Source organism: Akebia trifoliata, chromosome 5 (assembly GCF_017979445.1).
Source record: "Akebia trifoliata isolate Shusen 1 chromosome 5, ASM1797944v1, whole genome shotgun sequence".
In the NCBI taxonomy this organism is placed as follows: domain Eukaryota; kingdom Viridiplantae; phylum Streptophyta; class Magnoliopsida; order Ranunculales; family Lardizabalaceae; genus Akebia; species Akebia trifoliata.
Genome location: NC_141379.1, coordinates 4,938,221 through 5,063,362, shown reverse-complemented (window position 1 = coordinate 5,063,362; position 125,142 = coordinate 4,938,221). Strand labels below are relative to the sequence as shown.

The following is a 125,142-nucleotide window of genomic DNA, read 5'->3' as shown; positions in this document are numbered from 1 at the left end:
TATTCTGTACATATTCTCAATAAAGACTAAAGAGTTATTTCCAGTCATTCTCCTAAATAATTTACACTTTGTAGTGTGTATTGAAGTTAATCGTCATCCTCTGCCTTTTTAAAAGCAAAATATTTTTCTTATATTTTTTAGTTAAATTTTTTTTTTTTTTAATTTATAGAAAAAAAAAAATTAGAAGCACGTTTCCATCTTAATGAATGATTTGTGCCCAAGGAGAGATGGAATCGATGATATAGTTTTTGTTTTGAGTGATGCTAAATGCACGTTGTTTTCCAATGCCCCTGATGCCCTTTTCTCTCTCCTACCCATAGTGAAAAAAAGTAAACTTTATGATTTGATCACATTGTAACATTTAAAAATATGCCGATGCAATGGAGTTGTAAAAGACAAAATTATATGAACTTAAAAAAAAAATGGTTATTTTTCACCATTAAGTTTTATTTTTAAATTTGGGTGCTCGATGACCGTTCATTTTCAACACCTTGGATCAAGCTCGAAATATATAGATATATATTCATGAAATTTAAAAGACTGTGTTGTTGGATTGTCAAAGTGATCATCAATGTGAGTCCAACGACCCTTTTTAAGATTTGAAATCTAAAAATATGTATATGTGGGCAATGGGCAAGAGAGAGTTGGATTGTGAGCCAACATGTCATAGGGTGGGGCGTTGGCCAAAAACTAGGGGTGCCTATGGATAGTCGAAAATCTGAATTCGAAAATCGGATATCGAATTCAGATAGTTTTATATATTCGAATCCTTATTGGATACAGATTCAATTATTAACATTTTGAATCCGATAATATCCGATCCGAAATAATATATAATATATATTATTTTATTTGTTTAATTTTTTATATAAATAATATAATATATATTTTATTTTATTTTATTTTATTTTATTTATTATATAAATAGTATAATATATAATAACAAAAAAATTAATAATGAAAAATCAGTTGGATGAGAAAAAATTATACTTTTTTTATATACTAATTATCTGAATTCTAATAGGATATTATCCAATATCTGATAAGATAATCGGATTCGAATTTGGATAGAATTTTATTTATTTTCAAAATTTCTTTTTTGAATATGATATATATATGGGTCGGGTTCCTACGACACATATCGCGACTCACATCGTGACTCACCATTTCAGCCGTTCGATATTCATTAAATCTACGGTCCAGATCGCGACCCATTTTTAAAACGATGAAATCTCTATATTTACAACTACCTTCCCGTTAACAAAAAAAATAAATAAAAAATAAAAACGAAATTTCAGCCTCAGCCGAAACTTCGTCTTCTTCGCAAATTTCAGCCGAAACGCAATGTGAGTTGTAATAGGGTTGGGTTCTTACGACCCCTATTACGACTCACATTGCGACACACCGTTTTGTCTTATATGGGCAAAAATGTTTGGAATGGGCTGATTTTTTATGAGGATGATCTCTATGGTGAAGAGATCATCCTTGCCAAAAATCAGCTCATTATGAAACTTCTAGACCGCCCAATTTTTGTTGAAAAATTATAGACTGTCCAATTTTTGTAAATCAATTTTGATGGGGTTAGAAGTTTTGGAATGGGATGATTTTTTGCCAGGATTATCCCCTCATCACAAAGATCATCCTCACAAAATATTAGCCCATTCCAAACATTTTTGGCCATATAAGACAAAACGGTGTGTCGCAATGTGAGTCGTAATAGGGGTTGTAATAACGCTGTTCATATATATATATATATATATATATATGAAATTTCTCTGTGATGTTGGATTGTTAATGTTGAAATCTATTTGAGTAAAACTACCCTTAGTAAGACTTAAAATCTTACTAAGTTAGTAAGAAAAATGTTTCTCAAAAAAGAGAGAGAAAAAGAGGGAGGGAGAGAAGTGCATTGAGAAATATTGAGATTGGATTTTGACTATGTGAGGCTTTCTTTAGCTTTTGCAACAAATTTGAAATAATAAAATAATTTTTTTTTTCTTTAAAGAAAAATGGAAATTTACAAAAAGTGGGAAAGAGGAATCCCAAGTTTTTTGTGGGATTCCTCTTTGCAAGTTTTTTGGTCACGCTAAGCTCCTATTGATTTAGGTTAAATCCTCTTAATTTTTTTATGCGCCAAACAAACACAAATTTCAAGGATAACGTATCTTATACCACACCTTGGATACTTTTTCTTGGTGGACAAACACAACCTTAATTAATGCTAGGGTGACATTAGTTTTATTGCAATTCTTACATTTGTGACGTGGTGTGTACACATAGCCGTAGTGCTTTTACTCATATCTCGAGAAAACACATCTAAGGTTATGTGTGCACACCATGTAAGAAATGCAAGAATTGTAGTAAATCGAATGTCACCCCAACATGACTCTTAATATTAACCATAAAAATAATTTGGGACAATGATTACAAAGTCCTATTTTTGAAAATATGTATAAAAAGTTCATTCTAAAAAAAAATATGAACTCTTTAGTATTAATTTCATCAAATATTAGTCTTAAAAGTGTTTTTGAAGCGAAAATGTTGTAATTACCCTTTCAACATTTTTTGAAGTTTAAAGAAACGTATTAATTTGAAAATATTTGAGGTACTCCCATGTTTCAAAATTAATGACACTCCCTTTGACTATGATCATCTCTTACCGATCAATCAAAAAAGAATCCTTAAGTAATCTTTGACCCAACATGAATGATGACAATGACCTGGACTGAGGGCATTCATGATCTCTTATAGATCATTTTCATTAACCTACAAGAGATGGCCAAGGTCAAGAGGCATGTCATCTATTTGTGAATATAAGGGCATCTCCAGTATTTCACAAAATATGGAGGAGTCTCCTCACGATCAAACCACTTTGCCAAGTTGTTAAAAGGGCATTTCAAGTATTGTTTTAAAAAAAATCTTTAAAAAATTCTTAATAGATTAATATTTTATTAAGTGGGTCTTTTCTTATTTTTTATTAGGGAACTATTCTGTACATATTCTCAGTAAAGACTAAAGAGTTATTTCCAGTCATTCTCCTAAATAATTTGCACTTTGTAGTGTGTATTGAAGTTAATCGTCATCCTCTGCCTTTTTAAAAGCAAAATATTTTTCTTATATTTTTGAGTTAAATTTTTTTTTTTTAATTTATAGAAAAAAAAAAAAAAAATTAGAAGCACGTTTCCATCTTAATGAATGATTTGTGCCCAAGGAGAGATGGAATAAATGATATAGTTTTTGTTTTGAGTGATGCTAAATGCACGTTGTTTTCCAATGCCCCTAATGCCCTTTTCTCTCTCCTGCCCATAGTGAAAAAAAGTAAACTTTATGATTTGATCACATTGTAACATTCAAAAATATGCCGATGCAATGGAGTTGTAAAAGACAAAATTATATGAACTTAAATAAAAATGGTTATTTTTCACCATTAAGTTTTATTTTTAAATTTGGGTGCTCGATGACCGTTCATTTTCAACACCTTGGATCAAGCTTGAAATATATAGATATATATTTATGAAATTTAAAAGACTGTGTTGTTGGATTGTCAAAGTGATCATCAATGTGGGCCCAACGACCCTTTTTAAAATTTGAAATCTAAAAATATGTATATGTGGGCAATGGGCAAGAGAGAGAAAATCTCTTTATTGCTGATGTCATTATGCCACATGTCAAATGTTTGTTGGATTGTGAGCCAACATGTCATAGGGTGGGGCGTTGGCCAAAAACTAGGGGTGTCTATGGATAGTCGAAAATTTGAATTCGAAAAATCGGATATCGAATTCGGATAGTTTTATATATTCGAATCCTTATTGGATACATATTCAATTATTAACATTTCGAATCCGATAATATCCGATTCGAAATAATATATAATATATATTATTTTATTTGATTAATTTTTTATATAAATAATATAATATATATTTTATTTATTTATTTATTTATTATATAAATAGTATAATATATAATAATAAAAAATTTAATAATGAAAAATCAGTTGGATGAGAAAAAATTATACTTTTTTTATATACTAATTATCTGAATTCTAATAGGATATTATCCAATATTTGATAAGATAATCGGATTCGAATTTGGATAGAATTTTAAAACATCCATAAGATTCAAATTCAAATTCGGATATCAATAAAAATTTTGGATTCGAATTTTAATATTGATGTATTCGAACCGATAAGCATCCGTTGACAGCATTTCTCTTTTGTTTTAATTCTATTCAAAATTCAATTTCTATCTTGTTTTGTTTAGATTATAATTTTTGGTCTAATTTCTAGTTCTGTTAGTTGTTGTTTTTACTTATTATAAGTCTATAAAAGGAGTCATCCATGTCTAGAGGAAACAACAACAATCAGCTTATGTTTCAATAAATTAATGACTTCCCCCTCCACGAGGGAGTTAATTATCTGCATTTTCTTCCTAGTTTTTATCAATGAACCATGTGATAGTTAGGAATCTTTTAGATTCTGAAACTCAGAGTTAAGAACTCCAAATCGATACTAATCATCTTACACAATTCGATTTTTGGTGTATTTTTTTTTTTTTTTTTGGTTTATTTTGACTTTGTGCGAATTTATTTGTTTCATCCATTGATTTCTATTACTTGTAAACAATGTCTTGTTAGTATATATAATGCATTCATTCCAGTTTCTTCCAAATTATTATTTTTAATAAATTTGTAACCCAAATTATGTTGAATATGTAAGGGATTTACTTCTCTAATCATACTAACATTTCATGTTGCTTTAAATCTCCAGAGAAAATTACAGCCACTTGTCACTGTCACTAACAAAATATCTAAAGGATAACAATCATGTACTCTTCCAGAACTTTTCTCATACTTACAGTCCCTTGCCACTGTTACTAACAAAATATCTAAAAACATAAGGATTCTGTACTGGATTCAATCTCATTTGGTAAATAAACTCACATTGAACCACCATTATAACAACTACACGTATCTAAATTTCGATGACGATGTTAACATGATTTCCCTGGATCAAGCAAAGATTATTCAGATTATGATCTTTATTTTATTCTTTCGTATACATGAAAAAGATTGATTTTTTTGTAAATAAAAAATTATACAGAATCCAACAATGATCTATGAAGTTATTTGCCTAATTTATCACATTTCTTACCTGACATATCAAATACATTTCTTTACTTATTGTTTTTATTATTTATTTTATTTTGAATATTTTTTTTTTGCTAATCGAGTGTCCGGGTCAGCTTGTGCGCACCACGACTAATCTCGGGGAGGACTACCATAGCAACCCACCACCATGATCCCCCAGTTAAATCATGAGAAAATCCAAGAAGGGAATCGAACCTATGATGTGTGCCTAACCCACACTTCACGTGCTCGCCCTTACCACTTAAGCAATCCATGGGTGGGTTTTATTTTGAATATTTATTGGAATTGATACATTCTATTTTGTTTCATGTGATATTCATGAAAAATACCCGCTTTAATTTGATTGAAATTGAACCACTTTTTCAATCATAATTCAAGGACATTATATGTTATTATGTTTCACTTAATTTTCTGCTTAGTATTATTAATTTACATCCTTCAATATGTGATATCAAATGATACTTCACCTCAGATCCATGTAGTTGTTTTGAAACCTCAATTTTATTCACCTTCTTCATTTGAAAAGTTTGAATTATATATGCGAGTTTCTGCCTCCTTGATGTGTGTATAAAAAATTAAATAAATGAACCATATATAGAAATGACGAAATAAATATTAAAAATATGAAGTTCTTTTCTTTATCATGAAGTATCATAAAATCGACCAATCGGAGATCGGGGGTTTTAAAACACTAGCTCATGATTATGTGATTTCCATGAAGCAAAACTGTCCTTCTATCATTTTAAGCATTAAACATTTATTATTATTAATTTTTATTTGCTTATTGGTTTTTTCTTTTTTTTTTAAGATTAAGAGAGGGGGGTGTGTCTAAAATAATCACCCTGGACATGTTAAGAAAAGAAGCCTCGAAGTCAATTGCTTAATTACTCTCCCTATAGTAGAAGGAGAACTCTCCTTCGGAAGTGTGTTGCTCTTGTCTTGATCGTTTGCATGGTTCTTTCTTTTCTCCAAGGAGCGTTAGTTCTCTTATTAATGCAGTCTATGACAAATTTGGAATTAGTTCTAACCTTTAGGGATTTAACATTAAGGGAGGTAGCCATGTTCATTCCTTTTGAGATAGTCTAAAGTTTGTGAAAAATGACTGATCTTCCTTGAGTGTTTTCTACAAGAGCACCGATTGTCAGATCTCTACTGTCCCTTATAATGACACCTTCCCCTCCAACATTTTCTTTTAGCGTGCTATCTGAGTTAAACACGTGGAAGTCCTTTGGAGGCTTGACCCATTTGCAACTGATAGGAGTTATCATCTCAAACCTAGGTTGCAAGTTGCATGAGCTCATAAAAGCTTTTGATGATGCGTTGTCTTCTACTGACGGTTCAACACTTTGAATCCTTAGTTGCACATCCTAAACTATGATAGCTTCAAGAAGGTTTGGAGGGATGTAGTTGTTCTTAAATAGTCGTATACACCTCTCGAGTCAAATATGGTGGATAAAAGCATTGAAGGCTAGCTTCTTGATTGTGGAGATGAGATTCTTTCCTTCAACATTTTTGCACAACCATTCAATTTCAACACTCTAGTGCCTATTTGTATGGCTTATGTTAGATCTCATAAGAAGTTTTTGCTAGATCTCATAGGCCTATTTGCACCCTATGCAGAGATGTGCTTCATCTTTGGCCTCCATTCTGCAAAAGCAGCATATTGAATGTTGAATGATGCCTCTCATCAGTAACCTATTTTGAGTCTTGAGGCCTTGGCATAACCCCAATCACGTAGTTGTGCTGTGCATCTTTATGTTATCAGATTGTTGGACCTTAATGTCACGTTTAAGGACAAGGAAGTCTGAATGCCTGTGCCAAAAGGTTTATTACTTATTGTGATTGACTAATGTATACTGTTAATTTATTATCGTCCACCAAATAAACAAGGTATTGATTTTAGCTATTATAATGGTGTTGATGTATTATTTGGGATTTCATTTTCATATTGACAATTCTTATTTAGCTCTAATATAGTTCAATTTTTTATACTTATCAAAGATTTTTTTTTTTTTATAAGTTCAATGGCAATTCTGTAAATAAAATTTTGACCCATGTATTTTCTTTTCGAGTCGAGACTAAAACCTTGCCTGCTGGTGTAGCATCTTAGAATTAAATCAGGCAAGACTCAAGGCTTGAATAAGACCCTGGACTTGTGCTTGAGTTGTATGCCATGCTTGCTTTGAAGAAGGATTTTTAGAACTCTTATTGGTTCGTCTTCATTTGTTTCCAACTCCTTCATTGTTCCTAATATCCTCAAATATTTTAGTAGACGTTGTCTTTTTCGTGGTCTTGTATGCTTTTTTAATCTAAGCTTGAAGAATGTTTTATCAATTAATGGTCTAATTCAAGATTCTTTGATGTTGTAGCCTTTTCTTCTTATTCTTTATAAAATTTGTTTATTTCCGCCACTCCTATTCATAATAACTTTTCACAAAAATCAAGTGACATTTGTGTCATTGACACAACCTGGAGAATACTCAAATGGATTCTCTTTTTCTAATTAAATTTCTTGACCCTAGAAGTGATTTAGTATTATCACAATTGTCTCATTTTTTTATTCATTAAGTCGAATTTTTTTATACACCATTATGATTATTGGGTTGCAGTTTAAATTGGCAACATCAGCTTTGTAAGAATCTGAGGCCCGATCCCGCCACCAAGACCCTCTTTGTGGATTGCAAGTGTGGGCAACCAAATGGTGCTCCAAAGTGTGAGCTACTTTAGATAGAAGGGTTAAAAATAATTTTCTTAGGTTAGATTTTATCTGTTGTGAAATCTTCTCTCTGTGGATCGACCTTTACTTATCTTATCAAGTTAAGAAATTTATAATTTTTTGGTGATTTATAAAGGAATTGTTGTGGCATTAGTAAAATTTAGTGTGACAATAGTAGCTCTCTAAAATCAATGATGTATTTTGGATTTGAATGTTAGACATTCAAAAAACATTTTGTTAGTAGATTGAACATGTAAAGAAAAAAAATGTTAAAATGGATGTCAGGTCGATAAGTAATTAACGCCATGAGTTGTTAGTTTGATACCCATTACGAGCATTAATTTCTTAGAGACCACCCGTGAGGACACACTCTCACTTATCTGGTATGTGTGATGTGCGGGTGCTACATGTGCCTTAGGACTAGTCCTTGGACAAGACCATGGTCTATGGAATGTGCAAAGTCCAGATACATACTTGATCTATTGTCTATAGGGATACTTGATTATCAAAAAGAGAAGAAGATAAAAATTAAAACAAAATGCACTCAAGAAAATGGAGCAATCATTGGTAGGCTATTATCAAGATAATTTGACTTCATACAACAAAAGTCAATTATAATCCTAATTAGAAGGAATATAGAAAATCTAATATTCTAAAAGAAATAAAGAAAAATAAAGAAAAATGTGATTGAGATAGTAAAATATGATATTTAGTCCCTTTTAATAAAAGATGTTTAGAACAAATGAATGAACTAACTTGATTCATGTAACGGACCCGAAATCCTTCAACTAAGACTCAGATAAACTTTTACCGTAACTTTGGGATGGACCGTATTGATCTCATTTCTTAGAGTTTTCAAACTAGAGTTGTTCTAGACTAACTTAGTTGGACACTCTAATGATGTGGCAGTACACAAGAACCATAGATTTTTTTCGTAGAGATTCAAGTAGAAAATCTACGATTCTCTGTTCAGTACCACGTCAGCACAGTGTTAAGTGCAGTGTCCAGGAAAGTCAGTTCAGCATTTTCCTTCAAACTATATGCTCTTTGACAATTGACATACATCTCACCCCTCTATTGACTAGATCTGTTTATTGATTGCTGCCTGTACATCTGAACGCCCATATGCGCTCCTTTTTATCAGGAGATTGACGATTGAGATCTTCTGAGATTATAAAATTCTCTTTTGGACCCACTAAATTAACGGTTCTAATTGACACACACATCTCTAATATATCTCATAGGAGTACCTGAACTGCCTTGTCTTCCTTCTTTGATGAAAAAGCAGAAAAATTTAACCACAAACTCTAAATACTAACCCAGGTTAAATAAATAACCAGACTCCACACCAAACTCTCTCTCTCTCTCTCTCTCTCTCTGTTCTTCTGCTTCTTCTCTCTCAGAGATAAATGTGGTGATGGGTAGAGGCACTGTTTCTACCCTTAAAAATCTCACCTTTATCCCTCTATTTCAGCCTCTCTCCTTCTCGATTTCTCACTTTGGTCTCCAACGCGATCTCCGGATCTCTCGCGTAATTTTTCTCAAACAGTAATTCGAACCCCCTTTGATCTGTCGAAGATGTCCGAAGAAACCTCAGATGCCCCTCCAGAGATTCCCCAAGAGGGATCTTCTCCAGAAGATCGATGGCGGAACAACAACAACAACAACAACAACAGCAACAGCACCAACACCAACACCAACACCATCACCAACTCCACCAATAACAACACCGGAAGAAAAGATCGTCTACGTCGCGCATGTACGGCTCGCTCGTCCGCTCGACTTTATTCCTCCGCACCTGCCATTGAGGGCAAATCTGGTCCCACCAAGAAGGAGAGAATCGAACAAGATCAGAATCAACAGCAGCAGAAATACAGCAAGATCATTACGCCCCTAGTTAACTCACCCCCGATGTCTCAATTGCCGCGGTGGAATCTACGTTCGATGTGGGAGTTAGCTTCCCTTCTTAATTTCTTACATGTGAGCAGCGAATTTTTTTAGTTTCCTTTTCTGGGTTTGATTTGTTTGGGCTTAATTTTAATGGGTTTTTCTCTGTGTAGATTTTTAGGCCACTTTTGAATATTTCGGTAGAATTCACGGCTGAAGAGCTTGAGACTGCTTTGATTACACCAAACAGCACTTTGGATGACATACATATACCTCTCTTAAAGGTTGGTGTTTTGTTTAAAAAAGAAAGGATCTTATTTTTTTACTTCAAAATTGGGGTTTTTGTTGATTGAATAGACTTTGACAGGAAATGTTCTTAATTTATGTAGTGCATTTATGGTAACTTTCATGGGTTTGATCTTTTGCAAGGTAGCTTTTACTTTTGAATTCTTATATTGGTAGTTTAATGCGAATGGAAAATCAAATTCTTATAAAGACTATAGATTGGTTGTGGTAACATTAGGTTGGCTTTCTTTTGTTCCATTTTATTTTCATGCATCTGAAGTAGATTCTTATGAAAAGTTCTATCTTTTCCATTGGCGGGATTGTGGTTCAAATACATTTTTTTTTCTGTGCATATAAAGAAGATTTTGTTTTGGAGTTTAGTTTGCGGCTGTAAGTGTGGTGTTCATTTTAAGCCTTTGTAGTTGATACTTTAATAATAAAAAAATATGTCGAGTAAACTTGTGTGTTTTATTTTTTTTGGATTCATTATAGGTTTTGATAAATCTTCTTCAGAAGTTCAAAGAATTTAATAATCTTGATCTAATATCGAAATATGAACATAGATGTAAACCGAATGTTGATTGAGGTCCTTCAAATGTGGAGAAGGGTTTTAGAGATTTCCATTGAATGGGAAAAACTGAGCTTGAAGATAAATGTAGAGTTCAAGAATATTTCATTTGATGACTTACCATAAAAAATCAAACAAATTTAAGGTTTGGATGTGTGTATGAAATGGGATGGTATGATAGTTTCAAACAAATTTAAAACCTGTTGAAGCCACCTTTGTGCTGACTACTAATCCCACTTACCTAGCAAAAACAAAGTGTATATAAAATGTCATTGATGATTAATACAGACCAATGTTGTACAGAGGTATAGGAGGCTTATGCCTTGATACTCACTCAAAAGGAAGACTATGAAAAAAGGCCTTCCAGCTTTAAGGAAACACCATTTTCCTCAAAGGGTGTCTCCCTATTTAAAGAGACTTTGAAAATTTTTATGTCCATACCTTTTTGGTCTCTTTTGATTCAAGCATATGCCTTATGCATATGTGTTATATTTTATCCTCCTCTATTTTTGTAGTATTGTTATATAATAGTATTTTTTATTCAAAAGTTTTCCATAAGGCGTGCACTTTATGGGATGGCATGATAGTTCTTCAAAATCCCCATACAATAATATAATGCCACGTCTCAACTTGTTTCATTCGTCTAAACTGGAATAGTATTGTGTGAGATTCTTTGTAGTTCTGAATTATCCATCCTATTAGTTTTGTTGTAAATGTTGTCTTTGGCTTTGGTTGTCATGGGCATGAGCATCTGTGCTTCTTATATGCTTTGCTTCAATTAGCTTATTATCCATGCATTCTTCAGATTGTGTTCATCCCCTTCCCTCACTGAGAGAGTTTTCGATTGCGGACCGAAATTAATTCCTCCAAAGGATAGACACCTAGAGTGGTGATTCTGCTTTTAAATCCTCACCCTATAGGAGTTTTGGAAGATTATTATTTGGACCCCTGGAAAGTTCATGATGTAGTTGGCTTGATGTGATAATTTTATATCCATGGTCAATTTACGTTAATTGTAAGGTTTTTTAGAGGCACCGATTGATTATATAATATGTTTGGGCTTGGAATGCTAGATTTGGGATGATTATTGGAACCTGGAAAAAACCCCAGTGTTAGGGTTAGAGATTCTGGTTTTCTTAAATTATGCTAGACAAAATAGTTTTATTTGTGCTGACTTGTATTTGAGTGTGTTGTCAGTGCCCCTATACAGGGGTGGAGCCAGGATTTTCTGCCAGTGGGGGCTAAATGCTAATGATGGTTGATCGATAATCATGGTTTCCTTCTATGCCAATGTTGGACTCGTCACTTTCTAGTTGCGAAACAATGAATTAAAAACAAGTTGAACCTTGAAATATAAGAAACAATAGTCATTCAAAGATCACTCAATATTGAGGTAGACTGGTTAAAAACATAGGTATTTAATTCTAATTTTTATAGCTTATTCTCTAATTTTTATTTTATTTTAAATATTGCTTCTATATCTCCGTCTTTATAGAACTTATGTTTAAAAAAAAAAAAAAAAAAAAAAACTAGAGTTTGCTTGTGCCTACGTTAAGGGGTGGAAGTGGAAAGGTACTAAAGTTGGTGGGATATTATTAAAAAAATGGTAGTAGAATAAAGACAATAAAGTTGGAGAGGTATTATTAGAGAGGAAGGTAAAAGAGGAAAGACAAAGTTGGAAGGGCATCCTTGGAAATGAAGAGAATAGGAAAAACTATAGTTAAAAGTTTCCTTGAATTCGTAGCAAGATTAAATCCTAGCTAGTCTTTATGTGGGAGAATAAAGAGAGTGGGGTCAACCATTGTGTTTTATTATTTAGATATTTAAGGTATATAGTGGTAGAAATATCCTCCTCTATAAACTTATTTTTTTTTAAAAACTAATGTTGGATAAATCTATATATTTTGGTCATGTAGAGGCATAAAAATACGCCTCTACAAACCTTATTTCTTGCATAGAGTTGAACTTCAATTAATTTATCTTTTTTGAGAGATATACGGAATAGACCCCACTATTGGATTTTTACCTTACTTTATCAAGTTTGTTACTGAACAAACCTTGGATTGGGACCCATATTCTTTTAAAAGATTAACTACCTATAATACTCTCATTCTTCAAATCAAATACCCCTATTATATCCTTTCTCCTTTAACATCAATTCTCTCTCCCAAAATCATCATTGGGCACACATGGCCACATTGGTGATCCAAAGTCACAGCTTTCAGAGATAAACAATAAATTTAGACCAGTACTAGTGGAAAATGAGAAAACAGTAAAAATAATATAGAAACTTGGAGAGGTGTTTTTGGAAAGGAGTAGAATAGAAAGGACAATAATGTTTGGGGTATTAATTCTTGGGAAGGGGAAGAAAGAGAGGACAAAGGAGGGACAATTGTCCTCGAGATACATTGTTTATGGCGTGTAAATCTTGACACAAAGGGGTAGGCACGTGCATCCTCTTTAGGATTAAGGGAGTAAAAAATGAAGATACTAAAGATGGAGGGGTATTATTGGAGGGTATTCTCTTTGGGATTAAAGGGATAAAATAGGAAAGATAATAATAAAGTTGGAGGGATATTTTGGAGAAGGAGAGAAGAGGAAAGACAATAAAATTGGTGGGGTATTATTGGAAAAGGGAAGAAGAAGAAAGGTAATATGTAAAGTTAAAGGTGTATTATTGGAAAAGGGGGTAGAAGAGGAGAGACAGTAAGGTGGAGGTTATTCATGGAAAGGGGGGAAGAAAAAAAAGTAATAAAGGTAAAAGTTTTTCTCAAGATACTTTTTTTATGGGGTATAAAGATTGAGACAATGGAGGGGGACAACCTTCCTGTTTTATTATATATACTAGAGTTTACCCGTGCCTATGACACATGCATCCTCTTTGGAGTTGAAGGGGTAAAAGAGGAAAGATAATAAAATTAAAGAGTTATTTTTGAAAAAGAGGGGGAGGAGAGGAAAGACAATTGAGTTGAAGGTGGGGAGAAGAGGAAAGCCAATAAAGTGGGGCTGTGTGTTCTACTCCGTTGTCTCAATCTTTATACCTCACAAAATTGTAGTTCAAATACATATATATATATATATATATATATATATATATATATAGGGTCCCGTTCGGCACCCTTAGTTTTACCACACACTTTAACAAACGCGTTTTGTCTTACATGGGTTAGAAGTTTCGGAATGAGCTGATTTTTGGGGAGGATGATCTTCTAATCATAGAGATCATCCTCACCAAAAATCAGCCCATTCCAAAACTTCTAACCCCATCAAAATTGATTTACAAAAAATGGACGGTCCACGATTTTTCAACGTGTAAACATGGGGCTAAACATTTCGGAATGGGCTGATTTTTGGGGAGGATGATCTTCTAATCATAGAGATCATCCTCACCAAAAATCAGCCCATTCCAAAACTTCTAACCCATGTAGGACAAAAAACGTTTGTTAAAGTGTGTGGTAAAACTTAGGGTGCTGAACATTTCCCATATATATATATATTCCTATTCATTTTGTTTTTTAGTGAAAACAAATAGGGGTATGTTAGTCTTTTACACAATAAATGCTTGTTTGCATTGATTGCCAAATCATTTATTATAACAAGACATTTAATTCTAAAGATTAAATGCCCTTAGCATTTATTATGAAAGAGACAAGTATTAATTACATAAATAAGCATTTATTATGAAAAAAGACTAATATACCCTCGTCTTTTTCACTAAATGACAAAATGGATAGGGGTATTATTGGAAAAAAAGTGTTGGAGAATGATAATGTCCCCATGAGGTCTTGAACATTAACATTCCCCATATGGGTTTGATTCATGGTTTTAGGAGATAATTGATGTTGAAAGGAGAGAGGATATAATTGGTATTTGATTTAAAGAACTGAGGGTATTAAAAGTACTTAATCTTTTGAAATGATGTGTGTCCCACTCCAAGGTTTGTTGGGTAACAAACATGATAAAGTAAGGTTGTCTTGGACTTGTCAGAACTACAAGGGTTTTCTTTAAAACGAAAGTGCAACATGGAGGTAAATCTCTATTCTTTTTCAAACTTTAGTGGGGGCTATATCCCCCACTAGGCTCTATGTGGCTCCGCCCCTACCCCTATGGCAGTTGACAGGACCAGGTTGAATGGACTCAAGGTTGAATGGTTTTGAATCCATCAGCTTGAAACACATAGTATAGGGACTGTGCGACGAAGCGAACTGGCTCACCATGGATAAGTGAAGGCCTGGAGAGCCATCTTAATGAATGTTTATTTATTGTGAGAACCTGTGTGTCTTACAATGTGTTCAATTGTAAGTGAAATGTTAACGTGGAAAATAGTTTTTCTTGCTTGCATTTTTTCGATGTCCTTATCGCCCTAGGATTGCTGCTTTAGTCTTACAAATTTGATGGTTGTTGAATATGGAAGAAGGGGAGAAATATGATCACGTAGAGATATCATTAGTTTATGATTTTGATAAAAACTTATTCTTGCATTTAGTTGTTGCATATTTGTACTTTTCTGTTCACTAAGTCCGTGTTTTAATCCACTCATGTATTTTGTTGATTCCTTTATGAAATGTAAAATATATCTTTGTTTATAATATAGATGAAGTGCTATTATCATTCGTCATGCGTGTTAATCCAAATATGATGATTTATAGGCAATTCCTCCTATTACCCGGATGGCGTTAGGGCGTGCTACTTGGGTTACAGTGTTATGCAGAAAATTGAGGGACTGGTGGCATTGGGTATGTGATCCTATTTCCACTTAATTATTTTGTTCACAATGTTGTGACGTGAATCTATGTAGTAGGCTTGAATTAATATGAGCTTCCTACTCTATTGCAGGTTGCGGATGGAGAAATACCCATTGTTGCATCACATGGGTGGGTTGCTTTTTACACTTGGATTACGCACATAATTGGATTACAACATACACATAACTATTCTCTGGACTTGTTTATAATGTTAACTTGTTTAGAACGGAAGTTGAAGCATACAAGGAACTTGACCCCGGGACCCGCGTTGTGATTTTGAAAGCGCTATGTGACATTCGTGTTGAGGTAGCATCATTTAATAAAAAAAATATAATTCCTTCCATTTTCCAGTTCTTGGACAATGCTCCCCAGCTATCATTTTTTATTTTTATAGTTTTTACTGTGTTTTGACCTTTAAAATTGGAGAAATTGTTGCACTGTTTCTGATTTTGCAGCAAGAAGATATTCGGAACTATATAGATGATAGCTTAAAACATGGTGCAAAACTTCCAGTATTTCGTAAAGAACGTAGTGGGGGCGATTCACATGGCATTTCATACTGGTAAACTAAATTTGCTTGTCAATTTGATAAATCATACAATCGAGCTTCATTAGTTATATTTCTGAAGTAGTTCTTTTGATATTAAATGTAGCAGTTTCCAACTAACGAATTTTGATCTTTGCTTTCAATTTATTGTGCTATCATAGAGTATGAGATCATACTCTTTATAATTGTTTTGGATGTAGGTATGAGGATGATCCTATCATTGGTCATCGATTATACAGGGAAATAAGAAAAGTTGAGGTAAAGAAGGTGAAGGCAAAGGGGATTCCTTCTCTCCCAACTGTATCTTGCCAGTGGGAAACAGTTGCCACCAATTTGGATGAATTCCAAGAAGTTTCTGTAAGTTTTTATTTGATGTTTGCTTTTTATAATGTCTGAAGATGCATATAATTTTCAGAATCATTTTTTGATGATGTGCAGACCTGGTGTTATTCTGGTGGAATTTTACCTCTGCACTAAAATTAAATAAGATATAGAAAGAAAAGTATATTTAGCATACCTATACAACAACAACAAGGCCTTGTCCCTAAGCTTTGGGGTTGGCTAATGCCAATATGGCGTGCCCTGGCTAGTGCAGCATATTCTAAGGATTTTGTTTGTTATTGGATCCTCTTTACCCAGCCTAGTGTGTAATTTTTGTTTTAGTTTTCTTTTTTTCCCTCTCCTTTTCTTAATATGTTTTGTTAGGGATACAAAAAGAATTTGTTTGTTGTGGAACCCAATTTTATTTGGTCTGATGTCTCAATAAACATTTCCTCTACAATCTGAATGATGTTGGCTTCTTTTGTTAATAAACTAAATTATTGATGAAAAATGGATAAGAAATCACATTCAAAAGGTATATTTTTATTTTATTTTTTGTGTATGATGCCAAGGTGAAGCTTTTAATTTATCTAATGACCGGAAGAGAATTTGTTGACACCCATATCTAGTTGTTTACTTGTTTAAAGCATGTGGATCAGCACTCTTGGACCTACTGCCAATGATAAAGTTGCCAAGTTAATTAGCCCATCTGGTCCAATTTTGTATATGTTCGAATTTGACGACCTTATGGACTATGGAAGTTGTGGGGGGTGAGGGAGTACTTTTTTAACCTTTTGTCATACCAAGGGTCTTATTAGGGTTATTTCTACCAGCCGATTATCTCATCAATTTGATGCTTGGATGGACATAGCAGAGGCATATTTGGTACTGGAGTAGGGAAGTTACTGTGGCATCATGGTTATCTGGAGTGGAATGAAGTAAAAAATAGACAAAGATTAAGGCTATGAGGAAGATGTTTCCCATAGAAGCAAAGGTAGATGGTTAAAGTGGAGGTGCACTTTTGGAGTGCTTTGTGACAGACACAAAGCAATCAAATTAAAAGAGAAATGTTATAGGATAGTAGTAAGTTCAACTATGCTTTATTAAAAGAGATTTAGTGGATACTAATAGCTTTTGCTGTATCTTGGGGGACCTAAAAAGAAAGGAACAGAAGTGTTTTTGAGGGAAAGAAGAGTCTCTTCAGGAAGTGATCAATAGTATTTTAGGTTTGCTGTATTTTGTGTATGGCTTTTGATAAGTTCCAAGGGATATTTTTTTGAGGATTTTCTATTTAGATGCGATCTTATGTATTCAGCACAATGTTAGATTAACATTTTAGCTTGTAATTAGGTAGGTCTCCTCGAACTCCTCTTTAATAAATTTATATTTATCAAAAATAACAAAAAAATCAGAAGCAACTTAAATAGGTTTAACTTGGAAACTCTTTTCATAAAGAAACAAAATTTATTATTCCTTCTTCCTTGACAATTTTCAAAATTGTTGCCAAACATTTACAGATGGATGAGATGCCATTTTTCTCTCTTCTTCACTTTTACCTTTCTCTTATTTGAACTTGCCCATTTGGTTACAGGAGAAGCTTTTCTCTAGTAAAAATAGAACAGAGGCTGCACTGGGAAAAAGGGTAAAAATCGACTTGCTCCCTGAAATTGAGAAGATTCATAAGGTACTCAATGTTCTTGCCTCAAAAAATCTTTTCTTTTAACTGGGTTCTATTGATCTCTCATATGGGATACTCCCTAGCATTCCTATTTTATAGAAATTGAAGTGTTTATGACTTCTTATTGTTTTCTCAGAGGAAGGAGAGGTTGTTGAAAAAACAACATAGACAAGCCATCCTTCTTGATAGCTTTTTGGGTGCAGATGGGCTTGTCTCAGGACGCTCCCTGCGTGATAGAAAACCTGTCACCTATACTTTTGGTAAGAACAATGAATTTGGAATTATTCAAATATTCTTAGATTTTCTGTTCTGCATGGGATCCCATCAAGTGCACTTTAAAAAAAAAAAAATTAATTGCAGAATTTTCTTATTTTCCCATCATATATTTCATATGTGAGCCTGCATACCCATGTAACTGATGGTTACTTTGAACAATATTGCAGATGATTACGACCGGTCAATAAACGAGGCTATAAAGATAACAAAGTATGGATTATCTCAGCTTGATCATATATCTCCATCATCTCGGATTTCATATTATATCATCTTGGAAGAATTGTCATTTAATTTTGACACCACCAAAATGTTCCTATTGTTGAAGTTTGTGGCATTTTTGTTTGTATATCAGGCAAAGACAATCTTCCCCAGAACCCATTGTCAGAAGAGAAGTTAATGTGAAAACTGAGGTATCTGCTAATGGTAGATTGAATGGTCCTTCACATACTCCTCAACATTTCGATTATGATGTGCCATCTCCAAAGTCAACTGATAATGAAGAAACTGACGAAGAGCATAAACCTGGACCTCTAGACCGTAGGTATGTTACCTCCCATTCATTTTTGTCTCTTAAATTTCTTGGCTGTTATAACCAGTCACTTATCTATGTGCCCACTGAATATTTATGACATGTAGCGATCGACGGCGACAGAGGCCTCAGAGATATTCCGTAAAAGAATTTGTTGAAGCTGTTTCGGATAATGAGGCAGACTTTGATAGTGATGATGATATAATGGGAGAAGCAATATATGACGAGGAATATCTGAGGAGCCGGAAACATAGGAAGGTGTCTAGTAGCTCTGAGGGAGATGAGGAGTACCATTGGGAAGAAGAAAATGCCGAAGATGAAGAAGAAGAAGATGAAGAAGAAGAAGAAGAAGAAGAAGATTCTTTTAGTAGTGATGGTAATAATGAGCCCCGAAGATCTAAGAAACATCGTGGTCATACACGGATGGAAACCAAATTAAGATCCGTTGATGAGCTGCAATCAGGTCTCAGACGTAGCAAAAGGGCCACCCGTAACCGTATAAATTATCGACAATACGAGCTGTCAGATTCAGAACCCGACTCTATGAAACCCGATAAGTCAAATGCTTCAGATGGGCACTCGGATGGAAGCAATAATGTGGAATTCTCGACGGAAACTCGAGAATCTGAGGGTAATGAGGATGAGCAGGAAATGAAAATCGAGCCACCAATTCAAGAATACAATGGTACACCAGACAAGGAACAAAGTGGGCCATCTGAGAAAATAATTAGCTCGGGTCAAGAAGAAGCTGAAGAAGGGGTGGGGAAACGGCAATTTTTGGACCTAAACGAGCTTGCCCCAGGTACCTGTTTCGATGATGGCCCTACCATGACAATGGGAGATGAAGATACAGACAATTTCTAAGAGGGAAAAGTGTATCAAAAGTGAAGATTTCTGTCTTCTCTTAAGGGAAGGTGGGTGTATAATAGATAATTTCTAAATTTTTGCTTTAAGGCCATGAAGGGGATTATGGTTATTGAGTTTTCTCCTATGGTGTAATGCGAGAAGCCACTCCAATGCAATCTATTCAGTTGTTTCCAGGAGGTAGCACAACATGATGCTGAGATTGTGTAGAGTTAGGGTAGTCATCTTAATATATGATGCATTCTAGTACTTCTTGATTTGAATTTATATGGAGTTCTGTATCAGCCCTTTTTTATCCAATCAATGTACAATATACCCTTTTAAGTTGATATGGTAACCAAAAAAAAAAAAAGAATAGAATAGAAAAGAAAAGAAAAGAAAAATAAATAGTAGCCTTTAAATGTCCAAACCCGTCCATGTCTACAGGAGCTTCTTGCCAACCTGCACTGTAATTGGTTTTTCCTGGAACATTATTGACAGAAGCGTCCCTCTGACAAGGTAAGTATATTCGGTAGTTTCGGATCTCAACATTCTTAAATTCCAAAAAAAAAAAAGAAATCATGAATGATAATTTTTTCTTCTATTTAGATTTTTTATATTCAAGTTCATGGTTAGGTTTGCCTTTCGAAACTATTATATATTGTCTTCATTCAGGAAGAAAATCCTCAGTTGCTGCAGGGAATTGATAGATTGTAGGGACACCTACATTTCTATAAATGGCTAACTGTTATATGAGTTGTTTTAACTATTTAATCCTTCTGTTATTGTTGGCGCATTTTTGCAGTTATGTTCTAACTTCCTGATGTGCTTTGCTTCTATTTTTTTTTTTTTTTTTTATAGTTAAATTTGTTTATGCTTGGCATTTCTTGGTTTGTTTTGTCGTGGTTATGTTTTGCAGTGACCAAGGTTTCATTGGTTCCTGAAATTTATAGATATCCTGGGCCTTATGTTATACTTGAGCAAGAATTTTCAGGAATTTAGAGGAGCATTCTTTGAAGACTTTTTGTTCAAATGGGATCTTTTATGTGATACTTGAGTTAGCTTTCTGTTTGCCGCTCTTAATAGTTTTTTTTGGTGTGTGTGTGTCGTGCGCACGCTTTTATTGGTAGCCTTGGCCACTCTCTCTCTCTCTCTTTTTGTTTGTTTGTTTGTTTTTTTTTGTTTTTTGTTTTTGTTTTTGTTTATTATAAATAAATCTCTTGCCTATCAAAAAAAACATTTAGAGATAACCTTTGGAGGATTGGCTGTATTCATGAATAACAAGCACGGATGATCCCTAATCAAAGAGAATTCTCAAAAAATATTTATTAGTGCAGATTGTTGGCACAAAACCATTGAATTTACATGAATAACAGCACTAGAAACCTTTCTGGAAGTGATATTTCACTAAAATTACATGAGTAATGGTGGATGGTCTCAAACTAAGGGTGTGAGTTGAGGTTCAGGTGATTCCTGGCAAAGCACTTCAAATACCCGAAAGGTGCAGTACAACAGTTCAATTTGCTTTTTTTTTTTTTGCTTCCATATATTCATCATGAGTACAATGAGTCGCTACCCCTCATGAGGCTGACCAGAGTTGATGCAGTTGATGTCTTTCCTTGGTTTCTCTTTGGCAGGATTCTTGGTTCTCGATCACAAGGATGGATTTATTTGATACCTCGAGTTTGCACAGCTGTGTTGTCCGTAATGGTCGTTAGCCAGATTGTAGACACTGTAATCCAGTAGTTCAGCAATCATCTTGGTTGTCTCTGCAATACTTTTCTTCCTCTCTATTCAAATGCCAAGTTTCTAATGTATTTCTTGGCTTGTTGAAACTTAAAATCCAATCTCCCCCAAATATGAATATAAGTAGGAGAGGGGAGAGTGCAAAAAAAGTACCAAGGAAAGCAAGCATAGTTTTTGAAATCTACTAAGCACAAATGTTCATCGAGTCAAGTCAAGTAAAGTTAAAAAAACTCAGGATCGACTTGGATGAGTCAAGTTAAAATATTTAATGACTTGGTGCCCTTATATTTTTCTCCCTAAACCACCTACTGAAAGACATTAGATCTGTAACAAGGATAATTCTACACATATATGGAGACTAATACATGGTTATATGTCTCTTTAATTTAATCCTAGCTAGTTGTTTGGATCCTCCTTAGTGATCTATGACTCCATTTTCTCTCACTTCATCCTTGGCCGATGAATTGCCTTCTTTTGCTTCGTCCTTACTCTCCTTGGCTTTCTCATCATCCTTAAATTTTGTCTCGAGAGCTTGAATTAGGTTCTCCAAGCAAGCTTCAGTGTCTTCAACAACAGTTTTAAGCATCAGATTCTCTGCAACATCGGCTGGAGTCATTTGGGTCTTTTCCAGAAGAACTCGAATGGTCTCGAATAAATGATGGAATCAAGATCCAAATAATTATTGGCCAACACCTTGAACCCTTCGAAGGTACAATAGGACAATTCGATGTGCACGTCCATCCGACCTCTTCGAATGAGAGCAGGGTCGAGTTTCTCCACATAGTTGGTAGTGACAACTATTAATCGCTCTCCATTGCAAGCCGACCATAGCCCGTCGATGAAATTAAGAAGCCCAGAAAGAGTAACTTGGCTTTCTTTGTTATTACTCTCTTCTTTAGCCTTTTCAAGTACTGGATCTTTAATCTCTTTTTCATCTTCCTCTTTGTTTTTCTTGTCATTCCGTTGGCCCGTAAGATCGAGTGAACAATCGATGTCTTCGATCATGAGAATTGACTTACTCGGCGTATCAATTAATAGCTTCCTTAGTTCGGTATTGTTCTTCACAGTCGTTAATTCAAGATCATAAACATCATACTCCAGAAGATTAGCCATGGCTGCGATCATAGTAGATTTACCAGTCCCAGGAGGGCCATAAAGAAGATACCCACGCTTCCACGCCTTACCAATCTTGGCATAATAGTCTTTAGCTTTGCTGAAGGTAATAAGATCGTCGATAATTTCCTTCTTCTTCTTCTGATCCATTGCCAGTGTTCGGAACGATGCTGGGTGATTGAACACTACATGGCTCCACTTAGCGCCTTTGGAATTCGTGTAAAGCTTTCTCTGCCGATTCTTCATTCCAATTGCCTTCCCTTCTTCCAAAACATAATCCAAGTATGACCCAACGACGAGATCCTGGTGTCGTTTATGGAATGTAAGCGTGTAGTACCGCTTATCAGGAGTGGCACGATAAGAAATGGTGTTGGGATTGGGTTTAATTTTTTTTGAAGACCACTTAAACTTCACTCCTTCATACTCAACGGCAACTTCCTGATTGTCGTCCATGCTAAGAAGAAGGTTCTTACTGTTCTTGCCAATATTGGCCTTGAATCGCTTGGCTCGCTTTGAAGAATTGGTGCTAAGGTAAGCGTCGATTGCAGTGTAGACTTCGCTGCGGTTGAGATACTCTCCGGTGAATTCATGGAAGGAAATTTTAATGTATGGATTGAAGTAGTCCACCAATCGGTCTGTATATCTCTCTATGTATGCTTGAAGATGCTTGGGAAAGTATTGTTGAAACATGGTGTAGAGGATCAAGATGGTGCCGATGCTTGATCCTAACCAAGTCCATGTCTCTCCCACTCCCATTGTCATGGCTATTTCCTTTTCTTTCTCTTTTTTGGTTAAAAAAATTACTGGCAACTAGGGGCATTTAAAATAAGAGGAGAAGAGGTCGGTGAGTCTTTTTTTTTCCTTCTTCTGTTCACACTTCATACTAAGGTCGTGGTGTGTTTTTCTTTGTAATTTCCGTGTTTCTGGTGTTGTCAGTGTCCTTGGGGGGTATTTTAGGTTGGCATAATTTCATTTTGACCCCAAATGTTTTGATAATTACTCTTACCGTACCCCTTCAGTCAAATTTCCGTCAACCTAACTGTTAGGTTCCCTCTATAAACACCATTTTGACCTTTATATATATATATATGCCTGTGAAAAATTGGGTATGCTTTGGAGGTATTATTTGAAAATTGTTTTTTTAATAAAAAATAAGAGAGTAAAATAGTAAAATAACATCTGAATTTAACCCCGTTAGTGAAAGGAGAGATAAGTTCAATTATCAAAACATTAGGGGGTCTAAATAAAATCATGTCAAATTATAAAGGGTCAAAGTGTAATTTACCCATTTTATCAAGGTAAGAAGTTCCTTAGAAGAAGCCATATAGAAATGAACCTTCTTGGACCTTGTTGTCTTTAATGGAACTATGGTTTCATGCACCTGATGTCATTCTCAAGTGAGGGTTGGAGTGGTGCCCAAGTTTTCAAATTTTTTTTCTTTGTGGGTAAGTCTTCAAATCCAAGACGTTTCATAGAGGTATTATTGTTCGCACTTGAAAACAATGGCCGAAAATATTGAAAAGATTCTATGAAGAATATCGGTCCATGATTCATTTTTTTTTATTTTTTTAGAGTTACTATTGGCACCCCAATTAAAAATTAAGAAAATAAGTGAATGATTTAGAATAAGTCAAAGTTGAGGTACCAATAGAAGTTCTCTTATTTGTATTTTTTTTTCTTCACTAGATTTGTATTTTTTGAGTTTTTGATTTTATATGAACCTAATCATACTTGTAAACTATTTATGAAATTATTTGAACTAAGTGTTACAATGTTTTGTAATGTTGAGAATTATGATTTGAGTCAAACCCTTTTTAATTTTATTTTAAATATGAGAGGGTTTCCTGACCATTGGCCCAATTAGTAGGGTGAGGCCAATGGTCTTTTAGAGCACTATATCTTGTTCAAATCCCTTAGGTAGATGCAATACCCAACAAATCACACTTAGCTATGCCCAATTAGTAAGGGTGAGGCAACCGGCTTCTTAGAACACCATATCTCGCCTAAATCCTCTAGGTAGATGCAATATTCCACAAACTACAATTACTAGATAAGTAAAATCAACATGGCAAAACATACGTGATCTATATGTGCTTGACGTGGCAAAGGCATAGACCCATAGATCTTTTTCTTTGGGATACTCAGAGAAAAGATCTATGGTTTGCATCCTTGCCACATCATTCACGTATATTTTGGATCCATTTATCATGATTCTAAGCATTATTTGAAAAAAAAAAATAATAATAATAAGTAAAAGGGTAATATTTAAAGTTTGTGGGGCTTTTGCATTTCACAACCCGCAAACATATAAGCATCTTATAAATAGGCTTTTTCATGGAACCGTTAGGTTTTAAAGAGAAAAAATTAATTGATAATGATCACAAAGACCTATATCTTGAAAATATGTACGAAAAAGTCCTTTCTTAAAAATACAAATGCTTTAGTTATCTTTTTTTCAAATATTAATCTAAAAAAGATTTTTGAAGTGAAAATACTGTAATTACCCTTTCAACGATTTATTGAGATTTAAAGAAATATGTTTATTTGAGAATGTTAGAGGTACTCCTATGTTTTAAAATTAATGACAATCCCCTTGACTATGGTCATCTCTTATTAAATAATGAAAAAAAAAAAATCCTTATTTTTTCTTCTCAAATCTTGTTATTTTTAACTCACATTGAGGATGGTGATAACTATAACAAAGATGAAGATAAAGATGAGTATGGTAATCATCAAATTAATTTGCTCTATGTATCCTAAATTTATTAAAATATATAAATAATTTTCAATAATTAAAACATAAGTTTAAAATTCAACTTAAATGTTCATTGAATTGATTCAACTCAAAAATTAACAACACAATGTGAAAAAAACCCATATTCAACGGCCCAAGGCCATCTAATTTCATAAAATTTGACGAATCAAGGTGTCGAAATTTTCATTGTAGAATTTTTTTTTTCAACGGATCGAAACCATCAAATAAATGGAGGTTGAGAGAAATTCGATAGCTCTAAGTCGTTAAATCGGAGAACATAAAAAATTTCAACGGCCTTGAGCCATCAAAATTTGACTTGTGAAAGTTGTGGGACTTGGCCTATCACATTTCTTGTTAAATTTTCCAATTTTCATGAAGTGCAAGTGAACTTAAATGAGTCAAATAAACTTATATTGAACTTATGAATAATTTTTAATAAATAAATAAATAAAAACATTTTCATAGAAATATTAATAACCAAATCAATTGATCAAGTTTTTTATTTGACCCAGTACACATCCAACTTAAATCATTTTGTGAAGTTGTTAAAAGGGTATTTTAAATATTTTTCTTAAAAATATCTTTAAAAGATTCTTAATAGATTAATATTTTATTAAATAAGATTTAAATAACCCCTAATCTTTACTAGGGGACAATTCGATACATATTCTCAATAAAGCACTCTTCACAGTCGTAATCTCAAAAATTAACCTACTAACTCCCAATTTTTAAAGAAAATGCAAGTTGGCATCATTTCAATTGTAAAAATACAAAATAGCTAGACAAATTGATAGCCTTTGATAATGTAAGATTAGGTTACTTTGAATTATTTATTTGATACAATCCCTAACAATATATTATAAAATGGCGGCCTCCAAATAATCATACATGATTTTATTATTAATTAAAAAAGACAAAAGTATCACCATGAACGAGACCTCATGATTTTATTAATTAACATCTCTTACGGATTGACACATAGGACCCACACAGTCAAAGGTCTTGATGTGGTACTTACGTGGAACTAATATATTTTTTCCCATTCAAACCTGACGGTAGTCTCCGATGATGATAAAAAAAAAAAAAAAAAAAGGGTGAATTACACTTTGAACCCCATGTAATTTGGCATAATTTCAACTTTGATCCCTTAACATTTTGATAATTGCATTTATCTCTCTTATAATTTTCAAAAGGTTCACTTACCCCTTCTGTCAAACTGCTGTCATCAACTTAATAGTTAAATTCCTTTTATAAAGATCATTTTATTTTTTTAAAAATATTTTTTTTTTTATAAATAAAAATATGTCTATGAAAAAAATGAGCTCAATGAATGCTTGGGTAAGAGTATTTTAATTGTTATTTAAAAAAATATTTTTTCTAATAAAATATAACAAAAAATAAGAGAATAAAATAGTAAAATAATATCTAAATTTTAACCTGTCAATGAAGGGGGGAGGTAAGTGTAATTATCAAAATATTAAGGGTAAAAATACTGTTAGTAGATTTCTGTTTCCATAGTGATTTTTCTTGTATATCCCAAGGAAAAAATCTATGATTTTGTGCACTGCCATGTTAGCAATGAATTTTGAGTGACTTTTTTTCGATTGAATTTATCATTATTCTTCAAAATATGTCATAGTTTGAAATGTCTCTCAATTAACACTTCGAAAACGAGAATTATTTTTTCTTAATTTAAACTAATCATACCTAGAATGTTTTGAGATTTGGTGATGAGATGTAGATCCTCCTCTCTAGGTGTATAGATCCAAATTGGGAAAAAAAAATTGGTTGGTGGGGAAATTGACAAAAAAAAAAACAAAGCCACAATGGTTCGATGGGCCACTAATTTGTGGGCCATGCCCCATCAAATGAGGCCCTTAGGATTCATATTTCACTCTCTGATTGGTTCTTCAGATGGAATCACCTGATTCCAATTTACTAATGTATATGGCCCTCTTCTCATGATTAGCCGTCCTTCCTTAACAAGGACGTTGTTTTCATTTTCATTAGTGGAATAAGTGCCTCCAGGACCAACCTCAACTTTAATGCAAATTCTTAATTTTATTCGGCCTCAGGATACCTTCTTCAACAGAAAAGCTTAACATCCCCAATCTTCACCTGCCTTTGCGATCTTAATGAAATATGGATCCTTTGAAACTCAATTTGGAGTCGCTTAGATTTCGTCTACATTGATGAACTTCATGCTCTATTTCTTTAGAAGAATTGAAGGTTACTGGGCACAAAAATATGTCAGAAAGAGTTGATGGGATCAAATCAGAATAGTGTGGCACTTGTTGCTACCCACGCATATCCTCGACAATTCTGAAGCTGGATCATGGATGACCAACTTCACCAATTGGAATTGCGGTCATGGCCACGATGGAACAATTAGCCACAATAATCTAATTCAGCCAATTGACCAACATATGGTAAATATGTATTCCCACTGGAGATCTAACCATTGATTGTCATCATAGTATAAACTATCCACTCCACGTTTTTTTATCTGACTATTATAAAAATAGGCCAAAGATTATGAAAATCTAATTAGAAAATTAGCCGAAGAAGATGATCTTGAGGCTTGGAATCGTTTTCTTTAAAATGTTATTTGTACTCCATTTGCTACTAGTTTCTTGCAACGTGTTTGTCAGATAAAATAAGCCCACTCTCTTGATCACCATTCGAAGTCTTACAAAATGGAGAATATCGAAACAATGTATTGAATCTAATCAATGCCAAGAAATAAAATAAGAGAATATTTTTTCTTTGTATGTCAAGAATCATGATTTAGACTTTTTCTTTTATTTTGATGTGTGCCTACAGATTTCTTTTTATAAATTTTAATATGATTGTTCAAATAGTTACCATGTCTGCTTGTCTCAACAATCACATCAGGAAGACCTGGATCACTTTGAATCTAATATAGTAACGCAAGAGTAAAGAAACAACCATTTTCTTAAGTTCCCATCCTTCATGGATATACAATCTTGAATTTTGAGTGTGATCAAATTTGCTTGACCCTTGGTCAAATCCATTTTATAACAAAATCGTATTGATTGTGTGCCCATTTATCACCCACAATGGATCATCCAACAAAGATTAATGACTCATCTATCAAATAGAAAAAAAAACTGTGATAATCTAACTACCCCACGAGGCACACTTAATTGACTCTCCTGATGTGACAAGTTCAGGAATTGTAGATCGGTACGACTCGGGATACACAACTGCACTTCCCCATAAAAAGTGTATCCCAAGGGAATCGTGTTTCCCAAGGCATACTGATCTATGGCTCCCAAACTTGTCACGTCAGGAGAGTGATCGAATGTGCCACGTGGGAAAGTCAGATTATAACGACTCAAAGAAAAATGCTCCCCAGGCTCAAGTACATGCGAAGTGTGCCTTAAAAGTGCATTATGCATATGTACGTATGCTAATAAGATGGTGGAACAAAGTATATCATATTTCACTTGAATAATTAAAGTAGATAAGTAAGAAATTCAATATAATCTTAATGGGATTTTTATGTTGGAATATTATTATTATTTTCTGATTAAAACTAGTTTGTGGCTTTTTCACATATACAATTTTTTTATATAAATACTAGATTGTAATTGTTCAAAACATTAGGATAAAATTGAAAATCATGCTTATGGTCTGGCATTGACTACCAACATCAAATATGATGGGTTAGTGAACATCCCATCAAATTTTAAGTGGCATTCGCCTAGTACTAGAATTCTATGATGGGTAGAAAAATCTATTATTCTCTTTATAAATAGGTGGTCATTCCCCCCTTCTCTACACAGATATTTCAATTATTGAGATAGAGGTTCCCATCACCAAATGTGTAGGCAGAGTTGGGGTAGTACGCCTATTCTTCGCGGATCGAGATCGAAGCATTGCTCGTTGATTTTCGGAAAAGTGATTTCAGGTATTTTATATTTATTTTTTAGATTTGGTTTATTATTTTTTTCAAGATCAAATCCTAGATCAATGTTCATTAAGATATAGTTTTTACAACAATTGATATCAGAGCTTCCGTTGATGGATTTGTTCTTGTTCAAAACATCGATTAAATCTGAATTGAACTAGATCTATATTTTGGTTAATTATTTTTTAAGAACAATAAAGCCATTTTTTTAACTCAAAAAAGAAAAACCAATTTCTCACCTTCTCTACTCACCGAAGACAATGACGACGAAGACATAGAGGATTTAAGGTGACAGGCGAAGAAGATGAACAATCAAAACCTATTCATTTCTATTTGTCTTCGTAAGGAGATGATAATAACAATCAAAACCTCTTGGTCTTTGCTCGCCTTCTTCATCTCAACATATGGTTTTAAATCTAAAAAAGGGTTGTAGAAAATCATAGATCTGAATGCTAAAATGCTAAATTGTAATCCTAAAAGTCAAAGAGAGACTGTAAACACTAGAGAAGGGAAGAAGAAGAAACTCTAACCATTTATAGTCGCAATTTTTTAGATCGAAGGTTACCAGACATTTTTCAGTGGAAGGTGTCGTCTTATGCCATCAATTAGACCTACCGATTGGCAAAGAAGTGGATGCAACATAGGTGACGGCTAGGGTTTATAGTTGTTTTAGTCTTCTTGAGGAAGAAGATGATTGATTGTTTTGTTGGGCCAAGTCCGATTTCAATATTTTGTTGGGCCAAGCCTATTCACTGTTCTGTTTGGACCAAGCCCGATTAAAAAATATGACCCATTTATCTTACCCATTTGGTTCATCCTCTGACCCGGGGTTGATCTAAATCGGTTCAGTTGGTTTAAGCATGAACAAACCCATTAAAAACCATTTTTTATAAACTTTGGAAGGTTATAACTTGTTCGTTTTAACTCTGATCGGATAAACCAAGAGTCTATTTTGAATATTTTTATTGAGATCTATTCAATGAAATTATTAAAATAATTTATTAACAACAAATTATAACATAAAAATCAGATCAAGTATGTACCCTTCTTGGAGAATATATCTAGAATTGCTTTATTTTATGTTAAATAATTTTAGATATTATTATCATAAATATTTGTACACACATTCAAAGTAAGAACAATTAGAAAGAAAATTTAGATATATTAAGGTATAGGTCTTGTCTATAGGGGTTTAGGAAGACAAATAGAGTGATCGTTCAAGGAACATAGTGAAAATAGGATAGTAGCCTGCTTAAAGGTGACTGTTTTATGAAAGTTAAGGGTTTTTGAATTTTAGGACTTAATATGTTACTAAGATCATTTTGTGACACTCTTTTGCATGGAAACACTAACTTCTACCTAAGGGTGATTTATGGATGTTTGTGTATATCGAGTGAGTAAAATAACCACAAGTGTAAAAGATAGATAATGATAACCATTTTACTTAAAGGTGTGGATAGTTTCTAAATCAAACTAGAACATGAGTGGCTAGGTCAATTATAGTGCACAAGAAACTAAATGAGATCTGAATCAACTAATTACCCTTTGTGTCACTGAAGAGGCAAGATTGGGGTTCGAAAGTTGAGTCAATACACTTGGTAGTTCACTTAAGTAGTAAATTTTTTTTCAAGAATAAGCGTTTCAATAAAGGTGACAATAAAAACTTCAAGTAAACAAATATATTCAAAGATTTCAAGAATAAAAAAAATAATCAAAGAAAGGCAAAGGCTGGAAAAATAAATAATGAAGAATGTTGGTTCTGCAAGAAGAAGGGACACATGAAGAGGGATTGTTTTGCTTATAAAAACTAGTTGTAGAAAAATCTAGGAAGTATTAATTTAGTTCTATTTCATCATGAGTCCAATTTATTTTATGTTCTTTTAAATTGATGGTGACTTGATTCAGGTGCATCTGGGCATATTTCTCATTCTTTACAGGGTTCGTTAGTAGGAAAAGCCCTAGACAAGAGGATATATTTTTTTTGGAATTGTAGAGGCATTGTAGATTGAGGTTGTTGGAGCTTATTGTCTTATTCTCAATACAAGACATTCCTTGATATTAGAATACACTTTTTTTCATCCCATCTTTTAAACGAAACATTATTTCTATTTCTAGATTGGGCATTATTAGTTATAATTTTATATTCCGAGACAGTAGGATGCATATTCATGATGATATTGTTAGACATGATTTTTTATTAGATGGTCTTTATCAGTTATTGTTGGATGGTTCATATACTTATTCTCTGTTATGTTTATTTGTTGATTCGTATATTCCAGAATCTAAGAATTCAACTTCATTAGAAAATTCTTCTATGTTATGGCATTTAAGATTAGGTCATATTTCCAAGAAAATACTAGAATCCTTAGTTAAGGTAGGGATTCTAGATCCTCTAGATTTATCAAATTTTGATGTCTACATAAATTGTATTAAGAGTAAGATGACTAAGCAATGGAAGCTTGAAGCTATCAGAATTATTGTTTTGTTAGGATTAGTTCATATAGATATTTATGGTCCCTTATCAATTCCTTTTCAAGGTGATCATCGTTATTTCATTACTTTCATCGACGATTATTCTAGATTTGCCTACATATATTTGATCTTCCATAAGGATGAGGCATTATAAATTTTCAAAATCTATTAAGTATAAGTTGAGAAGTAGTTAGATAAGAAGATTAAATCTATCAGATTTGAAAGAGGTGGAGAGTACTATGGGATGATGGATAATAATGGTATAAATCATAGGGAGTTTGTAGAATATTTGAGAGAGTAAGAAATAGTTCCTCAATATACCACACCTGAAACGTCTGAACAAAATGGAGTTGCTAAAAGAAGAAATCAAACTTATTAAGAACTTTGCGCAATATGATGAGTCATTCAGATCTACTAGAAAATTTTTCATTCTCGAACAATGACTTGTCACTTCCTTGGTTATGTCGAGAGATTGAAGGGTTATGAATTTCTTTGTCCGTCGAGATATATGGAGATTGTTGAAACTAATCGTGTTAGATTTATTGAATATGGTCAAATTAGTGGGAGTGAAAAGTGAATGAAGGTTATATTTGAAGAAAAACATAGTGATCTACCAATGTGTTTTATTTCTCAACATTTACCTTATTTGATGGCTTTACCTGTTCGTACAGTTGTTGTAGAAGAAGATGTAGTAATCCAACCAGAACCTACTCCTCAAATTGTGGTGGTCATAATTTCACAATCATTGATTCCCATTAGAAGATTTATCCGAGAATGTAGACCCGCTATTACAAATGATTATGAAGTGTACTTTCAAGAATGAGCTGTTATTAAAGGTGATGTAGATGAACATTCAACATTCAAAGAAATCATAAACTTAAATGAATCTCAATTCTAGTATAAAACAATAAAAGAAGAATTGAAATCTATGGAAAAAATAATGTATGAGAACTAACGACGCTTCTAGAAGGTCGTAAGATAATAAAATGTAAATAAATTTTGAAAATTAAGAGAGATTCAGAAGGTAAGGTCGAGAGACTTAAAGGCTTGTGGTGAAGGATTTTAGGCAAAAATCAAGTATTCACTTCAATGAGACTTATTTATCAGTTTCTTCTAAAGATTCACTAAGGATCATTTTGGTGATAGTGACACACTATAATTTGGATTTATATCAGATGGGTGTAAAAACTGTGTTTCTAAATGATAAACCAAAGGGAAAAATTTACATATCACAACTTGATGATTTTAAAATTAATAAAAGAGAACATCTTGCCTGCAAGTTGAAAAGATTAATTTATGGCTTGAAACAAGCATTAAGACAATGATACTTAAAATTTGATCAAGTGGTGACTGAATATGATTTTAAGAAAAATTTCGTTAACAAGTGCATATATCTCAAGATGAGTGGGAGTCGATTCATCATTCTTATGCTATATGTTGATAATATATTATTGGCAAGCAATGATGTTTCGTCTTGTGTGTGTTACAAATGATTTTCTATTAAAAAGTTTTGATATGAAAAATATGGGGGATGTTTAATACGTTATAGAGATTAAAATTCATAGAGATAGACAAGCTGAGTTTTTAGATTTGTCATATAGGGCATATATTAAAAAGGTGCTCAAGAGATTTTAGTATGGATAAATGTGCCCCTGGTGAGGCTCTTATGGTAAAAGGAGATATATTTAGTCAAGATCAGCGTCCCAAGAAAAAGACTGAAAGTGTGGAGGTCGATGCATCAGAATATGCACCAACAGTCGATAGTCTTATGTATGTAATAATTTACATCCGACCCAATATCAGTTACATTGTTGGTATGCTTGGGAGATATTAACAGAACCCCAATATTACTCATTGGAGAGCAGTAAAGAAAGTACTCCGATATTTGTAAAGAACAAAAGATTTTATATTAGTATATAGAAATTCAAGTGAACTTTAAGTTGTTGGTTATTCTGATACGGATCATGTTAGATGTCACGATAGTTTGAAGTCTACTTTAGGTTATATTTTCATATTTTTTTTTATGGATAAACTCAAAATAGACCATTCTGACATATTCAATCATGTATTCAGAGTTTGTTGGATGCTACGAAATAACCCGTTAAGCAATTTGATTAAAAAAATTTATCGGTGAATTAAGGATTGTGGATTCCATTGATAGACCCATTGTTGTTTATTGTGATAAGCAGGCCGCTACAAAATTTTCAAAGAATGAAAGAGTGGCCAAATGCAACTAGTACATCGAAATAAAGTACCCTTTAGTATGTGAAAATGTTTGTGAATGATTGATTGAAATTGTTAAAATTGATTTTAGTAATAGGATAACTGACCCTCGCACAAAAAGACTTCCGTAACAAAATTTCAAGCAACATATAACTCGTATGAGAATTATCATGTCATTTATTCACGTTATTTAAGTACTGAGTTTCTTCTATGCTTGTCTTTTGATTTATTTGTACTCATGATAGACTATTTATTGTTGCTTAGAGTAATTAATCATGACTAGTCATTATTTATTTATTATTGTGTACACATGTTTTCATTGCTTGTAAGTAGATATATTAATAAAGTGTTGAAAAATGTTTAGGCTAGACATGACTTGACATCATGTTGACGAAGTTTTCATTCTAGATAGAAAGGTGATAGAATATTACATAACTAGTTGTCAATAAAATATCAGAATTACATACGATGAGTGTGAAACAGGATACCTAGGGAATGTACACCCAGATTACATTGAGGAGTGTACATTACCCTAATACTACAAAGAAAATTCATGTAAAGGTAATTCCTGAATTCATTGATGATACTAATTTTTGAGACCATAAAACTGTCTTAGGGCCAACAAATAAGTACTTTGTTATATTCATGATTCATCATTAGCAATATATCTGAATGAAGGTAACAGTTAAAGATTATCTAAATTATTTTGAATAATTATTTTCAAAAGAGTGCACTCGATTGTTTATGTAACAATTCAGAAAGTCATTTTAAACAAAATGTATATGTAAAGGTCAAGTAGAAGATTGTTTGAATATTATTATTATTTTTTAATTAAAACTAGTTTGTAGTCTTTTCACATATACAATTTTTTATATAAATACTAGATTGTAATTGTTCAAAACATGAGGGTAAAATTGAAAATCATGATTTTGCTCTGGTATTGACTACTAATATCAAATATGATGGGTTGTTGAACATCCCATCAATTTTTAAATAGTATTCACCTAATACTAGAATTCTACAATAGATAGAAAAACCTAGTATCCTCTTTATAAATATGTGGTTGTCCCCCCTTCTCTATACATATTTTTCTATTCTTGAAATAGAGGTTCCTATCAACAAAGGTGTAGGCAGAGTTGTGGTAGTACTCCTATTCTTTGCGGATCGAGATTGAAACATTGTTCGCGGATTATTGAAAAAGCAATTTCAGGTTGTAGACACTCTATTTTTGCACTCACCTGATTAATCAACTCGTCAATCCAATTGCGACGGTTCCCAATGATGGATGGTTATTCCAGTGCTTTATTTTGTTACTAGATATGTTTCAGAAATCCGGATGAGGTATCTCAAACTAACAAAATTATAGAAGCCACGCTACGCTAGGAAATTATAATCTCAAAAACATAGAAATTATCATTTTACAGACAAAAATAAATTTTATGATAAAAATTACTAAAAAATGACCAAATTACCAAAATACCCCTAACCTCAAAACATCCCTAGAGCCCACAGTACGTTTAGGAAAATCCTTTCAAACACATAAAACAATAAATCGAAATCAAATAAATTATTTCGCTAATTTTTACAAAATTGACAAAATTACGAAAATGCCCCTCATAAAGTTCACGACCATTTCACATAAATTTTTTTTATAAATGATACAAACCAATATTCCCATTGAATTCCTTATGAACAATAGATTCCAAAATATCTTACAACATTGAAAAATGACTTAAAACGTAAAAAATCTTCTCCGAGGGTAAAACGGTAATTTTATCACTTTAATAATTAAAAATTCTAAAATTAATAATTAAAATATTAATTAATATAAAGCGAAATCATAATGAAAATTAAATTCAATCAAGTGAGACTTAAGTTAAAATTCTAAAATCAAGTCAATCAAGTAAGACTTAAGTCAAAACCCTAATCAATCTAATAAGACCAAAGTCAAACTCTAAAACCCTAATAGAATTCTAATTAAATTCTAAAACTACTTACTAAATTTTAATTAAACTCTAAAAAAATCTAAAAGAAACATAATTAAACTCTAAAACTATTTAAAAGAAACATAATCTAACTCAAACTCGATCTAAAAAGCTCTTAAAAAAATCTATAAATAAGGGTCTCCACACCCTAATCTCATATCCAAGAGAAAATCCTAAAAAAAGTAGGTCAAGAAGTTTCCCCAACCTTCCCAAAACTCTAATTTTAAAGTTTTAACTCCTTACCTAACATCCATACCCAACTTTAGTTAAAAAAACACCCAAAAATCCTTCTAAAACACTTTGAAATCCATAAAAATAAAAAAACTCATAGATCTAAGAAGAAGATACCTCAACTTGAAGATCAGAAATCAGATCCGGTGACAGGCGAATAGCAAGAAAATACATATGAAGATACTCTCCGTCAGTGCTGAGGGAATTGTTGTAATTCACAAGGTAATTTTCCTTTTATTTTTTTGGTTTATTGTGCAATGTAATCGTTTTGAGAATTAGTAGAAATCGACATTTGTCGGGCGGGGTTGGTGCCTTACACCTTCCAACCCTGTAACGTGATCTCCGAACTCATATTTACTTTCGTAGAATAGTGTTATTTACCTTTTAGAGTCAATGTTCGATTCCTAGATTGTAATAACTAGGTGGTAACTCTCAAATCTCAAAAATCAAAAGTGGATCCGCGCATCCCGTGGATCGAGGGCGTTTTCAGTGGCGACTCCACTAGAGATTATTGAGGATCAAACTTGAAAAGCCCCAAATATGGGAGCAATGCCAAACCGACCAAATTTTTATTGTATTTTATTTTAGTTTATTTGTTTAGTTAGTTTGGCTTGATTGTATATCATTTGTTTGATTTTTGAATATTCTAATTTTATTTGTTTGCTCTATGATCCAATCAAGGGTCACTTATGATGATCCTAAATAATTCAAGATTTCAAAGATTAATAAGAAAATGATGGAATGATAGTGGTTGGGATGAGAAGAATGTTTTTCTTAAAAAAAAATAGTACTTAAGTATGATGTTCTGATAGTGAAAACATTTTTTTTCTCTTTCTATATTCTTCCCCATATGTATGTTGAAAGGGGCAGCAAAGAGAGATGCTTCTCTCTCTCTCTCTCTCTCGACCCTCGTTAATAACGATTTCGAGAATTCTAATTTAGATTTTAATTATCTCAACAATGACGTTGAAGCATCTCATAAGGTTTACCTAGAATACCAATCTGTAAATCTGAAATTGTTATTGAATAAAGGTTAGGATAACAATGTTAAAACGTTTTTACATAGCATTCTAATGAGAATTAAGTCTGCGCACCTCTTAATAAAATGTAGATCTAATTGAGTAGATTAATTTAGAATTTGAATTTACTCAATTTTGTTATCGGGAGCCTTGGATATCATCGATATAAGTTCGGATTAATCTGTAAATCTGGAATTGTTGCTGAATGAAGGTTGGGATAACAATGTTAAAATTTTTTTACAGAGCATTCTAATGAAAATTAAGTCTGGGCACCTATTAATAAAATGTAGATCTCATTGAGTAAATTAATTTAGAATCTGAATTCATTCAATTTCGTTATCAGGAGCCTTGGATATCATCGATGCAAGTTTGGATTAATCTGTAAATCTGGAATTGTTGCTGAATGAAGGTTGTGATAGCAATGTTAAAACGTTTTTACACAACATTCTAGTGAGAATTAAGTCTGGGCACTTATAATAAAATGTAGATCTCATCGAGTAGATTAATTTAGAACCTGAATTTACTAATTTCGTTATCGGGAACCTTAGATATCATCGATGCAAGTTCGGATAAATCTGTAAATCTGGAATTAATGTTGCTGAAAGAAGGTTGGGATGTCAATACTAAAACATTTTTATAGAACATTTTAATCAGAATTAGGTCTGGGCACCTCTTAATGAAACGTAGATCCCATCGAGTAAATTAATTTAGAACCTGAATTCACTTGATTTCATTATCAGGAGCCTTAGATATTATCGATGCAAGTTTGGATTATATTTTCCTAATTCACAGAAAATCCGAATTTATCTAGTGTTAGCACAGTTAATATTCCTGATTTATTTTGTAAGAGTAAGCTCATTTGGCACTAGGATATTTCTCTTTGATTTTCTTTTGAGAAGTGTTTCTTATTTTTTGTTATAATTTAAAAAGGGGGGGGGGAGGGTTCATCGTTCCTTATCCCTACAACCATCATTCTATCATCAATTCAATATTTGTTAGAATCTTGATTTATGTTGAATCACCTAAAGTGATCCTTGATGAACCATAGATAAAAAAAAAATAATAATAATAATAATAATAAATAAATAAATAAATAAAATAAAATTTAAAAAAATAATAAATTTTGTTCCTGTTTTAATATTGGATCTGATTGATTATTCTTTGTGCTATACAGATTAATCGCTTATCTGATATGCTATGATCTTGTTTGATATATTTTGTATGTGCATGCCTTGGTATTAATTTTTGATGTTATGAGATATCCATATTTTGTGGTTTGATTTGGCCTAAGGACCCATTGATTTGAAAAAACGCCCCGGGCACACCCTACCCTAATTGCACACACAATAAGTACGTTTATTATTTTGCACATTTACATGTCCCAATATAGCCAACGTGACACTAGTGCGTGGCCCGATCTCTTCGGAGATGTAACATCATTCATGAAAATCACAACTCCAGTCACGTATCTTAGGATATATCAAACTTGGGCATTAGTACCATCTTGGGTAACGTCATTCATGAAAATCACAACTTCATTTATGAAAACTACAACTCTTGACTTGTATCCATAGATATATCAAAGATAATATAAGTACATCAACTGTACTTCTTGGTCAAAACCAATGTCTAAGTGAAATCTTGCTCCGATGTACTACGGTACTAAGAGGATAGACTACGTCTATTCTAGAAAAGAGGTGATTCAAGAGTGCCTTTGCTCAAGCATCGCGCGTTACCTTTGATCTGGGGTTTAAACTGGCAGTTTTTGGCTTTAGAGAAATGAGTTGAAATTTTAGATTATCACTTATATGATATATCAAACAAAGTCACCACGTGTTGTCTAATTGAGTACGTTTGAGAGGTATATAGGTGCACTTGGGCAATGGTTGCCAGATAAATTGCATTGCACATAGTAAACTTAGAGTCTAGAAACCTTCCTATAGGTCACGACCCGAACCGACTATGCGTGTTCCTGGGTTATTCTAATCAATCCAACCAACAAGTAAGTGGACGAACCTATCCAGACTGTTCAAACTAAACCCGCAATATCGGTTTAACCCAATGTGTGAAATGTAAATCAATTGGCCCAATCAATAAATGGATCAAACTGATCAATATCAAACTGGTTGGATCAATTGGTTTTACTTTTAAAGATTTAGATTATTTTATACCAAATAGATGCGATCCTAGAGTCAAAATATTTTATCTGATCAAATGTTCTATCCCAATCAGGGGCAGACCCGTAACTAATCTTTTTCACCTTCTTAGTCACTATAGACTTATAGTGCAATTGGATTCAATGTTTCTCACCGGCCTTAAGCTAATCTCAAAATTTTAATCAAGTGATTAAGAATCAAACTTTCAGAATCAATGGTTAATCTTGGTGTACTTCCACTCAAGTGATAATTGGTCCCAAACATTTTAAACCCTCATCTGTGTAATTTTGGGTCCGTCAACAGAGTCGTCTAGTCAAAGTACTAATGTCAAGTCCAAGTAGTCCATCCACCCAGAAGAACCTTCTCACTTTGTAGATAATTGTCCTTAGATTTTCTTTGAGTTTCAATCTAGTTTTCGTCAATCTTTAAATCCAGTTAGTTGTTTCAGTTATGTTAGTCTTTCTTGAACTTTCAAGTTTTAGTCAAGTTTGTCAGTCTATGTTTTTCAATTTTAATAAAATATAGAAACTTTTGATTATCATGCGTACAATAATGATGTGAATATAAAATTTGACATGAAAAATACCTCAAAATTTACTAATCAAATTTGATAAATATTGAAATTAAAGAATTCACTTAGAAAGTGTAAATGGGTACTATATTATCCTCAGGGGAACATGAAAGAATAAGAAATTCATTTGAGAAATTCAACAATATTCCTGCATAGTCTCATCAAAATAGATTGCACCAAAATAAATCAAGACATAAAGTCGAGGGTGAACTTCAAAGTCAAAGTTTATCGATCTAGAATGATATAGATGAAACCATCGACAAAGGTGCTAAGATCCGCAAGAAGGGATCCATCATGTTTTTCACTGGAGAGAGAAAAGTTCTCATTCGTAAAAGAATATGAGATATTCTTCAAAGTTTGGAAAGGGTTGAACGAGTCAATGACAAATATAAAAAACTCAATCACACTTAATTTCGTACAAGAAGACTGAAGATTTTTCCTTTTCAAAAGAAGACTTACTTGATAGAGCAATCCAGATACCGAGTTCTTAAAACTTGGACTAAGTCAAGTAGCAATACACCAAAGGAGGCCTCCTTTGGTCGAACCATTTTCCTGTTTTATCAAAAAAAAAACTTTCTTTAGCCCCTCGTAGCCTCTAAAAAAAATCAAATAGCCTGTTTCTTTCTAAACCACACCAACCAACCTCGGGAGGGAAGTTTAAGTATGAACTACGTTTTGACCTGATCCCAAAAGAAAAAGAAATATTTGGGGTACGCACGCAACCTGAGAAGTTACTTCAGGCCCAGTCACGCAAAAATGTGTATTCTCTTAAGAAAAGTGACATTTAAAAGGAAAAACCCCTATTGAAAGGTTCAAAAGAAGAGAATGCCAAACTAAGGGCATTAATAAGAATTGACAGAAAAGAAAAGAATGTCAAACTAGGGACATTAGAGAAGAGTCAAAAGAATTTACAGAAAAGAATGACAAAAAAAGATAATATTAGAGTAGGGGCATTTTGGAAAGTTGAGCTTTTTACCCTTTCTTTCTAAATCATATCCTAACCACACCTATTAAGTCCTCCTGAATTCTAATTGACTCAGTTAAGGTGTAGGAAATCAAGAAGATGTCGAGTTGAATATTCAAGATCATCGAGAAAAAAGAGAAGTCCACTAAGTCGAAACTTCGAAAAGACGACTTAGGCAAAAGTTAGGCCATAACCATAAAAAAGAAAGTCTGCTAGGTTGAAAACTTGAAAAAATAACCTAGGCAAAAATAAAGACATCATTAGAAAAAGAAAAGAAAAATTCGCTAGGTTGAAAACCTAAAAAGGCCCTAAACAAAAATTAGGGCATCATCAAATGGGAGGAAAGGTCCCATCAAGAAGAAAAATTCATATGGAAGCTTGTGTAGAAATTAGGAAATACAGAACCATTTAAGTCACAACATTATTTTTTCAGCTAAGAGCTCACATCCGACGAAGACAATATTGAAATCGAAAAAATCAGAAGTCATCTTGAACATTATAAGATCTTTAAGAGTATGTTTACTTGTTCAAGTGTTCGCTAATGGAAGATGTAGAATCATCAACCACTTTGAAGAGAAAGATCTTTTATTATAATATTTATCAATATTTTTTAAGTCCAGTTAAGCATTTTTCAAAAGAAATTCAAAAGAAAATTATCAATCCCTTATTGCACATATAATAATCTTAAGAGTCTTAAATTTAAGGGAATGTCAGTTCCTCTATCTATCATACATCATAGTCCATATTTTTCAAGTGTAATCTATTCTATCAGTCTCGTAGTCAAGTTCCAGTTAAAGATAACTTTGAAACTATGGGTATTTTTGAAAGTCATTTAATTCCAAAGTTTTATTTTTAATCACATGATAAAAAGGAAAATTTTACTTAAAAGTCCGATGAAGTCCACTGATAATTATGAATCCAGATGCATGATAAACCAATAAAGGCTCGATCTTTCAAACTTTGAGCTCAATTTTGAATCATAAAATGAATTAATAGGATTTTTTAAGTTATTATAAATCTAAGTTCGAGTCTGAAAAATGAGACTCCAACTTTTTTTGAATCATAAAATGAATTAATAAGATTGTTTAAGTTCTTATAAATCTAAGTCCGAAAGACGCGACTTAGTAAGTTCGAGTCCGAGAAACGAGACTCCAACTTTTTTTAAATCATATAATGAATTAATAGGATTGTTTAAGTTCCTATAAATCTAAGTCCGAGAAACGTGGTTTAGTAAGTTCGAGTCCGAGAAATGAGACTCCAACTTTTTTGAATCATAAAATGAATTAACAAGATTGTTTAAGTTCTTGTAAATCTTAGCCCAAGAAGTGTGACTCTAATAAGTTCGAGTCTGAGTAACGATACTCCAACTTTTTTGAATCATAAAATGAATTAACAGGATTATTTAAGTTCCTTAGCCCGAGAAGCGTGGTTACAATAGGCTCGAGTCTGATAAATGAGACTCAAACTTTTTCGAACTTTAAAAAAGAATTTCAAATAGGATTTAACGAAGTTCCTACAATGTTATAACTCCAATTACTTCATTGTTCAACTTTGTCATGATTACTTTCGTTGCATAAGCACATTTCAATTTTAAATCATTATTGTCAGTGAGAGAAGATCTTTAGGTCTTGACACATTTTTACTCAGTAAGCATCACACCATTGCATACACGTGCACTTTTGCATTAGTCAGGGAGAATTTTCTAAAATTCGAGGATCTAACATCGTCAGTGAGAGCTCAAGCTCGAGAACCTGACAAACTTAATCTGAACGTCCCGACGAATTGTTAAATCAAGTTACAAAATGAACTGTCACTAGCTTTAGCATTCGGATATCGCACTATCTACCAAAATAGATTTGCTATCTAGTTTGCTTCAACACTCTGCCAAAGAGGGACATCTGTAGACACCCCATTTTTTCACTCGCCTGATTAATCAACTCGTCAATCCGATTACGATGGTTCCCAATGATGAATGGTTATTCCAGTGCTCTATTTTGTTACTATATATGTTTCAAAAATTTGAATGAGGTATCTCAAACTAACAAAACTATAGAAATCACGCTACGCTTAACAAATATAACCCCAAAAATATAGAAATCATCATTTCATAGATAAAAAGAAGCTTTACGATAAAAATCATTAAAAAATAATCAAATTATCAAAATACCCCTAACATCAAAACATCCTTAAAGCCCACAATACGCTTAGGAAAATCATTTCAAACGCATAAAATAACAAATCAAAATCAAATAAATCATTTCGCCAATTTTTACAAAATTTGACAAAATTACGAAAATGCCCCTCGTAAAGTTCACTATCATTTCTCACAAAAAAATTCATAAATGACACAAACCAATATTCCCATTGAATTCCTTATGAAAAATCAATTCCAAAACATCTTGAAATATTAAAAAATAACTTAAAACGCAAAAAGTCATCTCCGAGGGCAAAATGATAATTTTACCATTTTAATAATTAAATTTTTTAAAATTAATAATTAAAATATTAATTAATGTACAAAATCTAAAAATCTAGTGAATTAAGTAAGACTTAAGTCAAAATCCTAAAATCAAGTAAGACTTAAGTCAAAATCCTAAAATCAAGTCAATCAAGTAAGACTTAAGTCAAAACCTTAATCAATCTAATAAGACCAAAGTCAAATTCTAAAATCCTAATAGAATTCTAATTAAACTCTAAAACTACCTAATAAAATTCTACTTAAATTCTAAAATTATTTAAAAGAAACATAATCTAACTCTAATTCTATCTAAAAAGTTTCTAAAGTTTTTTATAAATAAGGGTCTCCACGCCCTAATCTCGTATCCAAGAGAAAATCGTAAAAAAAGTAGGTCAAGAAGCTTTCCAAACCTTCCCAAAATCCTAATTTTGAAGTCCTAACTTTTTACCTAACATCCATATCCCAACTTTAGTTTAAAAAACACCCAAAAACTCTTTCAAAACACCTTAAAATCTATAAAAAATTAGAAAACTCACAGATCTAAGAAGAAGATACCTCAACTTGGAGATCAGAAATCAGATCTGGTGACGCGTGAATAGTAAGAAAATACATATGAAGATACTCTCTGTCAGTGCTGAGGGAATCGTTGTAATTCGCAAGATAATTTTTTTATATTTTTTTATTATTATTTGTTTTTTTTTTTTTTGTCATTGTGCAATGTAATTGTTTTAGGAATTAGTATAGATCGGCATTTGTCGGGCAGGGTTGGTGCTTAACACCTTCCAACCCCGTAATATGATCCCCGAAGCCGTATTTACTTTCATAGACTAGTGTTATTTACCTTTTAGAGTCAATGTTCGGTTCCTAGAACGTAATAAATATATGGTAACTCTCAAATCTCAAAAATCAAAAGCGGATCCGCGCACCCCGCAGATCGAAGGCGCTTTCACAAGTATTTTATATTTATTGTTTATATTCGATATATTATTTTGTTCATGATCAAATCCTAAATCCATGTTCATTAAGATGTATTTTTTACAACATTTTATTCTATTTTTCTCGTTGAACTATGCTTTCAAGTATGAAGAAAGATTGTGTATAGGTTAACAACCTAAATAAATCCCTTCGAAACCATAAACAAAAGCCCATAATCCCAATACATAGTTATATCCCTAAGTACTGAAAGACATCCGATATGTACAAGAATAATTTTACACATATTTATATCCCTAAAACTGAAAGACATCAGATATGTACAAGAATAATTTTACACATATTTATATCTCTAAGTACTGAAAGACATCAGATATATACAAGAATAATTTTGATATCAGATATGTACAAGAATAATTTCACACATATAGAGAGACTAAAACATGGTTATATGTCTCTTTTATTGAATCCTAGGTGGTTGTTTGGATCCTCCTTAGTGATATATGATTCCATTTTCTTTCACTTCATCCTTGGCCAATAAATCACCTTCTTTTGCTTCGTCCTTACTCTCCTTGGCTTTCTCATCGTCCTTCAGTTTTGTCCCCAGATCTTGAATTAGGTTCTCCAAGCAAGCTTCAGTGTCCTCAACAACACTTTTGAGCATCAGATTCTCCGCAACATCGGCTGGAGTCATTTGGGTCTTTTCTAGCAAAACTCTAATGGTCTCAAATAAATGATGCGAATCGAGATCCAAATAATTCTTGGCCAACACCTTGAACCCTTCGAAAGTACAATAAGACAATTCGATGCGCAAGTCCATCCGACCTCTTCGAATGAGTGCAGGGTCGAGTTTCTCCACATAGTTGGTAGTAACGACTATTAATCGCTCTCCAATGCAAGCCGACCATAGCCCGTCGATGAAATTAAGAAGCCCAGAAAGAGTAACTTTGCTTTCTTTCTTCTTACTATCTTTTTTAGCCTTCTTAAGTACTGGATCCTTAGCCTCTTCTCCATCTTCCTCTCTTTCTTTCTTCTCCTTCCGTTGCCCCGTAAGGTCGAGTGAACAGTCGATGTCCTCGATCATGAGAATTGACTTACTTGCCATATCAATCAATAGCTTCCTTAGTTCGGAATTATCCTTCACGGTCGTTAATTCAAGATCATAAACATCGTAATCAAGAAGATTAGCCATGGCGGCGATCATAGTAGACTTACCCGTCCCCGGAGGGCCATAAAGGAGATACCCACGCTTCCATGCCTTACCAATCTTAGCATAATAGTCTTTAGCTTTGCTGAAGGTAATAAGATCATCGATAATTTCCTTCTTCTTCTTTTGATCCATCGCCAGTGTTCGGAATGATGCTGGGTGATTGAATACTACATGGCTCCACTTGGCGCCCCTGTATCCATCCCAATTTTCGCTTGGGTTATTCGTGTAAAGCTTTCTCTGCCGATTCTTCACTCCAATCGCCTTCCCTTCTTCGATAACATAATCCAAGTATGACCCAACGATGAGATCCTGGTGTCTTTTATGGAATGTAAGCGTGTAGTACCGTTTACTAGGAGCGGCAAAGTAAGAGATGGTCTTGGAATCAGGCATAATTTTGTTCGAAGACCACCTTAACTTCACTCCACGATAATCAATGGCTACTTCTTGGTTGTCGTCCATGCTAAGAAGAAGGTTCTTACTGTTCTTGCCAATATTGGCCCTGAATCGCTTGGTTCGCTTTGAAGAATTGGTGCTAAGGTAAGACTCAATCTCAGTGTAGACTTCACTGCGTTTGAGATACTTACCTGTGAATTCATGGAAGGAAATTTTAATGTATGGATTGAAGAAGTCCACCAATCGGTCTGTATATCGCTCTATGTAAGATCGAAGATGCTTGGGGAAGTATTGATGAAACATGGTGTAGAGGATCATCAAGGTGCCAAGGCTTGATCCTAACCAAGTCCATGTCTCTCCCATTGTCATGGCTATGTCCTTCTTAATTTTTTAGGTGAAACTCTTTCAACTATACTCGTTTAAATAAGAGAAGCAGAAGAGGTGGGTTAGTTTTTGTTTTTGTTTTTGTTTTTGGAAGGTAATGGGGAGTATTTAGTGGACCCCCAGCCGACAAAAGAAAGTTAGTCTCACATAGGATTTGCCCTCGACATCCTCATTTACAATGGTATGCAGATAAGTTGGGAACTCAGTAGGAGATAAAATTGAACTTTGAAAGAATCTAAACCATGACGTCAAAGAATCTACAGCCTTGTTTGTTTCTCTATAAATGAATGAGAATCTGACCTCTTGAGATGACCTTGAGAGCTCTTTGATAGAGTGGATCATACTCCTTAATACAGTTTTTCTTTGTGTTCACACTAAGGGTTTGGTCATTGGTGGATCTTTCTTTGTAATTTCCGTGTTCCGCTGTTGTCACTGTTGTGAGGCTAATTGGGATTGTATTTTATTAAGTAAGAGAAGATAGTTGGAAGAAGGCCATATAGAAATGAACGTTCTTGGACTTTGTTGTGTGGTTTTAGGTCTTTGATGGAAACTATGGCGTCATGCACATGATGTCATTCTCAAGAGACGGAGAAGAGGTGGGTTAGTTTTTCTTTGTGTTTACAACAAGGGTTTTTGTCATTGGTGGATCTTTCTTTGTAATTTCCGTGTTTCTGCTGTTGTCACTGTCGTGGGGCTAATTGAGATTGTATTTTATTAAGAGAAGAAAGTTGGAAGGCGGCCATGTAGAAATGAACGTTCTTGGACCTTGTTGTGTTGTTTTAGGTCTTTGATGGCAACTATGGCGTCATGCACATGATGTCATTCTCAAGAGATTGTTGGAGTGGTGTTCAAGTCTTCAAATTCATTGTATTATGAAGATGCCAACTTAGTGAAAGCGGATCCCATGTAGCACCCTTCAGCACTCTATCCATTGATGAGAGAGTCATAATATGAAAAACTAACATCCCAGCCATCTTGTGATCAAGGTTTAGATTTAATTATTTAATTATTTTTTTTTCTTAAATCAAACAAGAATATATATATATAGATAGGGGGCTGTTCAAGGGACATATGTAAAAACAATGGTTCTTCAAAATATGGGTTATTGGTTTTGGATTGAGCTGATTTTTTGCGAGGATGGTCAATATGATGAGAAGATCATCCTCACAAAAAATCAGCTCAATCTAAAATTTCTAGATCCATAAAAAGTGATTTACATATTATTGACAAAAACTAACAAAAAATCGACGATCCACATTCCAAATCACTTTTAATAGGGTTAGAAGTTTCATGTTAGACTGATTTTTTTTCTGGATAATCTTCCCATCAAAGAGATCATCCTCACAAAAAAATCAGCTCAATTCAAAACTTCTAACCTATATTTTGAAAATTTATTAATGTTAAATTGTTTTTACATATGTCCCTTGATATATATATATATATATATATGGGAAGACGTATGGAAAGTGTTCCTAGGCATGTCTTAGGTTCAACTCCCATAGAACCCATAATCCACGTAGAATATCAATTCATAATTAATTACTTTATTTGGACTAGTAATAAATTGACTCTCTTTGTACGTTCTGACATGTCATGCGAACAAAATCATAGGTGTTTTTCCTAATGTCTCACAAAGAAACAATCAATTTATCAGGACTCTTTTATTTGTTAGAGCTGCCATTGACACCCCAACTTTTACTTATTACAGCCAATTAAAAATAAGGAAAAGGGTGAATTTCTATTTCATGTGCAAAATATGATAAAATTTTGAGTTCGGTACATTGCTCATTTTAATTCTCAAAACATGCATTCGTCATTTTGACCAGAGAATTCATTGATTATAAAAGTGACGAATTCACTCAAAATACATGTTTTGGAAATGAAAATGAATAATGCACTGAAATCAGAATTTGGACATAATTTGCATATGGTTTGGAAAAAATCCCAAATGAAAAAAAATACTTGAGTGGTTGAGAATAAGAAAAGGTTGAAGTGCCTCTCTCTCTCTCTCTCTCTCTCTCTCTCTCTCTCTATATATATATATATATTTAGGTAGATATCTATTTTTTGGTTTATATGAGCCTAATCATATTATAAACAACTACTAATCATAATTGTAAACAACTACTGAAATTGTTTTAACAGAGTCTTATAGTGTTTTATAATGTTGAGATTATGATTTGGATCAAACCTTCTAATTTTTATTTTGTTTCTTTTAAAGAATTGGTGGGTAATGATTAAATATTGGGGTGCCAATAGTAGCTATCTTATTTTTAAATAAATATTATTATTAATTTAATTTATTCTCTGAGAGTTTTGTTTTCATTCTTAATTCATTGGGTAAATATAAATAATAACACTTTAACCAACGCCCTAACATTTGTACAGTTGCATGATTGAGTGTTATTTGACTATTTAATCGTATAATTTTCTCTTTCTGTATAATTTGTCGATGAAGAAGAATGACACCTTAAAAAATAGTCCTAATAATATGACACCTCCTCTTTGACACATGCCCCCCTACACCTCGGTCACAGAATCATAGATCATTTACCTCGGGACACACAAGAAAAAGGTTTATGGTTATACATATCTTGAGGCAAGTGGACTACGGTTCTGTGATGGGGGGCGTTAGAAAATAATTACAGTAAAAAGAACTCATTGCACTCCAAAAATTAAAATTAAATGTTACATTCCCTTTTTTCTTCTTGAAGCATTTCCACAACAAAAGTCAGTTTCTCTACCTATACATTCCCTTCTACTTAGAAGTGTGTTTTGAAAAATGTTTGCCAAAATGTTTGTTGCTTCATTTCCCTTATGATAAATTGTATCTCTCGGAAAAAAAAAACTTATATTTCCAAAGACCCGTTACACTAATGTCTAAATCTAAAGGTTGCCCTAATAACCTACAACTAGTAGTTTAAGATGAGGGTCGTTCCAAACTTACTCAAAAAAAAGGCACTAACTAGATACCAATGAAAAAATCAATGCTTCTATGCACCCTGCAACGTTAGTGAGTGACTTTTTTGAGTTAGTTCATAATTTTTCTTACACTAATATTTTCTTACTTGAAAATTTTTCACTGCATCTGTACTCAGCTGATGTGGCAAGGGCATTGAATTATTGATCATTTTCTTCAAGAAACACAGGGAAAATAATCAATGGTTATGTGCCCTTATCACGTCACTCGAGTACAGACTGAATGAAAATTTTCAAGGCAGAAAATCACAACTCTTTTTCTTAAGATAACAATTATTGGAAAAAACAAATAAAAGGGTAATTTTTAAAGGTTGCAGTGCTCTCGCATATCACACTCACGATCTGCACCTGTTAATAAATGAGTAGGGATCTAGAACAGTTTCCCATACCTAACCAAGGTTAGGTGACACCCCATTTATGCCACATGGCATTTTTGGAACTCATTGACCGTATGGATATGTGATCCATCCTTTGGAGAACCTAAATACCAAAAATCTTAGTGTTTGATAACATGCATCCACTAGATCCAAGTTCTTGAAAAGAGTTTAAATCCTACGGTTAAAATCATTCTTAAGACAATGATACTATCAATGGATGCACCACCAATCAAACTGATCTTTTGTGTGTAGATTTATCAAGGGATGGAACATACAGTCAATGGATCCCCAAAAATTCCACGTGGCATAAAATGGGGTGCCATCTGATCATGGTTTGGTATGGGACACTGTTCTCAAACCCTTCTCTTTGTAAATAGGCTTATTTATGGAAATATTCGGATTTAAATAAAAAAAATTAACCTACTAACTCCCAATTTTTAAAGAAAATGAAAATTGGCATCATTTCAATCGTAAAATTACTAAATAGCTAGAAAAATTGTTAGACTTTCATAATGTAAGAGATGGTCTGAATTATTTATTTGATACAATCCCTCAGAATATATTATAAAATGGCAGCCACAAAATTATCATACATGTAGTATTATAATATGATAATAATAAGTACTTAGCCACACACAAAAAAATGATAATAATACATGATTTTACCAATTGAAAATGACAAAAGTATTGCCATGAATGAGACCTCAAAGTGAATTGATTGAATGTTCTATTAATAACATGATTTTAAAATTTGGTCCCTTGCCTTCTCGCATTCACAAACGGCACCGTCCAAATTATCTCAGACAGGGTTCTTTTTTTTTTTTTTTTTAATTCTTAAATAATAATACCAAGAAGAAGAAGAAGAATCTCAACTTTCGCGAGTCATTCAAAAATTATATCTAGAAGATTGAGGAATGTCATCTTGGTCTCGATCAGACTTTTTTTAAATCGTGATGGCTGATAGATTTCCTAAGAGCACAATATCAACAAATGATCTTAATATGTTACCATAATTTTGTTGATAGTTCATCTTGATATGTGCCATATCTTAGGGATTCACACATGGTATTAGGTCCATCACAGTCAAAGGTCTTGACGTGATGCTTGCTTTTGAGTTTGGACTAACTTAATAAGTTACCATAATTTAGTTGATTGTTCAACTTGGTATGTACCATGTCTTGCGGATTCACAAATGGTATTAATTAAGTCCCACGCAGGAAAAGGTCTTGACTCGTGGTGCTTACTTTGGACTAATATATTTGTTCTCATTCCAACCCGATGGTCCCTCCCGTGCTATTTGTCTCCTGTAATAATAATAAAAATAAGAAATCTGAGCCATAAACCCTTAGAGAGGACTTTCAAAATGAATAAATTGACTACTCTCTGACAAACTCCCCCCCTCCCCCCCCAAAAAAAATATGTGCAGTCTTGTATCCCAAGAAAAAAATCTATGATTCTCTGCACAGTCACGAAGGGAGGGGGAGTTAGAAAATCACGACTCTTCCAACATAGAGTCGTCTCGTGATAAATTGACTCAAAAGAAATCACTCAAAATTTACCCACTGACATTGCATGTGCACAAAACCATAGTGATTTCCTTGTGTATCTTGAGGGAAAAAATCTATGGTTTTGTGCACCACTATGTCAACGAATGAATTTTCAGTGACTTTTTTTGACTCAGTTTATCATTATTCTTTAAAATATGTCGTAAATGTGTCTCTTAATTCACACTTTGCAATATATATATATATATATGGGTGGGGTTCCTACGACACACATTGCGACACAGTGTTTGTCTTATATTGCGACACAGTGTTTGTCTTAAATAAGCCCATTCCAAAAGCTCTAACCCATGTTTTGAAAAATCTTTTGCCAAAATGTTTGTTGCTGAACGGGACCCATATATATATATATGGGTCTCGTTCCCCACCCTAAGCTTTACCCTACACTTTAACAAACATGTTTTGTCCTACATGGGTTAGAAGTTTTGGAATAGGCTTATTTTTGGTGAAGATGATCACTATGGTGAGGAGATCATCCTCACCAAAAATCAGCCCATTCCAAAACTTCTAACCCCATAAAAAATGGTTTATAAAAAATGGACGGTCCATGATTTTTCAACTTGTAAACATGGGACTAAAAATTTCGGAATGGGCTGATTTTTGGTGAGGATGATCTTCTAATCATAGAGATCATCCTCACCACAAATCAGCCCATTCCAAAACTTCTAACCCATGTAGGACAAAACATGTTTGTTAAAGTGTAGGGTAAAGTTTAGGGTGTCGAACATTTCCCCATATATATATATATATATATATATATATATATAGGGTGGCGGTCGGAGGTTTAAAGAGTGCCAAACATTTTTTTGATGTATGGATTAGAGGTTTTAGAATGGGCTGATTTTTTGTGAGGTTGATCTCTATGATAAGGAGATCATCCTCAACAAAAATCAGCCCATTCTGAAACCTTTAATCTCATAAAAAGTGATTTATAAAAATCAGACGGTCCACAATTCTTCAACTTGTGAATTAGGGTTAGAAGTTTCGGAATGAGCTGATTTTTGGTGAGGATGATCTCTTCACAATAGAGATCATCCTCACAAAGAAAAACATCCCATTCTAAAACTTCTAACCCTTATTTTCAAAAATGTTTGGCACAATATTTGGCTCTCTTTAGGGCCTCTGAACGGTTCCCATATATATATATATATGGGGGCGGTTCAATGGACATATGTAAAAACAATGGTTTTTCAAAATATGGGTTAGATTTTGGATTGAGCTGATTTTTTGCTGGGATGGTCACTATGATGAGAAGATCATCCTCACAAAAAATCAGCTCAATTTGAAACTTCTAAATCCATCAAAAGTGATTTACAAATTATTGACAAAAAATCGACGGTCCACATTCTAAATCACTTTTAATGGGGTTAGAAGTTTCATATTGGATTGATTTTTTTTTTTCGGATGATCTTCCCATCATAGAGATCGTCCTCACAAAAAATCAACTCAATATGAAACTTCTACCCCATATTTTGAAAATTTATTAATGTTACATTGTTTATACATATGTTTTTTCATATGTCCCTTGAGCCTGACCATATATATATATATATATTAATTTAAACTAATCATATGTGAAAATTTTTGGGATGTGGTGATGAGTGTTTAGTGCAAATTATCTATAAATAAAAACTTTGACAAGTAAGGGTCGATTAACAAAGATAACGTTGATCCAACAATTTTTGACTTAAAAACGATCACAATTCAAAGTATTAAAGAGAATTAAAATAAAATTAATCTAAGATAAATAAGAGTAGGAATCACATTGTAAAAAAATTAGATTAATCAAATACACCAAAACAATTCATCTTATTAATTTATTTGTTTACTTATTATCTCAATCTAATCAACAAAACTGTGGAGGACAATTTTGTGAAGGATTGATCATAAAAAAAAAAGATTCTATAAAACTTTATGATCATTCTAACTTTGGCATCAGAGACTCTGTTTTTAAGGGGAAAAGGGCCAATATAAGAATAAAATAGTGAGTGTGCACTTTAAGGACTTGGGAAGATAACGAAGCTCGGCCTTTGTGATCAATCCTTCACAAAATCGTCCTCCACAAAAACTAAGGTTATTAGATTAGAAGATGAAATTTGTTAATCCAAATATTAATCCTAAATTTTGTAATGATATTTAATAAAGCAAAATCAAAAGGTTAAATATCAAATATCTAACAAAGCATAGTTTAACTTAAACTTATCTAAGATTAAAAAATTAAAATCATGAGAATAAATATTATATCTAATTATTACTATTCAATAAATTGGTATCACAATAGATAATTGAAGCTTGATAAGAAACAAATAAAATTATCTAAGATGATTTTGCTTAGGCTTCATCAACCTCTTTAATGGAATCTAGCCACAGATCATAGTAAGAATAATAAAATAACATAAAAGTAAAAAAGAGAAGAGATTGAAAAGAAAATGATGATTCTTTTATTAATCTTTACTTGAAATTGGTAGAGTATTCCAACTGTTTACAAAGCTTGAACAAAAAGTAGACTAAAATAAAAATAGAAAAAATCAGTGATAATAAGAAAAAATAATCTCAGGGGAGATGAGATGAGATTTAGCTATGGTCTGGTCTCTTATTTATAGAGATCAAATTAGGGTTCCTTTAGAATTCGGAACACTTTCGTGTTTTACAAGGACTCTAAACCCTAACTTGTTACATTACAAATCACGTCGTCTCAACATTACACAAATCTTAAAATATAATTCGTTGACATCACCGTGTTGCCCAATGTGTTTACTGCGCCACGTTGCTTGTGGACCCTTTGACTTTGGTCTTCGGTGTCTGGTCTTGTCCTGGGTCTTGAATCATAATGTATATCTTTAATTGTTTTAGTTCATCCTTTTAAATTTCGCAACTTTGACCTATACAAATAAATAATCGAAATTAGGTCAAAAATCATAATTTATTAAATAATAATAATTATAATAATGGACTATTGATGAATTATGCCTGTTTACGGGATTTAGTATATAATTAAACTTTAAAGTCTCTATAATTAGGGCCCCAGAAACAACTTTCTAAGCCTTGATCAATGAGATTTCAATTCTCTTCTCTAAATGTGTAGGATCAAAATTGTAAAGAAAAGAAATTGAAGCAAGACTAAAATATTTTTGTTGGTGCATGGGGGAAATGACAAAAAACAAAAACAAGCCACAAAGGTATGATGTATCGGCTAGCCTCTGGTCTGTGGGTCATTCCCCATCAAATGAAGCCTTTAGGATTCCTATTTCACTATCTAATTGGTTTTTCAGATGGAATTGAAGAATCTTATTTATTGAGTATTTTTGAATGAATATTACATGAACTCTAATAAGGTATTTATAAATATTACATCAACCAAGATATGGAAACTAACATAATATATAAATATTCTACTTTATTGATATTCCTAATGCATAATATCCTAATTGATATTGCAATATAATTATTTTCCATCACTACCTCCCTTTTGTGATGAGATACATTGATAATGATACAATCTATCTCATACATCATATTATCTTCCACCCTCCCGTAATTGCATGGTCTTTTGAAAAAAGAGTATGCAATTGGTTTAATTAAATAACTCCCCGTAATCTCATGAAATACTTGATGATGGATAGCCATAAACGTCCGATCAAGCTTGATGGTGGTTACCGTTTGTTTGTGAAGTCCATCACTGTTGCATTTCGCTCATTTTTGAGTTTATCAGCGTCGGTGACTGTGTCGTCCCGCCAAACGCTAACACAAAGCCCCATGTCAGATCTTAAGGCACAAGGTGACGTCTCGAAATTTCGGTATGATCTCCTCTGTTTATGTTAGCATTCTAAGGTAATCAACCTACACCTGATAAACGACATACATTATCTTCCATATATATATATATATACAAAATATAATACTAGCGGAAGCCTATATACATCTAATAACGTATTATAGATCATAATGCGGAAGAAGAAATTTATATACAAGATTATACAAAAATTCCTCACTCTAACAAAAATCCTAACGCTCAACACAAATCTATAATACTCCTGGACAAATCAAGTATAACCCCAATACTCACCAGGTGACGGAGTCTGATTGTCTATCTGACCCACCAGATAATCCTCACTCGTGCTTTATACCTGTCTCGCCAAGCTCTAAAACTAAAAAAATGGAGAATGAAGGGTGAGTAACAATGGTTACCCAGTAGGGAAGCAAATAATTTCTGCCAATAACCTCTTTTAACATGAAAGAATAAACATACTAAATCATTTTAAAATATGCAAAGTTTAACAGAGAAAATTACGATTAACCGGTATATATAGTTAGGGATGAGCAACTAAATATTTTAAAACTCACATTACATTAATCAACAGTACCTACTATAGCATTTTCTTTTTATACAAATCTAATTAATCAAATGGAAACATTAAACATACATTTCATTTTATATATCAAAATAAGACAACAGATACATAATACACTATGGTGGAGTAGTAGAATTAAAGAGTTGGGATTCATGACTGGATCGTTCTTAGTTGGGACATGATGTTTCATAATAAAGTATTAATTCTTGATTTTGTGGCTGGTCACACTGTTTACCACACTTGCGGGATCATTTATCCGGCTGAGACTGGCCATTTGACGTGACCATAAGCAATGAGTCTCTTTTCGATGTGTCAGAACGTTCAACTACTATAAATTGTTAGTGATCACTGACTAATCATTTTCGTCTATGCCTATCAGGCGTGCATGTGATTCCTAAATATACAAACCATTCGTATACGACTACCTTTACATTACAAGTTCACTGGTAAAGATAGAGAGGAATAAATCTGGATTCTATTTGTGACTCTACTCTTATACGCGTCTTATACCACGTATGAGTTTGGTAGTCTCTGTCGTACATCCCAGGATAATACACCTCTCCAGATGATATGACGCACTATCCCTTCAGACATTCACAAACTCTTTAACAACTCACAAAATAGCTTTATATATATATATATATATATATATTATTTTCATTTGAAAATAAAAGAGAAATTAACAATACAAAGTTAAGAATAGATATCTAGTTTCCTACCATACAACTGTGGCTACTCGGCCTAAAATAAATAACGAAACTTGGAGCCTCTGTGCCAACAGAATTTAAATAAGCATGCAACCAGTCATTATCCTTGGTTATCTTTTCACCAACCTACATACAACATTACAATGTAAAATGCAGGCATCACCCCTCGGGTGTGATTCTTACATTTTACCGTTTCTTCCATTTTCCCCTTTTTCTAATTTTCGTAGTTTTCAATCTTTCGAGAAAAAAATATTCACTTTCTGATATTCATCAACTCAATATGAGTTCACTTAATATTAAAAAAAAAATTCAACTATAAAATTTATTTTTTTCAATAACATTGAAAAAAATACAAAACTTAGATCAAAATAGGGTTCGAGCGATGTAAATACCCGGTGAAATATCCTTCCCACGTATAATTTGTTATAAAATACAATTAAACATATCAAATATGCAAGTTCTGACGTGAATTTGAAATAACCAATTGAATTTTATATTTTTGAAAACACATCACAAATTTTTAATAAAATCATAAATGCAATTTTCACAATCTACGATTACTAATAGAAATTGAGAGTTCCTTATCATCTCTGTGCGAGATGATCAAAGTTCGTGCGCTAAAATCGAGATGATTGGTACATAAATTGAGATAAATCGAACTTCGAAATGACTAATTTTTTAATCTGACCCAATGATTTCGAAGATCTTGATGCCATCGTCTTTTCTCCCTTTTGCAGCAGAAGACGGTTTGACCCCGAAACAAATGAAATGTAGGGTCGAAGGTACGAAGTCCCTGTATCACATACGGCTATTTTTTTATGATATGGGATGAAAAATATGAGAAAATAAAAGAAAATTTAGTGGATTTTGTAGAGGTCGAGGTTGCGGACATTTTTTCCTTCTATGTCGGAGGTCGAAGACGAACCGTTCACGGAGAATCTGAGTTGGAAAGTCAAGGAAAAAATCAAATTTTTTTTAAAAAATGTTGGTGGGTTTTTTGATGGTTTTAAATGACGATGAATAGTGAAAATTTTTGAAAAATTATTTATATAAATTTTTGGGACAAAATCGGTATTTTACCTATTGTTTCATTTAACGATAACTTGACCGTCCGGACTCCAAAAATGACGAATAATACTCTATTTTATTTAATTTTTCATTCCAAATCTAATGGTGTGGTCAATTTCTCCAAATTCTATCTTTAACAAAAATTTATATTTTTGGCCCAATGGGACCCTAAATTAATGTCGTTTTCGTTTTTAACGATAATTCGACTTTTTAATCTCTAAAAATGACAAGTAAATAGTTCATTTTTTATAATTTTTTGTTACGAATTCAATGGTATGATCAAATCTTAACAATTCTTATTCTAACAAAAAGTCATTATTTTAGCCTAGTCCGACTCGAAAATTGAGGATTTATAAATTTTTCTATTTGAACTTGCATTTGAGCGTGCTTACAAGTTAAAGTATATTTTTCGATCATTTTGAATTCAATGGTAAGGTCGGATTTCATTAAAAATGACCAGAACAACATCATATAATTTTATCCTAAATCTCACTTTTAGGATTTTTTTCAAAATTTCACTATTTATTTTTTCTCGAGATACGAATTGAAACTTAGGGTTTTACAGTGACCAACTAAATTAGGTCTGTCACGATCTCTCTCATAAGTATACAGATAAGGATCATGCGGTAGTACAAGAATTCTCACTGAAGAAAATTTAGATAAAATAAAAATCGAGATCGAGAGGAATTAACTTGTGAAGTAGGGAGGTTTGTATAAATATAGAGAAATGTGGTATTTTTATTGAAAATAAATAAATACTAATAATAGAAAAAAAATTATTTAGGTTCGACAATGGCGGTGGTGACATCGCCGAAAAACGATGCTCCAAGATCGATGTGCGTGAAGGAGCTTCAGTTCTAATACCATGCAGAATCTAATGTACTGAGTATTTTTAGATGAATATTGTAGACACCCCAATTGCACGAACCCGTTAGGAAGATCCAAATTTTCTCGAATTGATTCCGATTTAGAACTCAAGATTTTCGACGAACCCACATTGCTATTTTGCATCATTTTCATGCATACATGCATCATGTCATATAGTTTGCATACTCAACCTTGTCCCTAACCCACTCCAAATTCGTATTCATTCTCCATTAACCGATCCATCATCCATACAATCACCATGGTCCACTCCCTAACCAACCTAAGCCCAAAACCCAATGCCATTCTAAACCCAATTACTCAAATCCATTACCTAGCCCAACCTAAGCCCAAAACCCAATGCCATTCTAAACCCATAACCTAAATCTATTTTCTAGCCCAACCTAAGCCCAAGACAAAATCCAAACCCAAGCCCACTCCAAGTCCATTCTCTTACCCCTTCATAATATGACACATGTTGATACCTCATAAGCCCCCAATGCCCAATGCATCACCTAATTGGAGGGTCAACTTCCTTTTTGTGTAAACTCAAGAATACCCTTCTCAAAAGGGATAGTCAAACCAAAAAGGTTGTTTGGTCTTTGGTAATAATCCATAAAGGTGAGGGGACTTCCCATTATACCCTCAAAAGGTGGGAATCTTCAAGTACATACATGGAGTTCTCCCATTGGTCCATTTCAAAATTATACTTCTATCCTTGCTTTATTTGTTATTTACAAATGAACCAAAGTCTACTTTTCACCTACCACTTCACCTTTACACATGTCATCCTCCTATTCACCCTCCCAAATGTGCTTTTGTTTTCCCATTGATCCATTTCAAAACTACACTTCCACCCTTGCTTTATGAGTTATTTACAAATAAACCAAGATCTACTTTTTACCTACCACTCCACCTTTACACATGTCACTCCCCCATTCACCCTCCCAAAAGTACTTTTGTTCTCTCACCTCTATTTACCAAAAAATCAAGGATCAAAGCATGCTTTTAGGGTTTCTTCACAAATGTCATCTTTACCCTCATACAAATGGAAAATCCAAAAAGAAATAACCTAAATCTCATGTCCATTTTCTTCATTTTTAGGGTTGGACCACTTTATCCCCAAAAGTCCTCCAAAAACTCTATAAATACCCTCATTTTCTATGAACAACTCATGCTCTCAAGCCCCCATCTCTCAACCTAAAACTCTACCCAAATTTCTACTCACTCTCTCATATTCTAAACTTCAACTCACTCAACCTTCAATCACCTCACTCAACTCCTAAGCTCACCTCTCAAGATCAAGTTCATTCAAAACCATCAAGGGACAAGGTAGGGTTTAACATGTAGTCTATCTATTTCAAAGCTTGCATCTTCTTCTTCTAACCTTCCATTTTATTTTATTCTTAGAAAACCTTTAGGATGTAATGCACACCCTCTCCCATCCCCGGTAGATTAGACTAAGGTTCGATCGAAAGGATGGGAGTTGAAGCCCTTTTAACCTTAGTTTCATGCATCATATTGTACACAATGCACACACTCACTTATGCATGGCAATGATGAAGAAATGTGTCACCCTCTTGATGGGGTGAAACACTAAGTTTCTAGCTATGCATACATGCATCATGGTTGTGGCCTCAAGGGAACTCCATCATGGAGTCTCTCTAAAAGCCCAAACCTACATTCATATTCATAAATTTAATGTGGCTACATGGGTCATTCTTTTCCATAGAATGCCCCTAATGTCATGCTAAAAATCAAAATCCTTTCTTAAGGGAACATTCCACTTAATGCACACACCACTCTTATCATACATTCTCATGCATTTTAATATTTGTTTTCTTGAGTTTTTTACAAAATAAAATGGTCAAGCAAGGTAACCACCTTTGGTAGAGAGGATGGGGTGCCTAACACCTTCCCCATCCTCTAACCGGACCTCCTTACCTAGATCTTAGGTAGACCGTGCCCTTTCCAACATATGAGAGTTACTACAATGCTATGAAAAAAATGATTTTCAAAATGATCAATTCGGGTGCCCATTCACACCCATTTTCAAAAAAGAATGGTGGCGACTCCAAACAATGTAGTATTGAGGTTCATGGCGAACATTTCATGTCTACAAATATTACATAAACCCTAATAGGGTATTTATAGAAATTACATCAACCAATATATGGAAACTAGCATAATATATAAATACTCTACTTTATTAATAATTCTACTGTAAAATATCCTAATTGATATTGCAACATTAATTATTTTCCATCACTACCTTCCAAAATAATAATATAATATATCTCATGCATCATATTCTCTTATAGGTATCACCTAATTCTAATTTACTAATGCATATAGCCCATCCTCTCATGATGAGCCATCCTTTCTCAACAAGGACGTTTTCAGGTTTTTTTCATTTTCTTTCATGGAATAAAAACCTCAAGGGCCAATCTCAACTTTAATGAAAATTCTTTGATTATTGCAATTTTTCTTTTCTCTTTTTAGCTTTAGTTTAGTTTAGGCTTTTTTTTTTCCTTCTTAATTATATCCGTCTTCAGGATACCTTCTTCAAAAGAAAGCTTACCATCCCCACCATCAATCTTCACTAACCTTTGTGATCTCAAATATCTAGTTTGGCCTCCCCATTAAATCCAACGAAATATGGATCTTTTTCAACTCAATTCGGACTAGCTTTGACTCAATCTCTAATGATGAACTCCTTACTCTCATTTTTTTTTACGAAGAATTGAAGGTTACTTAGAACAGAAAAACTTCAGAAATATGATGGGATCGTATCAGAATAGTGTGGTGCTTTAACACCCATTTGACACATGGCACAAGTGACAAAAAAAAAAAAAAAAAGAGCCCAGAGTGAAAAAAAATGAAATTTCTTGATTAAATCAACTTTTCGCATTCCACCATGTTGTAGTAATGAAATTCCATGAATTTTTAAAATAATTATTTTTCGATGTTGAATTTTAATTTTAAAGTTGGGTGCTTGGTAGCCATCCATCCATCCATTTTCAACACCATGGATCAAGCTTGAAAAACTTTGTTTTTGACTATAAGGTGTTTAATGAAATCTAGAAGGATGTGGTGTTTGATTACCAATGTGATGATCCATGTGAGCCCCATGACCTTTTTTAAAATTTTGAAATCTTAAAACTAAAATTCGTGTGTAGAGGATGTGTGGGCAGGAGAGGGAGGATTTCTCTCTATTGCTTACATCATTTGCCCCATATGTCAATTGATTGTTGGACTATGAGCAAAAAATCAGTCCCTCAACAGTTTTGAGGTTGGACATTGGACAACCCAACTTTACCAATTGGAATCGTGATCATGGCCACGACAGAACAATCACAATGTGAAAAAAGCCCAAATTTGACGGCCTCGGGCCGTCAAATTTCATAAAATTCGACTGACCAAGAGGTCAAATTGGTGTCAAATTTTTTATTGTCAAATTTTTTTTTTCCAACGGGTCGAAACTGTCAAGATGAGACAAATTCGACAGCTCTAAGTTGTCAAATCTGGGAACATTAACAATTTCGATGGTCCTAAATTGCCAAAATTCAATTTCTAGAATTTGTGGGCCTGGGCTGTCAATTTTTTATGTCGAATTTTCCAGTTTTCACTTAGTGAATGGTTGGCCAAAATAATCAAATTCTGTCTAATGACCAACTTGGTAAATATATATATATATATATTCCCTCTAGAGATCTTAACATTGATTTTTATCATAGTATAAACCATCCACTCGACATCTTTTGATCAGACTATTGGGAAAACAAGCCCAAGATTCTGCCAATCTAAGAAAAAAATGAACCAAAGAGGTTGAACTTCATGCTCAGAATAAAATGTTATTTGTTCAATACTTAGTTTGCCACAGGTTTCTTACTTTGGGATAAAATGGAAAATCCCTGAATAATTGAATCTAATCAATGACAATAAATAAAATAAGAGGATTTTTTTTACCTTTTTATATCAAGAATTTTTTTTACTTTGGGGTTTTATTTTGATCTGCGCCTAATGATTTCTTTTTATAAATTTTTTTTGTGATTGTTCAATTAGTTTCATGACTAATCTCAACAATCACATCTAGTTCACCTCCATCGCATCACTTTGAATCCGATAAAATGGTCCAAGAGTTAAAAAAAACAGCCATTTTCTTTAATTTTTCATGACTAACGTCTTCTCCTCTTCTCTCCTTATTTCTTCCATGAACTCATCTCCTATCTTCTCCTCTTCTCACCTTGTTTCTTAGATTGAATTTAACAAGCCCAAATACTCAAAGGATTCATGACTCATCAATTGAGTCTCTTTCAAGTCTCGAAGAGCTCTATCTTGATAACAATCTTCTTCAAGGACAGATTCCAGCGAGCTTCAACAATCTGGTAAGTTTGAAAATGTTGGAGATTCAAGGAAACGAGATTTCTGGAAAATTCCCCAATTTTGGTACTTTGAAAAACATATCTTTCTTAGATTGCAGCGATAATGGAATCTCTGGACGTGGTCCATATAATTTTCCAGCATTTTTGGTTGAAATTTCGATGACGAACAATAGTCTAAAAGGAAATCTACCAAAGAACATTAGAAATTTGGGTTTTTTACAGGTTATGGATCTGAGTCGAAATCGAATCTCTGGCCCTGTTTTTTCAGCTCTGTTCGATCACCCATCACTCCAACAACTCACGCTCTCTCACAACAAGTTCACATTTTTACAAATTTCAGGTAATCTAAGTACCCAAAGCGAATTAATAGCTCTCGACTTGAGCTACAATGAGATTCAAGGATTGTTACCAGCTTTCATGGCGACGATGCCAAAGCTCTCTGCTTTGGTTTTTGAGAACAACAAGTTTACAAGGATGATACCTTCGCAATACACTTTGAAGGTTGTTGTTCCTGTCGAGGGGATTTCTCCATCTGAGAGATTATTGCTTGGTGGGAATTACTTGTTTGGGCCAATTCCAAGTCCGTTAGTGGCGTTGAAACCTGGGTTTGCTAATGTGAGTTTGGTTGATAATTGTTTGTTTCGATGCCCACTGAGTTTTTTCTTCTGTAAAGGAAGGATTCAGAAGACGTTAATGGAGTGTAAAAGGTTTAGACCTATAAGTCCTTGATTGAATGAGAATATAATCTTCTTCAGTGGGTTCTCTTCTCTGATCTTCTCTTTTGTCCATTTTTATTTTATTATTTATTTATAGATTTACTCAATCCAAATGTTCTACGAAGAAGCATGCACAATCTCCCAACTCTGCGTTTTATTATTTAATAAGGAGAAGGCGTTAGCTTCTTCACCAAATTTCTGTTTTTTTTTTTTTTAATAATAAAAAAATGACTTGGTTGTTGACTCATTAAATGGGTGACGTGGATAGTAAGTCACATCAGAATTTGAGAATCACACTATTAGCAATAAACCACAGCTCGACACCCTCGACATTAGTGAGAGTCAATAGAGTAATAAGGAAACATAAGATTCTCGAAGGAAAAAGGGGGAAAACTCTCATAATATTGCCGAAATCAATAGAGAGACATCGAGAGGTATTGGAACTCTAAATAAGGAAGTACAAGACTCTTGAAGAAAAAAAGGGGAAGACTCTCACAATATTGTCGAAATCAGTGAAGAGACGTTGAGGGGTATTGGAGCTCTTACAGCAATAAGTTTAAATCAAAATGATGATCTAGCAAGTCTTAAAAATCAGGAAAAATCAGATTAACATGAAGATTTATCAGTTTCAACTAATATGGAAAATCCTATCCAAAGGTCAAATCAAAACTGCAGAATTTTTTAGGATAACACCAATTGCAAATCTGAGGAACATTTGTAATAGATTTTACGGGATTTATTTCATTATATTAATTGTTTAAATACTCCTCTTGTAATATGCCTAATGTTCCCGTCGCCAATTATTGAATAAGAGATATATCAATTTAAGCCTTCTTCTTATTCCTATGTTTTTATCTTTTTTTTTTTTTCCTTCTTAGAAGACCTGTGTCACCCCAGCATTACTCAAGATTATTAAAAGTGCAATACACAGACATATGCACGGCAATACAACAGTGCAAAAAAAAATATTATATCTTATTTAAATAATTAAAATAGATAAATAAAGGATTCATTATAATAATCTTAATGGGATTTTGTTCTGTTTTCTTATAGAACTATGCTCTCAAGAATGAAGAACGACTGTGCTTAGTTTAAAAACCTAAATAAATCCCTTCGAAACCATAAACCATGGCCCATAATCCCAATCTATGATTATATATACTAAAAGACCTCAGATCTGTTACAAGATTAATTCTACACGTATATAAAGACTAAAAGATAGTTATATCCCACTTTTATTGACTCCTCCTTCGTGATCTATGACTCCATTTTCTTTCACTTCATCCTTGCTCTCCTTGGCTTTCTTATCGTCTTTCAGTTTTGTCTCGAGAGCTTGAATTAGATTCTCTAAGCAAGTCTCAGTGTCCTCAACAACAGTTTTGAGCATCAGATTCTCCGCAACATCGGCTGGAGTTATTTGGGTCTTTTCCAGAAGAATTTGAATGGTCTCAAATAAATGGTGCGAATCAAGATCCAAATAATTCTTGGCCAACACCTTGAACCCTTCAAAGGTACAATAGGACAATTCAATGTGCACGTCCATCCGACCTCTTCGAATGAGAGCAGGGTCGAGTTTCTCCACATAGTTGGTAGTAACAACTATCAATCGCTCTCCACTACAAGCCGACCATAGCCCATCGATGAAATTAAGAAGCCCAGAAAGAGTAACTTTGCTTTCTTTCTTCTTACTCTCTTCTATAGCCTTTTTAAGGACCGGGTCCTTAATGTCATCTTCATCTTCCTCTTTTTCTTTCTTCTCCTCTCGTTGCCCCGTAAGATCAAGTGAACAATCGATGTCCTCGATCATGAGAATTGACTTACTCGGCGTATCAATCAAAAGCTTCCTCAGTTCGGTATTGTCCTTCACGGTCGTTAATTCAAGATCATAAACATCGTAATCAAGAAGATTAGCCATGGCGGCAATCATAGTAGACTTACCCGTTCCTGGAGGGCCATAAAGGAGATACCCACGCTTCCACGCCTTACCGATCTTGGCATAATAGTCTTTAGCTTTGCTGAAGGTGATAAGATCGTCGATAATTTCCTTCTTCTTTTTTTGATCCATCGCCAGTGTTCGGAACGATGCTGGGTGATTGAACACTACATGGCTCCACTTGGCGCCCTTGTATCCACCCCAATTTTCGCTTGGGTTATTCGTGTAAAGCTTTCTCTGCCGATTCTTCACTCCAATCGCCTTCCCTTCTTCGATAACATAATCCAAGTATGACCCGAGGATGAGATCCTGGTGTCTTTTATGGAATGTAAGTGTGTAGTACCGTTGGTCGGGAGTGGCAAAGTAAGAGATGGTCTTGGAATCGGGTATAATTTTGTTCGAAGACCACCTTAACTTCACTCCGCCATACTCAATTGTGACTTCCTGATTGTCGTCCATGCTAAGAAGAAGGTTCTTACTGTTCTTGCCAATATTGGCTTTGAGTCGCTTGGCTCGCTTTGAAGAATTGGTGCTAAGGTAAGCTTCGATCGCGGTGTAGACTTCGCTGCGCTTGAGATACTCGCCGGTGAATTCATCGAAGGAAATTTTAATGTATGGATTGAAGAAGTCCACCAATCGGTCTGTATATCTCTCTATGTAATATCGAAGATCCTTGGGGAAGTATTGTTGAAACATGGTGTAGAGGATCATGATGGTGCCTATGCTTGATCCTAACCAAGTCCATGCCTCTCCCATTGTCATGGCCATTTCCTTCTCTTTGGATGAAACACTATCAACTATAAGCATTTAAATAAGAGGGGGAGAAATGGGGGGTTAGTCTTTCTTTGCAATTTCTATGTTTCTGCTGTTGTGGGGACTAATTCGGATTGTATTCATTAAGGAAGATGAGATACTTGGAAGAAGGCCATGTTATAGAAGCAATGAATCTTGTTGGACCTCGTTGTAATTTGTATTTTCGTTGGTTAAGGTCGAATGGGGATCAAAGCCCTTGGATTGAAGAATTATGCCTCACGATGGCATTAATTTGTGGATCCCACTTGAAAACGTTGTCAATGGTTCATTTTCTGAGAAGTTTCTTTTTTTCATTTTTTATTTATAGGGTAAATTATACTTTAGGCCTCTCTTGTTTAATTTAATTTGAACTTCATCCCCTAACGTTCTTATAATTTCATTTACCTCCCCTTGTTGTAGACCAGGGTAATGTTCGGATGTCATTTAACTATATGGTTTCAAATCTTGTCCGAGACCGTCATCTCGGTATTGTTCATGAACGAGAAGGATAGACCCATGGTAGTCTCAATTGTGCAGAATCTGGAGAGATAACCGAGATATTGCAAACAAGATCTCACAAATATCAGACTAGATTTCAAAAATCTCTCAGAAAAAAAAAAAAAAAGAAAACTTTAAACAATCGTGACCTAGATATGCCTCCTTCAAGTTTTGATAACTAGAGATACCCCTGAATGTGTTTTGAACTTGAAACTGATGCCGTGATTCTTTGACTTCAGTCTAATGGAGAAGACCAAAATTCCTTCGTCTTCAAGGACCAGTCAGCTTCAAGCTCTTCAATCGAACATCAATGTTAAATTAATTTTACATATTCAACTTCAGTCCAAAGATTTCTACTTTTCCTTAACAATTTGTAGAAAAACCTAAATTTTTCTACCCAAAGTTCCGTAGTTTAATATTTCTTTGAAAATTCTAGGGTTGTAGGATTGAAGGTTAAAGACTTGAAGTTGATAGAATCTTGAGGTTCAAGTTAAGGTTATTATTTTTTTTTTTTTTAATTCTAATAGATCGAAGAAAACTGGTCTGAGGATTAAAAATATATGTTTTTTTAGTTCTAAGCTGATGATGAAATAAATCATCACTGATTGAGATGACTTGTCTGAGACAACTTGATCTCATTTATGAATGAGATGAGGAGTAATAACGAGATTTGAAGCCATGATGACCCGTGCAACATAATGAGGGTGGTTTTGTAAATTTGATAATGCTCAATACACGTGATTGGTCCGATCTTCTGAGTGCTTGAGAAAGAAGTCAGCTACTATTGCCACACCAACTGGGTGCAATTCTTTAGTGATTTACATGAGAATTAGTGTGGCACTGGCAACAGTTAGTGTGCCAATAGCAGCTCTCAAAAAATCAGAAATGTTGTTATAATAGAAAAAGATTAATGATGAATGCATGTGGTTTTAGTACATGGTTGGATACGCGGCTAATGTGACAAGAACACAGAGTCGCACATCTTTTTCTTGTGTATCCCGAAGAAAATGATCTATGAATCTGTACCCTTATCACATCAGCCACATACCCAACTCCATACCAAAATCAAGTGCATTCATCACAACCCAATAGAAAAATATTAGTTTCAACATGTAAGGTCGTGGCCTTCTCGTATTTCACATGCAGCACCCGCACCTGATTAATAAGTAGCAGAAGTATAAATAAGTTCTATGGAGTGTTGTTCAAGTCTTCTAGATGCCTCGTTGACTAGACTCTTCTGTCAAGTTGGGTGCCTTGAAATGTAGTCGGTCTATTTGCACAAATTGAAATGATTTATAGCACTCACTCTCTAGCGATACCCATATTAACTTATCAACTTAAAGGAAGAAGAATCAACAAAGAATAACATCATGCGCATGACACCATGATTCTTCACCCCAATAGCTTTGATTCTTCACCATGATTCTTAAATAGAAGAGAAAATGACCCCGCAGCCCGTAATTGTCGACTTAAATAAAGGATTCCCTACTTTTATAGCAATGGAAAGTTGGCTTCATTTCAATAGGAAAACCAATAAATAACTTAAAATTTTGGTGAAGTATGATAATGTAAGAGATGGTTTGAATTATATATTTGATACAATCCCTCAAAAAATATTTTAAAATAGCAGCCACAAATTTATCATACATTAAGTATTATGATAATAATAAAATAATTTTATTAATTAAAAATGACAAAAAGTATCACCATGAATTAAAAGTTTTTTTTGGTAAAAAGAGAGATTGGTTTGCACTCACCAACTCAAAGGATGAGTAGTATGAGATTTCTTTCACTATTTAAAGATATTGAATATAATTCATAGAGATTTGATTAGAGCTCATAAGGATTTGATTTCCTTATCTATCCGCAAAGAACGAAAAAGATAAATATAAAATAATAACAACCATAGTGCTTGATTCACATAATCTGGAGTCCCGGAGGATTTGGTTTCCTTACATCTGACTACTTGCATTTGGACTGGACTGTTGGCTTGCATTGTGCAATTTCCTTTATATGAATGAGGCCTCAAAGTGAATTGATCGGTCAAATAGGACATTGTCTAAATCATATCAAACAATTTTTCTTCAAATTTTTTAATAAAAAATAAAGGAGAAGAGGAAAAATCTAAACTTTGACATCTCATTCACAATTGACACCAAGATGATTTAGAAATGTAGTCATTTTTTTCTGTAATTATTATAAACGACATGTATTTAAATTTTTTTAAAGATGTGGGGTCCCGATCCAAGATTTGTTAAGTAAGACAATCATTTTTTTTATTAAGTTAGTAAAGAAAATTATCATACCACACTAATTTGTAAACATGATTTGATGCCACAAGGTTGTAGAGAAAAAAAAAATTCTAAGAATTTAAAAAAATAAAAATAAAAAAACGTTAGTTTTCACCATTGAACTTTGATATTAAATTTTAGAGTCCCATAGTCGTCCATTTTCAATGTCTTTGATCAAGCTTAAAAAATATTTTATTTTTTAATATGAGTTTTTCAATGAAATCTTAAAGTCTATGGTGTTGGATTGCTAATGTGATAATCCATGTGGGCCTAACCCTTAGGTAAGATTTATAATCTGACTAACTTAATCAAGCTAGCCTAGTTCATAAAGTAAGATTTGTTGCATCCTAGGCCTCGATCTTCTTGAACTCGTACCATACTCAAAATTTTGTAAAATTCTTCAAATTACGTATTAATGCATCAAATAAGTGAATCAATGAATTAATAGATTTTTCAATTAATTATTGACTATGGTAAAAATTTTACCTTTCACCCTCAAAATTTTATTTTCTTCAACATTTAAATCTTTAATAAAAATTTGAATTTGAGGAAAGTTGAAGATGATGTGTCTTACTAAGAAATCCGAAAACATCATTTCATACTTTTCGAAAATTCTCCCATTTTCAAATGAAACTTTTCTGAACTTATCAAAATTGAACCCATATCAAATAATTACCAAATCTGAATATTTTTACCAGGACTCGCGAAAAATGACTTAACGACCATCACTTTCAACATCTAATCAACTTTTTAGGGAAATGGGCATGCCCATTTGACACCCACTCTTTTCATCCAATAAACCAATTCAAAGATAAATGATTTTTCTAGCAAATAGAAAAAGACTCCTCAAGCTCGTGTACATGCAAGATGCACCTTAAAAAAGTCGCACATGTGCACATGCGAATGGGACACTGAACGATCATTTCGCAACGCCAATGTAGTATATTAAATGATTATATCTCATTTAAATAATTAAATTTCATTCATTATTTTTTCTTGTGGGATTATCTTTTAAAGGTTAGTCTCCTAACTTTTTTTTAAAATTAAATTTCATTTAGTTTCCTAACTTAGCATACACAATACAACTATAATACCCCTCAATTTACCAAACCATACCATTTAACTCAAGATACAAAAAGAAAATAATACTTTCTTTTCATTGAATTTTAAGATATATATATATATATATATATAATATATATATATATATATATATATATTTTTAAATAATAACAATAAGTTAGTATAAATTATGATGCAAGTGCAAAGCCACATGTAACTTCTTGAGAAAGAATAAAATTGGATTTTGAAAATAAACTGTATAATCCCGATAACAAATCCTAATCTATAGAATAACAACAATCAATTCTAATCCAAATATCTAATGATTTGATCCAATCATGAAATATGAATGGGTGAATCACAATATGCCTTATTACATTTCCATTTAATATTTTTACACCTTCCATCAAACTTATGATGATCAAAGATCATTTTGAATTTGTTGAAACCAGTCCTCTCCAATAACATGGTTGTCGCTGAAGAATAACTTATAACTAAATGCATACCGTTGAATAAATGATGCCGCTGAAGTCTGCTTGGTCAGTTGTACTTGTGAGTGGCTGCTCAAGAAAAAAAAAATGCTAATCGCAGATAGCTTAACTTATTAAGTTGATCAATCTAGGCTAGACCAAAACTTGTTGGATTTTTATCTGAAAATGTGAATTCTAACATACCAAAAACTGAGCTCAATGATCTCCATTACAACAATAAACATTTGCTAATGAGACTTGGGGCTTTATGAAGTATCATAAGTAAGCTTTGAGCGATACTAAAATCGTAGTAAAAAATCTTCACTAGTTTAATGAGAGAAGGTGGAGTAGAAGTGGTTTCACACCAAAATTTGAGTGGTCATAGATGCCCTCACTTTTATATTTAAATTTAATATAATTAGGGTCATTATAATCAAAATCCATAAAGTTGCAACTCACGGCCTTAGAATCACATTGCTTAATTTTCAAAATTACAAAAAAATTCTTCTTTTATTATCTAATTTATAAAAACCCTTCAATCAATATTTTAATTACAAATAAGCCCTTTTGATACACGTGCCTTTCATGGCCTCCCGAGAAAATGGGCAAGACCTTGGGCTTGAGCACACACCACAAAGGCTGGCTACAATGTGGACGATTTGGGCGTTGGATGCAATTCTTTCATGCAATTTGAAAGCAGAGGATGAAGATCTTATACAACCCTTTATTGATAATCATCAATCAAACTCCCAAGAGATTTTTATTTTATTTTTTTGGAAGGAGCAGAGCGGGGAACATTAACATGTGTATGATATATATGAAAAAAGGTCTTAATGAACACTAATAGTAGGAATAAATCTAATAGAGATAGAAATGGAAAGAAAAGGCCAAACAGCCCAAGATCTTATAAATTGATTCGATAATAAATTACAGGAATTCTAAGATGGTTTATACATATAGAAAAAAAATCTGTAACCGATAACATTACTTCCTATCTAATACTCTAAAACACTTTTGATCGTTTTAAAATATTGAATCCTAGTTGTTAGGGTTAAGGTCCTCCTTAGTCTGTGACTCCATTTTCTTTTACTTCATCCTTGCTCAATGACTCACACTACTTCACCTTGCCTTTCTCACCATCCTCATTCGACGAGGACTAGTACTCCTTGCCTTTGGCTTTCTCATCGTCCTCCTTCAATTTTGTCTCGAGAGCTTGAATTAGATTCTCTAAGCAACTTTTGGTGTCCTCCATGACAGTTTTGAGCATCAACTTCTCCGCAACATCAGCAGGAGTCATTTGAGTCTTTTCCAAAAGTATTTGAATAGTCTCAAATAAATGGTGTGACTCAAGATCCAAATAATTATTTGCCAACACCTTGAACCCTTCAAAGGTACAATAGGACAATTCGACGTGCATGTCCATTCGACCTCTTCAAATGAGAGCGGGGTCGAGTTTCTCAATATAATTAGTAGTAACGACTATTAATCGCTCTCCACTACAAGCTGACCATAACTCATCGATGAAATTAAGAAGCCCAGAAAGAGTAACTTTGCTTTCATTACTCTTACTCTCTTTTTTAGCCTTTTTAAGTACTGGATCCTTAATCTCTTCATTGTCTTCCACTTTTTTCTCCTTTCGTTGGCCCATAAGATCCAATGAACAATCGATATCCTCAATCATGATAATCGACTTACTCATTATCTCAATCAAAAGCTTCCTCAGCTCAGTATTGTCGTTCACGATCGTTAATTCAAGATCATAAACATCGTAATCAAGAAGATTAGCTATGGCGGCAATCATAGTAGACTTACCAGTCCCAGGAGGACCATAAAGGAGATACCCACGCTTCCACGCCTTACCAATCTTGGCATAATAGTCTTTGGATTTGCTAAAATTAACAAGATCATTCATAATTTTGTTCTTCTTCTTTGGATCCATCGCAAGAGTTTGGAATGTTTCGGGGTGGTTGAACACTACATGGTTCCACTTAAAGGACTTGTACCCATCCCAATTATCGTTCCCGCTGTTAGTGTAAGGCTTTCTCTGCCGATTCTTCACTCCAATTGCCTTCCCTTCTTCCAAAACATGATTCAAGTATGACCCAACGATGAGATCTTGGTACCGTTTATGGAATTTGAGTGTATAGTACCGTTGATCAGGAGAGGTGATGTGAGAGATGGTCTGGGAATCGGGTATAATTTTGTTCGAAGACCAAGATAACTTCACTCCTCCATACTCAATTACGACTTCTTGGTAGTCATCTATGCTAAGAAGAAGATTCTTACTATTCATGCCAATATTGGCCTTGAGTCGTTTGGCTCGCATAGAAGAATTGGCACTAAGGTAAGCTTCGATCGCAGTGTAGACTTCGCTGCGCTTGAGATGTGCACCGGTGAATTCATGGAAGGAAATCTTAATGTATGGATTGACGAAGTCTACCAATCGATCAATATATTTCTCAATGTAGGATCGAAGATGCGCCGGGAAGTATTGTTGAAACATAGCGTAGATAAACATTATACTGCCAAGGCTTGATCCTAATCAAGTCCATGTCCCTCCCATTGTCATGGTCATTCCTTCCTTTTTTCGTTGGAACACTTCGAGAAATATTGCCCAGTAGACCCTGTTAAATAAGAGGGGGGGAAAAAAGTGGGTGAGTCTTTTTGTTTCAAAATTCAAATTAAGTGTGTGTTGGTTTTTTCTTTGTAATTTCTGAGTTTCTATTGTGGAACTAGTTGGGATGATCTTTAATTAAGGAAGATACTTGGAAGAAGGCCATGTAGAAATGAACCTTCTTGGGCCTATGTGGTCTATTGGTATTTGTGTGGGTTAAGGTCCTTGATGGAATCAAAGCCATTGGGTTGAAGAATCATGGTGTTGTTGAGGAAAAAATCTAGAGTACTTGACTCTATAAGCACAAATATTGGATATAAACAAGTAAACAATTTACTTGTACTATACCCTCAATAAAAATATCACTCACAAGTTGAAGAAGAAAATAACACTCTATTAAGAATAACACACTTTTACAAATACTCACACTTTTTTACAACCTCTCAAGACCTCTTACTCACAACTTATTTCTCACAACTTGATTCTTACTAGTTGATTCTTACTACTTGTTACAAAATGAGATGCCTCACCCTTATTTATACTAGTGGCACCTCCTTAACTAATGGCTAGGATTGTGCCAACACATTTTTAATCTAGTGGTTACAATTTTGTTGTAACGCCCCATGACGATATTGTTCCCAGTTAGACGCCACGTGGGCCTGGGATTTTGTTCATGGGCTTTCACCCAAAAGGCTTCGTCATGGTATATCCAGCAGCCCCCACTTAAGAGGCTAACTGTCCATTCTACCTGGGTGATGTGGGACTAAACCTCTCACCCCGAAACTGTGTTCCCAGGCTTGGGTCACACCCCCTTTGGCTACACACGTCCTCGTGTGAGTCAGGCGTTCCCCCTACCACGTAGAGGTCAGGCTCTGATACCACTATAACGTCCCATGACGATATTGTTCCCAGTTAGACGCCACGTGGGCCTGGGATTTTGTTCATGGGCTTTCACCCAAAAGGCCTCGTCCCGGTATCAAAGTACGCAGCGGCGATATTATCCTCTTTTTTGGTCGGACATGGGCCTTGCCCATTCCCCCTCAAGGTTTTGTTCCTGGCCCAAGCACCCACATTTGTCTAGGAGGCCTCGTCATGGTATATCCAGCAGCCCCCACTTAAGAGGCTAACTGATCCATTCTACCTGGGTGATGTGGAACTAAACCTCTCACCCCGAGACTGTGTTCCCAGGCTTGGGTCACACCCCCTTTGGCTACACACGTCCTCGTATGAGTCAGGCGTTCCCCCCACCACGCAGGGGTCAGGCTCTGATACCACTGTAACGTCCCATGACGATATTGTTCCCAGTTAGACGCCACGTGGGCCTGGGATTTTGTTCCTGGGCTTTCACCCAAAAGGCCTCGTCATGGTATATCTAGCAACCCCCACTTAAGAGGGTAATTGGGAATAATATTGTCATGGGACGTTACAGTGGTATCAGAGCCTGACCCCTGCATGGTGGGGGGAACGCCTGACTCACAAGAGGACGTGTGTAGCCAAAGGGGGTGTGACCCAAGCCTGGGAGCACAGTCTCGGGGTAAGAGGTTTAGTCCCACATTACCCAGGTAGAATGGATCAGTTAGCCTCTTAAGTGGGGGCTGCTGGATATACCATAACGAGGCCTTTTTGGTGAAAGCCCAGGAACAAAATCTCAGGCCCACGTGACGTCTAACTGGGAATAATATCGTCATGGGACGTTACAGTGGTATTAGAGCCTGACCCCTACGTGATGGGGGAAACGCCTTACTCACACGAGGACGTGTGTAGCCAAAGGGGGTGTGACCCAAGCTTGGGAGCACAGTCTCGGGGTGAGAGGTTTAGTCCCACATCACCTAGGTAGAATAGATCAGTTAGCCTCTTAAGTAGGGGCTGCTGGATATACCATGACGAGGCCTTTTGGGTGAAAGCCCAAAAACAAAATCCCAGGCCCACGTGACGTCTAACTGGGAATAATATCGTCATGGGGTGTTACAGTTGTCATCTAGAACTTTCTAAAAATATCTATTAGTCTAGAGTTTTCTACCAAAATATCTACAATTCTAGAATCTTCTATTTTTTTCTTATCTAAAAACACCTAAAGTTTTCTCTAAGAAGATTCTAGAAATTGGGCTCTAAATAGCCATTGGGCTTGGGCAATAAATGTGGGCTTTTCCCAATTGGGCTGGTGTTGGATTTTAACATTCCCCCTCAACACCAGCTCTTACTCTTTGTACCATGTTGAGTTGACGACGAAAGTTTTCAAACTTACCAGTACTCAATCCTTTTGTGAGCAAGTCTGCAACTTGATCATCTGTTTTGATTTGTCTCATTTCTATATCTTCTTGAAGAACCTTCTCTCTAACAAAATGATAATGCACTTTCACATGTTTAGTTCTCGCATGAAAAACTGGATTCTCTGCCAAACGAATTGCTGACTGGTTATCACAGTATAATGGAACCGCATAATTTACTGATTGATGTAAATCGTTCATCAATTGTATCAGCCACATATTCTCTTGAGCTGCTATTGCTGTTACTCGGTATTCTGCTTCTGTTGTTGACAAAGACACAGTCGATTGTCTCTTGCTACACCAAGAAATCACTCCCGATCCAAGAGTAAACATATACCCAGTAGTTGATCGACGAGTGTTGTGATCTCCTGCATAGTCAGCATCACAATAGTCAATTAGCTTGCAATCTTCGCCTTTCTTGTACAAAAGACCATAGTCAATTGTACCCTTCACGTATCTTAGTATTCGTCGGACTGCTTCCAAATGTGGCTTCTTTAGATTTTGCATGTACCGACTCATCACACCAACTGCATAAGAAATATTAGGTTGAGTCAAAGTCAAGTAGATAAGACTACCTACCAATTGTCGATACATCGTTGCATCTTTCAAGTCTTTTCCTTCATGTGCACACATCTTAGCATTTGATTCCATCGGTGTTGAGATTGGTTTGCTTTTGAGCATTTCAAACTTTTTCAATAGATCTCTAAAATATTTTTGCTGGCAGAGAAATATTCCTTCTTGTGTGCAATCAACTTCTAAACCAAGGAAGTGCTTGAGTTGTCCAAGTTCTTTCATCTGGAAACGAACAGATAGATTCTCCTTTGTTCGAAGAATTTCTGCCTCATCATCACCTTTTATGATTAAATCATCCACGTACACAAGCACAATAGTTAACTTTCCTCCATTAGCTTTAACAAACAAGCTGGAATCTGCAGGTGTTACTGAATAGCCACTTTGGGTAAGAAATTTAGAAATCTTACCGTACCATGCCCTTGGTACTTGTTTCAATCCGTAGAGTGCCTTTCGCAGCTTACACACATACTCAGGATGATCTTGGTTCTGAAAACCTGCTGGTTGAATCATATAGATCTCTCGATCTAACTCCCCGTGTAGAAAGGCATTCTTCACATCCATCTGCCACAGGTTCCAGTCTTTGGTGGCTGCAAGTGCTAGTAGGACTCGTACAGTTGTAAGTTTCGTCACCGGACTAAACGTTTCATCATAGTCTAGCCCATATTGTTGAGAAAACCCTCGAGCCACCAATCTAGCCTTATACCTCTCGATCGATCCATTTGGACGACGCTTTATCTTGTAAACCCATTTGCAGGATATAGGTTTCACATCTTTTGGCTTTGGCACCAGATCCCAAGTCTGATTTTGCTTTAATGCTGTGACTTCTTCTTCCATAGCTTTGATCCACTCAAAGCTTTGTGATGCTTCTTCAAATGTCTCGGGTTCTTTAGTAGTTGCTTCTTCAGCTATGGCTGCATTGGCATATTTGGGATTTGGTTTGCGAATTCTGTTTGACCTTCTCAATTGTGATTGTGGAGTTGATACTTCCGTTTCTTCAGGATGATCTGATTGTTGATACACACCTGTTTCCCAAGGATTCTGGGCCAACTCTTGATTACCATCACTATCATGTGGATCTCCATCTTCATCTGAACTTGGTTGAATTTTGACAGTGTGCTCCTCTACCTTTTGTTGTAGCTTGTCTTCGAATTCTTTCGAGTCTGGCAACACCTCTTTTCCTGAGGACCACCAAGAAGATGCTTCGTCGAATACCACATCTCGCGATGTATAACACCTTCCAGTTGTAGGATCACAGCATCTCCACCCCTTTCTCTGACTATTGTATCCAACAAAGATACATCTAACTGTTTTCTTATCAAACTTGCTACGTAAATGATCAGGAACAAATACATAGCATACACATCCAAATACTCGAAAGTAGCTAACTGTAGGCTTTATGTCCCACAGTTTCTCAAAGAGTGAAACAAACTCTAACCTTGGTTGAGGAAGTCTGTTGATCACATGGGCTGCTGTTCTCATAGCTTCGGCCCAAAATCTTCCAGGTACATTCTTTACATATAGCATACTCCGACAAGTTTTTGCAAGATGCCGATTCTTTCTTTCTACTACACCATTCTGTTGTGGTGTATTGGCACATATATACTGACGACGTATTTTACATTCTCGTAGGTATAAAGAAAACTCGTCCGAGCTATATTCTCCTCCGTTGTCTGTGCGCAAGCAACAGATCTTCTTTCCTACTTCTCCTTCAACTGTCTCTTTGAACTCTTTAAACTTTGAAAGAGTTTCATATTTTTCTTTCATAGAGAAAACCCACACATACCTAGAGAAGTCATCAATGAAGGTCACTATGTACCGCATTCCGCTAATTGATGGTTGTTTGACTGGCCCGAACACATCAGAGTGAACTAACTCTAATGGTTCCTTTGTTTTAAACTTCGATTTCTTGTATGGCAATTGATGTGCTTTACCATACTGGCATCCCGCACAGAGCTGAGGAAGTCCCTTAAGCATCGACTTCTTTACCATCATACTTAACTTGGAATAACTAACATTACTCAACCGCATGTGCCACAAATCTGCTGTCTCATGCCTTTTTGTCTTGTCTACATATGCAGACTCTGCTGACATTACGTAAACTCACTCCAATCGCCGTCCCTCCATCGTTGGCTTTTCTGAGATTTTGAGGTCACGATATACCTTTACATCTTGGGGACCGAACAAGACATAGTAGCCTGATAATGTTAGTTGAGCCACGGATAACAAATTTTTCTTCATTCTTGGAACATGGTAGACATCTTGAAGTGGCACCTGGTTAAAATTATAACGAGGTGTGACTATCGTCTTACCGACATGAGCTATCGGTAACCTTAAGTTGTCAGCCGTCACCACCACACGACTTCCCTTATACTCAGACAAGTTTTGCAACTTTTGTTTATCACCTGTCATGTGATTTGAGCACCCCGAGTCTACGATCCAATCATTCTCGTAGTCAATCCCTTTAGATATAGCTATGAGAGCTACCTCTTCTTCTTTATTTACAAATGATGCTTCAACATCCCATTCATCTTCGATTTTCTCTTTAGAATTGGAAGTAGCAGCATTACTTTCAGCATGCTTTTTCTTAGACCAGCAGTCTTTCGCCATGTGGCCCTTCTTCCTGTAATTGTAGCAATCGCCTTCGAACCTTCTACTATTACCGTGATTCTTTGAAGCTCCCCCTGGATGAGAGCCTCCCTCTCTTTGATGACCTCTTATCTTATCACCATTTGTTTTAAATCCACCTCTAACATGCTGCTTGAAGTTGCTTTTGTTTTTGCTTGTGTAAAATGCTTCCTCCTCACCCTTCAACGAGATTCCTCCCATTTGCTTAGCCAAAGCTTCTTGACCAACAAGCAAATTTTCAAACTCAACAAGTGATGGTTGTGTCGGCCATCCTTGTACTGCAGCAACAAAGCCTCGGTATTCGGGTCGCAAACCATAGATAATTATTCTTTTTATCCTGGTTTCTCCAATAGCAGCATTCTGATCTAAGTCTGAAATTTCACGGCATATCGACTTCACCTTATGAAAATATTGGGCGATCGTCATATCACGTTGCACCATTGATAGCAGCTTGTTCTCGAGAAGTTGTAGTTTTATATCGTTCTTCTTTGAAAAGAGTATAACGAAAGTATCCCTGCTTCTTTCGGTGTTTTGGCATCTCGAATGTGCTCTAACATTTCTTCTTCAATTGTGGTCTTTAAAGCAAACATCGACTTGCCTACTTTAATCTTCCATTTTCTCAAGATGCCATTGGCATCTTCTGCTGTCGGTTGTGTAACTTCACTACCACCGACAATCTCCCAAAGGTCTTGACCTTGTAGGTAAGACTCCATGCATGTTGCCCACGTGTTGTAGTTTTGGTTGTTGAGCTTCTTGATTCCTCCAACTACTTGAAGGTCACCCATCGTGCCGACAGAGCTTCGACTAAACGGAACAATGACTAACGATCTTGTAAAGTAGTAAACTCCTCACGATTCAAGATAGCTCCACCAAAATCGATCCTTGGCAACCTCGCTCTGATACCAATTGTTGAGGAAAAAATTTAGAGTACTTGACTCTATAAGCACAAATATTGGATATAAACAAATAAACAATTTACTTGTACTATACCCTCAATAAAAATATTACTCACAAGTTATAGAAAAAAATAATACTCTATTAAGAAGAACACACTTTTACAAACACTCATACTTTTTTACAACCTCTCAAGACCTCTTACTCACAACTTATTTCTCACAACTTGTTTCTTACTACTTGTTACAGAATAAGAGGACTCACCCCTATTTATACTAGTGGCACCTCCTTAACTAATGGCTAGGATTGTACCAACACATTTTTAATCTAGTGGTTAAAATTTTGTCATCTAGAAATTTCTAAAAATATCTATTAGTCTAGAGTTTTCTACCAAAATATCTACAATTCTAGAATCTTCTATTTTTCTCTTATCTAAAAATATCTAGAATTTTCTCTAAGAAGATTCTAGAAATTGGGCTCTAAATAGCCATTGGGCTTGGGCAATAAATGTGGGCTTTTCCCAATTGGGCTGGTGTTGGATTTTAACAGATGTCGTGCGCATGATGTTATTCTTAATTGATTCTTCTTCCTTCATGTTGATAAGTTCTGGAGTGTTGTTCAAGTCTTCAAGATGCCTCGTGGACTGGACTCTTCTGTCAAGCTGGGTTCCTTGAAATCGAGTCGGTCTATTTGCACAAATTGAAATGACTTATTACGCCCACTTTCCTGCGATTTCCACCTTAATTTTAAAATATCCCTTCGCACATACCTAATAAATCTATTTTAATCTCTCTCTCTCTCTCTCTCTCTCTCTCTCTCTCTCTCATTTTTTCTTCTTCTTCTTCGCATCTTGAAAGATTTTAATGAGGGTTTTAAACTTTGATCTTACTTGTATTTCTTACCTTAACATTTTCAATCGAGTCGAAGCCGTTCACATTAGAAAGTTTTGTTCGATACATATCTACTAAAAGTATTTTGTAAAATTCGGTAGGTACCTATCAAGTCGATTTTACAATGGTCGGTAAAAAGTTTGTTTGTTATACTTGTCACAACTACCCAAGTTTGTGGATCCTCAACATCCTACATATCATTTTTCGTAAATCAATATATGAGCTCAAACAGCCTAATGTATGAACATTTGCCATGTAGACATTGTATTTAGTTATAAAAATGATGTCTACATGGCGTGTTTGGATATGAGTTTAAGACACATTAGTCTGCTAACCAAGCCATTTTTCAAAATGGCACGTAGCCCAATGTATTTGTTTTCCCATAAACACTTGCCACAGAGACATCGTATTTTGCCATAGGAACAGGATACTGTTATGGATCCCGCTCTTACTTGAATTGAATTTAAATAACACAATCATTTTGACATATGTTGATGATTTTATCATCACTAATAGCAATCCCAACTTCATAATTTGGAATCATTGACATGCTGGGCAAAAGATTTGCATTGAAAGGTCTTGGACCTCCTCACTACTTTTTGGACCTCGAGGTCATATATAATGATCAAGATGGTATTGAACGGTGCAAAACTTTCTTCTTTTCTAACCCTTTCCTCTATCAACTTACGTTCTCTTACTAAAGTATCGTTTATCAAATCCTACCAAATATTGTAGCGCAGTGGGAGCCCTCCCATGCTTCACATTGACATGTCCTAACATCACTTTTGTAATAAATCAGTTGTGTCTGATAAGATCCCAATTATTCGATTTTGGGATCGTAATTCCACGAAGATTATCAACATTTAAATGTTAGTCCCTATAAATAATAGCTAATTATACTAATTATCCAAATTAATAGAGCTAATGAAATATTATTGTTAATTGTAGATAAATAAAGCGCACGTGGAAGTTATCGAATCACAAAACAAAGACGGTTACAATGTGCGAGCAAAAAGGAAGCATCCAACAAAATCTCGAGGAATTCGTCCGCTGCGTCACCGCTCCGCGGTGGCCCCCTAGTGTTCCACGGTGATCTAGAGCCATCTTGCCTCGAGATTTGCACAGAATGTTCCAGATATTTCGATCATTGTAACTGAATGGTTCTTTCGAATCAAATCATCCGAAAAGTTGACCCAATAACTCGATTACGAATGTTATAAATTAGATGGTTGATTTCAAAGAAGGGGTCCCTCTTGACCCTCTTCTTCTCCCTAATTTCTCTGTATTTTTCCTGATTTTTATTTTAGAGAGAGTTTTTGTAGTAGTGAGAGGATCAATTGTTTCTTTAGTTTTTCTTCTTTAGTTCTTATTGTAACTCTTTTGGAGAATCATTTAAAAAAGGAATCAAAAGTGCAACTCTGTTTCACATTCTCTTCTCTATCTATTGTCTTCTTTATTTTCTTCTTGCTGCAACTATGTACCTTGCAATGAGTGGTTAGATCCTCTTTAGAGAGATTAAGGGTGCCGAAGCAAGTTCATCCCTCTAATGTAGTTTTAATTCCTTATTTTGCTTACATGTTAACTATTCTGAAAATTCTCCTTTGATTAGATGATCTACTTATATTTTTAATTCAAACTTTGATAGCCATTACTTAAATAAGTTCAAGAACGGTTATGCTCTGTGAAGGATCTGAATATAAGCTAGGCAATCTCAATTAAATTTGAATTTTCATGAATGTCTTTTGGTTAGCTTTGATGATTAAACCGCTCCACCTTCCGATCCATGAGCAATGGCTTGCTACATGGATTGAGTTATTTTTGGAATTGATCTGCATTATGAATAGTTTGCAAAGGTTGATTTGACTTCTCTAAGCCCTCTTTCTTAGATTTGTAATCTCTATTTTCTATTTTTATTTCAATTGCAAGTTAATTTTCATCTCATTTGTGCAACAAATCTGTTTTGTTTTTAAAACCAATCTGTTTCTAACTCTGTTTTAGTTCTCAATTCGAATGAATACTTGAATCCCAACTGTCCCTGTGGAACGAATTCGATTTACCCAAAGTCCATATCTTAATCTCTATTTTTGCAATCTATATCAAGTTTATACAACGATCAGTGTCAATATAAACATGATTCCTCGACCATTCTTATGACTATTGTCAAAAGGGGATGACGACCAATGATCTTCATTTTCAATGAGGAGGTATTGATCTAGGAGCTTTCTACGAGTGTGATTGGGCGGGTAAACCATATGGGAAGGGATCAAGGGACATATGTAAAAACAATGTAACATTAATAAATTTTCAAAATATGGGTTAGAAGTTTCGGATTGAGCTGATTTTTTGTGAGGATGATTTCTATGATGGGAAGATCATCCAGAAAAAAAATCAGTTTAATCTAAAACTTCTAACCCCATTAAAAGTGATTTAGAATGTGGACCGTCAATTTTTGTCAATAATTTGTAAATCACTTTTGATGGATTTAGAGGTTTCAATTGATTTTTTGTGAGGATGATCTTCTCATCATAGTGACCATCCTCGCAAAAAATCAGCTTAATCCAAAACCTCTAACCCATATTTTGAAAAACCATTGTTTTTACATATGTCCCAGGAACGCCCCCTATATATATATATATATATATATACACACATACATTGGACGGTTTAAGGAACAATAATGATGACAATGATTTTTTGTAAACCATTTTTGATAGGGTTAGAAGTTTTGTAATGGGCTGATATTTTATGAGGATGATCTCTAATATTCACTCAAGAATTTTCAATAAATTAATTTTCTTAACATGGTATAAAAGCGTTAGATTCATATAATAGGCCACGAGTTCAAACCTTTCCACCCTTACAGGTGAGGGGCAGTGTTGAGTGTATATTTTCCTCCACTCTCAGGTGTTTCATACCCCAATTAAGCCCATTGATCCTCTTATATTCATAATTCTCTCCCCAACAGATCGATCCTTCGGAGTAGTTGGTAGGTTAATATGAAAGAAAATTAACCCGTCCCATTGTTGGTGAGTTGGTTAATTAGTCTTCTCTTATAACTAATTATGATGTAAATAACCTAGCCATTACTGGTTGCCTGATACCGTGGTACCTCCCTTACTAATATCCTAATAATAATGGTATTATATTGGGCCCAATTGGTACACCTTAAGGTGAGGTTTATTGGAAACACATTTTGATTTATTATTAATTATTATAAAACGTGCGAATTAAATTGGGCCTCCTATAGGTTCAACCATTGCCTATTGGACCCATTGGCCCATAAAAAGCCCAATAAAATAATCAACCTATCTAGCAACCTCATACTGGGTTTCAACATCCTTACCCACTGCACCTATCACTGCCATCAATACCCTATCCCATGATCACTAGGTCCAAGACTGATATTAGCAAAATTGCGTCGTAACAACCACTAATGTCGATAGCCTTCTTAGCTGCCTATAATGAGATTAAACCCACTTGTTTATTACGAAGAGACCATCAGGAATCAGAAATTATTAATTTTGCCATAACTTTCATTTACCAGACACTATATGTCGTACTTGTTATTGTTTACCTCTCTAATGGTGGTATCACATTCACAGCTAATTTTCAAAAAGCCTTTCTCCATGCCATCCTCAATGAGGTTGCTTACATGCCCCAACTACGTACCAAGGTTTGTGGATCCTACACATGCCACACATCATTTTTTGTATATCAAGATATGGGCTCAAACTGGCCTAAGAGTATGGCTTAGTCATTTTTCATGTGCATTACTTGAATTGTACTTTTTTGATGGCAAGTCAGTACTTATCTACACGAGATCCATGATCACTAAGACGAAGGTTGAATGGGTGATATTAGCAAAATCACGTCCCAACGACCACTAATGTCGATGGCCTTCTTAGCTACCCATAAATAGATTACATCCACTTGTTTATTTTCGAAGAGATCGTCGGCCTCTAAGGCCTTGTTCTTTTGAGTTTCAAAAGCCAAAAAATTTTTTTTTTTTGCTTTTCTTGTTTTTGAGCCAAAAAACAGAATAAATGATGTTCGTTTGGATTTTTTTTTGTTCTCGTAAAATTTAATTGAAGTCCAAAAGTAGCTCCTAAAAGAAGTTGCCCAAGAGTAACTTCTTCAAATGACGTTTGTGGGAAATTAAAAACTTAAAACAGTTCAAGTGTAATTACCAAAATACCCTTCATCTTTAATCAAATTTCTAACCAAATTTAACTTTAAAAAATGAAATGAGATTATTAAAATACCCTTCATTTTTACCAAAATACCCTTAATCTTTCAAAATATCTTTCATTTTTAATCAAATTTTCAACCAAACTTAACCTTAAAAATAAAATGGAACTACCAAAATATTTTTCATTTTTACCAAAATACCCTTCATCTTTATCAAAATAATATTTATCTTTAATCAAATTTTCAATCAAACTTAACCTCAAAAAATAAAAGGGAATTACCAAACTATCTTTCATTTTTACCAATTACCAAAATACCCTTCATCTTTAATCAAATTTTCAACCAAACTTAACCTTAAAAAATAAAAAGAAATTATCAAAATACCCTTCATCTTCTAAAATACCTTTCATTTTATCAAAATACCCTTTATCTTTAATTAAATTTTCAACCAAACTTAACCTTAAAAAACATAAGGGAATTATCAAAATGCCCTTCATCTTTAATCAAAATTTCAACTAAACTTAATCTTAAAAAATAAAAAAAATTACCGAAATACCTTTCATCTTCCAAAATACCCTTCATCTTTATGTGGATGTTGGATTGTGTATTATGCAGGTATTTTCTTTATCATATGCTCATTTTTAAGAAGAGATGCTGCCGAAATTTCGATAGAATTATAAAATTTATAAATTTATTTAAATTAAAAATAATTATTTTTATAATTTTTTTAATATATATTTAGTATAATTATATATTTATTAAGGTATTCTACTCTCTCTTTTTTTGTACATTATGGGTGCATTATCAACATTAAGGGTATTCTGCTCATTTTACCATAATCCAACAATAAAAAGCTGTCAAACGAACATCAATTTTTGACTTATGTGCTTCTATAACGAACAAACTTTTGTTGGATGTGACTTTTCAGGTTCTAGGCTTCTGTTTATTCCAAAAGCCAACTTCTGGAACTGGAGTTGACTTCTGTAAAGAACAAACCCTAAATCTCTAACAACCCCTCTAAATCACTATTCATAACTTTAAATTTATAGTACAACTCTAAATCACTATTCATTATAAATATCTGTTTTGTTCCAAAAAAATTTACATAAGAGTCATTTTGACTTACTTTTTCATAAAACGTGTTTTAAATTTTGATCTAAAGGGACGACTGGTTGGAGCTCAAATTGATAAGGAGAAGAACAACTTCTCTAAATAAAGAAAACGCCAATTTGGAGTATTTTAGAGATGTGGGTTGGGCTTGCTCTTAGGGATGTAAAATGGATTTTGCCATTACTTTCATTTCGATCATAAAATCAGCCACTGTTTGTTGGACTTACTATTGTTTACCTATAATTGTTTGTGGATCCTCACACATGCCTTATTCTTAAATTGATATATGAGCTTAAACAAACACCTAGAGCATGGTTTGATAATTTTTTAAGTCGTGCTGGAGTGACCTCAAGATTGTACCTCACATCTCATTCCTAACGTGAAAGTATGTATGAACCATAGGTGCTTTTCATCGAATCATTATTCTAATTTTTCATGTACACCACTTAAGTTTGAAATTTCTTGCTTTGCAAGCGGATAATTTGGAGAGTTACTATTGCCACACCACTTCCTAAGCTGGTGATGATGACTGCATCATGCGTGGGCAACAAGTGCATCAGTGAAATCATCAATCTAACACTAGAGATTTTTTTTTTTTTTTTTTTTTTATTTCTAGGAGCATAGCAGGGAACATTAACATGTGTATGATATGTTCGAAGAAAGGTCTTAATGAACAGTAATAGTTGGAATAAGCCTAATAGAGATAGAGATGGAGTCATGATGGAAGATAAATATATAAACAAAGAGCCAGACCACTCAACATCCCCAAAAAGGTTTATTTATTTATAGAAAATAAAAAAATAAATAAAAACAAAAAACAAATCGTAACCAATTACTTTACCTCCTATCTAAAACTCTGTAACACTACGAATCTATCAAAATATTGATGAAATATTTGTTAAGACATTGTAAATATTGGTTCTACCACTATTGAGTCCTTGTTATTAGTATGGTTAAAATATACTCCCTACTCTGTGACCCCCATTTTCTATTAATTAATCCTCGCTTGATGATGACTCACTCGACGAAGACTCGGAATCGCTTGATGATGACTCGCTGGACGAGGACTCAGACTTGCTTGATGAGGACTCGGACTCGCACTCGCACTCCTTGGCCTTAGCTTTATCGGCGTCCTCCTTCAATTTTGTCTCGAGAGCTTGAATTAGGTTCTCTAAGCAAGCTTCAGTGTCATCCGTAACAGTTTTGAGCATCAAATTCTCCGCGACATCAGCAGGAGTCATTTGAGTCTTTTCGAGAAGAATTTGAATTTTCTCAAATAAATGGTGCGACTCAAGATCCAAATAATTATTAGCCAACAACTTGAAACCTTCAAAGTTACAATAGGACAATTCTAAGTGCATGTCCATTCGACCTCTTCGAATGAGAGCGGGATCGAGTTTCTCAATATAGTTGGTAGTAAGGACTATTATTCGCTCTCCACTACAAGCCGACCATAACCCATCGATGAAATTAAGAAGCCCAGAAAGAGTGACTTTGCTTTTTTTGCTCTTACTCTCTTTTTTAGCCTTTTTAAGTACCGGATCCTTAATCTCTTCACCATCTTCCCCTTTTTTCTCCTTTCGTTGGCCCGTAAGATCCAATGAACAATCGATATCCTCGATCATGATAATCGACTTACTTGGTATCTCAATCAAAAGCTTCCTCAGCTCAGTATTGTCGTTCACGGTCGTTAATTCAAGATCATAAATGTCGTAATCAAGAAGATTAGCCATGGCAGCTATCATAGAAGACTTACCGGTCCCAGGAGGGCCATAAAGGAGATACCCACGCTTCCACGCCTTACCAATCTTGGCATAATAGTCTTTAGCTTTGCTGAAGTTAACAAGATCGTTGATAATGTCCTTCTTCTTCTTTGGATCCATCGCAAGAGTTTGGAATGTTGCAGGGTGGTTGAACACTACATGGCTCCACATAGAGGACTTGTATCCATCCCAATCACCGCTCCCTTCATTAGTGTAAAGCTTTCTCTGCCGATTCTTCACTCCAATGGCCTTCCCTTCTTCCAAAACATGATTCAAGTATGACCCGATGATGAGATCCTGATACCGTTTATGGAATTTGAGCGTATAGTACCGTTGATCAGGAGCTGAGAAGTAAGAGATGGTCTGGGAATCGGGTAAAATTTTGTCCAAAGACCACGATAAATTCACTCCTTCATACTCAATTTCAACTTCTTGGTAGTCATCCATGCTAAGAAGAAGTTTTTTACTGTTCTTGCCCATATTGGCCTTGAGTCGTTTCGCTTGCTTAGAAGAATTGGAACTAAGGTAAGCTTCGATCACAGTGTATACTTCACTGCGCTTGTGATTTGCACCCGTGAATTCATGGAAGGAAATATTAATGTATGGATTGAACAAGTCTACCAATAGGTCCGTATACTTCTCTATGAAGGATAGGAGACGCAGCGGGAAGTATTGTCGAAACATGGCATAGATGAACATGAAGCTACCGATGGTTGATCCTAACCAAGTCCATGTCTCTCCCATTGTCATGGTTATTCCTTCTGTTCTTTTCTTTTTTTTTGTTGGAACACTTTGAGCCCAGCAGAATCTGTTAAAACAATAAGAGGGAAAGAAAAAGTGGGTGAGTCTTTCCTTTTGTACAAAATTCAAACCAAGTGTGTGTTGGTTTTTTCTTTGTAATTTTCTGGATTTTTGTTGTTGGGCTAGTTGGGATACCTGGAAGAAGGCCATGTATTGTAGCCTGCTTGGACCTATTTTGTATGTTAGTATATTTGGGTTAAGGGATTGAAGAATCATGGCGTCATGGGCATGATTTTTGTGGGCTAAGGTCCATTGAATTAGGCCCTAATGGTTTCTGTTGGATACTAGGTGGTCCATGCCCATATCAAACGGGTCGGGTCTCTTAGTATTTATTCATACATGGTTTCCCTATCTGATTGGTTCTACTCAAGATGGACCACTTTTTTTCATCTTCCTATCTCCTTACTTTCTCATCAAGATGAAGGAAGTTTCCAAGTTCTCTCAATTTCTTTAATGGACTAAAGTCAACTTTATTCAAAGTCTTTGACGTGTCTTCAAAGTTTTCTCTCTTTTTTTTTCTTAAATTTTTTTTGTTTTTTTTCCTTCTTTGGCACCTTTTTCAGATTCCAAATTTCCATCCCACCATCCCATCTTCACCAATATCTAGTTTGGTTCCCATCAAATACCTTTGTTGTTATCTGAGCATCTCCTCATGAGCTCCAAGACCAGAGTCATGGGTCATGGGTCATGGCCCATGGACTATGGACGACTCGGCTTCATCTATTGGCGTGTCAGGACACAGTACTCTTGATCAAACGTGGGCCTACCAAAATTCTTTCAAACTAATCTTTGTGAGAAAAAATATTTAATCGAGAATCACCTAAATCCCAAGTCAAGCCAATTATACAGACAACTAAGTAAAAAATTTTAAGGAAAATTCGATGTAAAAAATTAAGAAACACTAAAGAAAAGTTTAAAAAATTACCTTGTTCAAGAGAGATGTCACGAACTCTGAACAATGAGAGTGAATTAAGTCTTGCAGAACCGAATTGGAGAGAGTTTCTCTCCCAAAAAAAAGAAAAAATTCAAAATTTCCAGCGAAGAGCACGCCTAGGGTTTGACGTTCCAACACATATTTATAGATGCGAGTGTGTTTGATCTCAGTTAGGAAAGAATTCAAACAAAAATTAGAGTTTATTTCTAATTAGGAGACTTCTAAATTAAAATTAGAAACTCTAACTCTAATTTAACATATTGGGATTACTAATTGTAGTCTAAATAAAAGTAACCATCAGTGGGGTCCAGATGGCTGGTAATTCTGGGCCCAATTAGTAAAACCGAAGGAGACGTTTACTGGAAACATATTTGGTTTATTAATTGGCCCACCAATTATTATTAATGTATGGGCTTAAATTGGGCTCCCTACATGTTCAATATCGATGCAATTCGGCCCATTAAAAGCCTAATAAATGTTGTATTATGGCCCACTGCAGTGATCCTTCTCAGCTTCTTATAATCAAATGAACCCATTTGTTTAGTCACAAAGAAACCATCAGGAATCCGAAATTAATTTTTCCATAACTTTCATTTCAATTGTAAAACATAGTTTACCTCTCTGATGGGACAATCACATAGATGTTCAAAATGCCTTTTTTCCATGGGGGTTATGTAATGGGAAAATTACTTAAAAGGGCCCTCATGGAGGGAATCCTTTCTAAATAGTCCTTAAGTTTTGGTTGATTTCTTAATAATTCATTTAGTAAATTTTTTTTTTCTTAACTGTCCCTCCCTGGACCTCATCTCCCACATTTCTCACGATTGAATGTCCTAATTGTTCGAACTCACCGTTTTCATTAAATAAAATGAATTTTTGACATCTCAATCAAGTTTCAGAGATTTCATTCCTTCAGAAAGGATTTAAGAAGGAAGAAGAAATCATTTTCAAGGATTTTTTCACTTTTTTTTCTTTGTTTCTATATGAAAATCAATCAAGAATGACTCTTTTGGGTAGAAATCTAATAAACAAGTCGTTATCTCAAGTTTTTAGGTGTCCATCTTTCCATCTATTTTACTCGAAAAACTTGAAAATTGAAAATGGGTGGGTTTTACCAATGTCAAGTTCACCACTTTTTATTTAAAAAGTGAACTCGACAATAAATAAAAAAAGTCGAGTTCGACAGTAAGTAAAAAAGTGGTCAAATCGACAAATAATAAAAGTGGTGAACTCAATAGTAAATAATGGTGAGTTCGACAATAAATAAAACTAGTGAACTCGATAGTAAATAAAAAAATGGTGAGTTCACCAATAAATGTCATGCCAAGTCCCTCCACGAGGACCCTTTAAGTAATTTTCCCTTACCTAATTTGATTGTAAAGTACCGAACTGTGAATTGATTTGAACCGAACCAGTTCATAATACTCTAGGTTCATGAAATACAACGAACCAAATGAATTGCATTTTCCTTATTTTTCTTTGTGTCCCTCCACATGATAATATTTGAGACATCGGCCTAAAATTTTAAACTGATGACATGTCCCTTTGACTTTCGTATTTATTAATAAACTGGTAAAAATGACCAAATGCTTTCATCTTCAACCTATAAAAAATAAAAAAACTTGATTTTTTTTTTCCTTCCCAAAACCTATTATCGTCAATCTCCTTTTTACCTTACTCATCATTTCAACCTACAAATGCCCTCACCTCTGTCTACCCCTTCGAACTAGGTTCATTGTCAAGTGGCGAACCACAAATCAAGTAACATAGGTCCCAACTACCCACGTTTGTGGAACCTCGACATCCCACACGTCACTTTTCATAAGTATATATATAACTGTGAGCGATAGTCCCACATCTCCTGGGCATCATGACCTTGAGCTACACATAAATCTGGGACAATCCTCACCTTATAAGCTGATTTTGTGAGGATGACTAAGGCCCATGAGTTTCTACACTACCTTCCAAAATGGAGCTTTGCACCAACCCTTCATTAACACTCTATGAAGGGCTTTGCAAGATGGATGCAGAAGAGTTTCAAATATTTATAATCAATTTACATCAAAGCTGCTTCTCGCAAATACAAAAATCACTAACAAAAGACATTTAACATTAAGAGAATTTCATAAAAAATAATTTTTTATATGATCGAATCAAATGTACTTTCATGACTACTTTTTTTCGAGAGAAAAAAATTACAAATGTGTAATCCTTTGTCCATGTCAACGATTAAGTGAGGATGGGACCCATTGAATGGTGAGTCCAAAGATAAGTGTGTTAAGCAGATACACCAAGATCTGAAGAACATGAAAAACAGAGAGAACAAAAACTGAGAGGAGACAAAAAGCTTAAACTAATCTAATCCATTGATATACTGATGCATAAAAGTTAAATGTAATAGAATTTGAGTTACAAAATGTAGAAAAGTAATTTTATTGATGATTCTTGTATGAATAATACATGAATCCCAATAAGACACTTATAAATATTGCATCAACCAAGACATGAAAACTGTGAGCGATAGTCCCACGTCTCTTAGGCATCATGACCTTGAGCTATATATAAACTTAGGGCAATCCTCACCTTACAAGCCGGTTTTGTGAGGATGACTTAGGCCCATGAGTTTCTACACTAACTTCCAAAATGGTGCTTCGCACCAACACTTCATTAACACTCTACGAAGGGCTTTGCAAGATGGATGCAGAAAAGTTTCAAATATATATAATCAATTTGCATCAAAGCTGCTTCTTGCAAATACAAAAATCACTAACCAAAGACATTTAACATTAAGAGAACTTCATAAAAAATAATTTTTTATATGATGAAATCAAATGTACTTGTCCCATTGAAGGGGGGGAACCATTCAAGTGTGTTATTCCTCTAAGCAGATACACCAAGATCTGAAGAACGTGAAAAACAGAGAGAATAAAAACTGAGAGGAGACAAAAAGCTTAAACTAATCTAATCCATTGATATATTAATGCATAAAAGTTAAATGTAATTTGAGTTACAAAATGTAGAAAAGTAATTTTATTGATGATTCTTGTATGAATAATACATGAATCCCAATATGACATAAATATTGCATCAACCAAGACATGAAAACTAGCCTAATAAAAACATTTTAATTTGTCAGTACTTACAAATGTAGAATATCCCAATTGACATATTTAAATACTAGAGTTTGTCATCCTCTTTGAGGTTAAGGGGGAGGAGGAAAGGTAATAAATTTGGAAGAGTATCATTGAAAAGGAAGAAATATAATAAAGTTGTAAAAGTGATATTTTGCTCAAATGATTTTTTCTTTCAATGCTCACAGATGATAATATCCGTCTACCCAACATATCCGACCTGAATAAATCGGATATGGGAAAGGTTTTCTACCCAATTAAGAATACAAGTAATAGTATCTGATACCATTTATCCAAAAGTTTTGTAGGGTCGGGTATGAATATACGTCATATCCTACCTCATCACCCAACAACAAAAGTATAATTTCATATTTTATATATAAATATATGTAAATAAATAATTTTTTATTATAGAATTTTTGTTATTAAAGTAAAATAAAAAAATCAAACGAGAAGGTAAAAATTTGAGTGACCCAAGAATCGGTTAAGAAGTCCGGTATGATTATCCACCTAAAACTTTGGTAAAATTTTGGATTTGGGTATTATCCTGAAATTCGAGTAAGAAATCGGGTATAGGTGTGTTTGTTTCAATTCGGGTATAAAGTCAATAGAAGTCTTACCCAAACCACAACCAACCTGTTGCCAGCCCTACTCACAGACTCTTCAATGCGAGCCACGTCAAGCAAGCAAGGGTAATTTTGTAACTAATAGGGCTGGTTTTGTAAATTAGGGATGCCCTTCAATACACACAAGTAAATGTGATTGGTGGCTCTTACATTTCTATGAGCCAAAAAAATTTTAATTTGTAGTAACGTTCTTGAAAAGGGGTAGAAGAGAAAAAGAAAATAAAGATGTCAAGTTGGAAGATATCCTTAGAAAAGGAAAGGAAATGAAGTAAAAGTTTTTCTCGAGATTCATAGTGAGATTAAATTCGAGTGAGGTCCACCATTGTGTTTTATTATATAGATATCATTCTCCAACACAACCTTCCATTTGTGATGAGATACAGTGTCAATGATATAATATATCTCATGCACCTTAATACAATGCATCTTATTCTCTAATACAAAATAGTATGAAGCTCAATGACAGGCCGAGGACGAAATATGTCCCGTCTATTTGGGCATGTGATTGCCCGACCTAGAAGGACAGAATGTTATGAAATACTCCTCAGCAGTACAACTTACTACTGGTGAAGGAGTATCGAAAGCGTAACTAAAATAAGAGGGACAAGCATCCTTGAAAATCTTTGAGTACACGCTCGCTCTGCATTTATCCGGGCTTCCATAATAATTCCTACAACAGAACACATCAAGATTGAACGCCAAGCACGAGCTTTTGCATGCCACCACATTTCCATTACCATTCAAGACTTGAAGCTCACGCGGGCAGTGACGATTGATGTCCTTTGAGCACCCTCCGATGTAACAGTTGGATTCGAAGGGATTTGCTGAGACAGAGACAGGAAGGTTGTATCCATCAACCAAGCTGACATCATAGAAATTTGGCTTACCCTGATCGGACTGCACCGATAACTGCACAAGCGTAACTGGAGGGAGACCTATGTTTCCACCACAAGCGAGCCGTCCCGCACAGTCACCTGTCTGGCAGGCAGGTTTGGAGGTTGAAGTGAAATCACACCCAGTTCTGGCCCAGATCCGACCGCTCCATTTGTATGGGGCTCGAATGCGCTTGGTCTTCCCCGAGGGAAGGAAGAAACCACCATCAGCGATCAATGGAGAGCCTGCATTCGATGCAGTTGCGGGCCATATGGGGAAGGGGCACTTGTTGCTTACGTATAACGTGACAAATGTTCCTTGGGCATGGCCTGCACCATCATTTTCGATGGAATTAGATTGTAACCAATTACGAAAATGTCTATCCTACAAAATGAATTTGCATAATTCAAGAAAATAAAATAAAAATCCAACTAGAGAAGTTTATAGATAGTGTAAGAATAATTATATAGATTTACTTCAATGTTTTTGGAGTTACCAGACAACAAATGCCATAGTAGGAGAAGAAGAGAGGATGTTGTAAACTGCTTGAGCTGCTTCATTTGGGTTTACAATGGGATCAGATTGGTTGATAGATGAGCTTTTTGTAGTTGGAATATTTAGAATTTAATATGTTGTTTCTTCTTGGATTGTACTTCAAGTATTAAAACTGGCAATCTTTAGAGAGAAGTATGTGATAGTTTTAAGGTTTGCTTTCATCATTATCACCCTCTTGGAAGAAAATCAAGATGATTAGGTGAAGGGAAATAGACAGATCCAACATTTTTAATATAAACATTGGATCAAATTAAATAACACATGGACTAACATAAGATTTTTTATAAGACTCTGATGAGATGGGAACCAAAAAAGTATATGGCTTTAGACATAATTGAATGAAGGAATATGGTTAGTTCAGCGGATCCAAGCTTTTGGGATAAGGCTTTGTTTATAATCATGTTTGATTGCTTTTAACCAAGATTTATAATCTCATCTCGAGGCAATGTGTGTGATCAGGACCAAGAAAGTCTCGATGGAAACATTTTGAGACAATCTGAAATATTCGCAAAACATTCAATGTAATCGGTCGAAATATTACAAAAGTGTACAATAATTTATTGAAATGATGAAAATATTAAGAAATCTTTCAATAAAACAATAATAAATGATAAAAATGAGATGAAGATACTTATAGGTCACTAAACTATGCGTTGGCATTTGAGAACCCAACAACGAAAAAAGTGATACCGATATAGAAATGACAATAATAGTGTCGTACTAATTACATATAATGTACTTCATGATAAAATAATTGATTAAACAAATAAATTATTAAGTACTACATTTACACATTATTATATTTTATTTTTTAAAATACTTACGAACAAATTACTAATTAAATAACCAAGAAACTAGATCGTGGACAACTGTATTTGTATGTATGTAATTTTATGGATGTGTTAATATGCTCGGAATATTCAAAATATGAAGATATACAAATATCTAGCTAATAATAATTGTTTATTCTAATAAATAAATAAATAAGTAAATTACAAATCTTTTCAATAAGCAATTTATATATTTTTTTTTAATTTTATAAAATTTGATAGTCATGTATAGACAATACCTAGCATGGTAACATAGCACAATATATAAATGAGACAAATTGATGAAAGTTAAGTCCATATCTCTTTAGGGTCGTATAATATCACTAGACTTCATAGTTGATGCTGCAACAACCCACTTTGTGGCAGCTTTCACCTTGGTCCCCTTCTCTTCGGGCCTTGGGTATTCATTTATCAAGTCGTCCCTTCCACTAATGTCCCCTGTGCTCATTTGGTGATGGATTTCACTTTGGTACCTTTTTTTTTTTTTCTGATTCACAAGCATCCCTTTCCCCAAGTCACTCCTTCCTAGATTGAACCCGAGATGTGTGGTGCGAGCTCTGACACCAAATGATACGAACCCAACCAATCCACCAAAAATACCCACACGCATTATTGGATTCTTGTTGAAGGTCTGTTTTAGAGGTGCTCAATGCTGCAAAAATTATTGTCTGCCATATTGAATAGAACAGATTCTTGCTAAAGGTTACTGTTAGAGAAGTGCTCAGCACTGTAACTACTTGTCTGCCACTGGATTGAGTGCTCTGGAAGAAGAATATGGGCATAATTATCAAGACCTCACAAACATCATGGACCCATTGACCCGACAATGGATATAGCATAGCAGTCATTTATACAAGAAGTGTGTGTATTATGTGGATGGTGAAAATGGGTGTTACATCATCAGGAGAATGGATGAGAGGTTGATGAGGGAATATAAGAGAGATTGGCTTTGCTCTTTATTTTCTCATAAGAGACCTTGACATTTCTATTCTTTTGTTTGGGCCCACTGTGAAATAGAACCAAAGGAAGAGAAGAGAAACTTACTTAAACCTGAGTAAAGACCTCGTGGGAAACCTCCATTATTCATTGAAGGTTAATGATCCCCTGCACGTGTGTGTCAAACCTCTATTTATTGAAGCTGCTATTGGCACCCCAACTGTTACTTATTAAACCCTAATTAAAGATTAAAAGACACCGTTCATACATAACAAAAGTTTGGCTCAAATCATTACCTCAACATCACAAAGCATTTCAACACATTCAAACAACTTCAACAGTTGTTTACAATTAGGATTAGGCTCATACAAAATCTTATACCTAACAAATAGAAATCTAAACAAAAATAGAGAGAGAGAGTTTCCATTGGTACCAAACTTTCACTTATTCTCAGCCATTGACTTTATTTTTTTTTAATTGGTGCGTAATAGTAAAAGTTGGGGTGCCAATAGCAGCTCTCGTAATCTATTTGTCCCCATATGGAATCAAAGCTCATAACCAAAAAATACAAGAAAAAATATATACCAGACCTTAACAACCCTGAAATAAAAGATGTAAACTAGATGATATTCATTTCCATCTGATGTGGTGTAACTAGAGATTACAGAACCCAGAGTTGTTCAAAATATATACCAGACCTTAACAACCCTGAAATATCCTCCCTCCCTCCTCCAATCTCCAACCTTCAAAGGAATTTTTTTTTTAAGGAAAAGAAAAGAAATAATTAATGAATTTGAACAACATTCCTATCTTAACCATCTTCAGAATATACACTAAAAGGTGCTACAACTGCAAAACTTGCTTCTTTTTGTTTGCTCCTTCTCGGGCTCCCTACCTAAATTGTGGTAGAACATCATTGTTGTCACCGTGGTCATCTCATGTGGCAACATTGGGGTTTCCCCGGTTGTTGCAATTTGTTCCACATGCATATCATTTGCCTAGGCGACTGATAATGGGCTGTATAGTAATCATCAATGCAACCAAACTGGCAGAACTTCAAGTTGTGCAGATACTCCACCGGTGTCTTGTTACTGAACTTCTCCACCCACATACCCATGCTCACATCTTCCATCTTAAATAGCTACACATTGCATGATCTCAACAAATTAGCAAAAGAGACTTAAATAAAAGAACAATGAAAGTGAGAGTTAATGTAACTTACTCTTAATTTGTGTTTCTCAAACTCAGAAACAACAAATTCTGCAATGTCAGATGACACTACGTAGCCCGGGCCATTTGCGTAGGGTGGATAATCTTCTTCTGGCCATTCCTGAAACCGCCCGAAAAGGTAGTGAGTACTCTCATTAAGATATGGAAACCGTTTAAAGTTCCAAAAGAACAAAACATATAAGCATAATAACATGAATATAAACAGTTAATTGGATGGTATAAGAGAATTTCTGAATAATTTGGAATTTTAATCTAGAGCTGCTATTGGCACCCCAACTTTTACTAATTACACCCCAATCAAAAATAAAGAAAATAATTGAACAGGTGAGAATAAGTAAAAAGTTGGGGTGGTGCCAATAGAACCTCTCTTGTTTGTCTGGTTTTCTTTTTTTTTTTTTTTGTTTTTTTTCCAGATTTCTGTGTTTTGAGTTTGGGATTTTATATGAGCCTAATCATGATCGTAAACAACTACCGAAATTGTTTGAACGAGTGTTATAATGTTTTGTGATGTTGAGATTATACTTAGCGCCAAACCTTTGTGATGTTTTAATCTTTAATTGGGGTGTGGTGGTGTAATAAGTAAAAGTTGGGGTGCCAATCGCAGCTCAACTCTCTTCTAATCATACTAGATAAAATTCGACTGTTGACAGTAACTCATTAGAGAGGTTACCTAGTCTTGCAAAACTGGACAATAGCATGGATTCTAACAAAAAATGAATGAAGACATTGAAATTCTAACTTCTTTGATTTAAAACAGGACAAAGCATGGACTTGAAATTCCAAATATATAAAGACTTAGAAATTCTTTCTCCTGTTCTGCAAGAAAACCAAATCCTCAACTGTAAACTCATAGGTACAAGCAAATATACTAAGTATCTCAGTATTTCAATAGCCGAATGTAACATCATTATCAGTAATTCTCTTTTCATAAATATCAAAATAAAAAAACATCTTCAGTATCAGCAGAATCCAAAGGTCAATCATACCTCGTATGTCACTGCCCATTTACCATAACGCAAAGGCTTGTGAAAGTAATTGATGTTCCCCACATACAAGCTCTTACCATCAGTAACCTTCTTTGCTTCCTCGATCACTGCATCTACCCTGACAAATGTATCATCATCACACTTCATAATAGACCTCGCAGATACTGTACGAACCTGACAAGAATGCAGAGGTTTTGAAGGTGAATATCCTCACATAAAACATACATAATTCTAACTTCTAATCTAATATCAGGACTTACCCCATACTCACAGATAGCAACAGTCTTCAAAACTACAAGGTCATAGCTATCGATGAAAGGGACTATAACAACATCACCAAAGAACTCTGCTTCTTTCTTTAGTTCCACGTTCACTTCCTTTCTCCCATGCTGTCCAAAACATCAATCCCCAAAAAATTTTAAGCGTCTCCAAATTCAAGTTCAAATATGAATTGAATTCCTTTTTTAAGAAAATACTCCACATAGCGCCCACCCCTACCAATGCCACAAAGAATCGAGCAACCACGTATGAAGATTTGATCAGTTTAGATTGCATCCAAGACTTCCTCACAGCCATCCGTTCTGCAAAATGGTTACCAGCAGAAAGAATACCAATGAAAAGTTCCACGGGTTCATCACGAAGAGGTGGGGCCTTCCATCTACTTGACATCTCAAGATGTTTCTGTGGAGCGAAACTTGGATGTGATGTGGGCAACGAAGCAGCGAATAGGGAATGGACTTCAATGTCCCCATTTAAAGATAACCCTGTCGCATCCTCAATAGTGAATCCCTGTTAATATACCAAGAACAATCGTGAGAAATAATTCAGATTTTTCAGTAACCCAATATCAATTTGAAGTCTGTGAGATACTCACGGTGCGATATGGGAAAGAAGTAATGTGCCTCCCATCTACACTAACGTGATAACCTTCTAAGCCGGCACGAAGGGTAAGAACAAACAATTTTCCCTCAGCAAATGGGAATGGCCAATCAACATTAACCTCCTTTGTTCGGCCTATCAGCCGATTTAACCACCATGTTGCCTTTGATTCCTCCATGTGATTGTCATCATCACGGATCCACTTCTCACACTTCACCTGCCCATCAACTACACATAATCCAAAGAATTAGTCAAAAAGAAAAATACCCCGGTTGAAGTAGATAGGGTTTCGTAAAGTGGAAGACGAAATCATGCAAAAAGATATCAATTCTCCGTTCAGTTTAATTTTGCATAATTCCAGGAATTCAAGTAGTTCAATCATAGACACCATGGTTTAGAATATCAGAATGTATCGGTCGATACATATCAGCAAAGACCGATACGAAACATTGACCCCAAAACATTCAATGTTTTGGGTATGTACCGAACAATACAGTACAGGTTTTCTCACTAACCAAAACATTCAATCGATACAACATTTTAAACCTTGATCCACACCAATTGTAGAATCAAACCCCTTAACCCAAAAAATTTGGGGGTAGGGTGAAACAAAATTTGTCTTCCATTCAATTTTGTCACACCCATGTCTTCTATTAATTCTACTACTCTCACTAACTCAATAAAGAACCAAAATTTGAGAAATTCTTACAGTTTTGACCCAGAAAAAAAAAAAACGGTATAATTTTTCCAGTTATTGATATCCAAGATAATAATTTGGGCAGCAATTAAACAGAGACGTTCGTCAAAAACACCGTACCAGTTTCTTCATCAGCCCTAGATTTCCACCCCTCACACCGAAGAGCTGAACCCCACTGCATTCTGTAACATGTGTTCTGCTCGATTACTGGTTTCCCACTCCAATCCCCCTTCAACCTAGGATTGATGTGCAGAATCCTTGGTGGGTCCTCCCCATCCACTGTCTTCAACCCCTGCAACTCCATCATAAAATGCGACACCATGACCGCCTCACCCTCATCTTTCACAAGGGTTATCTTTGGGTTGTACTCGACGTGAGGTGGATTCGGTTTCCCGATAAGCGTAATATGCGATCCCAACGTCAATCCACATGGAATCTCCAAAACTTTAAATTTGTTCCTGAATTCCGACTCAGAAAGCGAAATTGAAGAAGGGCAAGATTCGGATCGATTCTTCTTCAACTTGTTGTCCTCCGCCTTATCGACACGAAGTTTCCCCGATTCGAGTTCTTCCCAAAACTTCTTCCCTATCTGCCAAGCATCTCTTGCATACTTCTGAAGCTCAGAAAACCCATCTTCAGTATTGTTTGAAGAATTCTTCTGAAAGATCAAACCTGAAACGATTTTGTTCTTTCTCTTGAGAATTCTCTGCTGAGATGGTTGAATCCAACTCCGATTAGAGGGTCGAATTGGGGAACCTTTCTCCTCCATTTCTTCTTCGCTTTCAAGTGGGAGAGATAAAGCGTCATTGAGAACTCCATTGAAACCCTCTTTAGGTACGGAAGCGAATCCACTACGAAACACAAAAGGAATTTCGAAGCTCATAAAAAGCAGATAAAGAAATCCTAAAAATATTAAAATCTTAACCGATCTTCTTCGACTCAGAGACAAAAACGTGTCGAACTTCGCCTTCTTCATCTTCTCTCCCACGAAAACCCCTCAAATCTTCAACCCCTAAACACTATACATGAAAAACTCAAGCAAAGGTTTTTAAGGAATTTCAATTTCGATTATGGCAAAACCCTAAATTCCAAGAAAAAAGATAAATGTTAGGTGTCAGCAGTTCAGGAACTCCGAACTCGCCGAAGAAGAAAGCCGTTTACTGTCAAGCTCGAGCTTCAAAAATCAAATTTATAAAAATTGCATATTTTAAATATAAAATAAAAATAAAAAAGAATATTTTTTTTAAAAGGCCAGGAAAAGCGACCACCGACGTTTTTTCTAATGCCCTTGTTGGTTTGAAATTCCTTTTTTGGTAATTAAATTAAATTGTATTTAGATTTCTTTCGTGGAGAAGTCCGTCATAAAAATTAAAAATCAGTAATGGTAGATTAAAATATAAAAGATATTGAAGTCAGGTGGATCCACCTTAGTACACACATTTAATACTGTCAAATCAATGGTGTTTATTATATGGAACCCATCAGCGTATAATAATCTCATTGATTTTAGAAAAAAACTGTTGAGGAACATTTTCCTTACTATCTTAGTAAGATTTTAAATTTATTATGGGTTATTTTGCTCAAATGGATTATCATATTAGTTATTCAACACAATAGTCCTGTAAATTTCATTAAAATTTTAAATAAATAAATATATAAATATTATTTTGAACTTAATCCAAAGATTTGAAATTTAAAATTAAAATTCAATGAAGAGTAGGAACAAATAATTTGTTTTGAATTTTGTCGTCTACAAATGTAAAGCATTAGATCATGTTTTTTGATGTCACAAGATAAATCCAAAGACTCTTAATAAGAGTGAAAATCCTTACTAACTTAGTAAGATTAGTTGGACTCAAAATTATTTAAAAACTTCAAAAAATTAAATAAAAATTACTTTTGAGGAGGAGTTTCAATCATGAATTCAATGGTTGTTGGTGGATCGATCAAGCTATTCTCACAACAGAAGCAGATCATATTGTACCAATAGAGGATGGATTGGGAATGTAATCATCGGGAGCCTTCTAATATTAAAAAAAAAAAAAATTATTTAGAATTGATGCAAAAAAAAAAAAAAAATTCTATTTAATTTATTTAATTTATTCATGTGTTTATTTTTAATGAAACCAATAATTCAATATTGAAAGTAAATGAATCGAAATAAATGATATTATCACTCATAAACTTTACCAATTAAGCTAATTACACTTTCAAAACTTAATATTTATTAAAGTAAAGCATCAAAAGTGTGTGGATATTAATAGAATGTGATTTTTATCCAATATTCACAATGTGAAGGTAGAGAAATTCAATTAAATATAGAAGAAATTTCAATCTTTTAAAAAAATAATACACAAATTGAAGATTATAAAAGAATAAAAAATAATTAAATAAAAAAAATAACACTACTTTAACAAACTATATAAAATAATGATTTCTAGGCGTCCCTCTTTAACATACATCCCCATCATAAAATTGTAAATCATTTGCCTTGGGATACACAAATCTTTTTTTATATATCTCGAGACAAATGATCTATGATTATGTGATGACGATGTATGGGTTGTATGTCGCGCGCTCGCACGCAGGAGTGGGGGTTGGTTTGGTTGGTTTGGAATCATTTTTAAATGGTTGAGGCACTTCATATCTCATGATGTTAGATTTCAAAGTTGTGAATCTAAAAGTAGATGCAACAATTAAAGACAGGTGCATCATAAGCCATACACCTAGGTAGTATAATGGCTACAGTGAATTCTGCATTATCAAATGTTGCTTTATGTCTTTTTTTAATTTAATTAACTAACTTTTTACTTTATTGTATTTGTCATTTTGTGATTATTAAAGAAGTATTTGGAAACTCCAAATGTAGAAATGGGTGGGCCCCATGTTGCTTGACCACATATTAAATTTGGTTCGTTGGATGAATTTAAACACGATATAGTCACTATCATCTTGATCATCACTAGGGTGGTGCGGCCCACAGATTACACACAAACCATAGAATTTGTAGCTTACCTTGTCCCATATCCCACATTCGGTTACCCTAACCAAACCCGACCCGAATTTTTTGGTATGTATCGAATATACATGAAACTAGAACCGACCCATTAATTTTTTGGTATGGGTAAAGATCAAAAGAGTATACCCGTACTCTTCCCAAATCCGATTTTTTTAGTATTTAGGAGTTCGGGTTAGGTATCGGTTCTGACATATATTAAAATTTAAAATATTTTAATATAAAATTTGATTTATTAAATAGATTAGTTTTAACTTTAAATTTTAAAATTTAAATCTAAACTAAAGTTCATATTTATAAATATATAAATCTCACTAAATTAGGAAATTTTATAAAATATAGAGTATATGCAAATTCTATAAGACATTTTTAAATGTTTTATGGAGATCCAGTAATGGGTAATGGGTATCAGATATTTTATGGGTCAATTCTAGGTCATAAGAATCATAGCTAAATCAAACAATGTCAAGTTCAGTTCGGGTATTTTGGATTCAGGTCGATTTTGAGCAAATTTTTAAGTCGGGTTTTAGATGGATAACAAGTATTTTGTACAACCCTAGTCTCATATCAACTTCTATCGTTCAAATTCTAGAATCTGACCCAGTGTTAGGTCTGGGTATGATTATAAAAGTCTTCATATATGATCTGAATCAAGAATTAGATAAAATTAAAAATAAAACAAGACATCTTCCATACACTTTTGAATATCTTTCTTGTGTTTTTGCACTAAAACAATGTCTTTGAGCCTAGATGTATTATACATGTCACAATTGTAGAAACATGGTTGACTAAATGAAGTTCTGAAATCTAGATTTTGGAAATCAATTTTCATAAATTGATTCCTACAATCTAAAATCTAAATCTAAAATCAGAATCTATTAGACCTAACCAAATGTTCTTTCTTCTTCAAAATCCACTTATTTAAGACCCACGACCAATTTCTTTTAAAACATTTCTTGTCGTTAATGTGTCGGATTTGAATGACCGAGTGTAGCCCAAACCCAATGGAACCAATATGAATTTATCGAGTATTGAGTATTAGGTCATAGTGATTAATAGAGAATTTATATATCAAACTACCCAAACCCAACTGTTACATTTTAGGATCTAGAGTTTCATTTGGTTTGCAAATAATCAACCCACACCAATGGAGTGGTTCCTTCTCTTTTCCATAAAATGATAATCTCCAAATGTTTAGTTGTAAGTACAAGAGTTTGAACCATAAAATTTTGTGAATTTATGCATGTTTGTGGGTATATTAATTAGGGCTTCAATTGGTGTGGTTCCAACAAAAGGAGGGTCAAGCATCCAATGAATTAATGTGCCAGAAAGTAGATCTATCAATGGGTAGGTTTGGACCAAGCTTGATGAGCCCTAATATCTGCCCGAACCCAGCCCTAAAGAGACGTGTTGTACTTGGATGATGGATCAAACCTAAATCCCCATTGAGCCTAAGTCGACGAAGTCCAATACTGAATCTAAGAGGCACTGGTTGGGCTTGTATTCATTTTTGGCTACATGATGCAGTAAATTCTTTTTTCTTTCTTTCTTTTCTTGAAGGCTATAAAACAATAAATTTATGCACATCTAGAAAGTTTTTTCAACAGATAAGGAAAAAAAAAAACATGTGAACCTACCATTGAATCTATAAAAATAAAAATAAAAATAAAAATTGAATTTTTTGATACAAAATCATCTCTCTAAAGATCTTAATAATGGTCTTTCTATCTTCCTTAGTGACTAAATATAAGAACAAAATAAGTTAAGATAATTTAGAAAGAAACTTTATAAAACTAATCTCAATTGATTTTGTAGGTGTATAACTATGTTTGATGACGTGGAGTAATTGGATGGGACCATGGGGCCACTAATGCATGAGGAAAGTGGGCCAAGCATACATGTACACTACATTAAGGTCAATATAATTTATTTGGAGGATGAGTGATTCCAATCGAGACCTCCACATGTCAACTCCCCTAAGTCTAGAGTAAGACTCAACTAAAGTGACACATGACAGGAATAAACCATTCGGCTAAATATTGCCAAGTGATCTTTATAATTAAAAAAATATATAAAAATGACAAGGGCTTAATGTGAAGTTTGATAGAAGAATCCCTAGCTTGATCACTATTCTAATTACCATGATATTCTTATATCAGATTATAAGTTTATCAGATAAGGAAGAATTTTGATTCTACACGGAATCAAGATGACAAAGAGAAAAATCCTAATTCACTCTGAATAAAGATTAGTCGCAATATTTTCAGAAGAAAGTTACTAAACATTTATTCTCCTTGTTTATAAATATGAGGTACATCACAAAGGTATAAGAGTTTGGATTCATTCTAAAACTCACCCCTTGCTTATTCTTGCTAACTTATTCGTTAGAGGGTCTTGATCTAGGAAAACATATCAAATTGAAGACTATTTGCAAGAATTAGTGGGAGATCATCTTGAAATTCAAGTTTTGGGGGGTGAGAAAAATCATTTTTTAACTTATTGATTCAATTTCCCATAACATTCAAAAGGAGATGAATAGATAAACAGTTAAGAAAATTTAATAATGGAAAGGATATTTTTCCTTAAATAAAATACTTTTAGTAGGGTTCTTAAGGGATTGGATCATACACAAAATCTGATTAGTTTTAATTCGTTAAGTTCAGTTACACATCAATGTTTGGGATTCCAATAAGGATCTGATCTGATTTGATATCTTATTGGATCAGATTTGGATCAACCATGTCTCTACTCGATAAAAACCTGGTTTGATAATACGTTAAAAAATATATAGAATTATACTATATAGTTTTTGAGATATATACAGGTTATTTATATTTTGTATATAGAATTAGGTTTGGCTTGATTCAAAACTGATCCGATTGTTGATGGATTGTATCAGGATCCTACCATTGAAATCTGCTAACACCCAATCCGATGATACTCATTGGGTCAGTCCCAAATCCAATCCAATCATTATCGGATCAATACCAATTTGGGCCCTACCTATTGACAACTCTAACTTGTAGTTCTCAATCGATTGAAACCTTAGAGTTTCTTATTTAAATGGTTGAATTGATAGTAAGAGTAAGAGTGTTGACTTTGGTGGGTTATGGGGCTAGAGATAGGGGTAGAGTCAAGATTTTCTTGTAGTGGGGCAAACTATGATTAGTTGTATAGGTGAAGAATTTGAAGATGAATGGTTTTAAGGAGAAATTCAGAGGTTATTGATTAAAAATTGAAGAAAATGATATTTAGGTCATTTCCAAATGGGGCATATAATGGGGGGAGGTGAGGGAGGGGAGGGTGTGAGGGCAAATGGGGAGAGAGGTGAGGGAGTGGGGACAAATGAGGCATGTAATTAGTTGAAATTATAAGGGGTGTCCTAAAATTTTGTGGGGGGAGCAATTGCCCCCACCAGCTCCTTTCTAGCTTTGCCCCTGGCAGGAGAGAATAAATATCTAAAGACAAATTCTTGATTTAATTGTTATTTTTATAAATAGATTAAGTGGATACATTGAAAAGAGATGGTGGCAATAAAAGATAATTATAAAACACCCCACGAATTAATAAGGACAATCCATTCACGGTGGAATTAGTTTATATTAAATGGGTTAGTTGTCTTATATGAGATATAGGTTTTAGAATGATCTGATTTTTGGTGAGGATGATCTATATGATAAGGAGATCATCTTCATAAAAAATTTGTCGATTTTAAAACTTCTAACCCCATCAAAATTAATTTATAAAAAAAAAATTATAGATATTTTACAATTCTTAAATTTATTTTGATGGGGGTAAAAATTTTAGAATAAATTAAAAAAAAATTTTGGTGAAAATTATTCTTTTATCATAAAAATAATCCTCATCAACAAATCAAATCATTCCGAAACTTTCAACTCATACAAGGCAAAATAATTGTGTTACAGTGTGGGTTGCACTTATTAATTCGTGGGGTCCTTTTATAATTACTGACAGTAAAGAGAGCGACGTCTATCCATGCCCCATAATTGCGGCTGCGCGACCACACCAACACGGACGGGAGAACTATTTTCTCCTCCCTAAGAGTACAAGTCTTTATCATCCTAACCGTTAAAAGCAAGTTCTTGTGTTTTTTCTTTTCAACAATCGAACGGTCTAAACATAGGGAAAAATTCTCCACAAGGCCCGCCGTGTGGACTGAACTCCGAAGTCTGAACTCTGAACTTTGAAGAAAGCCAAAGAAGAAGAACTGAAGGAGTTTTAATGGATTTTCAAGTTTTTGTTCCTCTGTTTCTCTTATTGTTCTTCGTTCTCTCTTTCCCCAATTTATCTCATTCATCTGTTCTTCCAGAGAAGGCGTAACTCTCTCTCTCTCTCTCTCTCTCTCTCTCTCTCTCCATTGAAGAATTTGAATTACATTTGGTTGTTTTGTTAATTTCAGGGAGGGATCGCACCTTAGATTGAAACAAACAAGTCCTTCTACTGGTTTCGATCCCACCAGAGTCACCCAACTTTCCTGGAGCCCCAGGTCTCTCTCTCTCTAAGGTCTTTATGGATTTATACTGAATTTCGGTTTCTGATTTAATGGTGTTCGTGGTGTTGTACAGAGCTTTCTTTTATAAGGGATTTCTCACAGAAGAGGAATGTGACCACCTCATTAATCTGGTGAGAGAGATAGAACGGAGGAATTCGCTTTATAGATTTGTTTGATTATTTCTTTATATCATTTTTCAGAACTTTGGGGGCTAAATTATGATTTTAATTCTTAAACAATCTGTATTCGGCAATTCTTGATTTTGTGTTTATTTATATTTATTTATTAATTTTGTGGGGGAATAGGCGAGAGATAAGATGGAAAAATCAATGGTAGCTGATAATGATTCGGGTGCTACAATAATGAGTGAAATTCGGACAAGCTCAGGCATGTTTCTTATTAAGAAACAAGTGAGTTTCCCCTAATCTCTCTCTTTCATTCCTGAATTATGGTTTTTATTGTAATTTATGATTGTTTTCGGTTTTTGTTTCTTTTGGTTATTTTATTCTTTCAAACATACATATATATTAGAATCAATCTCTACCATATGAAAATATTTGTAACCAATTATATTTGACCCATTAGTCCAATTATCGATAATGATAGGACATATGTTCAAACCTCTAGGGGGGTAAATGTTTGCAAAACTTAATTGTGTAATTGACATTGGATGGAGAACAAGGTTTATTTTATTTTAATTTAATATTCTTCAAATGCCCTTCAGTAGACTCTTTATTGTAAAATTCATAGTTTTTATTTCTTATAATGTTGAGGATAAGATTTGAACTCAAGACCTCTTGAGTGTTATTTCTAAAAGGTAGATTTTTCCTTTTTTGGTGAAACATAAAAGAGTTTTTTCTTCTTTCCTTTTTTGTATTAGTTGAAAGTCAAAGATTCTCTTTGCTTTTTTGGTTATGAGAGTTGTAAAAATAACTCTTCATTTTTTAGTCCCACATCGGGTAAATACAAGAAAAGTTCTCAACTTGTAAATAATCCCTCTCTTTATTACTTGAGTGTGAGAGAGATAAAGAGTAGGCCTCGCGCGCACATGAGGGCCCAAGGCACCGTGAGACTGCAGCCCATTGTGTCTGGGGCCAATCAGTTAGAAAACCTTACTACGTGTGTGCGCATACAATGCACGCGCAGGGGGGGTGCAACTGTTGAATTTTGGAAATCAGACGTCTGAAACCGATTGCACCGGGGATTCATTCTTAAGGGGGCGAAATTCGTTTTAAGGACAACAGCTTCTTTGTGCGCCAGTCACTAATAAGTTCTTCCAATTTCTACGAGTTGTTTACATTATACTATTGCTTATAATTTATTGTTTCAACAAACCAAAATCAGAATATCAAACACTCTTTAATGGTAAAAAACATTTTTTTTATTATATCAATATACATGGAGCAAATAGTTAATGGAGGCATCCCGCTCCTCTATAATTGCACACCAATTTCCATGTAATCTAAGAAGTCTTCCCATCAGCATTTCCTTAGAGGGAACTGTTGAGTTATGTCTACTATTCTTGATTGGTGACTTCTATTCTCATAAACATTTCACAGGCGTTGAGCTGCCCTGGTAAGCTCTCAGGGGTGCAGATGGCAGTGCCCGATGATGGGGGTATGGGGGCAACACCCCAGGGCCACTTTTACCCCAAGGAGTCGTATATATATATATATATATATATATATATATATATACTTTTTTATTATTTTCATGTTGCCATAGAGATACAGGAGGCAGAGGAAGATTGTAACTTTATTCTTCGATTGGTTAATATAGTGAAACTGCCGCTTTCGCACGTATATGTAGGTCAATCCTGACCGAACCACATCTATCTTGTGTGATTGTTTTCTGCGTTCTTGTTGATTTTATACTTCAATTTGTGGTTCTGCTCTAACAGGAACATTTTTATTTTATTTTTATTGGGTCACAATGGGGATTTTTGTCGTTCTACTATGATTGCACACAAATTTCCATCTACTCCAGGAAATGCTTTCCTTGGGCTATTTTCAGACTAGTTCCTTCCATGGATAATGAATCAACTCTAAAATTGAATATTGTTTTTGCCACTTTGGTGGTGATTTCAACATTTGGTGCCGTTTTCATTCTGTCTGCCAAAACCTTAGCTATCTTAATTGAAATTTTGGCTTGGTTGTTGCCCTTTCATTGGTATTTTCAGGCCATCTTTTGTAGTTATACTTCTTGGTATAGTTGGTGTATTACAACTTGTTACAAGCTTGGAAAGTTTATATCTTTTTCCCACTGGACCTCTTGAAGGATGAAATTGTTTCCAGTGTTGAGGCAAGGATTGCTGCTTGGACCTTCCTTCCAGAAGGTAATTTTATACATATTCATGTGTTTTTGTTTATGAAATCTCTAGTGCTATATGTAATATTCAACTTTTTGGTAATCAGAAAATGGTGAAGACTTGCAAATATTGCACTATGGATATGGGGAAAAGTATGATCCGCATTCCGACTATTTCCTCGACAAGATTAATCAAGAACGTGGGGGCAACCGTATTGCAACAGTACTCATGTACTTGTCCAATGTTGTAAAGGGTGGGGAAACCGTCTTCCCTAATTTAGAGGTAAAAAGAATTTCTATTGGCAGTATGATTCTTTTGAAGCTCCGTTGTGCCAATAACAGTATTTCATCATCTACACTCAACAGGGGAAATTTGCTCAACCTAAGGATGACACATGGTCTGACTGTGCTAAAAATGGCTATGCAGGTATTACTATGCTATCTTGAAGTTGAAATGAACCTTCATTTATATGTTTAAAGCTTTGTACTATATCATTTAATTTTTTTCGAAATTATTTTGAAAAATACATTTCTCAATTTGCTGGTAATGCATCAAACTTTATTAGAAGTGAAAGAGCAAGTTACGTTTTGGATAGAGGGGGAAGTGATTCATACTAATTGATGGAGCCACCCTATTTAGGCCAGAGCATGGATAACAAAAAGGTGCTATTTGGACCTCCAGTCTATGATAGTTTCAGCCTTCTTTTTTTCGTGCTATGGACTTCTCTCCAATATTTCTCCCTCCAACTATATCCCCAAATCATTGTTTGTAACCTTCTTCCTAAATATAATCAATTTTTTAATAATCCTAAGCAAATAATACCACCACCACCAACAACAACAACTAAAACAAAGCTGTATCCCAAAGATTTGGGGTCTGTTCAGGGGCGGAGCCAAGATTTTATTGTACTGGGGGCAAACTATAGTTAATGGTGCAGTTGAAGAGTTTGAAGATGACTGATTTTGGGGAGAAATTCAGAGGTTTTTGGTTGGAAGTTGAAGAAACTGATAATTAGGCTTTTCCCAGTTAGTCAATGAGAGAAGGTCCAGTCAAGAGGCAATGTCATCTTCAAAAACTGAAGTGAGGGGCAAAAATTGGAGGGAGGTGAGGGGGTGGGGGTAAATAGGGAAGTAGGTGAGGGAATGGGGGCAAATGAGGGAGGGAGTTGGTTGAAAATACGAGGTTATTTGAAAGTTCTGTGGGGGGCAATTGCTCTCACAGGTTCCTTACTAGCTCCACCCTTGGGCCTGTTAAACAAATCCTGTTCCTCTTTTCCACTATTCAAATTCACATCTTTTTCTTTTATTGAAAGTGAGTTCATAACTGCTTTCAATATTTCCATCCACGTTCTTTTGGGTCTTCGTCTCACTCTTTTAATATTTTAAACTTGAATATTTATTCTAATTAGGGCTGTAATCGGCCTTTGTTGAACATGTCCAAATCATCTTAATCTACTTTCTCTTAGTTTATCCTCTAGGAGCTACTTGTACATTTTCTTGAATGCGTTCATATCTAGTTTTATGTTTCTTATCTTTTCACTCATCCATCTCAACATTCTTATCTCTACTATGCTCAATTTATTAATATAAGGTTTGTTGACTGCCCAAGATTGAGCTCAATAAAGCATTACTGGTCTTTCTGCCATTTTTGGAAAGAAATTCTTTTTAATTTGATTGTTATGCATCTGTCATATAGCACTGCAAAAGTGCACCTCCACTTTAGCTATCCAGATTTTGATTTTATAGGTTACATCTTCCTCAATCTCTTAATCCTTATATATAATAGATTCGAGATAGTGAAAGTGGTCATTTCAGGGTATTCCTATACTATCCATTTTTATTGGTAAATATAAAATTCAATAGTTGTTGTAATGATTTTAATTGCTAATGGGCTTATAACACGCGTCTGGGTCAAGAACAATCATTTGGTACATTATCAAATGTTGGCCATGGGTTTTATTTCAAGTTTTTAAAACTACACGCTTTGTTTTGATTAGTTATGTAGGACCAGGAAAACATTAGGTATCAACAGCATATCATTGCAATTTGCTGACGATTTTCTTTTCCGGTACAACTTGCAGTAAAACCATTGAAGGGTGACGCCTTATTGTTCTTCAGTCTTCACCTCGATGCTTCAGTTGATCCAAAAAGCATGCATGGGAGCTGCCCCGTCATTGAGGGTGAGAAGTGGTCTGCTACCAAATGGATTCACGTGAGAAGTTTTGATATATCAGCAAAGCACATAGCAAGTGAGGAGTGTGTCGATGAGGATACAGACTGCCCTGTGTGGGCTACATCAGGTGAGTGTCAAAAGAATTCCCTTTACATGGTGGGTTCTAATGACTCTTATGGATATTGTCGGAAGAGTTGCAATGCATGTTGACCGTAATGATCCCATTCAGGTTCTCAAAACTTTAGCTCTTCTATGTAGCCATGTATTCTTAGTTGTACGTAACAATATAACATAGAAATTGTGGTGTTGTGGGATGTGTTACAGAAAACAAAAAAAAACAAAAAAAATTTAAAATATTTAGCAAATTTAATATATTTATTCGACTTGACCAAGTGGAATGCCTAGTGTAATTTCTAAGTTTTAAAATTGTGTTGAGCATCAAATTGTTCAGCACATTTAAAGCTAGGTTAACTGGTTCTAACGTATAGTAATTTATGCTATAAACTCGTTGAGTATGTAATGAAAGTGTTGGAATTGAAGCTAGGAAACTCCTTTTGGGGACCAACATTCATGATTCTTGGGATTCCAAAGTTGCTTAATATGCGCTACAATTTAATAATAATTTGTTTTAGGAAGAAATAGCAGTTCTAGCACTCTATCTTGGCAGTTATTCCAAATTATATCTTGCTATATAGCTTATACACATAGCTGAGATTATTTGCATCTCAGTAGCTGTTTGGCCATCTACTAATTTAAAAATCATTTTGTTGAGTGATTATTTGCATCTGAACTTATATAACTGAGATTTTCTCCATATATTTAACGTACGAGTTAAACTTTGTGTAAAATCATCAAAGTTTTTTATTGATTTACACCAAAGTTTAATTTATTGGAGAAAATCTCAGTTACATTATTTCAAATGCAAACAACCACTCAACATAAGGATTGCTTAACTAGTTCGATGGTCTAACTACCACACATAGGAAACATTACAAAGCGAGAGACTTACTCCCAAAAAAGTCATGGTAGGATGTAGTTTGGAGTTACAGTTAAGATAGAGTGCTAGAACTACTCTGTCTTCCTAAAATAAAGTGTTCTTAAATTTAAGTTGAAGTTCTCGTCAAGTAACATTGGAATCCCAAGGGTTAGGGTTGTAGGTTTCGAGTCCAACTTTGAAGCAACCCTCCTTATTATAAGACATGTGGTGTTTTGAATTTATTTCACGTCCTACATTTCCACCAAAATTTGAAACACATCCTTTGAAATGTCACTTGTAATTCAATGGAGAGGGTTTCTTCAAAATTTTGAAGCAAGCTGTCCACCTCAAAGTTTTTTCCGTAAGTTTCTAAGAGGTCTAACCTACCATTTAATGAGTTTCTCTTCTCTCCACTTCTCTCAATCCGAACACAGCCTAACGCTATGTCTGGATTGAGAGAAGTGGAGAGAAGAGAAACTATTTTAAAAGAGTTTTTCTCCATTTCTCTCATCTTCTCTCCACTTTTGGAGATAAAGAAAACTCACCTTTTTTTCTCTCTTCTCTCCAACTTTTCTTCTCTCTCCACTAAACAATCAAACCAAGAGAAACTTCTCTCCATTTCTCTCAATCCAAACACAGGTTTAATGTTTGGATTGATTTGATACTCAAGACGGTTTTTAAACCAGGTATTAGATTAGTCATTTCGCTTAGGCCATTTAAATTATATATTAAATGTTTTAAAAATAGTTTTAAATTCATTATTATATTTTTTTATTTTTTGGAAAAACTTGAAAGTAGCTTCAAATGTTTTAAATTAATTATTATACTTTTTTATTTTTCTAGAAAATGGTGAAAGTAATTTCTAATGTTTTCTGGAAAATATTGAAAATAGTTGCTTGAGTTCCATCATCTTCAATGGGACCCTACCCACCACATGTGCATTAGATTGATCTCAAATCAATATTGTTGGGTTGTGTGAAAAGAATGTGATGGATCATTTGGATGATCAAGTTATTGGATTGAATTTATTTATTTATTTTTTTTTCAAAGGGTTCATTTTGCTAGTTAGAAATATTGAATATACTGAAGACTTTAAATCACTGAGTCCAACTGAAGATTGTTGGGTTGTGTGGAAAGTATTTATTTTATTTTTTCTTGGAAGGATTCATTTTGTTATTTGGAAATACAATAATGATTTTCTGACTCTCCCCTCTGACAAATGCCCTCCTACGCCCCCCATCATCGAAACGTAGATCATTTGCTTTGGGATAAGGAGAATCATAAATTTTTTTCTTGTGTATCCCAAGGCAAATGATCTATGGTTATGTGATGGGGGCGTTAGATTATCACGACTCTTGAAAATATTGAATATTAAGTATTGAAGAGTCTTTTACTCAAATTTGCTGTTAATATTATTATTTTAGGACAATTTTTTTTTTATAAATATATTTAGGCACTTCTTCTTAAATTAACTTAATTTAGTAATGCAAAATTTTATTGCAAAATCAATCAATCATGACAACCAATGTGTCAGGTGCTTTCTCTTGAAAAAGAGTGTTTGTATCTTTTAATTTTTCAAATATCAATTACTAATTGTTAAATTGGTAAATTCAATCCTTTAATTTTTTAAATACCAATACCGAATCTAAGAGGCACTGTTGGGTTTGTATTCATTTTTGGCTACACAATGCGTTAAATTCTTTTTTATTTTTTATTTTCTTGATGGCCATAAAACATTAAATTTATACACATATAGAGAGTTTTTTTAAAAAAACAATTGGATATCCTGTAGGCAATTGAGCAAGCCCATATTTGGGTTTTGCCCAGTCCATAGACGATGGTCTTGTCCAAAGACTAGTCCCAAGGCACTTGCAACGCCTGCACATCACACGTACTAGGTAAGTGAGGGTGTACCCTCACAGGTGGCCCTTGAGGAATTAATGCTTATATTGGGTATTGAACTCACGACGTATGGGTATTAATTACTTCTTGGACCAAAATTGCCATTGAGCCAACTCCTTAGGGTTCTTTTTTACATTTATGAAGGGTTCAACGAGCTTTTAATTTACTTGTTTTTTTTTCACCCTGACACCTCAAGATTCAATGAAGACGAAGCAATTCATATAAGAAAATTTACGAGTGCAAAATTTTCTATTTGATATGCTAGTACTGAATCATCGTGTAAGATTTGGTAGGTACCTACCAATTCTATACATAGCGATTCAGTATTGGCATATTGGACAAAATATTTTACATGAATTTTTATGTGTATATAGACATTTTTTCTATTCAATTGGTACCTATTGAATCGTTTTTTTGTATTTTTTGATGGGTAGCTATCAAAACAGTTAAAACATGTTCAGTCTGAACCTACCATTGAATCTATAATAAAAAATTGAATTTTTTCATACAAAATCATCTCTCTAAAGATTTTAATAGTGGTCTTTATATCATCCTTAGTGACTAAATACAAGAACAAAATAAGTTTAAAAAAAAGTTAAGATACTTTAGAAAGAAATTTTATAAAACTAATCTCAATTGATTTTGTAGGTGTATAACTATGATCGATGACGTGGAGCAATTGGATGGGACCATGGGGCCACTAATGCATGAGGAAAGTGGGCCAAGCATACATGTATAATACATTAAGGTCAGTATAATTCATTCAGAGGATGAGTGATTTCAATTGAGACCTCCACATGTCAACTCCCCTAAGTCCTAAGTAAGGGTCAACTAAAGTGACACATGGCAGCAATAAACCATTCGGCTAAATATTGCCAAGTGATCTTTATACTGAAAGAACTATAAAAAAAATGGCAAGGGCTTAATGTGAAGTTTGATAGAAGAATCCCTAGTTTGATCAATATTCTAATTACAATGATATTCTTATATTATAAGTTTATCAGATAAGGAAGAATTTTGATTCTACACGGAATCAAGATGACAAAGAGAAAAACCCTAATTCACTCTGAATAAAGGTTAGTCGCAATATTTTCAGAAGAAAGTTACTAAACATTTATTCTCCTTATCTATAAATATGAGGTACATCACAAAGGTATAGGAGTTTGGATTCATTCTAAAACTCACCCCTTGTTTATTCTTGCTAACTTATTCGTTAGAGAGTCTTGATCTAGGAATACATATCAAATTGAAGCTATTTGCAAGAATTAGAGGGAGATCATCTTGAAATTCAAGTTTTAGGGGGTGAGAAAAATCATTTTTTTACTTATTGATTCAATTTCCCATAACATTCAAAAGGAGATGAATAGATAAATAGTCAAGAAAATTTAATAATGGAAAGGATATTTTTCCTTAAATAAAATACTTTTAGTAGTGTTCTCGATGGATTGGATCATACACAAAATCTGATTAGTTTTAATTCGTTAAGTTTAGTTTTGTATCAACGTTTTGGATTCTAATAAGGATCTGATCTGATATCTTATTGGATCGGATTTGGATTAACCATGTCCCTATTCAATAATATGTTAGGAAATATATAAAATTATATTATATATTTTTTGAGATATATAAAGGTTATTTATATTTTGTATATAGAATTAGGTTTGGTCTGATTCACAACTGATCTGATTGTTGATGGATCGTATCATGATCCTACCATTGAGATCTACTAAAACCCTAATCCGATAAGGATGAGATGATACTCATTGGGTCAGGCCCAAATCCAATCCAATCCTTATCAGATCAATACCAAATTGACTTCAATCCAATTTGGGCCCGACCCATTAACAACCCTAACTTGCTGTTCTCAATCGATTGAAACCTTAGAATTTCTCATTTAATTGGTTGAGTTGAGAGTGAGAATAAGAGTGTTAACTTTGGTGGGTTATGGGGCTAAAGAGAGTGGTGGAGCTGGGATTTTCTTGTAATAGGGGCAAACTATGGTTAGCTGTATAATTAAAGAATTTGAAAATAAATGGTTTTAGGGGAAAATTCAAAGGTTTTTGATTATAAGTTAAAGAAAAAGATACTTAGGTCGTTTACAATTAATATATGAGAAGGCTCGGTCAAGTGGCTATGTCATCAACACAAAATTTAAGGGAAGGGAAGGGGGGATTAAAGGGAGGTGCGGGTGTGAGGGCAAATAGGGGAGAGAGGTGAAGGAGTGGGGACAAATGGGATATGTAATTAGTTGAAAATATAAAGGGTGTCTTAAAGTTTTGTGGGGGGCAATTGCCCCCGCTAACTTCTTACTAGCTCCACCCTTGGTTGGAGAGAATAAATATCTAAGGGCAAATTCGTTATTTAATTCTTATTTTTAGAAGTCAATTAAGTGAGTACATTGAACATAGATGGTGGCAACAAAAGGTAATTATAAAAACACCCCACAAATTAATAAGGACAACTCAGTTACGGTGGAATTGTTTTATCTTATATGAGTTAGTTTTGTCTTATATGGGTTTTAAGTTTCGGAATGATATGATTTTTGGTGAGGATGATCTCTATGATGAGGAGATCATCCTAATAAAAAATTTGTCGATTCCAAAATTCCTAATCCAGTTAAATTTGATTTAAAAAAAAAAAAAAAAAAAAAAAACTCGACATTTTATGATTCTTAAATTTATTTTGATAGGGGTAGAAATTTTATAATAGACTAATTTTTTATGAAGATGATGTCTTTATTATAAAGATGATCCTTACCAAAATTCAGTTTATTCCAAAACTTTTAAAATATATAAGACAACATTGTGGGGTCCTTTTATAATTCAGTTACGATAGGTTACCTGGCAGCAAAGAGAGCAACCCTTCGTCAAGCTATGCACCATAATTGCGGCTGCGCTACCACACCAACACGGACGGGAGAACTATTTTGTCCTCCCTAGGAGTACAATTCTTTATCATCAAAACCGTTAAAAGCAAGTTCTTGTGCTTTACTATTCAACCATAGAGCGGTCTAAACATAGGGAACACTTCTCTTCAATAGACCGACAAAACAGTTAAAACTTCGCCTTCGAAAGTTTTTAAATGACTAGGACCCGCCGTGTTGACTGAAGTCCGAAGTCTGAAGTCTGAACTCTGAAGAGAGCCAAAGAAGAAGAACTGAAGGAGTTTTAATGGATTTTCCAGTTTTTGTTCCTCTGTTTCTCTTATTGTTCTTCGTTCTCTCTTTCCCCTATTTATCTCATTCATCTCTTCTTCCAGAGAAGACGTAATTCTCTCTCTCTCTCTCTCTCTCTCCATTGAAGAATTTGAATTACATTTGGTTGTTTTGTAAATTTCAGGGAGGGATCGCACCTTAGATTGAAACAAACAAGTCCTTCTACTGGTTTCGATCCCACCAGAGTCACCCAACTTTCTTGGAGCCCCAGGTATCTCTCTCTCTAAGGTCTTTATGGATTTATACTGAGTTTCGGTTTCTGATCTAATGGTGTTCGTGGTGTCGTACAGAGCTTTCTTTTATAAGGGATTTCTCACAGAAGAGGAATGTGATCACCTCATTAATCTGGTGAGAGATATAGAACAGAGGAATTCGCTTTATAGATTTGTTTGATTATTTCTTTATATCATTTTTTCAGAACTTTGGGGGCTAAATTATGATTTTAATTCTTAAACAATCTGTATTCGGCAATTCTTGCTTTGGTGTTTATTTATTTATTAATTTTGTGGGGGAATAGGCGAGAGATAAGGTGGAAAAATCAATGGTAGCTGATAATGATTCGGGTGCTGCAATAATGAGTGAAATTCGGACGAGCTCGGGCATGTTTCTTATTAAGAAGCAAGTGAGTTTCCCCTAATCTCTCTCTTTCGTTCCTGAATTGTGGTTTTTATTGTAATTTATGATTGTTTTCGGTTTTTGTTTCTTTTGGTGATTTTATTCTTTCAAACATACATATATATTAGAATCAATCTCTACCATATGAAAATATTTGTAACCAATTATATTTGACCCATTAGTCCAATTATCGATAATGATAGGACATATCTTCAAACCTCCAGGGGGGTAAATGTTTGCAAAACTTAATTGTGTAATTGACATTGGATGGAGAACAAGGTTTATTTTATTTTAATTTAATATTCTTTAAATGCCCTTGAGTAGACTCTTTATTGTAAAATTCATAGTTTTTATTTCTTATAATGTTGAGCATAAGATTTGAACTCAAGACCTCTTGAGTGTTATTTGTAAAAAGTAGATTTTTCCTTTTTTTGGTGAAACATAAAAGAGTTTTTTCTTCTTTCCTTTTTTGTATTAGTTGAAAGTCAAAGATTCTCTTTATTTTTTTGGTTATGAGAGTTGTAAAAACAACTTTTCATTCTTTAGTCCCACTTCGGGTAAATACAAGAAAAATTCTCAACTTATAAATAATCCCTCTCTCTTTATTGCTTGAGTGTGAGAGAGATAAAGAGTAGGCCTCGCGCGCACATGAGGGCCCAAGGCACCGTGAGATTGCAACCCATTGTGTCTGGGGCCAACCAGTCAGAAAACCTTAGTGCGCGTGTGCGCATACGATGCACGCGCAGGGGGGGTGCAATTGTTGAATTTTGAAAATCAGACGCCTGAAACCGGCTGCACTAGGGATTCATTCTTAAGGGGGCGAAATTGGTTTTAAGGACAATAGCTTCTCTGTGCGTCAGTCACTAATAAGTTCTTCTAATTTCTACGAGTTGTTTACATTATGCTATTGCTTATAATTTATTGTTTCAACAAACACACTTTTATGGTAAAAAACATTTTTTTTATTATATCGATATACATGGAGTAGATAGTTAATGGAGGCACCCCCTCCTCTATAATTGCACACCGATTTCCATGTAATCTAAGAAATGTTCCCATCAACATTTCCTTCGAGGGAACTGTGTCTTCTATTCTTGATTGGTGACTTCTATTCCCATAAACATTTCACAGGGGTTGAGCTGCCCTGGTATGCTCTCAGGGGTGCAGATGGCAGCTCCCCATGATGGGGGTATGGGGGCAGCACCCCAGGGCCACTTTTATACCTAGGAGTCATATATATATATATATATATATATATGTATATATACTTTTTCTTGTTTTTGTGTTTCCATAGAGATACAGGAAGATTGTATATATATATACTTTTTCTTGTTTTCGTGTTTCCATAGAGATACAGGAGGCAGAGGAAGATTGTAACTTTATTCTTCGATTGGTTAATATAGTGAAATTGCCGCTTTCGCCCGTGTATGTAGGTCAATTCTGACCAAACCACGTCTATCTTGTGTGATTGTTTTCTGCGTTCTTGTTGATTTTATACTTCAATTTGTGGTTCTGCTCTAACAGGAACATTTTTATTTTATCTTTATTGGGTCACAATGGGGATTTTTGTCGCTCTACTATGATTGCACACAAATTTCCATCTACTCCAGGAAATGCTTTCCTTGGGCTATTTTCAGACTAGTTCCTTCCATGGATAATGAATCTACTCTAAAATTGAATATTTTTTTTGCAACTTTGGTGGTGATTTCAACATTTGGTGCCGTTTTCATTGTCTGCCAAAACCTTAGCTATCTTAATGGAAATTTTGGCTTGGTTGTTGCCCTTTTATTGGTATTTTCAGGCCATCTTTTGTAGTTATACTTCTTGGTATAGTTGGTGTATTACAACTTTTTATAAGCTTGGAAAGTTTATATCTTTTTCCCACTGGACCTCTTGAAGGATGAAATTGTTTCCAGTGTTGAGGCAAGGATTGCTGCTTGGACCTTCCTTCCAGAAGGTAATTTTATACATATTCATGCGTTTTTGTTTATGAAATCTCTAGTGATATATGTAATATTCAACTATTTGGTAATCAGAAAATGGTGAAGACTTGCAAATATTGCACTATGGACATGGGGAAAAGTATGATCCGCATACCGACTATTTCCTCGACAAGATTAATCAAGAACGTGGGGGCAACCGTATTGCAACAGTACTCATTTACTTGTCCAATGTTGTAAAGGGTGGGGAAACCGTCTTCCCTAATTTAGAGGTAAAAAGAATTTCTATTGGCAGTATGATTCTTTCGAAGCTCCGTTGTGCCAATAACAGTATTTCATCATCTACACTCAACAGGGGAAATTTGCTCAACCTAAGGATGACACATGGTCTGACTGTGCCAAAAATGGCTATGCAGGTATTACTATGCTATCTTGAAGTTGAAATGAACCTTCATTTATATGTTTAAAGCTTTGTACCATATCATTTAATTTTTTTCGAACTTATTTTGAAAAATACATTTCTCAATTTGCTGGTAATGCATCAAACTCTATTAGAAGTGAAAGACCAAGTTAAGTTTTGGATACAGAGGGAAGTGATTCATAATAATTGATGGAGCCACCCTATTTAGGCCAGAGCATGGATAACAAAAAGGTGCTATTTGGACCTCCAGTCTATGATAGTTTCAGCCTTCTTTTTTTCGTGCTATGGACTTCTCTCCAATATTTCTCCCTCCAACTATATCCCCAAATCATTGTTTGTAACCTTCTTCCTAAATATAATCAAATATTTAAGAATCCTAAGCAAATAATACCACCACCACCAGCAACAACAACTAAAACAAAGCCGTATCCCAAAGATTTGGGGTCTGTTCAGGGCCGGAGCCAAGATTTTATTGTAATGGGGGCAAACTATAGTTAATGGTGCAGTTGAAGAGTTTGAAGATGACTGATTTTGGGGAGAAATTCAGAGGTTTTTGGTTGGAAGTTGAAGAAACTGATAATTAGGTCTTTTCCAATTAGTCTATGAGAGAAGGTCCAGTCAAGAGGCAATGTCATCTTCAAAAACTGAAGTGAGGGGCAAAAATTGGAGGGAGGTGAGGGGGTGGGGGTAAATAGGGAAGTAGGTGAGGGAATGGGGGCAAATGAGGGAGGGAGTTGGTTGAAAATACGAGGTTATTTGAAAGTTCTGTGGGGGGCAATTGCTCTCACAGGTTCCTTACTAGCTCCACCCTTGGGTCTGTTAAACAAATCCTGTTCCTCTTTTCCACTATTCAATTTCATGTCTTTTTCTTTTATTGAAAGTGAGTTCATAACTGCTTTCAATATTTCCATCCATGTTCTTTTGGGTCTTCGTCTCACTCTTTTAATATCTTTAACTTGAATATTTATTCTAATTAGGGCTGTAATCGGCCTTTGTTGAACATGTCCAAATCATCTTAATCTACTTTCTCTTAGTTTATCCTCTAGGAGCTACTTGTACATTTTCTAGAATGCGTTCATTTCTAGTTTTATGTTTCTTATCTTTTCACTCATCCATCTCAACATTCTTATCTCTACTATGCTCAATTTATTTATATAACGTTTGTTGACTGCCCAACATTCAGCTCAATAAAGCATAACTGGTCTTTCTGTCATTTTTGGAAAGAAATTCTTTTTAATTTGATTGTTATGCATCTGTCATATAGCACTGTAAAAGTGCACCTCCACTTTAGCTATCCAGATTTTGATTTTATAGGTTACATCTTCCTCAATCTCTTAATCCTTATATATAATAGATTCGAGATAATGAAAGTGGTCACTTCAGGGTATTTCTATACAATCGATTTTTATTGGATAGATATTAAATATCAAATTCAATAGTTGTTGTAATGATTTTAATTGCTAATGGGCTTATAACACGCGTCTGGGTCAAGAACAATCATTTGGTACATTATCAAATGTTGGCCATGGGTTTTATTTCAAGTTTTTAAAACTACGCGCTTTGTTTTGATTAGTTATATAGGACCAGGAAAACATTAAGTATCAACAGCATATGATTGCAATTTGTTGACGATTTTCTTTTCCGGTACAACTTGCAGTAAAACCACTGAAGGGTGACGCCTTATTGTTCTTCAGTCTTCACCCCGATGCTTCAGTTGATCCAAAAAGCTTGCATGGGAGCTGCCCCGTCATTGAGGGTGAGAAGTGGTCTGCTACCAAATGGATTCACGTGAGAAGTTTTGATATATCAGCAAAGCACATAGCAAGTGAGGAGTGTGTCGATGAGGATACAAACTGCCCCGAGTGGGCTACATCAGGTGAGTGTCAAAAGAATTCCTTTTACATGGTGGGTTCTAATGACTCTTATGGATATTGTCGGAAGAGTTGCAATGCATGTTGACCGTAATGATCCCATTCAGGTTCTCAAAACTTCTATGTAGCCATGTATTCTTAGTTGTACGTAACAATAAAACATAGAAATTGTGGTGTTGTGGGATGTGTTACAGAAAACAAAAAAATAATAATTAATTTAAAATATTTAGCAAATTTAATATATTTATTCAACTCGACCAAGTGGAATGCCTAGTGTAATTTCTAAGTTTTAAAATTGTGTTGAGTATCAAATTGATCAGCACATTTAATGCTAGGTTAACTGGAATTGATGCTTGGAAACTCCTTTTGGGGACCAACATTCACGATTCTTGGGATTCCAAAGTCGCTTAATATTCACTTCAATTTAATAATAATTTGTTTTAGGAAGAAATAGCAGTTCTAGCACTCTATCTTGACAGTAATTCCAAATTATATCTTGCTATATAGCTTATATACATAGCTGAGATTATTTGCATCTCAGTAGCTGTTTGGCCATCTAACTAATTTAAAAATTATTTTGTTGAGTGATTATTTGCATCTGAACTTATATAACTGAGATTTTCTCGTTAAACTTTGTGTAAAATCATCAAAGTTTTTTATTGATTTACACCAAAGTTTAATTTGTACTTTAAAGGTATATGGAGAAAATCTCAGCTACATTATTTCAAATGCAAACAACCACTCAACATAAGGATTGCTTAACTAGTTCGATGGTCTAACTACCACACATATGAAACATTAGAAAGAGAGAGATTTACTCCCAAAAAAGTCATGGTAGGATGTAGTTTGGAGTTACAGTTAAGATAAAGTGTTAGAACTACTCTGTCTTCCTAAAATAAAGTGTTCTTAAATTTAAGTTGAAGTTCTCGTCAAGTAACATTGGAATCCCAAGGGTTAGGGTTGTAGGTTTCGAGTCCAACTTTGAAGCAACCCTCCTTATTATAAGACACGTGGTGTTTTGAATTTATTTCACACCCTACATTTCCACCAAAATTTGAAACACATCCTTGGAAATGTCACGTGTAATTCAATGGAGAGGGTTTCTTCAAAATTTTGAAGTAGGTTGCCCACCTCAAAGTTTTTTCCGTAAGTTTCTAAGAGGTCTAACCCACCATTTAATGAGTTTCTCTTCTCACCACTTCTTTCAATCCGAACACAGTCTAATGCTATGTCCGGATTGAGAGAAGTGGAGAAAAAAAGACTATTTTAAAAGAGTTTCTCTCCATTTCTCTCATCTTCTCTCCACTTTTGGAGATAAAGAAAACTCACCTTTTTTTTCTCTCCAACTTTTCTTCTCTCTCCACAAAACAATCAAACCAAGAGAAACTTCTCTCAATCCAAACACAGGTTTAATGTTTGGATTGATTTGATACTCAAGACGGTTTTTAAATCAGGTATTAGATTAGTCATTTCGCTTAGGTGATTTAAATTATATATTAAATGTTTTAAAAATAGTTTTAAATTCATTATTATATTTTTTATTTTTTGGAAAAACTTGAAAGTAGCTTCAAATGTTTTAAATTAATTATTATACTTTTTTATTTTTCTAGAAAATAGTGAAAGTAATTTCTAATGTTTTCTGGAAAATATTGAAAATAGTTGCTTGAGTTCCATCATCTTCAATGGGACCCTACCCACCACATAGGCATTAGATTGATCTCAAATCAATATTGTTGGGTTGTGTGAAAAGAATGCGATGGATCATTTGGATGATCAAGTTATTGGATTGAATTTATTTATTTATTTTTTTTTCAAAGGGTTCATTTTGCTAGTTAGAAATATTGAATATACTGAAGACTTTAAATGACTGAGTCCAACTGAAGATTGTTGGGTTGTGTGAGAAGTATTTATTTTATTTTTTCTTGGAAGGATTCATTTTGTTATTTCGAAATAGAATAATGATTTTCTGACTCTCCCATCTGACATATGCCCTCCTACAACCCCCATCATCGAAACGTAGATCATTTGCTTTGGGATAAGGAAAGCCATGAATCTTTTTCTTGTGTATCCCAAGGCAAATGATCTATGATTCTGTTATGGGGGCGTTAGATTATCACGACTCTTGAAAATATTGAATATTAAGTATTGAAGAGTCTTTTACTCAAATTTGCTGTTAATATTATTATTTTAGGATATATATATATATATATATATTTTATAAATATATTTAGGCACTTCTTCTTAAATTAACTTAATTTAGTAATGCAAAATTTTATTGCAAAATCAATCAAGGTGCTTTCTCTTGAAAAAAAGTGTCTGTATCTTTTAATTTTTCAAATATCAATTACTAATTGTTAAATTGGTAAATTCAATCTTGTGATTTGGGTAAAAAAACAAAAATTTTATCTAGCAAAATTCAATCTTGTGATTTGGTTAAAAAACAAAAAATTTATCTAGCAACATTTATCATTGGTAAATTTAATCTTGTGATTTGGTTAAAAACTATGGGCGTCTTAATTATTATGGCATTGCATTTTTCTAAGTAGTATTTTATGATATATACAAATGTCATTGGTCAATGACAATGATACCCTTTTTATCATTATTTAAAGAATGGTGATAATTTAACTATCCCACGTGACAAA

The 125,142-nt window shown here is 34.3% G+C and overlaps 7 protein-coding genes and 5 pseudogenes across 8 annotated transcripts; 4 read left to right on the top strand and 8 right to left on the bottom strand.

Moving 5' to 3' along the window:
- Positions 1 to 9,195: 9,195 nt before the first annotated feature.
- LOC147401178 (DDT domain-containing protein DDR4-like) lies at positions 9,196 to 20,123 on the top strand. Its single transcript, XM_086442351.1, has 12 exons — positions 9,196 to 9,845; positions 9,926 to 10,036; positions 15,255 to 15,341; positions 15,442 to 15,479; positions 15,575 to 15,656; positions 15,806 to 15,912; positions 16,098 to 16,254; positions 17,810 to 17,902; positions 18,033 to 18,156; positions 18,340 to 18,382; positions 18,525 to 18,713; positions 18,809 to 20,123. Exons 1-12 carry the CDS (start codon positions 9,444 to 9,446, stop codon positions 19,563 to 19,565), a joined length of 2,190 nt encoding a protein of 729 aa, XP_086298477.1. The 5' UTR covers positions 9,196 to 9,443; the 3' UTR covers positions 19,566 to 20,123.
- Positions 20,124 to 21,537: 1,414 nt separating this feature from the next.
- Positions 21,538 to 23,250, bottom strand: LOC147401177 (AAA-ATPase ASD, mitochondrial pseudogene; annotated as a pseudogene).
- Positions 23,251 to 44,248: 20,998 nt separating this feature from the next.
- Positions 44,249 to 47,045, bottom strand: LOC147401176 (AAA-ATPase ASD, mitochondrial pseudogene; annotated as a pseudogene).
- A 15,181-nt stretch (positions 47,046 to 62,226) lies between these two features.
- Positions 62,227 to 63,191, top strand: LOC147401175 (receptor like protein 28-like; the record flags this gene model as incomplete). Its single annotated transcript, XM_086441673.1, has 1 exon — positions 62,227 to 63,191. A coding segment is annotated over one exon (888 nt), but the record flags the coding sequence as incomplete, so codon positions are not given.
- An 864-nt stretch (positions 63,192 to 64,055) lies between these two features.
- LOC147401174 (AAA-ATPase ASD, mitochondrial pseudogene) lies at positions 64,056 to 65,888 on the bottom strand (annotated as a pseudogene).
- A 5,359-nt stretch (positions 65,889 to 71,247) lies between these two features.
- Positions 71,248 to 72,716, bottom strand: LOC147401173 (AAA-ATPase ASD, mitochondrial-like; annotated as a pseudogene).
- Positions 72,717 to 77,701: 4,985 nt separating this feature from the next.
- Positions 77,702 to 78,667, bottom strand: LOC147401172 (uncharacterized). Its single transcript, XM_086441672.1, has one exon. The coding sequence runs from the start codon at positions 78,665 to 78,667 to the stop codon at positions 77,702 to 77,704; it is 966 nt and encodes a 321-aa protein (XP_086297798.1).
- Positions 78,668 to 86,053: 7,386 nt separating this feature from the next.
- LOC147401171 (AAA-ATPase ASD, mitochondrial pseudogene) lies at positions 86,054 to 88,927 on the bottom strand (annotated as a pseudogene). The gene is made up of 2 exons (XR_015178199.1): positions 88,798 to 88,927; positions 86,054 to 87,879 (listed from the first exon to the last, which is right to left on the bottom strand). The product of XR_015178199.1 is annotated as an AAA-ATPase ASD, mitochondrial pseudogene (transcript).
- A 3,917-nt stretch (positions 88,928 to 92,844) lies between these two features.
- Positions 92,845 to 94,800, bottom strand: LOC147401170 (Pathogenesis-related thaumatin superfamily protein). Its single transcript, XM_086441558.1, has 2 exons — positions 93,933 to 94,800; positions 92,845 to 93,765 (listed from the first exon to the last, which is right to left on the bottom strand). The coding sequence occupies exons 1-2, from the start codon at positions 93,994 to 93,996 to the stop codon at positions 93,053 to 93,055; spliced, it is 777 nt and encodes a 258-aa protein (XP_086297684.1). The 5' UTR covers positions 93,997 to 94,800; the 3' UTR covers positions 92,845 to 93,052.
- Positions 94,801 to 96,358: 1,558 nt separating this feature from the next.
- On the bottom strand, positions 96,359 to 100,741 carry LOC147401169 (hydroxyproline O-galactosyltransferase GALT6-like). Its single transcript, XM_086442350.1, has 7 exons — positions 99,670 to 100,741; positions 98,848 to 99,080; positions 98,472 to 98,762; positions 98,234 to 98,362; positions 97,974 to 98,147; positions 96,980 to 97,087; positions 96,359 to 96,898 (listed from the first exon to the last, which is right to left on the bottom strand). The coding sequence occupies exons 1-7, from the start codon at positions 100,523 to 100,525 to the stop codon at positions 96,689 to 96,691; spliced, it is 2,001 nt and encodes a 666-aa protein (XP_086298476.1). The 5' UTR covers positions 100,526 to 100,741; the 3' UTR covers positions 96,359 to 96,688.
- Positions 100,742 to 106,582: 5,841 nt separating this feature from the next.
- LOC147401168 (putative prolyl 4-hydroxylase 6) lies at positions 106,583 to 111,950 on the top strand. The gene is made up of 8 exons (XM_086442348.1): positions 106,583 to 106,902; positions 106,986 to 107,072; positions 107,152 to 107,209; positions 107,384 to 107,488; positions 109,356 to 109,413; positions 109,493 to 109,668; positions 109,752 to 109,812; positions 111,467 to 111,950. The coding sequence occupies exons 1-8, from the start codon at positions 106,808 to 106,810 to the stop codon at positions 111,766 to 111,768; spliced, it is 942 nt and encodes a 313-aa protein (XP_086298474.1). The 5' UTR covers positions 106,583 to 106,807; the 3' UTR covers positions 111,769 to 111,950.
- Positions 111,951 to 117,437: 5,487 nt separating this feature from the next.
- Positions 117,438 to 122,735, top strand: LOC147401167 (putative prolyl 4-hydroxylase 6). The gene is made up of 8 exons (XM_086442347.1): positions 117,438 to 117,701; positions 117,775 to 117,861; positions 117,941 to 117,998; positions 118,168 to 118,272; positions 120,165 to 120,222; positions 120,302 to 120,477; positions 120,561 to 120,621; positions 122,284 to 122,735. The coding sequence occupies exons 1-8, from the start codon at positions 117,607 to 117,609 to the stop codon at positions 122,583 to 122,585; spliced, it is 942 nt and encodes a 313-aa protein (XP_086298473.1). The 5' UTR covers positions 117,438 to 117,606; the 3' UTR covers positions 122,586 to 122,735.
- The last annotated feature ends 2,407 nt before the right edge of the window (positions 122,736 to 125,142 follow it).

Bases quoted from the DNA above. Each gene is read 5' to 3' on its own strand.
- LOC147401178 (XM_086442351.1), top strand. From the start codon at position 9,444: ATGTCCGAAGAAACCTCAGATGCCCCTCCAGAGATTCCCCAAGAGGGA. The intron at 15,913-16,097 runs GTAAACTAAATT...TTTTGGATGTAG, and splicing joins TCACATGGCATTTCATACTG to GTATGAGGATGATCCTATCA. The intron at 16,255-17,809 runs GTAAGTTTTTAT...ATTTGGTTACAG, and splicing joins ATGAATTCCAAGAAGTTTCT to GAGAAGCTTTTCTCTAGTAA.
- LOC147401172 (XM_086441672.1), bottom strand. From the start codon at position 78,667: ATGGTGCAACGTGATATGACGATCGCCCAATATTTTCATAAGGTGAAG.
- LOC147401170 (XM_086441558.1), bottom strand. From the start codon at position 93,996: ATGAAGCAGCTCAAGCAGTTTACAACATCCTCTCTTCTTCTCCTACTA. The intron at 93,766-93,932 runs GTAACTCCAAAA...ATGATGGTGCAG, and splicing joins ACTATGGCATTTGTTGTCTG to GCCATGCCCAAGGAACATTT.
- LOC147401169 (XM_086442350.1), bottom strand. From the start codon at position 100,525: ATGAAGAAGGCGAAGTTCGACACGTTTTTGTCTCTGAGTCGAAGAAGA. The intron at 98,763-98,847 runs GTGAGTATCTCA...GTATATTAACAG, and splicing joins CTTCTTTCCCATATCGCACC to GGATTCACTATTGAGGATGC. The intron at 96,899-96,979 runs GTAAGTTACATT...TGCAATGTGTAG, and splicing joins TTGAGAAACACAAATTAAGA to CTATTTAAGATGGAAGATGT.
- LOC147401168 (XM_086442348.1), top strand. From the start codon at position 106,808: ATGGATTTTCAAGTTTTTGTTCCTCTGTTTCTCTTATTGTTCTTCGTT. The intron at 106,903-106,985 runs GTAACTCTCTCT...TGTTAATTTCAG, and splicing joins TCTGTTCTTCCAGAGAAGGC to GGAGGGATCGCACCTTAGAT. The intron at 107,489-109,355 runs GTGAGTTTCCCC...GACCTCTTGAAG, and splicing joins TGTTTCTTATTAAGAAACAA to GATGAAATTGTTTCCAGTGT.
- LOC147401167 (XM_086442347.1), top strand. From the start codon at position 117,607: ATGGATTTTCCAGTTTTTGTTCCTCTGTTTCTCTTATTGTTCTTCGTT. The intron at 118,273-120,164 runs GTGAGTTTCCCC...GACCTCTTGAAG, and splicing joins TGTTTCTTATTAAGAAGCAA to GATGAAATTGTTTCCAGTGT. The intron at 120,223-120,301 runs GTAATTTTATAC...TTTGGTAATCAG, and splicing joins TTGGACCTTCCTTCCAGAAG to AAAATGGTGAAGACTTGCAA.